The 135,980-nt window shown below is 43.7% G+C and overlaps 6 protein-coding genes and 1 long non-coding RNA gene across 17 annotated transcripts in view; 2 read left to right on the forward strand and 5 right to left on the reverse strand.

Annotated features, from left to right (window-relative positions):
- Positions 1–2,172: 2,172 nt before the first annotated feature.
- Positions 2,173–30,272, reverse strand: ass1 (argininosuccinate synthase 1). The gene is made up of 15 exons (XM_029620455.2): positions 30,184–30,272; positions 29,442–29,573; positions 25,572–25,640; positions 23,473–23,661; positions 22,912–22,968; positions 22,698–22,772; positions 20,917–20,987; positions 20,523–20,553; positions 15,492–15,582; positions 12,081–12,165; positions 11,128–11,192; positions 8,216–8,347; positions 6,955–7,111; positions 2,540–2,605; positions 2,173–2,394 (listed from the first exon to the last, which is right to left on the reverse strand). The coding sequence occupies exons 2-15, from the start codon at positions 29,541–29,543 to the stop codon at positions 2,346–2,348; spliced, it is 1,239 nt and encodes a 412-aa protein (XP_029476315.1). The 5' UTR covers positions 29,544–29,573; positions 30,184–30,272; the 3' UTR covers positions 2,173–2,345.
- Positions 30,273–32,521: 2,249 nt separating this feature from the next.
- Positions 32,522–39,386, reverse strand: surf4 (surfeit 4). The gene is made up of 6 exons (XM_029620456.2): positions 39,219–39,386; positions 36,396–36,582; positions 35,967–36,043; positions 35,766–35,809; positions 34,464–34,650; positions 32,522–33,733 (listed from the first exon to the last, which is right to left on the reverse strand). Exons 1-6 carry the CDS (start codon positions 39,264–39,266, stop codon positions 33,467–33,469), a joined length of 810 nt encoding a protein of 269 aa, XP_029476316.1. The 5' UTR covers positions 39,267–39,386; the 3' UTR covers positions 32,522–33,466.
- Positions 39,387–41,911: 2,525 nt separating this feature from the next.
- LOC115101176 (surfeit locus protein 2-like) lies at positions 41,912–45,470 on the reverse strand. The gene is made up of 7 exons (XM_029620458.2): positions 45,277–45,470; positions 44,901–45,052; positions 44,644–44,747; positions 44,280–44,459; positions 43,992–44,113; positions 43,764–43,858; positions 41,912–41,995 (listed from the first exon to the last, which is right to left on the reverse strand). The coding sequence occupies exons 1-6, from the start codon at positions 45,352–45,354 to the stop codon at positions 43,766–43,768; spliced, it is 729 nt and encodes a 242-aa protein (XP_029476318.1). The 5' UTR covers positions 45,355–45,470; the 3' UTR covers positions 41,912–41,995; positions 43,764–43,765.
- Position 45,471: 1 nt separating this feature from the next.
- Positions 45,472–47,733, forward strand: bbln (bublin coiled coil protein). 5 transcript variants are annotated; one of them, XM_029620461.2, is made up of 3 exons: positions 45,472–45,488; positions 46,369–46,483; positions 46,669–47,733. In XM_029620461.2, the coding sequence occupies exons 2-3, from the start codon at positions 46,396–46,398 to the stop codon at positions 46,893–46,895; spliced, it is 315 nt and encodes a 104-aa protein (XP_029476321.1). In that variant the 5' UTR covers positions 45,472–45,488; positions 46,369–46,395; the 3' UTR covers positions 46,896–47,733. The 5 variants fall into 5 exon arrangements, with proteins under 5 accessions (XP_029476321.1, XP_029476320.1, XP_029476319.1 ...); XM_029620460.2 differs by lacking the exon at positions 45,472–45,488 and adding an exon at positions 45,945–46,163; XM_029620459.2 differs by lacking the exon at positions 45,472–45,488 and adding an exon at positions 45,945–46,136.
- Positions 47,575–65,165, reverse strand: ciz1a (cdkn1a interacting zinc finger protein 1a). The gene is made up of 15 exons (XM_029620457.2): positions 65,058–65,165; positions 64,316–64,587; positions 60,207–60,331; positions 56,646–56,818; positions 54,892–55,000; positions 54,598–54,688; positions 54,328–54,419; positions 54,146–54,213; positions 53,808–54,011; positions 52,406–52,551; positions 52,021–52,228; positions 51,689–51,826; positions 51,447–51,528; positions 50,623–50,744; positions 47,575–50,485 (listed from the first exon to the last, which is right to left on the reverse strand). Exons 2-15 carry the CDS (start codon positions 64,495–64,497, stop codon positions 50,012–50,014), a joined length of 2,214 nt encoding a protein of 737 aa, XP_029476317.2. The 5' UTR covers positions 64,498–64,587; positions 65,058–65,165; the 3' UTR covers positions 47,575–50,011.
- Positions 65,166–73,118: 7,953 nt separating this feature from the next.
- LOC115146910 (dynamin-1-like) overlaps positions 73,119–135,980 on the forward strand; it is a 107,758-nt gene continuing 44,896 nt past the window's right edge. For 6 of the 7 annotated variants that reach the window (XR_010459909.1, XR_010459910.1, XM_065004777.1 and 3 more), the window contains exons 1-15: positions 73,119–73,537; positions 102,422–102,495; positions 109,534–109,683; positions 110,183–110,386; positions 110,612–110,710; positions 111,611–111,771; positions 112,240–112,382; positions 112,906–113,041; positions 114,100–114,167; positions 115,769–115,907; positions 123,328–123,414; positions 123,841–123,911; positions 124,077–124,128; positions 124,652–124,666; positions 128,784–128,897. Coding sequence is in view for 5 of the 7 variants with exons in the window: in XM_065004777.1 (XP_064860849.1) it covers positions 73,377–73,537; positions 102,422–102,495; positions 109,534–109,683; positions 110,183–110,386; positions 110,612–110,710; positions 111,611–111,771; positions 112,240–112,382; positions 112,906–113,041; positions 114,100–114,167; positions 115,769–115,907; positions 123,328–123,414; positions 123,841–123,911; positions 124,077–124,128; positions 124,652–124,666; positions 128,784–128,897 (1,674 nt within the window). In the remaining 2 variants the exon portion in view is untranslated. The remainder of the gene's footprint in view (positions 73,538–102,421; positions 102,496–109,533; positions 109,684–110,182; positions 110,387–110,611; positions 110,711–111,610; positions 111,772–112,239; positions 112,383–112,905; positions 113,042–114,099; positions 114,168–115,768; positions 115,908–123,327; positions 123,415–123,840; positions 123,912–124,076; positions 124,129–124,651; positions 124,667–128,783; positions 128,898–135,980) is intronic. The other variant, XM_065004780.1, reaches the window with a different exon arrangement.
- Positions 135,303–135,980, reverse strand: part of LOC135562395 (uncharacterized) — a 2,908-nt gene continuing 2,230 nt past the window's right edge. Inside the window, exon 2 of the long non-coding RNA XR_010459908.1 lies at positions 135,303–135,980. This exon is cut by the window's right edge and continues 919 nt beyond it. This is a non-coding gene — a long non-coding RNA (uncharacterized LOC135562395).

Below are 135,980 nucleotides of genomic sequence, written 5' to 3' on the forward strand. Positions count from 1 at the left end.
ACACTCCCAGTCCCAGGGTGAAGTGCACTACAGACATAATAGAGAAAGCTTATGGGGCTGTCGTCTTAGGTTACAGGTTCACCATAATGATGGGACCTGCCTTGCATTCTAATTGCAGGTAATTGACCTCCTGTGGACTGTTATTGTTCCAGCTTCTTTTGTGCTGGCTGCCGTTTAGAGCAGAGGTCAGTGAACCTGGGACCCCTGACTCCTCCAGACAGGTAGGCAGGGATTAAATGAACCAAGACGTTCTGTTAGAGAATAGACTCATCTTCTGTGCTTAATAGACCCCCAGCTCTCCCTCCTTTACTGTTACATTGTTTGCCATTAACTTCAGTTTACAGAAAACTTTTGAGGTTGACTTGATTGAAGAGATCGTTTCTCGTTCAGTTATACACTTTAGAGCAGGTACAGATGAATTCCCGAGAGAAAGAAAAAATATGTATAATTTGAACTGAATTCACAATTTGAGATATCGCAGTTACAAATTGGACTACAGTCCATGTCGTTCATATTTTTCACTGCAGCAGAGACAAATCACCTGCACCCGTGCACCCTCTCTGTCACAAAATACTAGAGGATCCGTCTCAAGAGGCCACAGTAACCTGGGAACAATGGTGTCCTTTGTGTGCAGTGAGAGAGTGACAGAGAGTGAAGGTCTGCTCCTACGGAGACAGACAGAAGAGCATCCATTAGGGCTCCATTCAGGGACGCCGTTGACTTTCATGTCATCCCATTGTGGCGCGTCTCCTTGGAGAGGCTGACACAGAGTGGGTAATGAGGGGTAATTGACTCAGGGTCAAGGATGATTAATTCCCTTGGTCAGGTGTCCTCGCTTTCATACCTGACAGAGACGCAGGTTGCCGTGAAGCCACAGGTGGGCGGGCAGAGCAGGAGGCTGGCTGGCGCTGAAACACGAGACACAGGCAACACACACGGTACACACTGCCCAGGCCGTTCTCATGATGTCATCCAATCCTTGGACAAGCTAGTGGTTAATGCTCTGAACTGCGGCACCTTGACTGCTGCCACAGACCACAGCTCTCCATCACTCTCTCTCACACACCTAGCAGTGTTCACATGTCAGTCTGCTTCATTTATATGGCTAATGACCTGGGGTAAGACACAAAGGTGAAAGGTCATAACTATCTTCCCCCTACACAGAGCTATACTGAGCTCCCACCACAGACCACAGATTGAGAGTGACAGTCGTACTACCCTACCCTCCTTTCTCCTTCAGCTTCACTGGCTAATCTGAATCCCTCATTTTCTGCACAAGCAATTCCCCCCCCCAAAAAGGCCAGTGATTACAGGCGACCTGCTGAATGTATGCACGCGTTACTAAATGCCAGGGCTAGCTGGTAATTGACCAGGCAGACTGAGACGCCTGCGGTGTAATTGAGCAGGGTTGAGGGGTTCTGGTGGGACTGAAAGGACCTGGGGATCCCCCACCGGCCATTAAGCCCAGCAGGAGGGCTCCTGCCTGGGTCCACCTCAGGCTCAGGGCGGCTCCTCATCCAGCCTATCGCCCCTTCAACAGTGTGGGACACCCCAAGATCTGGAGAGGGTTTGGATCATATAGTGTGAGAGGAAGAATGAAAAATAATAAGACTATAGGGCACTAACTTTAAAAACGGTTCATTTAAAAAAAACATTTAAAAAAAAAAACATTGATTCTGCATTGAGACACACACATCCATGTCAATGGAGACTCAAAGCGAAGGTATCATTTAACTGCAATACATATACGTGTCATAAGTTCATCTCTTGCTGGCTGTCTGTCCATATGCAGTTGGGATGAACAGAGCAGAGCACACATGCTGAGCCTGATATACGTCGACCCCCAATTGGCCTGTCCTTTCACTCCAGTCGCTCCGTCACATACCAGAAATAGCCTCATCACTTCCACTACAGTAGATGACAGCTAGCCTAGCAACAAGGCCCAAGCACACCAGTGCAACCAACCAACCTCCCACTAGGCAACAGCGTCATCTACTGATCTACATATACTGTTTACATGATACAGCTTCCCTGATACCCTTAACCTCTTGACGGAACAGTGCCCAGATACGACTGTTCAGTACCAAAAGGACACCTATCAGATATACTAAATCAATGTAAGAATTGTCATTTACCCTCTTAAGCACAAAATGTAGTGTGACAGCAATACACTTCAATGATTCAAATACGTTTTATTGCAACATACAGTAACAAACCCCTCATTTGAAATATGCAACTAGAAAACTACTCCGGTAAGGCAAGAGGGGTGAGAGTAAACATTAGGAAGTGTAAAGCTGCTTAAGACACAGGGGAGAGAAAGATGATCCGAGGCTGACCGTCTAGCCCTAGTGCTTGGAGCGATGTTCCCCCTGCAAACGGTGGTGCTCCTTTAGTCTGCAGTGAGAGAACAGAGTTAGTTAGCGCATTTATCTAAAATCAAAAAAGTGTATGTAAAAAATAAATATGGTTGACGCTCAAGAACCCTTCATGAAAATATAACTTTTTGGGACAATTGAGTTTGCTTATGAAGGACACAAACCTGACAGCGTTGATCTTGATGAATCCAGAGGCATCACATGGGTCATAGTCTCCCTGCACATCCATACTGGGACAAAAGAACAGGGGTGTAAGTCACGTTATTGTGTAGGGCTACGTGGTTGGGGAAGGGCTTTTGCAGTCACATTCTAAACTGAAGTTATTCCAACACCCGTCTAGCCCACAGGAGAGGTAGGATAGTGAATAACATTAACCACGGATTATTGCATCAATCAAAAACAATGTCAATAGATTTCTCTCTGAACGCATTTGCTCTTTATGTTTGCGATTTCAGAGGGGAAAAAAACAACCACACGTTGAGAAAAAGCACAAACACCCAAATCATTTGTAGATAATCCAGTTTTGTACAAACTCCTAAACAGAGGAAATTAGTTTCTCATAACCGGATGTTTTTTTGTCTGTGACATCCTTTTTGTAAGCAACGCCCGTGATGTAAAAATTGTGCTAGTGAACATCTATTATATAGGCCTCTTGTGGCTCGTTCCCTTCTCCTCCTCGGTGTGTGTATTTGTAAAGGTGTGGTTTTGTAAGGTGTGTGTATTTGTAAAGGTGTGTGGTTTTGTAAGGTGTGTGTATTTGTAAAGGTGTGTGGTTTTGTAAGGTGTGCGTATATGTAAAGGTGTGTGGTTTTGTAAGGTGTGTGTATTTGTAAAGGTGTGTGGTTTTGTAAGGTGTGTGTATTTGTAAAGGTGTGGTTTTGTAAGGTGTGTTTATTTGTAAAGGTGTGTGGTTTTGTAAGGTGTGTGTATTTGTAAAGGTGTGTGGTTTTGTAAGGTGTGTGTATTTGTAAAGGTGTGTGGTTTTGTAAGGTGTGTGTATTTGTAAAGGTGTGTGGTTTTGTAAGGTGTGCGTATTTGTAAAGGTGTGTGTGTATTTGTAAAGGTGTGTGGTTTTGTAAGGTGTGCGTATTTGTAAAGGTGTGTGTGTGTGTGTGTGTCGGAGAGAGAGAGGGGAGAGTATGCTCCTCTATGTTAGAGCCTCGCTACCCTCCGAAGGTAGTACGCGACACAGTTGAAGCAGGGCAGTGGAAACAATTGTCTCCCTGAGCCAACATTCCTACAGTATAAAAGGGAATAGCAGAGGAATATTTTTTAAACAGCTGAAATGTATAGACATTTTCCTTATATTGGAGACTTGTTATATTGCGTTTTTACCTGAAATTGCAGTAACAACCCGTACATTTGGAAATTGTAGCTGCCGGCTGCACTGAGACATGTATAACATGAAAGACCATCCCACTACCAAAAACATGTCAAAGGTAGATCCTACACATAGGATGTGTTGTTTCATTTGTAACATTGTGTGGTGGTTTCAGAGGTGACACCACAGGTCTCAGAGTGGTGCTGGTGGGGAGGGGGGTTGTTCTCCTGGCGCCCAGAGTTTCCCCTGACCTGGTAGTAGGCTAACCTAACCAACTTCGGACCCAAGTTGTGGCGTATGACATAGCAATAAATCAGCTGTAAAAAACAGTTTTATATGGGCTATGATGGGACCAGATAGTTTTTCTAATCTGGTCATGTGGTTTAAAATAAAACTCCTGGAAAGACTCCTGGCCCTAGGGAGGATTAAAACGTTGAAACCATTTACAGAAACATACTAGTCTGAGCTCGCTGTATGCAGGGTTGCATCATGTAGACCTAAAAAGACACTCAAACAGCATGTCATCACTATTGTGTTGATTCATTCCACTAAAAAGACTTAGTTAGCGCAGCCACCCGAAGTGTGACTAGAAACCAAATTTGATCACATTTTCTCAAACACAAATAAACGGGCCTACTTTAGGCTATAAAAAAACACCGTTACATTTCCCCTGGCCCACATGGGATCAGAGAGCATACGATTCTCTAGGCTACCTGCAGCTGTGGTTGTCATCAGTAGCCCACAGTTGATCAGACTGAAGCACAGACTAATTGCACACGTTGATCAATCCAGCCATTTTATTTCATTACATTTTGTTGGTGGCAGGTATGGGCTTCCATACAAAACAGCTCATCTAGGTCAATTCACCTATGCCCATGTTTTCAGTAGCAATTAGCTTTTACCACATTTAATCGATTCACATGATATTGAAAAAAAATAAGCCTGGTTTGTTTTAAGGTAGGCCTACTGTACTTTTATATTCACATGAGAAGGTTAATCGTTCCTTTTTGATAGGCTAACGTTACTTGATGAAGGCATGATATAAATCAAAATGTAATGAGTGTAGCAAACAGACAAGAAAATAAACCTTTCATTGTCTGCACAATGCACATAAATGCTTATGAATTATTGTATTACCCAGGAGTGTAATATGCTTGTTGTATTACCCAGGAGTGTAATATGGTTGTTGTATTATTCAATAAAAGCTAGGTTTCCATCCAATTGGCAACAGATTTCCATGAGAATATTCTAAAATCAGCATAAACACAATATGTGCATTTCCGCACCAGAAACGTGTCTCCGTCAAATGGACTTGTTGTGGATAAAAGGCTGTTGCGTGATGACGTAGTGCACATAAAAAATAACTTGGTTAAATTCCCATGTAACCAATTAAAAAGTACAAGTTAAATGGGTTTCCATCGCATTTTCAACTCTGCTGACGGTCTTGTCACAAACAAAATGTACGTTTTATAGTGACTGTGTCCATTCTGGTATGGGCACTTGTGCTCTAGCCACCAGCTCCAGATACAGTGCAGGTATAGCCTACATGATGAGAATATTATGGACAGCGAAATTGTTTATTTGTCAAATGGCAAACCAAGCATCGATCATCACGTCACCAGAATAAGACCCTCGATATTTATTGGAAAGTTGCATCAAGCTCATCACTGTGAACTTTCACCTCCCTGTGAAGTTCACCATAACTTATTTCATCTGTAGCCTCAAACTGTATACGTGGAAGACACAACGAGTCATCGCATGACTCCAAGTTTACTTCCATATGATGGTTATAATAGAAATATTTGCGTATAAAAGTGTTTCCACCTCCATTTCTCACAATTAACTTTACCGACAAAAATAGCCCACCTTGCTAAGCGTGTTTTGTTTCGTCGACATTTGGAAAGTTTACCGACAGATTGTCTGTTTCCATCAGGCCTGTTGTGATTTATCTGACATGTACTTTATTCGCATAAAAAGGCTGGATAGAAACCTGGTTATTGCTGAATATTTTGTGTTTACTTGCTACTGTGATATTTACGGTCAATTTGAGCTGCGGACCAAGAATGTCGCATTGCCAGCCACAACAAAAGGTTAGACAAGGATGTAATGCGAATTGAAAAGTAGAATGATCTTTTCGCCACCCCATCCCCTCATTCTCGCCTTCATATCTCGTAGTGGGAATAGGGCCTAATTACAGTCGTTTTTACCTGCAGCGCTAACACCCTCAGCTCCTCCTCCACGGAGCCCCAGCTGCTAATCTAAGACCTGCACTCATTCTTCAGACACACCGTGCTGGAGGAAATCAAAAGAATGTCAGAAAAAGAAAAAAAAAGACTCCGTGGAGAGAAAGAAAGGCAAGACCACCATCAACTCTCAAAACGAGGCTCCCTACCTACCATCTTATGAGTGCGGTCTATGAGGTGTTGAATGGCTGTGGAAGCACGTTTCCAGAAGGTGAATACATAGGAAAAACCATGTGGTCTAATTGACTGCCAAACACCTAGCAGGAAACCTTTTGACATTTGTCCCAGATCAATGCAGCGTGTGTGTGATGCTATACCACTGTGTTAATTACACTGTTTACTGAGGAGACGCAGCTAGCTGTCCACCAGGGTCTTACAGTTAAGCATGGGTTTGGAGGGTGAAATGGTGTGTGTGTGTGTGGGGCTGTACTTCAGGTGGTATAAGTGGACTTCGCACCACAATGGGATCCTTCACAGGACACTCAGCACATCTGTTACCTCAGAATAGTGCCCCTAAGATCTTCTCCTCCAGTGCAACCCAACACTCAGTCACCAACAGGAGTGTGTGTGAAAGAGAGCGAGGTTGAGCTCTCAGCTGCACAGCTCCCCCTGCTTAACTAGCATGAAACCTGTGCTTTGGCCCTAAAAGCAGCACTCTCCTCTCCTTTGGCTGGAAATGCCATTAGCGGTGGAGGGTAGATGGAAGGGGGCATATGGAGGCTTTGCTTTGGTCAGCACTGAGCCAGCCCAGGGGGCATTGGGGGCTTAGGTGTCTGAATGGACTCACTGTTCCACAGCGAAGAGACCAATGGGGAGAAAGCCCTCCAAGAATTGAGCTTGACACCCCTGCTCCGCACTCTGATGCCTTTGGAGCCAGTGTCCATTTATTGTTGGTGTGGGGTCAGTGGAGAATGAAGTGACCTGAGCAAACAATGGGGATACTGCATATATGCAGTGAACTGATTATACTGTACCCAGAGATTAGTCACATGCACACAATGCTAGAGGTCCTTACCTGACCAGTTCCTCGTTGTAGAGGGATTTGGGCGACTCGCGGCCCAGGATGTAGACTTGGCCTTTGAAGACAGACAGCTGCACCTTGCCCTCCACGCTCTCCTGGGACTTGTCTATGCAGTGGCGCACAAACTCACACTCCGGACTATACCAGAAACCTGGGGACAAGGAACTGGATGTATACATGCTACTATAATGGAAATCATCCTTCAGCCTCCATTAGAAGTGTGGTTCAATTGTGCACATATGACCCCCCCCCCCCCCACCACCACATTCTCCTCCCATCCCACTCCTCATGCGAGCGCTCGTCCCATCGCTCCAGGTAAGGCTCAGATCCCCCCTCTCCTGCCTCACCCAGGTGACCTGCTCTGTCGGTCTGAGGGACAGCTGGACTGGGGGGACTCTCTCCCTCTTCCATGCCCTTCCACCTCTCAATCCCAAGAACAATCCTCTCACCCAGTCCCTTTCCACTGAATCTGCACTGGTGTGAGTATCACAGTCAGGCCAGGGCTGAGTGGATGGATCAAGCCACAGCTGTCCTCTTTTTCTCTCTCTCCCTCTCTCTCTCTATACTGTGTTCTGTTCAGGGAATCCCCTGTGGCTTTAGCCCATGCAATGGGCCAGGCAGAGACAGTGGTATTTCACGCTTTAAGACCATAATGAGTTTAATCTCTGCCCCCCTCCTAGAAGGAGCTAGCTAGCGCCTGTACCTTGGTGTCTCGCTCGCTCTCCCTGGTCTCTCTGCCTGCCTGGCCATCTCCCTCCTCTCATGAGGATTTAAATTGCAGTGGCTCAGTAATCAGTTTTCTAACGGCTGTGATCCTATTATAGGGGATGAAGGAAGGCCGGCCGGGGGGGATTAGGACACCTGAGCCAGGCGGACAGGAGGTTTAGGCCCCAGTCATTCAGTCACACATTACCTCTATGAGAGGCAGAAGTAACATAGTCACTCCTCACCTGTCAATCACCGTGATTGCCACTGTGTGAGGTGTTCTGGCACAAAATGGCTGCCGTGTGCCATGCACAATTTATCACCCAGGTCAGTGTAAAGTATTTTGCATAATTTTATCATCAATGTAAAGTGCTTTGAAAGCAAGTGAACATGATATAAATCAAATATATTATCAGGAGGCTGAATAGTTTTTGGCTAACCATTTAGTGTGTGTTCTAGGAGAGAACATAACCATGAATGCACCGTTTCTGAATGCTGTATGAGCACTGTTTTAAATGTGTGTTTTTTTTGCGTAATACACCAAACGTACCGTTGTAGAGCATCTCGGCGAACTTGACCCCCAGGCCCTGTTTGATCCTCCTGACCTCTCGGTCCATGGTGAAGGTCTCTATGTCCAGGTGAGCGTGGTACAGGATGGTGCCTCCTGGGGTCTCATAGATACCTGGGGGAGCACAGAAACACACAACTAGGTGCAGAACGAAAGGTGGAGAGACAAATTAAGCACATAGGTTGCATTGCATTTCAAAATAGTCTGAAGTTGCCCCCCCCCAAACAAAATATTCCATTCTTACTTTTAGATGTGTGTATGGTTGTGAATTGTTAGATTATACTGCACTGTTGGAGCTAGGAACACAAGCATTTAGCTACAGCCACAATAACATCTGCTAAATATGTGTATGCAACCAATATAATTTAAATTGATCAGAAGAGGTCTCTGGTGGTCCTGTGTCCATGACAACCTCATTGTACTTCCTTCCAGGACCAACTCAACTCAGACAGCTCTATTAGGCACCAGCCATCTTCACCCTCCTCCTCCAATACCTTGGCTGACGGACAGGCCAGCACCACAGTATATCAACCCAGTCAGAATGAGCCTGTCGCGGGCAAATGACAGGGTAGGAGGCCCCCGCCAGCCCTGAGCTAGGCCCCAGGCTCTCCCGACCCTGCAATTTACCCCCACTGCACTGTTGAGGGGAACGGAGGGAGAAGACAGAGGGGGGGATGACAGGAGAAATGAAGCTGTCACTCAGCTGTCTGCCTTATGAGGTTGAAAAGAAAAGGCCGAAAGAGACCAGAGGAGAGATCGCGTTTCTCTATTCAAATAATGCCATTCTAATACGCTAAACCACTGGGACATCTCTGTTTAATTGACTATGGTTGCGTGTGGGCAGCATTAACAGGATATTCCTATCCTTTCCATTCAGTCTTTGGGATTAAACTCTGCGGATGGGCGCCTTGTGTTGGGACCTCAATTCACTGTTAGAAGGGGCACCGATACAATTATTGTCTTAGATGGAGCCTACTTGAAGGTGAGGGGGGGACCAAAACATCATCTGAAAATTGAGAAGCACTTACAAAGCACTGGCTGCCCAAAACAGGACTTAGCAAAACTGCTAATCATCTAAACCTCAAAAGGTGGCCATTTGAGCCACTAAAACAAGGCAACAGAGGGCAAAACAGGGGCAATTCAACTGTCACTATCTGATAAAACAGTTCAAACTGCCCTTTAACCCAATTTACCTTAAGCACCCCAAAGAGAGATTAGAAGGACAAATGAACAATAAAAAGTCTCTCTTACCTTAGCTAAACCAACTGTGGCTTAGTTAAGCTTAGGAGGACAAAAACACCAGTGATTTCCAGGTATTAATCTTTTAAACAGTTTCTCTGTATGTAGGCCAATTCTGCTAGAGGGGGTAGAGGGGTTAAGACTAAGCATTAACCCAACCTGGGCTGAGCCTGTGCTCCCCTTTGGGCGTACAGCCCACGAATGCAGGCACAAATACACACATTAAGCCTGCTTCCTGCTTTCCTGATGTTCCTCTGATCAAGAATCAAAACACACACACACTTCAGAATTGTAGTTCTTGAATTCAACTAGGCCAAAATTCCTGAAACACGAAAAAGTACAAATTTGTCTGATATTCTAAAATGTCTGAAAAAAAAAAAAAAAAAAAAATGCCTCCAAAAACAAATCAAATTTCTTTCAATAATATATCAATCAAACCAGTTAATCATCACCATAAGGTTCTCTACAGATCCTCAGCACAACATGGTTCGTCACAGTGGAGAGTTCAGAGCTCAGACAAGGGTTGACAGGTGTACACCACTTACATACACCAGTGAATGTTTTGTCGAGAACTGACAACATTCTTGACAACCATTTCCATGCCCCGCCTTCTTGACCCCCCCCCCCCCCTCCCCCAAGACATACAAATAAATGACACATTCAGTCTGTCAACTAGTCAATCCTCCTTGGCATCTTTTGTGCAAACCCCCCTTCTCCCCCTGCCGTCAACACACAATCTTTACTAGTTATTCACTGCCGTCAAACCTCACACTCCTCCTTTCCCATTTCTGTAGAAAAGATGAGCTTTGATCTTTTGTGCAGCCAAGAGGGAGAAAAGTGGGCTTCCCATTTTTCAATTTCTACCTGCCACTACGCCAGAGGCGGAGTGTGTTGGCGAGTCAATTTGCTGGTCAGGTTATTGTGAGGAGTAGAAATGCAGTGTGGCAGGAGGCAGGGGCCACGGAGGGAGTCAGTGACGTGCTGTCTGACATGGGACACGGTGCCACAAACATCTTGGCCCCTCACGGCCCTTAAGCATGCAGAAATAAGGAGGTTTCTGAGAAGCTCTGTTGACGGAGAGGGCAATTCGAAGTCATGCGGAGGAGTGGCCGACTGCCGAGATGGAGTGTGTGTGTGTGAACAACAGCGTGTGTCTGTGTGTGGGAGGCTGCAAAAAGAGAAATGCGAAGGCTTTCTGCATGTGAAAGTGAATGTGGGTCACATCAGACCCTCAGTTTACAGGTGAACCAGAGAAAAACATTTCCTCTGAAAGGAAAGAGAGGCACATAATGCTGTGTTTGTTCATGGTCTTGCTTTTCCTCCACAACACTTTTATGCAAGTGGAATAGCAAGTGTTCCCTTTTAGCACTGACATAAAATGACTGCAATTGCCTGAAAGCACTAGAGATGTGACAGGAAGCTTTACAAATGGATAGGACATGGAAGTGTTGGCACTTACGGCGGAGTAGGTACTGTATGTCTTTGTGCTAGCTTATCTATAAATCTAACATTTCTATAAAAGGGAAGTGCATTTTAACCAAAGCTATTGATACAGTATACATGTTTTTCCTCTCAATTCAATTAATCTGTATTCTCTCAGGATCTCTTCTCTTTATACATATAGGCTCTCTCATTACACTTCGTCACTGCCTTACCTCTGGACTTCATGCCGATGAAGCGATTCTCCACGATGTCGATCCTCCCAACTCCATGCCTCCCTCTGAGACCACAATGGAAACCACAATAGAATTCTTACTCACCAAGAACAGTAGTCAATATTTCTGTATTCTCACCTGCAAACACCCACACTTTGCTGAAAACACTGCAGTAAGAGTTTACACACTGCCCTCTAATGGTGATTCCATGCAGTCAATAAAGGATTCTCATGCGCAGTTTGGCTCTCCCTACTGATTGTCCGACTCACCCCATCTCATCGAGGTAAAAGAAAGTCCGACTCACCCCATCTCATCGAGGTAAGAGAAAGTCCGACTCACCCCATCTCATCGAGGTAAGAGAAAGTCCGACTCACCCCATCTCATCGAGGTAAGAGAAAGTCCGACTCACCCCCATCTCATCGAGGTAAGAGAAAGTCCGACTCACCCCATCTCATCGAGGTAAGAGAAAGTCCGACTCACCCCATCTCATCGAGGTAAGAGAAAGTCCGACTCACCCCATCTCATCGAGGTAAGAGAAAAACCCCATCTCATCGACTAAGAGAAAGTCCCCATCTCATCGAGGTAAGAGAAAGTCCGACTCACCCCATCTCATCGAGGTAAGAGAAAGTCCGACTCACCCCATCTCATCGAGGTAAGAGAAAGTCCGACTCACCCCATCTCATCGAGGTAAGAGAAAGTCCGACTCACCCCATCTCATCGAGGTAAGAGAAAGTCCGACTCACCCCATCTCATCGAGGTAAGAGAAAGTCCGACTCCCCCCATCTCATCGAGGTAAGAGAAAGTCCGACTCCCCCCATCTCATCGAGGTAAGAGAAAGTCCGACTCACCCCATCTCATAGAGGTAAGAGAAAGTCAGACTCACCCAATCTCATAGAGGTAAGAGAAAGTCCGACTCACCCCATCTCATCGAGGTAAGAGAAAGTCCGACTCACCCAATCTCATTGAGGTAAGAGAAGATGTCCAGCGGTGTGTCCTTCGACTTCCCCTCCTTGACGTGGGTCACCTTGATGGGCACACCTGTGTGGGTTGGAATGGAACAGTCAGACAGTCAGTTACGCAACAGCCTGGAGAGATACTGCATCATCATAATACTGTGCTACAGTAGGTCATTCAGGATAACAATATTGTTCTCTTACAGTATCAAATCTGATCTCGTCACATTCAGCAAATGTTGGATTTGGGCAGAAGCTGTGTTTATGAATCTGACAGAATCAATATGTATGGCCAAAATTGTTACTACATTTCCACCTATTCGTTTAATGTTCACTAAAAACAAAAAGTGAAGAGACTGATTCCCAGGCACTGAACACAGTTTACAAGGGAGATGGGAGAGACCATGAAGAGTGAGGGAGTGGAGAGGGAGATTTGGATGTGGGGCAATGTGGAGGGAGGGTAACGGGTGTTAATGGTAGAATACTTCAATGGGATGTGGTGAGAAGTACTAATATATTCAAAAGCCCTGCTCAATTGAAGGCTGTGAAATCCCAGACAGGCCTTTCCTAATTTAATTACACACCCGGGCTTTGAGTCACCCATACCTTTTCTACCAATAGCCTCGCACTGCGGTATGAGTGAATGTGTGTGCGCGCATTATTAGGAACGCATTGACCATTCCTAATAAGCACACACACACACACGCCTAGGTGCTCCCCAATCAATCTCCATCCCCAACTTTCCCTACAAAGACACACTCAATTTCAGTTTATTAGGTACACCCATCTAGTACTGGGTCGGACCCCCCCCCCCCTTTGCCTCCAGAACTGCCCGAATTCGTTGGGATTCTCTGTGGAAATGTTGCTCAATTGGTATCAAGGGAGCTAACGTGTTCCAGGAAAACATTCTTCTCACCATTACACCACCAGCCTGTACCGTTGACATCAGGCAGGATGGGGCCATGGACTCATACGGCTTACGCCAAACCATGACTCTGCCATCAGCATGACGCAACAGGAACCGGGATTTGTCGGAACAGGCAATGTTTTTCCACTCCTCAGTTGTCCAGTGTTGATGATCCGGTGCCCACTGGAGCCGCTTCCTCTTGTTTTTAGCTGATAGGAGTGGAACCCGGTGTGGTCGTCTGCTGTAATAATCCATCCGTGACAAGGACCGACGAGATGCGTTCCGAGATGTTCTGCACATCACTGTTGTACTGCGCCGTTATTCGCCTCTTAGCTTGCACGATTCTTGACCTTCTCATTCATCCTCTCATCAACGAGCTGTTTTCGCCCACAGGACTGCTGACTGAATGTTTTTTGTTTGTCGCACCATTCTCGGTAAACCCTAGACACTGTCGGGTGTGAAAAGCCAAAGATGCCCGACGGTTTCTGAGATACTGGAACCGCTGCACCGACAATCATAACGTGCTCAAAGTCGCTTAGGTCACCTGTTTTGCCCATAATAACGTTTAAATCGAACAGTAACCGAATGCCTCGGTGCCCGTCTGCCTGCTTTATATAGCAAGCCATGGCCATGTGACTTACTGTCTGTAGGAGCGAACCATCTTCATGAAAGGGGTGGTGTACCTAATAAACTGGCCAATGCATTTTGGCCACTGTCATTTACTTGCTTATTCATAGTATTCATAGGTTAAAATGAGCAACGCAGAGGTCAAAGGTGGAGGAGGTGCAATAGACTGGGACATGGGCAGGGGGAGGCGGGGGGCTAAAAGAGCTTTTGAAGACACACGAAGGATAGAAGAAAGAAAAATAAATCTGCAGATAGTCACTCCCCTATCCATCCAGCGCTCATTAGCATTTAGCATGCTTGCAGTTGCCAATCAAGTCCTGGTAAAAAAGCAGCACTCCTGGTTGCATTTCAATGGGCCCAAATGTAAGCCCTGTTCGAATGACACGTAAAGGACTTGACAAAATATTTTTAGACAAGGGCTTTGTCACTTCGGCCCCTGAGGAAAACTCCCAGAGCCGGAGAGGGCACACGGATAGCGCTCCGACAAAGCCCCCTGATCCCCCAAATAGTTAATAATTAGATTAAAAGTTCAAATAAATTAAGTGAGGGTGTGAATGCGGGAGCCGGGCCCGGCCTCTCGTCGTCCTCTCCTCCATCTCGCCGTGTCTATCATTCACTGGGCCTTTCTTTTCCCTGCCTGCCCTTTTCTTCAGCGCTGAAGTGAACAGTGCAAACAATGGGACAGCAGACACAGTTGTAGGAAAAATTACTGCTTTAAATTTTTCCTCTCTCTTTTTCCTTTCCCCCCTCTTTCAATGAAAGGAAGAGGGATAAAAAAAAGGACAGAAAGAAGGGGAAAACTGCTGCTGATGAAAGAAAGTTTAGTTTATCTTTTTAATCAGTGAGAAAGCCCGGTGAAAAAAGGGCTGGTGGGAGATGAAAAGATGGAAACATTCTTGCGCTGATCTTGTGCTTGAGGAGGAGGAGTAAGCTGAAGCCTTTGTGTGAGCCACTAAAACAGCTTTTGTCATCGTCACTCAATAAGGGGAGAGAAAAAGAAACGATGAAAACTGATTGCAAATGAGCAAAGGGCCGAGGTGAAACCAGGTTATACGATGACGTCACCGTTTCAAATTCCTATTACCAGTTTAAAAAAAATGTTTATTGTTTAAACCTTCCTTCAAATGAAGATTTAACAGTTCTCTATGAACTTTATCATTGCTCCTCTGCCTCCAATTTCACCTACTTCAGATATAAATCTCAAATAAACCCCACAAACCTTCAAAGTTGCATAAATCAGCAGACAGATACCAACGTAAATCACAGATGAAACCTCCTTTCTCTTCTATTCCTCTCTGAACTGCTTCAGTGTAGTAGCAATGTCATAAAACTGTCACTGGTCATCACCATGATCAGAGGCTAATGTCCTGCCATGTCTTTTGAAGCCCCAGCAGGCCTCAGTGGCCTGTAGCCCCCCCATCTATACATTTATACACACGGACACTTGTGACCAGGATCTAGATTAGAGGGATTTCTGCTTCTGGCCCCAGGCTGGGATGTGTGTCTCTTTTCGGCAACTGGGCTAATGTGTCACTTTCCTGGGCCTCCCTCAGTCAATTGTATTAGCTGGCTTAACGCTTCCGGCCCCTCCATGCCCCCAGGCAGGCTGCTTTAGTTTAAGACTGCTCCGGGTTGTGGGGCTGGGCTGTCCTAGGTCTGGGTGGTCAGAGTGATAAACACAGCCAGGGAAAGGCAGGGTAGCACGGGGTCTACAGCAGCCCTGGGGCTGTGGGTATGGCCAAGCCATTGGTGGACAAGACGAACAAACTAACACAGGTCAGGACTGGACTTGGAATCATAAACCCCGGCTGAACTAGAGGACTAAAAAGTCCCACTACATGGGATGAGGAGATGTAGACAGACGGACGGACACACACCTTTTTTGAACTCGATCTCCAGCACATCTGGGCTGTTGGGGGCGTCCTCTGGGCTCTTGGTCATCAGGTACATGCCAGCTGGAGCATGGCTCTGTAATATACACACAATGACATTCACATTTCAGCACTTAGTATGGTACTAGGAGATTCAGTTGAGAACATGGCAGACATAGCCAGTCTACTGTGGGTGGAGGGATGGGATGATGCGTGAATATAAATAACCTTCAAAAGCTGTCAGGATCTGAGAGAAAAAGACAAAAATCTACATCCTATTTTTCTCCTCTATTTGGTTTCATTTTTCCCTGCTTGGCCTTTCACCGCAGAGGGAGGTGGAGAGAAGAGGAAGAGATGCAGCAGGAAAAAGAGAGAGAGAAAGACAGACCCCAATCCACTGAAAGAAGACACTTCATAAGTCAAAGCACATCTGATACTATGACAGGATGTACTCAAGCGAATGCCACACAATATTCACCGGCTGTTTGGAAAGGCGCAAGCAAATCTTCCAAATCTGCCATCCAGCCTCCCCCCCCATAAGCTTTTCCACATCTTCTGGAATTGACTTTCTGACTGACATTTTCTCCTTTATTTCTCTTCAGATGAAGAATGAATCTTTATGGGAACCACACAACAACAACCTACCCCTCCTACCCTGAGAGCCATAGGAAGTTGTAGGAGCCGACACAGACGTTTGTTGTTTTCCAGTTGGGGGGAGTTGGTAGTTGAGCACTTAAATAAAAATCGGGCTGACACCCCTGCCAATTACCTCACATTACAACCAGACGATGGCCAATGTCCCCTGAGCTGAGGCAAATTGCAGGGGAACTATGCAAAATAACCACTGGGTGCATTTAAATGAAAACCTTTACCAGACGGAAAAAAATCATACGATAACTAATCTCGCTCTCAGCCGCAGAGAGATTGCCCATGTCGGGGAACGAGTGCAATCGCTTCTTTCCTTTTAACTAAACATCAACGTCGACTTTAAAAAAGGCTCCCATCTCTCCTTTTTATTTTCTGCCTCAGCGCCCAAGAAGACGACAAACGAGAGGGAGAAGGAGTGGGGCAAAACGACTCCCCGAAAACCCCATTTGATGCATACTATGGAAGGGGACAGAACCGAGGAACACAGCATGATTTCATTTGAACAACAGACTGAGCAGGCCTTGCTCTGTGAATCTGGGTATGATAACTATTGTTGTGTGGTTACTATAGTGTTCTACAGAGTTGCCTTACCTACTAGTGGTTTAAAGCCTACGCAATCCTAACCAATGAAGATGCATCGTTTCTGCCGGCTAGAGTTCACTCTATGATAAAGACGTTATCCTTCTTACCTCTCTACACAGACACATTATCACAAGGAAATACATGGCATATCAATTCAAACATGTCCGCTCACGAGACGCGAGTGACAAAGTGGGAGAGAGAGAGAGAGAAATGGAAAGAGCGAGGGAATAGTTTCCAGTGCTTAAAGATCAATGCATTTCAATTCCAGCCCCCCGCAGGTGGACCGGTCCCAAAGCCCCTGGCCCCGAAAGACAGGAACATTTAGAAATGGAGCGAGAGTGAGAGAAAGGGAGAGCAATGCTGTCAAATGGGGCGTGAAGCTCAGCCATCATGTCGCTGTGCTTAGCTCCCTTTTGCAGCCATTCTCCAGTTCTGCCATATTGTGGTGCTGCTGTGGTCCCACTCAATGCGGCCCCCAGAAAGAGGGCTGTGGCAGCGTGAACTTAAAGTGAGTAAATTTCTATCTTTCCACACGTTAGCTGCCTCATTGCCTTTCAATTGAGTCCGGTGGCCTCCAAAGAAAAGGCAGAGGTGGGGAGAGAGCTGGGGGGGGCTGGAAGAAAATCTGGCCCACTGGTTTGGAACTGACACTTAAATCACCACGTCTAAAGTCAGGCCTTGTCTTTAAAATGCCATTTGCAAACATGGCACATTGAGAATGTATTAAATCTGATTTGTGTGGACTATTCTTTATGTTTAACACCCCGCTACATTTGGTTAACATTATCATTGGCCGTATCATGGGGCGGCAGGTAGCCTAGCGGTTAGAGAGGCGAACCAGCAACCGGAGGCTGGCCTGTTCGAATCCCGGGTCAGTTGGGAAAAATCTGGCGGGAAGTGAGCTGGCAACTAGAGGGTTGCTGTATCAAATCCTAGATGCCATTGAGCAAGGCACTTAACCCCTCACAACAACAGCTCCCCAGGTATCCAGTGTGGTAGCACCCGCACCTCTCCAAAACCTGTGTATGTGTGTATTTCAGGGGGGTTGGAAGCGGAAGTAACATTTTGGTTGAATCTTGTGTGCAATTGACCAATAAAGAAAATCTTAACCTTTGTCTACAGTATCTACCAACAGCTTTGCCCAAAAGGTAACACTAGTAACAAGCACAAACTATAAGACAACAACTAAATCAGAGACAAATAGATTGACAGAGAGCTCTATAATAGGTCAGACCCAACCATCTGACCAAGGGGCGAGAAGGTTGCATGACAAATCTAACCCTCCGTGCTTGAAAAGACACCTACACACCATCCAACGCATCCTTCCCCCTAGGCAGCTGAGTCACGGGCCGGGTCATTTCCAAACTAACAGAAAACAAGTTTCATTTCCTCTGTGTAGCAACACCGTCTGTTCCGCTACCACCTCTTTAGTCAATACCATCAAAGGGGCTCGGGGTTTACCACACAACATCGTGGTCCTTCACTCCTACGGGGCTACTGGGCCAGGGGAAGTCCAGCCAAAGCCATGGACTATCATTTAGACAAGAGGGGATGTTTTAATGACTGCTGACGAGTGTCACACTGCCCCAGGGACCCGGCCCCTGACCGGTAAACTGACAGCACAGAGGATATTGGGTTGTGTTTCAGGACAAATAGCTTGCCTTTTCAAGTTAAATAGCTTCACGTTATTTATACAAGTTCAATCAGATCAGGAAAGCAGCTACAACGTGTTATCGATACGGCAAATGATAGATCTGTTACATAGGGTTTAAACTTCCAAGAGTTGAAATGCTTGTCCTTAAATTTGCAAGGGTGTTCAAAAATAAAAATGCATCATCAAAATTCCATCATTCATAGAAACTTTAATCCCCTGGTTGCTCCTAATCCAGTAAAACTGTCTAGAAGAACAACGTCAAATGTGAGCAGATAAAGACAATGTAGCCTAGTGGTGTAGCTAAAGCCTAACCTCTGGTGTAAATGGGAGAGAATCCAGCTAGTGGGAATAGCCACAGTGCAACCTGACCCTGGCTACCTTATCTCAGAAGGAACATATGAGCGACCATTTGGACATTTCCTAATCTGTGTGTGGGGAGAGTGGAGCCATTGTGTTTCCAGGTGGGCGGAGAGGCATTGTGAATGGAGGGAGTCTGCTCCGGCCTTGGGGGGGTAACTGGACTCCTAGGAGGCAGATGCCCAGTTGAGAACTAGAAGGTTGAGATGACCTTTTCAATATCTCCTCACGGACAGTCATGTTTGGGTGCATATGTTGATAAGAGGTGAATAATGATAAAGTACATTGATGTAGTATTACCATCTGGGTTGTACATTCAATTTACAGTAAGGTTTCTTCGAAGCCTGAAATGGTTTTAAATTGACACATTAAAAGTAAAATGTTTAAAGTACTTGGAAAATGTGTATTATCTCATATAATCTCATACGGGAGCAGAAACTGAGCAAATGAGTGAATTATTACAGTCTGTTCAATTTGAAATGGATCATAACAGGCCCTGAGTAATGTATTCAAATCCCTTTATCACTTGTATCTCCTCCACCATAAATATTTCATAGCATTTAATTCCATTGATAAATTCATTGTGAAAGTAAATGGGACTAAAACCATGAATTAAATCAATTACACAATACTGTCATACTACACATCGCTATGCTATTGAGTCGTTTCTTTTCAGGATGAATTTCTCCACAGGGCGAGCGTCGGAGAGAGAAAAGCCTGCGTTACAGTTCTGCCCCTGTCCCGCCAATCCAAAAGCGGGGGACCCCTCGCCTCCCTGACACCCCGTCCATTGGGACGCTCATCTGTCTGCCCGCCTTTGTACTTTACTGTTACTGGTGACATTCTGGTGTCACGGTGAAATGGGTCCCTCCCACGTTGCAGCCTGCGGCGGCGCAACCAGAAACAATGGTCCCCCAAGAGCCGGGGGGACCCAGGAGGCCCAGCTGGGCGCGCTGCCCTAACCCTTCCCCCGGCTCCCATGAAATCGGGAATTATGCGAGCCGTTTCTGATGACAAGTCAGTGTCTGTGTGTCCCAGGCTCTTCCCAGGCTCGGCAAGGTTTAGGGTGAGAAGAGACAACAAGGAGGGATGAGGTTTGAGTCGTCAAGGGTGACCTTTGTGTACAGCCTTGACCTCTGACCCCTGAAGAGATCAAACTATCTCTGTCTCACTGTGGGCTCAGGGTTTGGTTCATCTGTGCTGGTGCCAATATAAGAGATTGGGGGGGGGCTGTTCTTAACTTTATCTCAATAGACTCTCTAATCTAGGGTTGCAAAATTCCAGTAACTTTCCCCAAATCCCCGGGTTTTCCAGAAATCCTGGTTGGAGGATTCATGGAATTTAGGAGGGAATAAGCAGGAAATCTGTGAATCCCCTAACCGGGATTTCAGGAAAAACTTTTTGGGAAAGTTATTTCACAACTCTACTCCTATCAGCTATTGCTTTGTACATATTACAACACAATAATATATACTGTAAAAAAGAAAATGTGAAACAGGGAGAATCTATAAACTACCAGGCAGGTTGACTATGGAGAGAAATGTTGAATATGAGTAGGAGGACAAAGGATGTGATAGATACTGTATGGTCAATGACATGGATTAGCTGACACTATGTGAACCTAGGTCCAGTGTATCCATCCTGATACTCTTGAGAAGTTTGCTGTTGTGATTCAGACAGCAGGAGGTGAGATGAACAACCTGCTGAATCTGGCACTGGGATGAATGGTGACATGTTAGGGGCCATAATTGTCCTGATTGATTCCTCAGCCTGCTCATGCATGCAGAAGATCTTACCTTGGGATTTTCCAGTATTCCAGACTCATAGCTGTTGAAACAGACAATGAGAAGGTATGTTGGTGAACACATTCATTCCCTTTGTCATTCTACAGCAGTGTTTCCCAACTAAGCAAACCTAATTCTACTTTTCAACTAATCATCAAGCCCGTGATAAGTTGAATCAGGCGTCATTGTCCGGGTAGACAACAAAAATGTGTGGCGTTGGGGGTAGTTAAGGACCGGAGTTGGGATGCACTGCTCTACAGGATATAGCTAATGTGGGAGACAAGTGATCAAAAAGGGACAATACCGCCTGAAAGTTACAAACTATTCTTGTCAAAATAAAACATGTATTTTCTTCAACCTTAATTTAACCAGGAAGTATTGTGAGCATCAGTGGTGTTCTTCTCACCTGATGTGCATGAGGTTGGCATCCATGCTCCAGGGTGCTTTAGGGGTGACGGGCACAGGGATGCCATGTTTCTGGGGGTGAGAGAAGAGTCAATGATAACAGTATATTAACACTTCAACTGAGACCGCTCTGAGCAATACATTTTTATCTGCTAAATTCTGAATAGTTAAACCAATCATATCACCTCCAGCTGTTCTTTATCAACTGCAATTGTTGATTTGACTTCAAATCTGGTCATTCCGTTATTTATTTAAGTTCAACGTTGTATAACACAATATAACACAAGATAAAAAATGGTGACTGATGCACACATGGGACTAAAAGGCCATGATCCCCCTCTAGTGGGCAGAGTGGAGAACACCACCTCAATAGACAAACACTGCCAGGCAACATGTTATGAAAAGAACCTATCATTGACTCACTGTCAGTCAACGTTTATGTTTAAATAACATTGGGTGTGCGTGTGAATGCCATTGGTGTGGGTGTGATTCAGTCAATTGGAGTGAAACCCCACCTCTTTGGGTGTGATTCACCCCCTCCCCATTGGGTGTGGGTGTGATTCACATTGGGTGTAAAAAATGTGACTGTGCACACATGGGTGTGAATGACATTGGGTATGCCAGGTGTGAAAAGAACCTATCATTGTGTGAATGACATTGGGTATGGGTGTGGGTGTGAATGACATTGGGTGTGAATGTTTAAATGAACATTGGGAACTTGCAGTTAAAAAAATATATCCCTAACCGTTTTTATTTATTTTAAGCTGCAATATGTAACTTTTTGGGCAAGCCAACAAAATTCACATAGAAATGTGAGTTATATATCTGTCATTCTCAATGAAAGCAAGTCTAAGAAGCAGTAGATATAGCACACATAGAACATATCTATGCTTCCCGTTTTTATGTTTCTTTCTTGCATCTTTTACTATCGGTTTTGTACACCAACTTCAAACTGCTGAAACACAATATTTTGGGTTATGCAACAAAATATTTCACAGCGGTTTAGATGGTACAATGATTCTCTACACTATATTCGCTTGTCACAAACTGAAATTAGGCAAACTATTTGAATTTTAGCAACCAGGAAATGGCAGAGCAAACAAAATTCAAATCACAGTGCAGGTTCTGATCATCATAATGAAAGGGAAAATAACAATTGAACAAAATGCCTAACGTGCGCTGACCACGTTAAGCTCGAGTTTCGTGCTTTGTAAAATAAATGTACACATACACGTTATTCAAATCATTGCACCTGCACGTCTGCATAGCCAGTCGCTAAAATAGAACTTGGTTCTATTTGTGACTGTCACGTCCTGACCATAGAGAGCCCTTATTTTCTTTTACCTTAATATAATGCATCAATAAAATCAATTTAGCCTCAAATAAATAATGAAACATGTTCAATTTGGTTTAAATAATGCAAAAACAAAGTGTTGGAGAAGAAAGTAAAAGTGCAATATGTGCCATGCAAAAAAGCTCATATTTAAGTTCCTTGCTCAGAACATGAGAACATATGAAAGCTGGTGGTTCCTTCCCAGGTAAGAAGTTTTAGGTTGTAGGTTGTAGTAGTTTTAGGTTGTAGTTATTATAGGACTCTACAGTTGAATTGTGAATTCACATAATTTAATCATTTAAAAAAATCATTTAAACCATTTAAAAATGGCAGTTTAAACTTTCAAATGTTTACATAAATCACATCCCTAATGTATATGAAGAGATCCTATCACACACTCACTGCCAGGCAACATGTTATGAAGTGATCCTATCATGTGGAAGTGTTACCTCGGCATACTCCATCAGATCCTTCCTCCCAACGAAGCGATTGTAGAACTCAGGGATCCTCCATGGAGCAATAATCTGAGCGGGAGAGAGAGGAGCGAGGGTTACGCATGTCATTTGTATGGTGCATTATCTGAAGTAAATGTTGGATGATGGGACAGTCGTGTTGTGTAGTTACAGGTGTTCATGCAGAGGAGCTGGGGAAGACCGAACTGACCTGAACCTCAGGGTAGAGGGCATAGCAGGTGAGCTCGAATCGGATCTGATCGTTGCCCTGAAAGTCACAGTTAACCATTCAGACACAAAACACTAGTAACATGTCCAGAAAGAAATCTAAAAACTACTAGCAAAGATAGAGAGATAATCAAGCAGGTGATTTCTCACTCACCTAAGACAAGTTAAGGTTCAAATCACTTCCAATGGTAGTTGAAAAAGCATGTAAACTGACAAACTTCCAGTGAGTGACTTCTTGCAGTTACTGTTGGTTGAAGGCTCAATTCAGTGGCATTTGTCTCCATCTACAGTTGGAGCAGGGACACTACATCTCCCCACAGTATCGTTACACTTGTGGCTGACTAATGAATGCCATTGTGGTAGCTGAGGGCTATTTGAATGTGACCTTCCCACTCACTCCAAAAGCTAATTGGGAAAACATTCAGATTTCAACAAAACAGACAAACATCTCAAATGAACCTTGACAGATGTTAACAATTTGCTAATGGCTCCACCTAGCCCTCCGGGTTCTTCTCGGCTCTCCCCTTGCAGATTTACCCCTCACCTTTCCCGTGGCACCGTGGGAGACGTACTGGGCGCCCTCCTGCCGTGCGATCTGGATCTGGCGGCGGGCAATGCAGGGCCGGGCCACTGAAGTGCCCAGCAGGTAGCGGTCCTCGTAGATGGCGCTGGCCTGGACCGACGGCCAGATGAACTCTTCCACAAACTCTGCCCTCAGGTCCTCGATGAACACCTATACATGGAGGGAGGTTACACTTGAACTATTCGGCGTAAAGCTTACGTCAACAATATTTCACTAAATGCTCCTTTGACAATCTTAATACACGAGCGCAGTCAGTTGAGTTCACCTGCAATGGCTTTGCGTTGACAAAATTTTGCTTACAAATCTTAACTCGCAAGGCAGAAAGAGCGCAGACCTCTGCCAGTGTTAGCTGCTAAGAAGACGACAACCCAGACCTCATATCCTCACGTATCTTTGATAACAATCAAGATACGATTTGCCTGCTCAATCATTTCCCGTAACTCTGTGACCCAGATGTCAGGACACATAATTCTAGACCTCAAGAACTGACAAGCCAACCTTGAACTGGCTCATCACCATGTACTCAAAGTAGCAAATGTACCACTGTTCTCATTGTTCAATTGAAAGTTGTATCAGTTTCATATCAACCAAGGTCTAATTGTATTTTTATTTTTGCATACATACAGTACCGTGAAATTATTTGCCCCATTTTTAATTTTCTATACTTTTGCATATTTTTTTATACTGAATGTTAACAGATCTTCAACCAAAACCTAATATTAGATCAACGAGTGAACAAATAACACAATGACACACTTATTTCATAAACAAGTTCAGCAACACCCAATGTCCCTGTGTGAACAAGTAATTTTGGCTCACTTCCATGCAGAACTGATGTAAATCAACGACATTTGTGGTTTTTCAAGTCCTGCCACAACATATCAATTGGGATTAAGACTTGCCTTTGACTAGGCCATTCCAAAACTTAAAATGTGTTGCTTTTTTGCCATTTTCATTTAGACTTGAGCGTTTTGGATCATTGTCTTGCTGCATGACCCAGCTGCGCTTCAGCTTCATCTTACAGATGGATGGCCTGACATTCTCCTGTGGAATTCTCTGATACAGAGCAGAATTCATGGCTCCTTCTATTAAGGCAAGTCGTCCAGTTCCTGAGGCAGCCCCATCACACTACCATCATTATAATTGACTGTTGGTATGAGGTTCTTACTATGGACTGCAGTGTTTGGTTAGCGCCAGACATAATGGGACCCGTCGTCAAAACAGTTATACTTTTGAATCATCTGTCCGTAGAACAGAGTCTTGATGTTCCTCCAGGTGCTATTTGGCAAACTTGAGGCAACTTTTTGGACGACACGGTTCCCATTATTCCTGGCGAAAACCAAACACTGCATTCCACAGTACGAACCTCGTACCAACGGTCCAGACCTAATCCCAATTGAGATGTGGCAGGACTTGAAAAGAGCAGTTCATGGTTTAAAACTCAAATGTCGCAGAGTTAAAGCAGTTCTGCATCCAAGACTGGGCCAAAATTCCTCCACAGCAATGTGAGAAGACTGATCAACAACTACAGGAAGCATTTGGTTGCAGTAAATGCAGCTAAAAGGTGGCATAACCAGTTATTGAGTGTAAGGGGGAAATTACTTTTTCACACAGGGGAATTGAGTATGGCATAACTTTATTAATGAAATAATATATTTGTTATTTGTAATTTCAGGTTCCTTTTATCTGACAACATTCAGTATCAAAAATATGCACAAAAAAGAAGAGAATCAGAAAAGGGCAAATACTTTGACGGCACTGTATGTAATTCAGAATGACTCATCTTGAGACTCAAGAAGAAGGATTTGCTCCTATTAGCCATGTTTTGTTGTTGTTGCCACCATGCTTTTGGCCTTGGCTTTGTAGCCTCTGGTACTATTAGCCTATGCATTTCTTGTTTATAATGTTTGTGTATTTGTATTGTATCCGCGAGAGATTCTACTGCACTGTTACTTCAACCAGATCCTGGAACTCCTCTTTAACCTTCTCTACAGTGTCCTCCACACCACTATGCTACCTTGTCTTGCCAATGTCATGACGCTTAAGACTCCGCTTTTTACCTTCTTTGCTCCAAGACTCTCTGCTTTCTTCTTTGCAGCATCAAAGTCCTCTACTTGTCCAATATTGGCCTGCAAAGAAGAGAGTTTGTTACATCTAATCAACTGGTGCCCAAAATAGTACACTACAGGAGTGTTACAGTGAAAATGTTTCATGTTCCCCAAACTTCATTCGCATGTTTTTTTACGAGAGCACTTGGTCAGAAAATCAGAGTTTTGAATTCTGCCGTACACTCTTTGAATCAGCTATTTTCTCAAAGGAGAAGAGCATGCAAACATTTAAAAACAATATGCTACTTATCCTTCGATCTATAAAATGTCTTGCACAACAAGCAAAATTGGTTTTTGATCACTTTAGACGTTTTGGGATTCCACCCTGTAAAAGTACTTTGCCTGTTGACACGATTGGAGAAGTAGTCCCAATTTCACAAAAGCATACTTTTCCCCCACTTTCCCTCTTCTTGCTGCTTCTCCTCAATTACCTTGGACCTTTTTCAAAAAGGAGGCCAGAGAGGACGGAGGAGAGAGGATTCAGGAGTTGAGCAAATTTAATTGAAAAAAAGGCCTGTGTCTTCTTTCCAGGTCCTTCTCGCCAGGGACCAAAGCCATTGATTGTCACAGATTGGCTGCTGAAGTCCCGTCGCCCACCATTTTAACATTCAGGTCACATCTATGACATGATAACACTGACATACTTCCACACAGTCTAGCAGTGCACTGCTGCTCCAGGAATATCATGGAGAGATTTCTGCTGAGATGGTTAATCAACAATGTCTTTTTCCTTTTGACCGGTAACACAAACTAAGACTTAAACTAAGACTTAACAAAACCCAGCTCAGACAGGAAAATCAGGTGCGGAGTGAGCCGGAAACCTCAGGATTTCTGGCATTAACTTACAGTGCCTTCAGAAAGTATTCAGACCTCTTGACTTTTTCCACATTTTGTTACGTAACAGCCTTAATCTAAAATGGATTATATACATTTTTAAATCCTCTGCAATCTATACACAACACCCCATAATGACAAAGCAAAAACAGAAATACCTTATTTACTAGGGATGCATGATGTATATCGGTGACCATATCAGAATCGGACCATATTAGCTAAAAATGCCAACAACGGCCCGATGTCTAGTTTAATGTGCAAAACCGATGTCAAAGCTGACGTGTATACCTATATAAAATGTAGGTACATGACGTAATGACGCCACGTAAAATGTTGCACAACACAGCATTCCTAACCTAGCCCATAATGTCTGCTGTGTGGATCGCGCAGTCATTTCAAAGAGTAAGAACATTTCAGCGAGACAACGCCAAGATAATGGAATTCATTGCCCTTGACAATCAACCATTCACTGTCGTGGGCGATGTTGGCTTTCACCGACTGGTCGAGCACCGGTACACGTTACCCTACCGGAGTTACACAGTAATAGCGTCACTGCTATTAGCTTCACGACATACTATGGAACGCCGTTTGGGTCTTTGGGTGTCAAAAAAGATACATGTCAAATAACACTATTTGACGAGACAAATAAAACCTTTTTGACATGTTAAATAAGCTTTTAAATTTGACACGTCAAATAACACAGTTCTATTATAGAATGTTGTGTGTTCTGAATTTGCACATGCAAGCCAAGCGACACCACTACTATCAGTACCACTGTCAAAGCAGACAAATAATGTCTGCAAACAAGTAAACACCGGCCAAGAACGATGTGTTTATAACACCGCGTTGGTAATAAAGCATAATTTGTTTGACTGCAACTTCTAATGTTAAACAAGGTTGGAATGTGAAGCAATGAAATGGGGTATAAGTCTACTCATTGACACCCACAGAACACGACTGTATATCGGATATTGCTATTCGCCAAAAAATGTCATATCGGTGCATCACTATTATTTACATAAGTATTCGGACCCTTTGCTATGAGACTCGCAATTGAGCTCAGGTGCATTCTGTTTCCATTGATCATCCTTGAGATGTTTCTACAACTTGGGAGTCCACCTGTGGTAAATTCAATTAATTGGACATGATTTGGAAAGGCACACACCCGTGTATATAAGGTCCCAGAGTTGACAGTGCATGTCAGAGCAAAAATCAAGCCACGAGGTTGAAGGAATTGTCTTTAGAGCTCCAAGACAATATTGTGTCGAGGCACAGATCTGGGGAAGGGTACCAAAACATTTCTGCAGCGTTGAAGGTCCCCAAGAACACAGTGGCCGCCATCATTCTTAAATGGAAGAAGTTTGGAACCACCAAGACTGTTCCTAGAGCTGGCAGATGGAAGCCACTCCTCAGTAAAAGACATATGACAGTCCGCTTGGAGTTGGCCAAAAGGCACCTAAAGGACTCTGACCATGAGAAACGAGATTATCTGGTCTGATGAAACAAAGATTGAACTCGTTGGCCTGAATGCCAAGCGTCACGTCTGGAGTAAACCAAAAACCATTCCTACGGTGAAGCATTGGTGGGAGCATCATGCTGTGGGGATGTTTTTCAGAGGCAGGGACTGGGAGACACGTCAGGATTGAGGCAAAGATGAACAGAGCAGAGAGATCCTTGATAAAAAACCTGGTCCAGAGAGCTCAGGACCTCAAGACAGGGGTGAATGTTCACCTTCCAACAGAACAACGACCCTAAGCACACAGCCAAGACAACGCAGGAGTGGCTTTGGGACAAGGCTCCTTGAGTGGCCCAGCCAGAGACCAGACTTGAACCCGATCAAACATCTCTGGAGAGACCTGAAAATAGCTGTGCAGCAACGCTTCCCATCCAACCTGACAGAGCTTGAGAGGATCTGCAGAGAAGAATGGGAGAAACTCCCCAAATACAGGTGTTCCAATCTTGTAGGGTCATACCCAAGAAGACTCGAGGCTGTAATCGCTGCCAAAGGTGCTTTAACAAAGTACTGAGTAAAGGGTCTGAATACTTACGTAAATGTGATAGGTATTATAAATGTACAACATTTTCTGTTTTTGCTTTGTCATTATGGGGTAATGTGTATAGATTGATGAGTGAAAAATAACTTTCATCCATGTTAGAATAAGGTTGAAACAAAACATGTAAAAAGGTCAAGGGGTCTGAATACTGCCGTTGTGCCTCTGAGCAAGGCACTTCACCCCCCCTGCAATAAATGGACAATAAAGTACATCTCTCAGCTTAGTCTGAAATGGTGCTGCACTGCAGCTGACCCATAGCTTTCAGGCCCTTAGTGTGTGCCGGGTTGTGAGCATAAAGCCATCTGTTCTCTGCAAGTTCATGGACAATAAAGTACATCTCTCAAAAAAAAAAATACAAGCCATTGTTCCACATAACTGAGGTAGCTGTGCCTGTCTTTGTCTGCCTCTGTGGAATTCTGAATGGTGGCTTGGCAGAGGTTTTTCTATAACAACCTAACATGAGCAGACAGGGATTTCAACAAGAAAAACAGGTTGCCGATTGGGACAGTGCCTTCCTGCCCACCCAAAACCAACAGGCGGTGCCATAGCCCTTCGGCATACCCACCCTTTTCTCTAGCCAGACAATGAATAAACAGTTACACAATAAAGAAATTTGCATTGTGGTCAATTCTGAACTGGCCTAGGGGCAAAAAGTTAATCTAGACTGCTATTCACCAGCATTATGCAGCCAGAGAGCACTTTTGTGGGTGGGTGGGGGGGGGTTAACTCACTGCTATGGTGAATGAATCCCTTCTTTACAAATATCTAATACTGCATGAAATGAACATTCACTGGGGTTTCTGCTGCACAAGTGAAATATTTAGGCTCTAATAGGTTGACCTACAATAAAGGAGAGCACCAACTGGATGGCTGTGTGCTGTCCGACCCAAAGTTATATTGGCCCCACATACAGCTACTTGTGTGTGTTCCTTACCAAGTATGTGATGACATCATAGCCTTCTTCCTTCAACCACACCAAGATACAGGAGGTGTCCAGTCCTCCGCTGTAGGCCAGAACCACTGTGCCTTTCGACATGATGATGCAGGTCAAAGGGGGCTGTTGTGTCTGGGGGCAAAAAAATACAAGGAAAATACAGACTTTTTCCATATAGAAAATTAATTAGAGTAATACAATTACGGAAATCTCCAAACATCTTCTATCCTGAACACACTGACGTATTCATAAGGCTGTGACTGGATGCAGGGTGGAAAAGGGATGGATGATGACATCCATCCATTTTCCTGAAAGAATATCGTTATAGAAACTAGTAGCAATCTCCAATCGCATTACAAAGACTATGGTTACAAACACCTTATAAACATTTAATGGAGTACAGGTTCCAAAGGTTCGCGCTCAATAAATGGACACATGTAAACCACGCATGTTATACTATTAAGTATTCTACTGTTATTCAACACCTGTTGTTAAGAAGCATGTGGCAAATAACATCTGCTTATTGGCTACCTAGTTGGCTGGCTAGCTAACACGCTTCACTGAAACACCAACTGTTGCATTCGAATCAGTAGTTAGTTAGCTACCATGGACTCATTAATCAGCAGCAATCACGCACGATGTGGATGTTATCCCGTCTGATGTTTTGATAGCAAGCCAAGTGTATAATATTTAAATATTTAAAATATAGGTGACGCCATTTTACAATGATATATGTATTTACCGTTCTTAAAGCTTGACTGGGCGAAATGAAGTCCTCTCTCCAGTCCAGTCACCACGATGTGCAAATGTATTGGGCAGTGGGCAAGGTTTTGTATACAGCTGCAGCCTTTCACTAATAGTATCGCCATCTACTGGCCGTGGTTTATCTCTACCACATACTGTAAATGTAAACTCCTTTCTTTCCTCAATCCCTTTCCTTTCCTCCTTTTCGCTCTACTGGCGGTTGTTAACCCCTACCACATACAAGTGAACAACTTCATTTTATTTCCTAGATTCCTTTCTGCATTTCTTTGCTCCCTTTCCTAGCTCCTTTTATTTTCTTCCTTTCCTGTCTACTGGTTGTGGTTAATTCCTACCACATACATGCAAACTCCTTTTCTTTCCTAGATTCCTTTCCTCACTCCCTTTCATTTAATATCCAAGCTCCCTTTCTTATCCTCCTTTACTAGCTTCATTTCATAATTTCCTTTCATTCCCTTACCTCCCTTCCTCATGTCCTTCCTAGTTTATTATTTTAGAGGAAAAAAAATAAGGAAGCAAGGAAAGGAAACTAGGATAGGTGGAAATGATGTAGGAAAGGAGATAAGGAAAGTGAGATAGGGATGGAGGAGAGGAAAGGGTGGTAGGAAAGGAAGCTAGGAAAGGAAAAGTTCACATGTATGTGGTAGGGATTAACCACAGCCAGTAGAGGAAAGGAAGTTAGGAAAAGAGGAAAGGAAGCAAGGAAAGGATGAAAGGAATATAGGAAAGTAGGAGTTCACATGTATGTGGTAAGGATTAACCACAGCCAGATGATGGCAATAGTATTGGTTTTAGGTTTTAGTGACAGGTTAGTTTTACTCACAGGCTGCAGCAGGGCCACAGTAATTGCAAAATTTGGGAACACCAACAGCCAATCAAAACTTGACTACCTTTGGAGGGGGTGTATGGAATGGGTGTGATGAGTCAGAAAATCTGCTGTCTCAGCCACTGCCTGTCACAAAGGGAGTACCCCAAGGCTCAATCCTAGGCCCCACGCTCTTCTCAATTTACATCAACAACATATCTCAGGCAGTAGGAAGCTCTCATCCATTTATATGCAGGTGATACAGTTTTATACTCAGCTGGCCCCTCCCCGGGTTTTGAGTTAAATGCTCACAACAAGGCTTTCTTTGTGTCCAACAAGCTTTCTCTACCCTTAACCTTGTTCTGAACAACTCCAAAACAAAGGTCATGTGGTTTGGTAAGAAGAACGCCCCTCTCCCCACAGGTGTGATTACTACCTCTGAGGGTTTAGAGCTTGAGGTAGTCACCTCATACAAGTACTTGGGAGTATGGCTAGACGGTACACTGTCTTTCCCTCAGCACAAATCAAAGCTGCAGGCTAAAGTAAAATCTAGACTTGGTTTCCTCTATCGTAATCGCTCCTCTTTCACCCCAGCTGCCAAACTAACCCTGATTCAGATGACCATACTATCCATGCTAGATTACGGAGATGTAATTTATAGATTGCCGGGTAAGGGTGCTCTAGAGCCATCAGATTTGCCACCAATGCTCCTTATAGGACACATCACTGCCCTCTATACTCCTCTGTAAACTGGTCATCTTTGTATACCTGTTGCAAGACCCACCAGTTGATGCTTATTTATAAAACCCTCTTAGGCCCCACTCCCCCCTATCTGAGATATCTACTGCAGCCCTCATCCTCCACATACAACACCGTTCTGACAGTCACATTATATTAAAGGTCCCCAAAGCACACACATCCCTGGGTGGCTCGTCTTTTCAGTTCGCTGCAGCTAGCGACTGCAACAATCACTCAAACTGGACATCTCTTCATTCAAAGACTCATTCATTGACTCTTACTGACAGCTGTGGCTGCTTTGTTGTCTCTACCTTCTAGCCCTTTGTGCTGTTGTCTGTGCCCAATGACTTGATCCATGTTTTGTGTCGCTACCATGTTGTTATCATACAGTGTTGTCATGTGTTGCTGCCTTGGTATGTTATTTTCTTAGGTCTCTCTTGTCGTGATATGTGTTTTGTCCTATATTTATATATTTTTTTAATCCCAGCCTCTGTCCCCGCAGGAGGCCTTCGCCTTTTTGGTAGGCCATCCCTGTAAATAAGAATTTGTTCTTAACTGACTTACCTAGTTAAATAAAGGTTAAATAAAAATAAGAGTCAGAAGGGGAAGATCGGCCCCTGGTTGTGAGTTTAGCCAAAGATTAAAACAGTAAGAATGATTTTTTTTTAAACTCAATATAAAAATACCCATTTTGAGATCAAGCAGATGCTTTTTTGTAATTTTCCATGAACTCAGAAAAACAATAAAAAATACTATATAAACTTCTGAAAATCAATAAACTCAAGATGTTTATTTCCTTATACAGTATAAAGTAAAAACACTGAACAAAGGAAAAAGTCAGGGTGATTGTTGACTCTTCAGTTCTGCTTGCTTCTTTAGATTGAGGAATATGGCGTTTCACAAATGTCAAACTCCCACTACTGCCCTGTTAAAATACAGTTACTAGTTAGGCATTTGCCCTAGATGTAAAGAACAAAGAGCCCAAAAAAAGAGTTCTGGTGCTAACAATTGTTTCAATATTCAATCAAGCACAACTTCAATCCATCATTTTGAATAGTAGTATACAATGCACACATCCCCCACAACTCATCTCCATATGCAATCCATGAGTCACAGCCATGGGACTGGATGTGTGTAAGGATGAGGCCTGGGACTTCTGAAAAGCAGGGAAGATGGCAACCTACAGAGTGAGGGAGAATCGTATTGTATTCAGTGCCAGAGGTCTCAGTATTGATATGAGCAAGTCACAGATGGTCCAACAAGCAGGAAAAGATTGGCGCCTTCCTTGGCCAGCAAACTGATACACGTACTCACCACTGTTTTTCAGCTATTCACAAAAAACTGTTTCTTTCTGAAAGGTTATGATAACATCCATAAATACATTGTGATATTCATACCTCTCCAACACAGAACCAAATTTTTTTTTCATCCACCCATCACTCATGAATTAGTTACTTTGCACTTTGACAGTTTATTCAAAATCTGACTTTTTCCTTGCCACCAAAATAAAGGGGACATAAATAGGTGTATAAAATAATCCAGTACCGACCATATTGACCTCATAAAAACAAACAGCAGCTGGAAAACAAAATGTGAAAAAAGAAAAGGAGGAGACAGAACGGTGGAGGGAGAGGTTGCTGTGGATGGTCAGAAAAATGACGAGTAACCTGGGGGTCCTTGTGTGTCCTGGGGTCAGTGGTGTTTGTGCATCTCCCTCTCCCTACCACTCCTTCTTCTTCTCGTCCATGGACACCCCGCCGGGCCCCAGTGCCACGACTAACAGCAGCCCTCCGATGACGGACGTGGTCTGGAAGAAATCGTACTTGAGGAAGTCATGCATAGGCTTGTAGGCGGGCACCGTCCAAAAGGCGTTGAAGTAGACGTTGATGGCCAGCAGCCATATTACCAGGGTCAGGGCGGCCAGCTTGGTCTTGAAGCCAATGGCCACCAGGATGATGAGAGCCGTGCCCACCATGTTCTGGAGGATCTGGGGGAGTGGAGAGGGACACATGGGTCAGGAGTCAGACTGAACCACCAATAATACAGTACAACCAGTGCAACAGATCCTGTCTAATGGAATGCAGCACTTAGGCCGTCAAATTTCTAAATACCATACAATACAAAAATGATTGCTTATAATCTTAACAAAAACTATCAACACCCCACATGCATCAAAGCTAGGACCGAGAGACTGAAAAACAGCTTCTCAGACTGTTAAATAGCCATCACTAGCCAGCTACCACCCGGCTACTCAACCCTGCACCTTTGAGGCTGCTGCCATATATACATAGACATGGAATCACTGGTAACTTTAATAATATTTACATACTGTACTGCTTTACTCATCTCATATACTGTATTCTATTCTACTGTGTTTTAGTCAATGCCACTCCCACATTGCTCGTCCTAATATATATTTCTTAATTTATATATTTCTTAATTTATATATTTCTTAATTTATATATTTTTCTTTAGATGTGTATATTGTTGTGAACTGTTAGATACTACTGCACTGTCGGAGCTAGGAACCCAAGCATTTCTCTACACCGGCAATAACATCTGCTAAATATGTGTATGTGACCAATAGAATTTGATTTGACACAAACTCAGCTTGATCTCCACATATGTCCATGAGAAAATGCATTACACAGGTTATTCTCCTCCGGCTTTAGTCCCTGCTGAGTGGTACCATAGAGGCAGGGTGGTGGCCTACTCACCGAGAAGAAGCTGGGGTCAAAGTGCAGCAGGGTCATGAACATGAGCACCAACAGGACTCTCCCTCCCAGCTGCATGTACTGCTTCGGTGAGCTCTCCCCCATGGAGGGGACGCCAGCGAACATGCTCTTCCCTTCTGAACGCGACTCTGCTAGTAACAGCAGGAGTCCACCGCCAAGAGCAAGGTTCCTGATAGAGGAATGGGGGGGAGAGACATTGTGTAGGAGAGGGGAAATAAGACCAATACTTAGTTCAACGCAGTGCTGCAGTACTCGAGTCTGACTCGAGTCCAGATTTTCATGACTTGTGACTCGCCTTCTTGTGACTTGTATTTGCACTTGGACTGGATAGGCTACTATGATAAGCAGAATATTAGCAGCACTGGATGTGCTCAGCAACGAGGGTGCTGTTCTCTCGCAGTGGGAAGGACTCGCCACACCGGCACGCAGCCTACATCAGCTGGTGAGCTGCGGGAGCGCAAGCGATGATTGTGGGAAGGCAGACTCCGCTCCGATCATTGGCTACACATCATGCAAGTGACTCTCTTGCTTCCTCGTAACCACCAGTCACCAGTCTACTATTTAGCTTTGCCTGGTTAAGAAACACAAACTGCTTTACAAAATTGAAAACACTAGTATTGAGTTGAATAGTAAAACTGTTTGTCTCTCTCTGGCCTTGATAGTAAAACTGTTTGTCTCTCTCTGGCCTTGAGTATAGAAAAGTAGCCCATCTTTGAACGTGTTGCCTCGTCATACCCTTCCACTGTCCCCCTTCATCCCATAGCCACATTCTGATAAGCATCCCTTCAGTTTTCATTTTGCAAGAAAAAAATTCTACACTATCAGTGGGCAATTAAAAGAAAAGTAGCTGAAAGCCTGACTTACCATAAATGTATGTAGTAAATAAGTAGTGAAACAAGTCCAGAGTAGAACTTGTGAGCTAGTGATGAATAGTTAAAAAAAAATTATGAGAGAGTGGTCAAATGGTGGCTACTAGACACAATTGAATAAGTCCTATTATAAATTGATGGCCTCGTGACTCGACCATTGGTGACTCGACTCTGACTCGTGCATAGGGGACTTGTGACTCAACCTCAAGGTTTAGTGACTCAACTACAACACTGGTTCAATGTATGGGGGTATAAAATGAGTGGGACGGACGGACAGACAGTGGAAAACGTACCTATGGTTTAAAGACACTTAAACAACTAATATAATTGGTCATGTACAAGAGACTAAAGTCAATTGCATATTTCAATTTAATATGTAAAAATATTATTCATCAACTTATTGGAAGAGACCTACCTCATCAGAAATTTTATATCCCATAAAATACTGTATGCAACCGTCTGGAAAAAACAAGTAAAAGAAATTCATCATGAAATATTACATAGCCCGAAATTCATGAACATAGCCAGTGACCGTGTTGTCAGCCATTTGAAATGTCAGCCCAAAATCACAGAAAGGTGCATGAAATACAATGCCAATAATGTGATATTTCCTCACCTGTAGAGCTATGACTCCAAATAATCCAAAGCAGGCATACTGTACAAAATTTCTACTGAGGATAAGGACACAGCCACCTGTTGCAGTGAAAAAAAAAAAAGAGACAGAAGGTTAGGATTGTAGAAACTCGTTCAATTGAACCACACAACTGTACCCCATCTTCCACAAAAAGGGTGGCATTCCCACTTAATACAACTCCTGTATCTTTCCCCAGCTTTCAAAGACAGCATGGGGTCATCATTCTACAGTCTTAGGCCCTCACCACTCAAATGAGTCGATAGTTAATGAATGATCACATCATGGGGGCTTGGGAACGAACCCAGATTGACTTCTGAACAGCTTTTTTTCAATCCATACGTTGGACCCATGCAGATTGCTGTTTGTTTACATTGATGACACTAACAGGCTAATGATCACAGCCTTGCTCACCAAGCTGTCCTGTGAGGTTGAGCAGCACAAAGCAGGTGGCCAGGAAGTAGCCACAGCCCCACGTCGCCTCGATGTAGTCCTTTTGCTCGTTCCACTGGAACCACATACGGATGCCGTCCTCCAGGAAGGTGCTGATTAGACACAGCCGAGCCAGGTGAGGCAGGTACTGCTTCGTCATCCGCAAGAACTGGGAGAGAGAGGGGAAAGGGACATTTAGGCCAACATCTGACATATGGTTACAGCAGACACTAGCATTGACAGTGAAAGAGTGAATGAGGACCTTTAAATAAATCTACTGAAAATCTACAGGAGATTACATGAAAGGTCCTTCCAGAAGAAATTTGGGAGAAGAGACACAGAGTAGGCCAACTGGTAGCATTTCAGCAGGGAAAAAGGTAATATATTTTTTTAACTCCCCTTTTCTCCCCAATTTCGTTCTTGTCTCATCCCTGCAACTCCCCAACGGACTCAGGAGGCGAAGGTCGAGCCATGCGTCCTATGAAACATGACCCGTCAAACCGCGCTTCTTAACACCAGCCCGCTTAACCCAGAAGCCAGACGCACAATGTGTCGGAGGAAACACTGTTCACCTGACGACCGAGGTCAGCCTGCAGGTGCCTGGCCCGCCACAAGGAGTCGCTAGAGCGCAATGAGCCAAGTAAAGACCCCCCCAGCCAAACCCTCCCCTAACGCGGAGCCAATTGTGTGCTGGCCTATGGGACTCCCAATCACACCCGGTTGTGATAAAGCCTGGGATTGAACCCAGGTCTGTAGTGACACCTCTAGTACTGCGATGCAGTGCCTTAGACCGCTGCGCCACTCGGGAGGCCCTAGAAGATGGTATATTTACTGACAAGTTGGACCAATACAGGCATTCAGAAAAGCACCCTGCTTTGTGTCAGTCTCAAAGTACTACATACTAGGTTAGAAACATCTGCAAATACCACAAGGCTCTCCAGAGGGTGGTGCAGTCTGCACAACGCATCACCGGGGGCAAACTACCTGCCCTCCAGGACACCTACAGCACCCGAGGCCAAAAAGATCAAGGACAACCACCCGAGCCACTGCCTGTTCACCCCGCTACAATCCAGAAGGCGAGGTCAGTACAGGTACATCAAAGCTGTGACCGAGAGACTGAAAAACAGGTTCTATCTCAAGGCTATCAGACATCAGAAGCAAAGAGAGGCAGCTGCCTACATAGACTTGAAATCATGGGCCACTTTAATAAATGATTCAATAGTCACTTTAATAATGCTACTTTAATAATGTTTACATATCTTGCATTACTCATCTCATATTTTATTTCATACCGTGTGTGTGAAATCAATCCCTGCTCACTTAGTTAAACTTGAACAAAAACCAACTGCCCTACATTCAATAAACCTCCATATGTTGGCTTCCCTCCAATACTTTGGAACTGATCATTGTCTACCTACCAAAGTACACCATAAGAACAGTAACCATCTCACAACACCTCCCACCATACAGTACACATCAGCACTGCCTGTTTTGAGGTGGCCTATCACAGTTCAACAACTCCCACATGTCATTCATAGAGCACACGAATGGGAGGGCCTAGCAGCCAATCAGAGGACCGAAAAGGTGCTGCTAAAGCCTCAGTCGAGTAGCCTACATTAGATCAGAACGGTTTGCTTACAGCTTATTCGTGAGGAATTTTCAGCACTGTCTTGTTAAAATGTGCCGTTAAAATGTAGGACAGGCCTGTCTTAAGACATGTTTCATGGCACAGCAATTTAAGAGGTGAAATTTCCAGACTATGCTATTTTACAGCAATGCTAAAATGTCAACGGGTGAACTAAATATTTGGTATCAGCTGGGGATTATTGAAAACAGTGTTCAATAAATTAGCAGGCCTATGTTACACCTTTACTTGATGTCTGTCCGGAGAGTATGTAAACTGGGCAAACAGAAAAGTTCACATGGATAGTGGAAGGCTATAGGAGAGGAAATAGCGCAGGTCTTTCCTATCGACTGAAATACAGCACGATTTGACTTCCAGTCCAATCTTCAACCTGGGTAACAGCTCTGTAACCTGAACTATGACTCTTGACACAGTCCCCTTATAGATCCGAATTCCAAGGGGATTGCAATTTCATCCACGGGGCAAAAAGCTAGACTTACCAAAGGGGCATACAATAATTTACAATTTCCTGCCTCTGTCTTGTACATTTCACAACACTCTTCTATTGTGTTCTTACACACACTTCATAAGAGTTGAGTGTGGTGTCTCTGTGAGGAGTGAATTTGTACAGACAGTCAACTTTAGTGTGTGGCTAGCTGAGAGTTCTTAACTCCACCACAACTCCATTGAGAATGAGATGTGAAATAGTACGGTAGCAGACGGTACCGTTAGCTAGCTACATATCGTGGAGTTGAGAATTCTAAGCGACTGTGTGGCCAGAGTTGCATCATTAACTTGTTAACCGGGAATTATGAATCATTGCTTCCAAGTTCACTGGCTAGGTAGCTTGCATGTGAGTTACCTAAATATAAGCAGCTAGGGAAAGCACGGTAATAATATGTGCAGTTGTATTCTGCTGCAGTAATTAGCTACCTACATCATGCTACCTAACGCGTAGGATAATTGGCAAGCTATGTCTTCAAGTTATCTAGCAAATAATACGTGTCGCTAGCTAATTGCGCAAGTCATATTAGCTAGTTAGCAAGATATAAATGAATAACCCACTCGGGCAGCTGTGACTACCTAGCTAGAACCCGCTGTTCCTCTGAATCGGTCTGAAAAGTTAGCAACCTAGCTAGCTAACAACTAACTTTAGCCTGTGAAACAACGAAGTTAGCTACCTGGTCCGCCACATCTTCGGCTCGACTCATAAGCTCCTCCTGCCCCATGTCTAAAGAAACTGAGGCTTAGTGCTTTTAGTCAATAAACTATTAATTAGCTAATACAGAAATCTTCTGCCTCCGATATTTACTTCAGCAAGTCTTGCCGGTCTCAATGAAGAGAAGGCCGCCTCTGCCCCACAATGCTTCACGTTGCTACGATAGCCCCCTGAGCTGCTCTACCGACTGCTGTGTGCCACGTACACTGATCCAGGGGGTTGTCGTCATGCCATGTTTGCGTCATGTAAACACAAGTTGACATAATTAGCTGAGACCATTCCTAATTGACATTAGACAAGATGGCCTACTGTAGTGTATCATGCAGCATCTTCAATGTTACTCAATACTGGCATGTTACGGACTGATTTTTATTTTCATACTCTATGAGGATAAGATCACATTTCACTATTCGTTGCTACTAAATATGGACTATTTTGAATACTGGGGTACTTTTATTATACTGTTTAATGAAATAATTTCTGGAGAAGAGTGAGCTAGTAAGTGGACAGAAAATAATGCATGATATCTTAAATCCCATATTGAAAAATTAACATAATTTTCAACATAATCTCAGAAAAATATTTTTTTAAATGTACCAAACAGGCAGTCAATGCAGTAGAGACAGACACTACACCACCTTTGTTCAACAGTTGCAAAATTCCTTGATAAAGTAAACACTATCAAAGTTCATTGAACTGTTCATGACTCCCGAGTGGCACAGCGGTTTAAGCCACTGCAGTCCCTGGTTTGAATCCAGGCTGCATCACATGTGGTTTAGATTGGGAGTCCCATAGGGCGGCGCAGAATTGGCCCAGTGTAATTTGGGGTAGGCCGTCATTGTTAATAAGTATTTGTTCTTAACTGACTTGCCTGGTTATATAAAAAAACTGGAGTCCAATAAGACTATAGAGAATATCTACAAGTGAATAATTTAGTAAAAGTAAATACTTTTTTACACCTGCAACAAGTAGCCATTACGACGGTTCCTGTTTGCACACCATTCCAGTCGATCTAGGGCCTGAAGCTGAGCTGACCCCATAGGTGTGACTGACCACAAATGGAAGGTGGCTTTCAGAGTCTGTGAAATTGGTCTTGGCAATCCAGACCTGTCTTCGGATGGCTACAGAAGAAGCCATGACCCTTCCAGACAGTTCAGCCTAGGTGGGAGGACAGCTGAAGCGTGAACTGGCCAATGATCTTCAGCTCACTGAGGATAGCCACAAAACTCTGTGCTGAACGATCCTCAGTGTTCTCCAGCAGCAGCCTCCTCTGGTAGTCGGATAGGTAGTGCAGGTAGTTGGCCGTCTTGGCAAGTATGCTAGCAGTCTGGTACATCTTCTCAACTAGAGTCTCAGTGAAACGCAATCGCACAGCTGGGACCAGTGCATCCTTGTTCTCCGTTGGCTTCATTGCCTGGAAGATGGCCGACATAATGCAGTTGACCTGAGGCATCTGGTTGTAGGCTGGAGACTGGCAGTCGTGAAGCCTGTACATCTTGGAGAACAGCTCCGTGTACAGCTTCAAGCTGGCAAGGTTTGGCCAAGAGCTCTGGACCAGGTCATCAAACTCTGGAACCATGGTAGGGTCTGGTGGACTGGAGTTGGTTGGTGAAGTCTATGCCAAGGTACTTGGCGGCTCATGCTATGAGGCTCTGAAGCTCCTTAGCTGCCAGTAAGTCCTGTTTGGAGATAGGACCATCAGTTGACGGAGAGGCATCCTCCCCTTCCACATCACTGAGAGGACTCAAGGCAGATGAGATGGAGGGCTCCTCTTCTTGCTTCACAATGGTATGGGAGATAAGTCTCTCTGCTCGCTTTCCTGAGACAAGGGATGGAGGCATGAAGATGTGTAGTTTGGGCTGAAGTGGGGTATGACACAACAGCTTCTGCACCTTTCCTCTCCAGAGCCTCAATGCACTTCTCCAGAATTGCACACTGTAGCTGGGTGGCCTGTTGCTGGGCCTCTAGTCTCTGTTGAACCATCTCCACCAGCTCCCTGTCTCCTCTCTAACCGGACAGCCTGCCGCGACTCTCTCTGAGACCTCCTCCACTTTCCAGAGGGGCAAAAGTCTGTAGGAGGAAGACGAGGAGGATGGAGAGCGTCTCCGCTGGAGGCTACCGTGGCTCCGTTTGGAGTGATTGGTGCAGCGCGAGCGGCATTTTGAGAAATGGTGTCGTTTGCCGAACCCTGGAAGTCAGCATGTGGGAACCTGACTGGCTCATGGATGGGGTGGAGTCAGCTGACTGCTGAATAGGAAGTTGTGAGAGGAAAGTGTTTTTTGGGATGCTGGAATTGGACCCTGTCTGCAGGGAGAGGATGGTGAACAACACTGGCATGGTGGACGAATATACAGGTGTGGTAGTAGAGAGCCGAGGTGGGGGTAGAATGGGGACTGGGTCTTCCCCCAGTTTTGGTTCCTTGATGGGAGCCGAGGTGGTCTCAGACTTGAGCTTAACTTCAGAGTGTGCTGCCTCCTGCCTCCTCTCATGATCCATTATCTCCTGAACTTTGGTGAAGCGGTTGATGCAGGTGCTCCAGTCCATCTTGGCACACTGGGGGCATTTCCCATACTCCAGCACAGCCTCCTTGGCATGTTGGATGCCCAGACAGTGCAGGCACAGCTCATTGGTGTCTTTGATAGGAATCTTGTGTTTGCGAGTCACACCACGTGAACCTTGGGGATGAAGTTATCATGGCTATGTTCAATGTTCTCAGTTTAGGAGATATTGTTGGCTCCCCTGTAACAATAAAATTGCCATATGAGCCCAACACAGGTCATCAACGTTCATCATAATTGTACATATATTTTTTAATGTTTAGCTGACTAGCTTGGTCAGTAGCTAGCTAGCTATCATAAACTACTGCTGGCTACGAGCTAGTCCATTGCCGAAAAGCAAAATAATGAAGATTTTATTAGAAAATGGCAGAATACTTAAAAAGGTTCTATATATATATATATCTCATAAACATCATTTAAAAATTAGACTAGGCAGTATATGCGAATACAATTTGCATTAAACTGTCTTTGTGTTGTCCTTCATCCATGTTTGTTGATGTTGCGGAGACCAACCAGGCAAGTTACCTAGAAGGTAAACAAACATGCATCGAAAACGTAGCTATGCATATTGGAGACCATACGGAAGAATGCACGCACTCCTACCCCCATCCGAATCTGATAAGGTTTGCTTTGTTGTTTATTCGAAATTATGATCTGCAAGGATACAGGAAATGTGTAAATATGTCCTGCAGAGTCGCACAGAGTACGAACTCTGTGCGACAGAAGCTAAAGAGCAAAGATATTGTAGTAACAACCAGATCCCACGGTCTCCTGTAGAATTAGTGAAAACACTAGAATGCACATGAACCTGATGGTATAAAGATCAGCCATTTGGTCAGGGAGTTGGTCAACCTGCCAGTGCTGTGATAAGATAGTGTAAAATAATGCATTTGAATGTATCTGCACTGAATGTTTGTTAGCTAGCTAGCCAGACAGTTTTAGATGAATTATTCCATACATTAACATTAACTGCCAATATTCTATTCAAACTATGCAGTCAATCCACAGCGTTGAATTTGTCCAAAATAAACTATTTTCAGATTAAAAAATTGTTTATTTTCGACAAATTCAGGGGTGTACTCATTCAGTTGATTCTGTTGTGCAACCGAATGCTTTGCAACTGTTGATTACAGCCCTAATTACAACGAATGATTACAGCCCTAATTGATTGAGGAGAAGGCATAGCAGCCATATTGGTCAGGGAGATATCCAAACCAGTGTAATTGGAATGAATGGCAGTAGAGGCCTAATCAACATTTGAGTAGGTAGGAGGAAGGTCATTTTGGGTGGCTTAAAGTAGACATTTCTTCAGTTTTTGGAACCGCTTGCCTTTGACATGCCGTAAGAGGTGTGTTCAGCCTCCTTGTATTTGGGTGTACCACAGCATCTGTCCAGAGACAGATTTGCAACTGTTTGTACTTTCTACTAGACAAATGTAAGTAATGCCCTCCCTGTTTTGTTGTTTGCTTAGATTTTGCAACAGAATCAGTGGAATGAATAGACCTCTTAAGTCCCTCACCGTTTCATTTGCTTTTGTTTAAGAAACATTTTGCAAATGAATACAACCCAGTCTTTAAATACCTTAGCTGGCAGTTACTGTATCAAACTTTTCCATAATCTCTTCTATTGATACTGAATGAATACTCTAGTATGTTAGGGACCTTTTCATAATTGGAGTTATATGATGAAGATGAAATGCTGTAGTTGAAATTATAAACAGGACTACATTTACTTCTGGGCATTAGCAGAATCCATGTTATGGCTGGAAAATGCTTGTGTGAGGAACATTACAGATGTAGTGTTTATCTGTCAACTCTTGCTCGAAATAGGACCTACAAATCATTAAGTAGCTGTTACAAGTAGCGTTTAACCATGTTTGCATCTACTTATCAACACTCGACAGGATTCGACATATTCAGAGTACGATTAGAGAAACATTTTATATTCACCTTTATTTGACATTTTTTACTTTCACATTGGTCTTTAAACCTTTTCTTTTCAAGTTATGATTCTTGAATTTCTTCTGGAAACCACCAAACTGAACCTGTTGAGAATACAAAGAGAGCTGTGTTACTAATTTCAGTCATTCAAAAACCACATAGTCAGACCTGTTTGTGTGGAAGACCACGCAACACTATTGGTGTAAAGACAGTGTTGAGAGAGTTAAGCCGTCTGACCTTCTTGCGTTTCTGTGGCGCCTGTTTATCAACTTCCATCTGCTCATCGTCATCCGTTTTAAAGTCATCTTTTTCCGCCTCCATACCCTCCTCAGTCTCTTTTTGCAGAGAAAATAAAGAGGCTGTAGGGAAACAAAAAGCCAGACATCAGTTTTCACCTTCCAGAAAGGAAGGAAATTGATTAAATAAATCTAAATGTACTTGAATCCACATATCAGGTTATTGCTCATCCACAGCAGACATTGTCCCCATTGACTGTTTTACACATTAAATGACTGAGGTACTAACATGGGTACAGGTCACTCATGCTGTCCTCGGAGTCGCTGCCACCCTCATTGCTGGAGTCAGGAGCCCACGCTCCATTCCCCCGCTGGGTGTTGCGCCCCCTCTCCCCATCGCTATCTCTGGGCTTCTTCTGTCGGAGGCTGGCTGGAATGTACTCCATCCCCTGTTGTACACACGCTTCATCTAGGGGAGAGATTAGATCATTCATAAACTGTACTGACAACAATGAAAACAACCTATGTGGTGTTTCAGGTAGTTCTACTCTACCTATCCAACAAAAAAATGGAAAACCCTCTAAAACTTTGAGTGGAAAGGAAGCATCAACATTTGAGTGTAGGAAGGACATTTTGGGTGGTGACAAACTGACATTTCTTCTTTGCTTTTTGGAACCGCTTGCCATTGATGTGCCGTAAGACCTGGTGTGGCAGGCGATTGATATGTCTGAGTGTTAACTTGCAGAAGAGATGATTGCTGTAGGTCAGACATACAGAATTTGTCAGTAACAATTCAAATAACTGGTTGACAGGCAGACAGGCAGCTGATAAATCACACAGGTCCTGTAATCAGGTACTGAAAGTCCTGTAAACCAAGTACTGAAAGTATGACTCTTGGAGAATGACTTACGGTTGCTTCGAGCTGGGCACAACATGAGGTTCATATTGACCATAGTTGAACTCTGCAGTAGAACTTAGTTTCTGATATTTCTTCCCGTTTGTGAAGTTCTGGAGCTCTGTGAGGTTGCAAGGACAATCATGTCCATTGAGTGTGCATTTAATCTGAAAAGGTGGTAAAACAAAAACACTGTCATTTTGTACGTCTTGTTCCTCACATCATTCGCAGATACAGCCAGCCATTTGACAGAGCAGAAGCTAGTGGCTGACAAACTAGCTGCGCAGCCTATTGTCACATCTGTGCTATCATTATGAGCTAACTAACGTTAGCTGGCTAGTTTATACAGTATTTTGTAAAAATACGTTTTTTGGAAATTCTTCTAGCTAACCTTTTTACCGTCACCCGTAAATTCAAGAAACGGATGGTTCAGAAGGAACGCTTTGATATCTGCAGGTAGGTCCTCCATGGTCGAGTAATCAAGTGGCTAGCTCGATAAGGTTATTTTATTTGAGCTCACTAGCTACTAGCTGACTGTCTCTATCATGTATGCAGGGTCCGAGACACGTGTGTACGCCGGCGTATTTCTTCCTCGCAAGATGCGTAAGTACTTTGGCACCACCTATTGTTCATTACGGTATGAAGCAGTCTGAGATAGGGTCTAGTACTCAAGACAAAATAAACAAAACTGTCTGTAAATGCATAAATATCAATAGAAATGGAACGTTAAAATTCATCAAATTAAACACTGAAAAGTTTAACATTAACGTTGGAATGAATGATAGAGGGCATTTGCCAAATATAATATTACTAATATAAATCACAAGATAGACATCACGAAACTGGCCACAAAACTGCCTGATGTGAATCTATCGATCCTGATATTGTGTTCCAGTCTGATACACATGCAAAATTAGATTTTTTTATACTCATCATTACAAGGACAGATATATTGTAGATGTAGATTTATTGAAGTATTTGTAAAGCAATTTTTGGACAATGCGTCAAGGCATCATTTCCGGCAGCTTGTTTCGGTTTCCACTAATTACCACAACCACAAAGGACAAATTGACTATATCGTAAAAATATATGAAATTATAAATGTGCTTTTTGGTCTTAATTTAAGGTTAAGGTTAGATTTAAAATCCTTAAAAAAATATATACATATAATTGGGCGAGGTTTAGGACTTTATGGTTGTGGTAACTAGCGACGACTAATATTGTTATCAGTCAGCTGACAGTGCGTGACAGGTTAGACCAAAGACACTTGCGGTTGCAGTTAAGCAAAATCCAATTTGTGCATTACGATTGTCATTTTAACTTTTTCAGCGGAATTTTCTGTTAGAAGCCCCTCTTATATGTGAAATACACTGGTGATGAACATAGTAATATAAGTCAACTAGCATCTGTTGTTAAGTTAGCTACTATCAATGCTATGGGCTATGTCTAGCTAGCTAACGCATCCTTCCCTATTTCATTTTAGTGTAGTTAATTATACGTAAGCAACAATATGTCTGGACCAAATGGAGATCCTAACATCCCAAGTGACGATGGCATCATTGAGGATGAAGATGAATTCAACGAAGAAGGTAATACTGGTATGTTTCAGATGTCAATGTCATCATACACCATCTAGCGTCATCTCTTCACCTGTGACTAAGGGATACTGTGTGTGTGTGTATTCTCATTCTCCGCTGTCTACATAGGTAAGTCAAAAGAGTGCCTGTATTTGTCTGTTAGGACTTGCATCGTCTCTGTTCTCACATCCACTCTCGTTTGGCAGAGTATGCAGCCATCAACACTATGCTGGATCAGATCAACTCCTGCCTGGATGACCTGGAGGAACGCAACGACTCCCTGAATGGCAAACTACATGAACTGTTGGAGTCTAACCGGCAGGCCAGGCAGGAGTTCAGAGGTCAGCTGACCACTGCTACACCCCCAGGAGAGGAGAAATTGTTCCCAGACCAGGATTCTCCAGCCACTGAAGGGGAGAAGGGCGGAGAGTGAGAGGACAAAGCTTGACTAGAGATCTTCTCATACAAATCAACAACATTCCTTCCATCTATATGAGCATATTTCCTCAAGTGTTTCTGTGTCGACACTTAGATAAGTGTGAATAGGGTTTGTCCTTTTCTGTCCCTTACATGTAGTGCTTATGAATCCACACTCGGCTGTTGAAATGTTAAAATGGTTCCTCACAGGGGAAGGTAAATTAGCCAAAAGCTGACAGTTCATTCTGTGTGTTGAAGTGATTACTTTATACCAACACGTATCCACCATCACATACGATGTATACTAATGTTTAGCTACCTGTATACAGTCCTCAATTGATACAATAGTACGCATTTATCCCTGTGCTTGGTATGGGGTGTAAGCATGTGGAATGAGCTCATTGATTGACATATAACTGGTTGTTTGTAGTCAATATTTACCTCTTTGTGGGGAAACTACCTTTACAGCAATAATACAATATTCCAAATTACGTGACTTTCATTGGTCAATGTTTTTCAGTGATGTGCAAGAAGAGATTAATGTTCTGTGCTGTGTTCCACTTTTTCCTATTCTGTTTTTGTTAGCCAGGTATAAATACAGTATATTTCATGTTACTGAGTGTGACATCTTGAGAATTGCCAACTTAAAGCACTAGCTCTCTAAAACATTTCAAACAATGAACAGGTGTGATATATTCAAGTGAGGCAATAGTCATATTTTATTCATAAATTAAAAGGAACCCAATACAGAAAACATCCCCCAAAAAATACAAGAAACTTCTAGCTGCTAGAAAACAACTATTTTGTTCATCTGAGTTTGTCATTTGTTGAATAAAAATACATTAAGAAACATACAGCTTGGAAATGTCTCTTAAATGACCATTTTTATCACGCTCTGGTCCTGTAATATTTCAGTGGGACCGGAACCAGATAATCTTGCAGACAACTGCGCTTATACCTTCATCAAAACCAATATGTATCTGCTCTTCCTCTGTGCAGGTTAACTAATAAAACAACTGGCCCTTCACTTAAAGTACAATCTGGAAGGGAAAGATTGATTCCTTGAAAGAAGAAAATAAAGTGGCTATTTCCACCTGCTGTGAATGGTGACATTAGTTTTGTGTAGTTCTGTCTACAACTTAAACATCCTATATTCAGTTAGAGAAGTCTCCTCACCAGTAGATCAGTGACAAATGCCTATCCATGTCTTGTGATGGACCATGAATAGATCTCCATTCTTGTGTATTGTATTCTTCTGGTGGACTATTTCTAACTGCATTATTTGGAAGGGCTGATGAGCATTTCACTGTGAAGTCGACACCCGTGGTATTCGGTGCATGTGACAAATCATATTTAATTTGAGATCACAGGCGGATGAATCATTCCATTCCTTCTGTTGGTGCTCTTCAAAATCAGAGCTGCTGGTTATCAGTTTCTTTAACTGCTAGTCTGCTTCACTAATTGACTATCACTGGGGAAAAGACACTTAATTCTCCATGCCAGGGGCCAAGAGTTTTTCCTGACCAGTTAGGGCCCCGAGTTTCACCCAGGCATGTCTCATGGTTAGGAAAAAGTCAGAAGTCCTATCATTCCACTTCATTGGTGTTGATAACCTTGATGTTAGGTTACCTAGCTGAAAGGTGACAACACTGCCATGCAATTCCTGTACGGACAATTCTACTCCAATGAAAACGACTCTACTAGTCAAGTGTACTGGAGCGTACAATATGTGGGTGGGGAAAAAAAGAACGAAGTAACAACGCAATTTAAAAGGTTGGAAAAGAAGCACAAAACTACTCAACTCTTTTAGTGTCACGTTTGTGATGTGTAGACTATGTTAATGCAACATTGCAGGACATTTGAAATTGTAAATATTAAATGGGGTGACAGGCTTTGGAAATCCACCCATCATATCAACTGGCAATAGGTAGACCTAATGCTCACAACTGAGGAAAAATATAAGTGATCACTTACCTTTGCATAAAACTGGTTCTCAGTGGAGAACAAACTATGGCAAAGATAATCTTTTCTCAGCCAACTCTAAAGGAACTGTTTAATGGTCTTAGGATTTGTCTACTCCAGCACTTTCACAACATTATGAGACTTTCAGTAAGAGAAGCTACATTCTAAGGCTCACTAAAAGCATGTACTGCTTCCTAACATTGCAGAAACACTACTGACCTAAAAAAAATTCTCCCAGTCTTGACAAAGCCATATGAGCGAATAGCTCAGCCTTTTGCAGGTTCATGTGCAACTTAGGCGCAACACCAGTGGGATTTAGGCAGAGTTTCAGCAACCACGGGGTTAAAGAGCTAAACAAGTCAGAATGACTTTAGTAGTACAGTGATGATGGGAAAACAGTAGCTCACGCTGTATCTGAGCAGAATAGACAAAGCAGTTCGGACTTATCCCCTTTGAACCTCTAACCTATCCCTTTCGCTTGCTAACACATCCCAAGAAATCTCCATTACAGTTCAGTTTGTGTAAAAAAAAAATGCCAAGGACAGTAACACTTCAACAAAGCTAGGATCAAATCAAGGGTCATCGTTACTCGACATTCAAACAAAAGTACAATTTACTTTTTAAACGTTTAGTCCCCCCCCCACACACACACATTTTTTTTGTTCTTCAGATAAAAGTCAACTGCTAAAATGCTACATTCTAAGTCTCACTAAAAGCTTGACAAAGCATTGTTAGCTTTATGGGAAATGCCTGGACTAAAAACAACACCACTTCCTTCCTAAACGTGGCTACAATGTGTTACGGAGTTAGATTGAACGCGACGTGTTGTTGAACTAAGCTTGACCTGTGTTTTCACTTGACTCTTAACACTTTATGATAGAAACACAAAACGTCCACACGTTGTTTCCCCGACGGTTCTCCTCTTCGGTCAGGTTTAGCTGAACGCCTGTTAGAAATACATCTGTATCTAGTTGTGGTTGTGTTGTAAAAAAAAATAAAAAATGAAACACCTAGGTATGCCAGGAGGACCCCTGGTTTTGAGTTGCCAGGGTGTTCTTTTCTTGGCCCATTGAGCTATACAGAAAAGGAGGTGGGGGATCCTGTCCCAAACTAACCGACCCTGTCCTAGGGTAGCGATTGTACTGGATAACATCTTTTTCTTCCACTCTCTCAACGTCTCTGTGTTGTCCTCCCAGACCTTCTTTTGGATCCCCCCTTCGCGTTCCCGTCGCCCAGCTTCTCCTCTTGGGCAGCTGCCTCCTCTTCCGTCTCTCCCGTGACTGGCTCCTCCTCTGTGTCTTCTGTGACTGGTCCTAGGTCTAGGGTTGGCTCTTCCTCCTTGTCCTCAGGCCCAGCTAGGCTCTGCTGCTCTGGGGTGGCTTGGCCCAGGGTCCCCTTCGTGCTGGTGGTGGTAGGGGTGCTGGTAGTGGCGAGGTGCTGCTGGGATAAAGATGAGGCTGAGGGAGTGTTGTCCTGGGGTTGAGGGCAGGGCTGAGAGGGCCTCAGCGCGGTGGTGGGCGGCAGTAAGGCAGGGCTGCCGAGGACCTCTGAAGGCAGGCTGTGGTTACTGTCACACTCTGCATCTCCGTCCACGGGAGTAGGTTCCAATGTCCCATCCTTCTGGCTACGCAAGGCCCTGTACTTCTGTAAGGGAGAGAAGGCACAAGCGTAAAGGATTTAACGGCGATGACTGCAATAGACAGACAACCGTAGGCAAACCCGTAAATGTTGTGTGGGTAGGGTCTTAATTCATACACAGTACGTGCGATTAATCAACCAACCTTGAGGTTCTCAAAGTGTTTGAGTGACTTGCAGTGCGAGTGGCGGGCTGAAGACTCAAAATGGTAGAAGTGCTGGCAGATTCTACAGAGGAACCCAGCCACGGGAACCACAAAGCTTGAACCTGGGAGATGAGCAGAGAGAGGTACTGTTAGTCAATGAAAATGGAATGGCACATGACAAAATCATAATGTGCAATATACAAATAACATGAACAGAAAAATGATTGATGCGAAATGGCTTTTCAAGTCAGTGACTGGTGTGTGGTGAGACAATCCCCAAAGCCAACACTTGCTTTGGCCGCCTTTCCTTCCAGTTCTCTGCTGCCAATGACTGGAACAAATTGCAAAAATCACTGAAGCTGGAGTCTTATATCTCCCTCTCTAACTTTAAGCATCAGCTGTCAGAGCAGTTTACCGATCACTGTACCTGTACACAGCCAATCTGTAAATAGCACTCCCAACTACCTCATCCCCATATTGTTACTTACCCTCTTGCACCCCAGTATCTCTACTTGCACATCATCATCTGCACATCTATCACTCCAGTGTTAATGCTAAATTGTAATTATTTCACCTCCATGGCCTATTTATTGCTTTACCTCCCTACTCTTCTACATTTGCACACATTGTACATAGATTTTTCTATTGTGTTATTGACTGTACATTTGTTTATGTGTAACTCTGTGTTGTTGTTTTTGTCACACTGATTTTCTTTATCTTGACCAGGTCGCAGTTGCAAATGAGAACTTGTTCTCAACTGTCTTACCTGGTTAAATAAAGGTGAAATAAAAAAACAATGACCCCTGATAGTGTGTGTCACTCACCGTACACCGTGTCAGGGTCATATTCCTCATCTTCATCTATGTCCTCCAGTAAAGCCACCTCCATCTGGGTAGGCCAGCCCTCCTGCCACAACAAACACATACATGACCAAACAGATGGAAACCAACACACACAGTCGTTCCATAGAGAACACTTCAAAATGTCTCTAGTATGGATCCTGTGACAAAGTGAATGTGGGAGAAAGAGCGAGGAACGACAAAGCATGTACGAGCAGACGCCTAACCTTTCCATGGGAGCTGCTTTGGTCACCATCTTCCTCGTCCTCTTCCCCCCCCTCCTCATCTCCGTCATCTACAAAACAGCCCTGTTCGTCCATGGCAACCAGTTCAGCTAAGGCCGCTGGCCCTCCCTCCTCCCGAAGCTGTCGTGGGAGGAGCACAGAACAGTGAATAAGAGGGGGGGAATAGCTGACACTGGTTGCGTCCCAAATGGCACCCTATTCCCTAGTTAGTGCACTATATAAGGAATAGGGCGCCATCTGGGACGCAAGAAAGGTAATCAATTGAATGGATTTACAAGCTGCCGAGGCAGAGATGAGTAGACCGGCGGACACACCTCGCCGACTCTCTGCTTGTGCTCCTGGGACTGCATGTGCTCCAGGAACAGGAGTGGGCTCCTGAAGTGCCTCTTGCAGACAGTACAGGAGGGGTTGGAGGTGCGGCTGGTCAGCTTGTGCTCAATGGTCCTGCGGTGGTCCATGACTGTACTGGTGTAGTGGACTTGGCAGGTGGCACACCAACGCTGCAGGCCGGGTCTCTTCTCTCTGTGTTAAACACACACAGCTCTGAGGACCATCAGGGTCGTATTCATAGACCGTAGCAAAACATTTTGCAATGGAAAAGGAAAACAAGCGTTTCTTATTGGAAAAGTTTAGACAGACCCTTCCTATTTGGGTCAGTTTTCATCCGTATGGTGCCTAATGACGTGCATTAGTACTGACCCGTCCCTGAAGGAGCTGTCCCTGCAGCCTCCCTGCAGTGACTCCTGGACGCGGGGCATCAAGGTGACCAGACAGGCACTGGACATGTGTTGGATCTCCATCATCCTCTGCTGGTGGACCAGGCTGTTCATGTGACTCTGGAAGTCCTAAAGACGAAAAATAAATGGAGCGAGAGGGAGAGAGAGCGATACAGCGAGAGAGAGCGATACAGCGAGAGGGAGAGAGAGCGATACAGCGAGAGGGAGAGAGAGCGATACAGCGAGAGGGAGAGAGAGCGATACAGCGAGAGGGAGAGAGAGCGATACAGCGAGAGATGGAGAGAGAGCGATACAGCGAGAGATGGAGAGAGAGCGATACAGCGAGAGGGAGAGAGAGCGATACAGCGAGAGGGAAACAGCGAGAGAGAGCGATACAGCGAGAGGGAGAGAGAGCGATACAGCGAGAGGGAGAGAGAGCGATACAGCGAGAGGGAAACAGCGAGAGAGGGAGAGAGAGCGATACAGCGAGAGGGAGAGAGAGCGATACAGCGAGAGGGAGAGAGAGCGATACAGCGAGAGGGAGAGAGAGCGATACAGCGAGAGGGAGAGAGAGGGAAACAGCGAGAGAGGGAAACAGCGAGAGAGGAGAGAGAGCGAAACAGCGAAACAGCGAGAGGAGAGAGAGCGATACAGCGAGAGGGAGAGAGAGCGATACAGCGAGAGGGAGAGAGAGCGATACAGCGAGAGGGAGAGAGAGGGATACAGCGAGAGAGGGAGAGAGAGGGATACAGCGAGAGAGGGAGAGAGAGGGATACAGCGAGAGAGGGAGAGAGAGCGATACAGCGAGAGAGGGAGAGAGAGCGATACAGCGAGAGAGGGAGAGAGAGCGATACAGCGAGAGAGGGAGAGAGAGCGATACAGCGAGAGGGAGAGAGAGCGATACAGCGAGAGGGAGAGAGAGCGATACAGCGAGAGGGAGAGAGAGCGATACAGCGAGAGGGAGAGAGAGCGATACAGCGAGAGATGGAGAGAGCGATACAGAGAGAGGGAGAGAGCGATACAGCGAGAGATGGAGAGAGCGATACAGAGAGGGAGAGCGCGATACAGAGAGGGAGAGAGCGCGATACAGAGAGAGCGATACAGAGAGCGAGCGATACAGAGAGATGGAGAGCGAGCAATACAGAGAGATGGAGAGCGAGCAATACAGAGAGAGAGCGATACAGAGAGAGATGGAGAGAGAGCGATACAGAGAGCGATACAGAGAGAGAGATACAGAGAGATGAGGTAGAGTGATTCCTCTGTCGGATACGTCGAGCTGAGTGCTTGCCTTGGACCATCCAAAAGCAAACACATTTCACTCTACCCCCCCAGGGTGTGTGTGTGTGTGTGTGTGTGTGTGTGTGTGTGTGTGTGTGTTGCGCTACCTGCTGGTTGTGACAGGTGATAGTGCAGATGTAGCAATAGAACTTGTTTGCAGCATCAACCCCCTCCTTGCCCTCTTCCTGCCCTCCTTCCAATACCCCTGAGGCAGCCTTGCCCTCTGCCATGTCCTTTAGGCCTGGTGTAAATGCCTGGCGCTCACCACTCAGCTGCTCAGAGGCTGGCATGGCCGACACACCACTCTGGACCTGCTCATACACAGGGGGGGCCCTTAAAGCAGGTCATGATATCACTTTGGGAGCAGAAATCAGGTGCCATCTGTCTGATCTAGCATCACACTGACAGTTTGGTCTTCAGTAAAGCCTGATTATAAAAAACTCACCTTGGCTGCTCTGCTTTCCTCAAGTGCCTCTGGACCAGCCGTGCTCCCATCCTCCAGAATGAAACAGTCTGTTCATGGAAGCGAGAGACCAGGTGAGATAAGGGGGAACCACACGTGAAAGGCCAATGCTGTAGCTGGGTGGGAGGAGGAGGCGTGGAAGGATGGTATACGAGACCACTCACCTTCAAGCTGGCTGTCATCTGGTGGGCTTTGATGCACTGCTGCACCTAGGACCCCATCTGTCTCCGGAGGCTGCTCCGCAGTCTCCTCTGACCTGAGACAGAAAGGATCAGGGAGGGGATACATGTCACTAAAAGCTGCTACCCTCCAAGGACTCATCTCAACACATGGATACTCAGTTAAGTGTAATCTGAATAGGTACGTAAACAAAACAACTGCCCAACTGCTCTAGACCTTGAGATATTCTCTAAAGTCAAAACAGTGTTACTTACCCCTCTGTCCTCTGCTTCTTCAGTGCCGGCTCCTTGGGCTCAGGTTGCACTGAGGGCCGTGCCTGTCCACCTGGCCCTCCCACTCCTCCATCTGCAGGGAGAGGGAGACACAAGGCTATCTACTGTTCCAACCACATATTGACTGTTTCACACCCACTCAAAAAACATACAGAGAAGGAGACATGGGGAAAAAACAAACCCTTTTCATGCTTCTGAGATTTCACAAGCTCTAAAGGAAAGACACCAAATTAACACTAGTGCTAGCAGGCGTTGAGTGCTCAGGTACGGTCCTACCTTTGAGAGTCTTGTCATTGGGCAGGGTCCTGCTGGCTGCAGGTTGGTTATCTGTGCTCCCCCCGGCTCTCTGCTCCCTCTTTCTATCCGGGTACCGTGAAGCATAGTCCTACATGGACAGGGTGAGCCATTTGATCAACCAATCAACTACTCCCTCAGCGATCAGAAAACAGTTAACGTGTGAAACAGGTATAGAGGACTAAGAAGTGTTATTTGAGCATTTCAGTAGAACAGTGCATTGGGAAATGATTCAGATCCCTTCACTACTCCCTCAGCGATCAGAAAACAGTTAACGTGTGAAACAGGTATAGAGGACTAAGAAGTGTTATTTGAGCATTTCAGTAGAACAGTGCATTGGGAAATGATTCAGATCCCTTCACTACTCCCTCAGCGATCAGAAAACAGTTAACGTGTGAAACAGGTATAGAGGACTAAGAAGTGTTATTTGAGCATTTCAGTAGAACAGTGCATTGGGAAATGATTCAGATCCCTTCACAGCCTTATTCTAAAACGGATTAAATAAAAAAAGGCCTTTATCAACACACACTATAATGACAAAGCGAAAAACAATGCAAATGTTTTAAAAATAAAAAACAGAAATACCATATTTAAGTATTCAGACCCTTTGCTATACATTCAAGCCTTTATGGTAGAGTGGCCAGAAGGAAGCAACTCCTCAGTAAAAGGCACATGACAGCCTGCTTGGAGTTTGCCAAAAGGCACCTAAAGACTCTCAGACCATGAGAAACAAGATTCTCTGGTCTGATGGAACCAAGATTGTACTCTTTGGGCTGAATGCCAAGCGTCACGTCTGGAGGAAACCTGGCACTATCCCTACGGTGAAGCATGGTGGTGGCAGCATCATGCTGTGGGGATGTTTTTCAGCGGCAGGGACTGGGAGACTAATCAAGATCAAGTGAAAGATGAACGGAGCAAAGTACAGAGAGATCCTGGATGAAAACCTGATCCAGAGAGCCCAGAGAGCTCAGACTGGAGCGAAGGTTCTCCTTCCAACTGGACAACGACCCTAAGCACACAGCCAAGACAAAGTAGGAGTGGCTTCAGGACAAGTCTTTGAATGTACAGCCAGAGCCAGGACTAGAACCCATTCCAACATCTCTGGAGAGACCTGAACATAGATGTGCAGTGACACTCCACATCCAACCTGACAGAGCTTGAGAAGATCTGCAGAGAAGAATGGGAGAAACTCTTCAAATACAGGTATGCTAAGCTTGTAGCGTCATACCCAAGAAGACTCGATGCTGTAATCACTGCCAAAGATGCTGCAGAAAAGTACTGAGTAAATGGTCTGAATACTTACGGAAATGTTTTTGTTTTGTCATTATGTGGTATTGTGTTTAGATGAAATAGTTTTTTTCCTCATCGATTTTAGAATAAGGCTGTGACATAAGAAAACGTGGAAACGGTCTGAATACTTTGCGAATACACTGAATACGCATTTTGCCTAATCATGATGTGGCAGGTGACACTTTGCTTCTTGAAAGTCCAATATCTTGAAAACTTGACTGCTGACACGCAAAACATTTTGGCAACGTATCAAACAGTTGACTAATGAAAAAAATACAGAAAGATAGTTTGAGTGGATTTCCCCTTTAAGCCTCATAGCATTGTCCCACAGTTTCAAGACAATCACAGCAATCTTAACAACTCAGACTAAAACTCAACCAGAAACTGCTCAGAGTGGGTGCTCAGTGCCTTGTAGTTCTCCATAATGAAATAGAGGTTGTGATTACATTGTTGTTGTTGTAGTAGCGGGTGTGGGGATGGTAGTGTCGGGCAGGGAAGCCCATGTGGGGATTCTTCATGGACATGCCCATGGGTACAGGCCCCAGGAGAGAGGACCGGGCCCCCGCAGCAAAGAACTGGGTGAACTGCTGCCCGCTCGCTGTAAAGCCACGCATGCTACCTGGAAAGCCAGAGAAATAAGGAGAGAGGTGTGGGAGAGGCAGAGATGGGGGATGAGTATGAGGGAAGGAGAGAGGTGGGTGAGGCGGAGATGGGGGATGAGTATGAGGGAAGGAGAGAGGTGGGAGAGGCGGAGATGGGGGATGAGTATGAGGGAAGGAGAGAGGTGGGTGAGGCGGAGATGGGGGATGAGTATGAGGGAAGGAGAGAGGTGGAGAGGCGGAGATGGGGGATGAGTATGAGGGAAGGAGAGAGGTGGGTGAGGCGGAGATGGGGGATGAGTATGAGGGAAGGAGAGAGGTGGGAGAGGCAGAGATGGGGGATGAGTATGAGGGAAGGAGAGAGGTGGAGAGGCGGAGTTGGGGGATGAGTATGAGGGAAGGAGAGAGGTGGGTGAGGCGGAGATGGGGGATGAGTATGAGGGAAGGAGAGAGGGGTGGGAGAGGCAGAGATGGGGGATGAGTATGAGGGAAGGAGAGAGAGGGGGTGGGAGAGGCAGAGATGGGGGATGAGTATGAGGGAAGGAGAGAGGGGTGGGAGAGGCAGAGATGGGGGATGAGTATGAGGGAAGGAGAGAGGTGGGAGAGGCAGAGATGGGGGATGAGTATGAGGGGAAGGAGAGAGGGGTGGGAGAGGCAGAGATGGGGGATGAGTATGAGGGAAGGAGAGAGGGGTGGGAGAGGCAGAGATGGGGGATGAGTATGAGGGAAGAGAGAGGTGGGAGAGGCAGAGATGGGGGATGAGTATGAGGGAAGGAGAGAGAGGTGGGAGAGGCGGAGTTGGGGATGAGTATGAGGGAAGGAGAGAGAGGTGGGAGAGGCAGAGATGGGGATGAGTATGAGGGAAGGAGAGAGGTGGGTGAGGTGGAGATGGGGGATGAGTATGAGGGAAGGAGAGAGGGGTGGGAGAGGCAGAGATGGGGGATGAGTATGAGGGAAGGAGAGAGGTGGGAGAGGCAGAGATGGGGGATGAGTATGAGGGGAAGGAGAGAGGTGGGAGAGGCAGAGATGGGGGATGAGTATGAGGGAAGGAGAGAGGGGTGGGAGAGGCAGAGATGGGGGATGAGTATGAGGGAAGGAGAGAGGGGTGGGAGAGGCAGAGATGGGGGATGAGTATGAGGGGAAGGAGAGAGAGGTGGGAGAGGCAGAGATGGGGGATGAGTATGAGGGGAAGGAGAGAGAGGTGGGAGAGGCAGAGATGGGGGATGAGTATGAGGGAAGGAGAGAGGTGGGAGAGGCAGAGATGGGGGATGAGTATGAGGGAAGGAGAGAGGTGGGAGAGGCAGAGATGGGGGATGAGTATGAGGGAAGGGAGAGAGGTGGAAGAGGCGGAGTTGGGGGATGAGTATGAGGGAAGGAGAGAGGTGGAAGAGGCAGAGATGGGGGATGAGTATGAGGGAAGGAGAGAGGTGGGAGAGGCGGAGTTGGGGATGAGTATGAGGGAAGGAGAGAGAGGTGGGAGAGGCGGAGATGGGGGATGAGTATGATGGAAGGAGAGAGAGGTGGGAGAGGCGGAGATGGGGGATGAGTATGAGGGAAGGAGAGAGAGGTGGGAGAGGCAGAGATGGGGGATGAGTATGAGGGAAGGAGAGAGGTGGGAGAGGCAGAGATGGGGGATGAGTATGAGGGAAGGAGAGAGAGGTGGGAGAGGCAGAGATGGGGGATGAGTATGAGGGAAGGAGAGAGGTGGGAGAGGCGGAGATGGGGATGAGTATGAGGGGAAGGAGAGAGGTGGGAGAGGCGGAGTGGGGGGATGAGGAAGGAGAGATGGGGGGATGAGTATGAGGAGGAAGGAGAGAGGTGGGAGGCGGAGTTGGGGGATGAGTATGAGGGAAGGAGAGAGGTGGGAGAGGCGGAGATGGGGGATGAGTATGAGGGAAGGAGAGAGAGGTGGGAGAGGCGGAGATGGGGGATGAGTATGATGGAAGAGAGAGAGGTGGGAGAGGCAGAGATGGGGGGGATGAGTATGAGGAAGGAGAGAGAGGTGGGAGAGGCAGAGATGGGGGATGAGTATGAGGGAAGGAGAGAGGTGGGAGAGGCGGAGTTGGGGGATGAGTATGAGGGAAGAGAGAGGTGGGAGGCGGAGATGGGGGATGAGTATGAGGGAAGGGAGAGAGGTGGGAGAGGCGGAGATGGGGGATGAGTATGAGGGAAGGAGAGAGGTGGGAGAGGCAGAGATGGGGGATGAGTATGAGGGAAGGAGAGAGGGGTGGGAGAGGCGGAGATGGGGGATGAGTATGAGGGAAGAGAGAGAGGTGGGAGAGGCGGAGTTGGGGGATGAGTATGAGGGAAGGAGAGAGAGGTGGGAGAGCAGAGATGGGGGATGAGTATGAGGGAAGGAGAGAGAGGTGGGAGAGGCGGAGATGGGGGATGAGTATGAGGGAAGGAGAGAGGGGTGGGAGAGGCAGAGATGGGGGATGAGTATGAGGGAAGGAGAGAGTGGTGGGAGAGGCGGAGATGGGGGATGAGTATGAGGGAAGGAGAGAGGTGGGAGAGGTAGAGATGGGGGATGAGTATGAGGGAAGGAGAGAGGTGGGAGAGGCAGAGATGGGGGATGAGTATGAGGGAAGGAGAGAGGTGGGAGAGGCAGAGATGGGGGATGAGCTTTTAATATTTATTGAGGGAAGGAGAGAGGTGGGAGAGGCAGAGAATGCTGGGCCAATTGTGGGGATGAGTATGATGGGGAAGGAGAGAGGGGTGGGAGAGGCAGAGATGGGGGATGAGTATGAGGGAAGGAGAGAGCCACCCGGGAGGCGGAGATGGGGGATGAGTATGAGGAGGAGAGAGGTGGGAGAGGTGGAGATGGGGGATGAGTATGAGGGAAGGAGAGAGGTGGGAGAGGCGGAGATGGGGGATGAGTATGAGGGAAGGAGAGAGGTGGGAGAGGCGGAGATGGGGGATGAGTATGAGGGGAGGAGAGAGGTGGGAGAGGTGGATGAGTATGAGGAAAAAGATCTAAATGGGGTCATAGTTTCTATCAGGTGGCCTTTGGAGCCACCTGATAGATGTCAATGTTAACAGTGCAGAGACCCATACAGCTTTTAATATTTATTTATTTTATTTAACCTTTATTTCACTAGGCAACTCAGTTAAGAACAAATTCTTATTTACAATGACGGCCAAGTCCTAACCCGAAAGGATGCTGGGCCAATTGTGCGCTGCCCTATGGGACTCCCAATCATGGCCGGTTGTGATACAGCCAAGAATCAAACCAGGGTGTCTGCAGTGACGCCTCTTACACTGAGATGCAGTGCCTCAGACCGCTGCGCCACCCGGGAGCCCTTTTGCACGTACACACCAGCGACGTAGACATAAAGATGTGATACCATATTGGAAACATATGTCAATCTACTCGTCTGTACATTTGCTGACATTCTGAAATGCTCTCACCTTGCATCTGCTGCATCATTAGAGCCCCTTGTAACATTGGGTTGGGGGCAATGATGGTGGCCTGGGCAGCCAGGTTGACCATATGGGGAGGTGGAGGAGGAGCAGGGCCTGGTCCAGCCATGGCCCTGGTGATCACAGAGCCACAGAGCCAATGGGCATTAATTACAAAGCAGTATTTATATCTAAACATAATACAGCCACAGAGTTTGGAACAGTTGGCCAGTGTAATTTTCAATAACAAATACTATTCATACAAAGACAATGTGAGGTGCGTTCAGCAGGACAGAAAGGTGAGCAACGTTTAATTCAATAGAATTAGGGGGGGTGCTACACAAGTTTTGCAAATGGTCACACACATGGTCAGGCCACACCCCACCACACCCACCTGACGGAAGCAAACATACGGGCACAGAGTCTCTAAACCCAGAGGCCCAATATCGTGATACTTCCGGGAACGCATCACGAAGCATACCAAACCGGGGTTTGGCAAGTCAATAGGAGAAGTGAAAAATGTGCCCTTAGTTCATTTTCTCAACATCTAAATGGCAAAACCTAATGCTGAGTGATTAACCAAAATGTTAGTTATTTTTTCATTTGTTAAACAACTAATTGACAGACATCAGTCAATTATTTGAATTCCATTTTGTTCTGTTTTTTCCCCCCTTCTGTCAGCGCAAAGCAGTTTCCCTAGCGATCAAACAGCACAAGCCCGAACTGTGCAATGTAATAGCAAGTTGTAGTTTCCAACAATATTAGACATAGTTCAGCGCAGAAAACATGGTTTAACTGACCAACTACTGGAACTCACAGCTCATCTAACTGACCAACTACTGAAACTCACAGCTCATCTAACTGACCAACTACTGAAACTCACAGCTCATCTAACTGACCAACTACTGAAACTCACAGCTCATCTAACTGACCAACTACTGAAACTCACAGCTCATCTAACTGACCAACTACTGAAACTCACAGCTCATCTAACTGACCATGTAACTGACCACCTAACTGACCATCCAACTGACCATGTAACTGACCATGTAACTGACCACCTAACTGACCATCTAACTGACCAACTACTGAAACTCACAGCTCATCTAACTGACCAACTACTGAAACTCACAGCTCATCTAACTGACCATGTAACTGACCATCTAACTGACCATCCAACTGACCATCTAACTGGCCATCCAACTGGCCATCCAACTGACCATCTAACTGGCCATCTAACTGGCCATCTAACTGGCCATCCAACTGGCCATCTAACTGGCCATCTAACTGGCCATCCAACTGACCATCTAACTGGCCATCCAACTGACCAACTACTGGAACTCACAGCTCATCTAACTGACCATCCAACTGGCCATCTAACTGACCATCTAACTGACCATCTAACTGACCACATCTAACTGGCCACCTAACTGACCATCTAACTGACCATCTAACTGACCACCTACTGGAACTCACAGCTCATCTAACTGACCATCTAACTGACCACCTACTGGAACTCACAGCTCATCCAACTGACCATCTAACTGGCCATCCAACTGGCCATCCAACTGGCCATCCAACTGACCATCCAACTGGCCATCCAACTGACCATCTAACTGACCATCTAACTGACCATCCAACTGACCATCTAACTGACCATCTAACTGGCCAACTAACTGACCATCCAACTGACCATCCAACTGGCCAACTAACTGACCATCCAACTGACCATCTAACTGACCATCTAACTGGCCATCCAACTGACCACCTACTGGAACTCACAGCTCATCTAACTGACCATCTAACTGACCATCTAACTGACCATCTAACTGACCATCAACTGGCCATCCAACTGGCCATCTAACTGGCCATCCAACTGGCCATCCAACTGGCCATCCAACTGGCCATCCAACTGACCATCCAACTGACCATCTAACTGACCATCCAACTGACCATCCAACTGGCCATCTAACTGGCCATCTAACTGGCCATCTAACTGACCAACTACTGGAACTCACAGCTCATCCAACTGGCCATCCAACTGACCATCTAACTGACCATCTAAATCTTTTAAGGGGGGGGTGAGAGGGATTACCTAGGATAGGATAGGGTAATCCCTCTCACCCCCCTTAAAAGATTTAGATGCACTACTGTTCCACTGGATGTCATAAGGTGAATGCACCAATTTGTAAGTCGCTCTGGATAAGAGCGTCTGCAAAATGACTTAAATGTAAATGGTAATTAACTACAATGACCATAATCCATTGTACGTCTACTGGTCCACTGTGTGGAGCAGACACGTAGATGGAGAGAAGAATGCACGACCGAGAGGGATAGAGAGCAGTTGCTTCACGAGCTATCTCTACCTGAAAATACATGATTAAGTGATTGATAGTTGGCATTCAGCAGTCATAAAAGTATGCCTTATTTATTTTGATGAACTACTAAAAATAGCGATTTTGTCAGACAGCAGCTCTAGAGATGAGATGAGTTGGAATGAAATAAACTCATCAAATAAAACAAATGTGATATACACAACTGTAATGTGAATAAATGATGGTTAATAATTGATAAGCACTAATGGGCAGTCACTACCATCATGCGACATATTACGAATTGTTTCATTTTGTGTTGTTCAGCATTCAACCCACAAAATGCATAGTGCATTTAAAGTAAAACATTTGTATTGAAATCGAAAACCGGGATAATTTTTTAATTATCGAACTGAAACTACCTCAAAAAGCACTAAAATTACTCAGCACTAGCTAAACCTAGATTCGGGCCAATGTCTTAAGTAGCTGAAAGTGTACTACAACCTTGTGAAAGTGACAAACTGACACGTTTGAGTGACTTTGATTAAACGGCCTGCACATGTGCAGTTCAGCACAAGATGACCGTGTTTCTGCGCATGAGCTTAGCCGATTTACGTCGCCATGACATCGTCTACAAGCGTGATCGGAGATTTCTATTGGATTAGGAGTTTCTAGGCCTCTTTATTTAAAAATGGTCTTTGATACCGGGGTGCGTTCAGTTTGCTTAAACTTTTGCTAAGTAGTGTGACAGTTTGTTGCATTTCCCTAAAACGATGCCCACCGTTCTTCAGCCTATGGGGTATGTTTGCTCTTGTTTGGTGGGTGTGTGTGGCAATATGTGGCCTACGACATAACTGTGTGAATTCACTGTTTCACACAGTTCTGTCACACTGAACATAATCCTGGGGTACATTCAGTTGGATTCAACGTTTGCTACGTCGCCTGCCGGTTGGTACTCTACACAGGTGGTACCTTAATTGGGGAGGATGGGCTCGTGGTAACGGCTGGAGCGAAATCTGTGGGATGGTATCAAATACATCAAACTCATGGTTTCCATGTGTTTGCCATTCCATTGGCCCCGTTCCAGCCATTATTATCAAATGTATTTATAAAGCCCTTTTTACATCAACCGTTGCCACAAAGTGAAAAACAGAAACCCAGCCTAAAACCACAAACAGCAAGCAATGCAGGTGTATAAGCCTTCCTCCCCACAGCAGCATCCATTGGTACTGAACAACAAGTTTCCCCAAAATGGTGTGCACTGTTCTTCAACAGGGGTGTACTCACTAGGAATCAAATGAGGGGCCTATCTGAATTTGTCCAATATCAACTTGCTTATGTTGCAACTGTTTGCTTTGGTTTAATGATTACAACCCAGCCTTTAAGGTACTTCTACTCCCGTTTGGTGGGTGTGGCCTGATCAACATGCGTGTGACCATTTTAAATCCCAAAACTAAATGCAGCACACACCAAACACATCTCCCTCTGGGCCACCATAATCACACCGTTCTTTAACAGGTTGTTCAGTAGAGTCTTTTCCGTATTATTAAACGCCCTTCTCTTGTACTGAATGCAACCCCCTGTAGAATGGTTTTCAGCGTTTTGGGAAAGCTTGTCTAAAACAGTTAGGCAACGTTGAATGAACTGAACCAGAGGAAGATATATCTAGATCATATTTGACTGAACGCACCCCTGGCAAATGTAATCCCAAGCTAAACATATTACTGCTTGTCTGATTTTAGAAGCTGTTGCTAACAAGTCAGATTTAGGGCCTTATATCCACGACCTCGAGTTCACATTTCTTACCGTCCTCTTTGATGGTGATGTGGAACATGGTGCGATGGAGGGGGTTGGGGTTGTGGTGGAGGAGGAGGCGGCGGGGGCTGGTGCTGGAACAGTTGCTGAAGCTGCCGCATATGATGGTGAAACTGTTGCTGTTGTTGGTGCTGTTGTTGGTGGTGCTGTTGGTGGTGGTGTGGGTTAAACATCCCGGCGTTGTGTTCAGTAACGTGTTAGCTAACGTTAACTGTCCGTGGTTGCTTGCAGAAAAGCTTATCGACGATACCTCGGCTCAGGATCTTGATAAGAAAAAAGAAAAAAAGCTTTTGATTATCTGATCCACAATAAACCTTGAATCCAGCTACATATCATGCGGTGTATAACGTTGGCTACATAACAGTTAGCTAAATACGCCTCCTGGCTATATAGAACATAATAAATACAGCTCGTTGAAGTGTAAGTTATTTGTGATTTTCTAGCGAGGATGTTCTAACGTTCCTGCCCGTGGTTTCTAGCTAGCTAGTCAGCATTAGCAACGCTACAGTCCGTGTCTACAACCTCTGGCAAACATAACTAGCTAGCTATCTACCCTATAACGTTAGCTAGCTAGCAATTTAGCCTAGCATTACCAACATAGCTAGCTATTTGGCTTGCATTAGCTGCAAGCTTTAGTTAATGCCTTTGTTTTATGTAATCGGAATAATCAATGGTAGCGATCTAAATTGTATTTACATGTAATGTTTTTTTTAACCATATAACGATAACCTACGTTTTAACAGAAAAAAAGAGTTAAAATGATTTTAGAAGCGCAGGTTTGTATCGGTCTACAGCCTTTTAAAATTGATCAGTGATTGTTCCGTTGAGACTGCAATCGCTGTGAAGCAGGCAAGACTAACTAAGCTTTTCCGGGTAATTTTGGAATCATTCAAAATAAAAGTCCCGTCTCGTGTACTTTGTAAATAAAACAGTTGGGTGAAAATGATGGAACATTGACACAATTATCAATACATTTTACACTAGTTATATTACAAATAATTATTCAAAGTATGTCTATGAGATATTATGTGATGAAAACATATTGTTGTGTGTAATCCTATCATTTATTGAACTGTACACAATCTTCTGTATATTGTGTCGCAGTAAAAGGGGGATCCGTTCTACTCAGGAGCAATTCTGCTTTTCAAATCCAAAATCCAAATCCCCAGCATGTTACTGCTCATTTAGAGGACTTTTCTTCTCGTTAATTTCTTAGAAAATTAGCTACTTTATATTCACAGTCTTGATTTTCTCATTTGTAATAACAAGGCAGTGGTTGATGGCAAGAATAGGAAAGATCTCATCCTTGAAATAAGATACGTTTCAGATGGTCAAAGGTTACCTTGAACAGGGTAGGATTTGTAGCATGTATGTTTACACACTGCTGGGGGTGTAAAGTCTGCGGATTTGGAAAGCAGAAGTGCACCTGAATAAAATGGACCACCTTTTATTGCGACAAAGTACAGGAAATGATGTACGGTCCAATATGTATGTCCAATATGAAAAACATACTGCATGTAACATTTTACTGCAGTGGGCTCAGTCAGGGTCAGACAGTGTTTCTTGGTAGTCTTAAACAAATCTACTTTGAAACCAAAGTATACACCTCACACACCTGGTTATGGGCTTAAAAAAAACAAGACACCTGTACCATTTGTATTTGTATTGATTAAGGATCCCCATTGGTTCCTGGCAAGACAGCGTCTACTCTTCCTGGGGTCCTGCAACATTAAGGCATTTATATACCATTTAAAATATTACATGACATTACATTTCAAAACAATTTCCCCAATACATTTAGTGTGTTCCCTCAGGTCACTGCTCCACCATCGTATACTTACAATACAACATCCATATGTACGTGTGTGTAGAGTGCGTGTCTCATCATGTCTATGTGTGTCTGCCTGTGTGTGTGTGTCTTAACAGTACCCGCTGTTCCATTAAGGTGTATTGTTATCTGTTTTTTAAATCTGATTCTACTGCTTGCGTCAGTTACCTGATGTGGAATAGAGTTCCATGTAGCCATGGGTCTATGGAGTACTGTGCACCTCCCATAGTCGGTTCTTGACTTGGGGATTGTGAATAGACCTTTGGTGGCATGTCTTGTGGGGTATGCATGGGTGTCCGAGCTGTGTGCTTGTAGTTTAAACAGACAGCTCGGTGCATTCAGCTTGTCAACACTTCTTACGAAAACAAGTAGTGATGAAGTCAATCTCTCTTCTACTTTGAGCCATGAGAGATTTACATGCATATGGTTACTTTTAGCTCTCCATGTACATTTTTTTCCACCTTTATTTAACCAGGTAGGCTAGTTGAGAACAAGTTCTCATTTGCAACTGCGACCTGGCCAAGACGAAGCATAGCAGTGTGAACAGACAACACAGAGTTACACATGGAGTAAACAATTAACAAGTCAATAACACAGTAGAAAAAAAAGAGAGTCTATATACATTGTGTGCAAAAGGCATGAGGAGGTAGGCGAATAATTACAATTTTGCAGATTAACACTGGAGTGATTAATGATCAGATGGTCATGTGCAGGTAGAGATACTGGTGTGCAAAAGAGCAGAAAAGTACATAAATAAAAACAGTATGGGGATGAGGTAGGTAAAATTGGGTGGGCTATTTACCGATAGACTATGTACAGCTGCAGCGATCGGTTAGCTGCTCAGATAGCAGATGTTTGAAATTGGTGAGGGAGATAAAAGTCTCCAACTTCAGCAATTTTTGCAATTCGTTCCAGTCACAGGCAGCAGAGAACTGGAACGAAAGGCGGCCAAATGAGGTGTTGGCTTTAGGGATGATCAGTGAGTGAGATACACCTGCTGGAGCGCGTGCTACGGGTGGGTGTAGCCATCGTGACCAGTGAACTGAGATAAGGCGGAGCTATACCTAGCATGGATTTGTAGATGACCTGGAGCCAGTGGGTCTGGCGACGAATATGTAGCGAGGGCCAGCCGACTAGAGCATACAGGTCGCAGTGGTGGGTGGTATAAGGTGCTTTAGTAACAAAAATACTGAACAGTAGTCCAGGTGTGACAAAACTAGAGCCTGTAGTACCTGCCTTATTGACAGTGTTGTTAAGAAGGCAGAATAGCGCTTTATTATGGACAGATGTCTCCCCATTTTAGCTACTTTAGCTATCAATGTGTTTTGATCATGGCAGTTTACAATCCAAGCAGTTTACATTCCAAGCAGGTTATTCCAAAATGTTTATTCACCTCAACTTACTATATTTTCATATTATGTATTACAAGATTTAGTTGAGGTTTATGGTTTATTGAATGATTTTAAATTTAGGACTAACTTATTCTCTGCCACCCATTCTGAAACTAACTGCAGCTCTTTGTTAAGTGTTGCAGTGATTTCACTTGCTGTAGTAACTGACATGTATAGTGCTGTCATCCACATACATAGAGACAGACACTGGCTTTTCTCAAGGCCAGTGGCATGTCATTAGTAAAGATTGACAAAAGTAAGGGGCCTAGACAGCTGCCCTGGGGAATTCCTGATTCTACCTGGATTATGTTAGAGAGGTTTCCATTAAAGAACACCCTCTGTGTTCTGTTAGACAGGTAAATCTTTATCCACAAAATAACAGGGGGTACAACGCCATAGCAGATACGTTTCTCCATCAGCAGACTATGTTCGATAATGTCAAAAGCAACACTAAAGTCTAACAAAACAGCTCCCACAATCTTTTTATCATCAATTTCTCTCAGCCAATCATCAGTCATTTGTGTACTGTAGGTGCTGTAGTTGTTGAATGTTATTCCCTATAAGTGTGCTGAAAGTCTGTTGTCAATTTGTTTACAGTAAAATAGCATTGCATCTGGACAAACAAAATTTAAAAAAAAGAAGTTTACTAAGGATTGGTAACAGGCTGATTGGTTCGCTAGTTGAGCCAGTAAAGGGAGCTTTACTATTCTTGGGTAGCGGAATTACTTTTGCCTACCTCCAGGCCTGAGGGTACACACTTTCTAGTAGGCTTAGATTGAATAGGAGTGGCAATATCATCCGCTATTATCCTCAGTAATTTTCTCAGTAAAGTTGTCAGACCAAGTGGCTTGTCATCATTGATAGACAACAATACTTTTCCCACCTCTTCCACACTCACTTTAGGGAATTCAAAATGACAATGCTTGTCTTTCATCATTTCATCAGTTATACTTGGATGTGTGTAGTGTCAGCATTTGTTGCTGGCATGTCATACTTAAGTGTGCTAATCATTAAAGTAATTGGCAATGTCAGTGGGTTTTGTGATGAATTGCCATCTGATTCAATGAATGATGGAGCTGAGTTTGCATTTTTGCCCAAAATGTCATTTAAGGCGCTCCAAAGCTTTTTACTATTATTATTTGTCATTTATCTTTGTTTCATAGTATAGTTTCTTCTTTTTTTATTCAGTTTAGTCACATGATTTTTCCATTTGTAGTACGTTTTCCGATCTGTTGTGCAACTCAACTTATTTGCCATTCTTTATGTCTCATCCCGCTCAACAATACATTTTTCAATTCCTCATCTTTCCACAGGGATTTAACAGTTTTTACAGTCATTTTGTTAATGGGTGCATGCTTATTTGTAACTGGAATATGCAATTTCATAAATGTTTCAAGTGCAGTTTCTGATTGCTCCTCATTACACACCACAGACCAACAAATATTATTTTCATCAACAACATACACTATATTAGGCCCAGCCTTTGGAGCTTTGGTATTCCTAGATATGGCCACTATATTGTGATTGCTACATCTGATGGATCTGGATACCGCTTTAAAGCACATTTCTGCAGAATTAGTAAAGATGTGATCAATACATGTTGATGATTTCATTCCTGTACTGTTTGTAACTACACCGGTAGGTTGACTGATAAATTAACCTGTACCAGGTTGCAGGTATTAGTTACAGTGTTGAGCTTTTTCTGGGGGCAGCCTGATGAAAGCCAGTCAATATTTAAATCACCCCGAAAATATACCTCTCTGTTGATATCACATACATTAGGAGGCTGAAGAAATTCGTCTTGTCACCAAAAGCACTCACAAACTTCTACAGATGCACAATCGAGAGCATCCTGTCGGGCTGTATCACCGCCTGGTACGGCAACTGCTCCACCCACAACCGTAAGGCTCTCCAGAGGGTAGTGAGGTCTGCACAACGCATCACCGGGGGCAAACTACCTGCCCTCCAGGACACCTACACCACCCGATGTCACAGGAAGGCCATAAAGATCATCAAGGACAACAACCACCCGAGCCACTGCCTGTTCACCCCGCTATCATCCAGAAGGCAAGGTCAGTACAGGTGCATCAAAGCTGGGACCGAGAGACTGAAAAACAGCTTCTATCTCAAGGCCATCAGACTGTTAAACAGCCACCACTAACATTGAGTGGCTGCTGCCAACACACTGACTCAACTCCAGCCACTTTAATAATGGGAATGGATGGGAAATTATGTAAAATATATCACTAGCCACTTTAAACAATGCTACCTAATATAATGTTTACATACCCTACATTATTCATCTCATATGTATATGTATATACTGTACTCTATATCATCTACTGCATCTTTATGTAATACATGTATCACTAGCCACTTTAACTATGCCACTTTGTTTACATACTCATCTCATATGTATATACTGCACTCAATACCATCTACTGTATCTTGCCTATGCCGCTCTGTACCATCACTCACTCATATATCTTTATGTACATATTCTTATCCCCTTACACTTGTGTCTATAAGGTAGTAGTTTTGGAATTGTTAGCTAGATTACTTGTTGGTTATTACTGAATTGTCGGAACTAGAAGCACAAGCATTTCGCTACACTCGCATTAACATCTGCTAACCATGTGTATGTGTGACAAATAAAATTGGATTTGATTTCAAATTTGATTTGATTATCAAGCATTTCACACATGTTATCCAGATAATGACTGTTAGCACTTGGTCATATATAGCAGCTTCTAACCTGAATGGGCTTTTGGTGAGGCAGATGAACCTGTAGCCATATTACTTCAATAGTATTTCACATGAGATCCTCTCTAAGCTTTACAGAAATGTGGTTCTGAATGTAAACAGTAATACCTCCACCTTTGGCATTTCTGTCGATGTTATAACCATGTATTGCTTCCACTGTATCATCAAAGCTATTATCTAAGTGAGTTTCAGAGATTGTCAGAATATGAATGTCATCTGTTACTAGCAAATGATTGATTTCATGAACCTTTTTTCTTAAGCTACATATGTTAACGTGGGCTATTTCAGATTCAAGTTGAAATGTATTCCATTTTGAGTTTGCATCCCAATATTACACTTTATATACAACACAGAAGACTGAAATACAACAAATCATGTTTGACAGAAACACCCGATTTTTGGCAGGTTTAAAAAAATAATGTTTATAAATTATTAAGAACATTCCACCGATGAGGCCACTAGGTAATTTGACTGCAGGAAAGGAGTCTAATTTGCCATTCTTCAAGGGCTGCAGAATGAGCCGCTACACTGCTTGGGGTGTAAATCTGTGGATTTGGAAAGTAGAAGTGCTACTAAGTAGTATCGAACCCCCTTTAACTGTGACACGACGCACAGCAATGGTAAATGGTTGGCCATGGTAAATGGACGAGGTGAGAAAGTCTGCCTACCTTGTGTAGAGACCAGCATTCCCGATTGGGTTCCTACTATCTGGGATCCTTGGGACATCCATACCCCATTGAAGTTGAAATGTAAAATGTTTAAGGTTAGGGTAAGGCTAGGCGTTTAAGGTTAGGGTTTGTTGTAGTGACGTCCCAAGGAACCCGGATAGCACCGTCCGTCCCGGTTGTGGTCAGCCCTTCTCCCATTGAAGCCTATCACGGTAGCGAGCACCACGAACCGTGCCACTTGCAAAACTGCTTGCGTTTTGCCATCCGCCGCCCTACTCCCATTGAAGTCAATGGTACCTTTGACGCTCACAGCGGACCGTCTGTAAATGCCTTTAAAGGGGAAGTGGAAGTGCTCCTGAGTAGAATGGACCCCCGTTTACTGGACCATAATGTACAGAAAATTGTGTAACGGTGCAATATGTATGTTCAATTTAACACTGAAGCCTTCAGTCATTAGTTAGGGTTTATAACAGACAGTAGATAGGGTAGTTGTTCAAAATGAAATGTTCTTGTTAATGTGTTTCTCTTTTTAATCCATGAGCTAGACGCGTCGGTCGGGCTCACTTGGGCCAACCATGTCACATGACAATTTTTTTGAAGTATTATGTCCCTAGAGTTGGAAAATGTATGATAGCAGTGTAGCAATGGAAGCTTGTTGTGACATTTTTAGATATGACTACACTTTTAGAGCTAGAAACAGAAGCATTTCGCTACAACCACAATAACATCTGCTAAACACGTGTATGTGAGAAATAACATTTGATTTGATTTGCTTTTGCTTTTGATTAGAAAAGCACAAACATAGAACATAGAAATTGGTTATTTGAAAAGCACAAACGTAATATGTCCATCACATACCCCAGAGGTCAAAGGTTAAAGTTCTGTTTACCTGAACATTCCTGAAAATGTGTCTGATGGATTGCTGTGACTCTAAGCTTTCCAATGGTATATGATTAAAGGGTACAAGTGAGCAATATCTTGTTGTATGCTGACATTGTTTGTCAATGAATGGGATGGAGGGATGAAAGATGATAACACACAGAAAGCTACTATTGATGCACTGCTATCACACATTTTCCAACTCTAGGGACATAGACCTTCAAAAAAAATCACTTTGAGACATTGAGCCTGACAGCCTAAATCTGGGGGTCTGGCTCATGGACAATTTAATTGAATTATGTTCATTTTATTATATCTTATGTAAGCTGCACTGCAATTCAGTTTGATTGTAACCTGCAAAAGTGCTCCTTTGTGGCACCCATTGTGGCACATGTATTTTGGTAAATAAAACGAATCTATTTAATATGCAAATATTGAATACATCTGAATGACAGAACAATGGGATATAAACGTGTTTTCTAAAGTGGATTATTATAAGATATTATTATTCATAATAGTAGCATTATACATAATGTTTTGTGATTTAAATTAGGCCTACTGTTGTTACCATAATTACTATCTAGTAGGGCCTAATCATTACTCTCATTGCTGTTAACAATATTGCCAGTGCTATAATATTATTTGTGCATTTACGGCTATTAACTATTTCCTTTCCCAAAATTCAAAGTCTGCTAATATTTCCAATTTTTTTTAAACGAATTTTGACCAAAAAAAAGTTTACTGTCTTTATTGTGGGACTTTTATTTTGAAGGAATATCGCCGAGGTCACTTACTCCTGGTAGGTATTGCTTATTCTTGCTGGTAAAACGGAGGTGAAACTGTGCACCTGCTCCTGGTATTTTACAGGGATGCGCACCTCTTATTATTCCTCGGTGTGCGTACTGTGACTGTCTGTAGCGTATGTCGCCCTCTCTCCCCTAGGAGGCTGAGGAACAGATGACGTTGTTTAACAATTTCAGCACCATGGACAGATCAACACTGCCATCCACGCAAAGCCCACCAAACACAATCAGCATGGGCATAGCATAATTAATCTATGATGTAGCAAAGTATCAACATGTATCAATATAGCCTATTTATAAATACAATGTTTACATAGCTTGTATTTTCTATTTCGTACAGCATAGCGGTAAGAGAGAGCACACAAAGCCTAGGGCGCAATTCTGTTGAGGTAGATCGCCGCTGAGTGGTGCATGCGCGTCAGTGCAAGGATCCCCTAGCGTATTCTAAGAAGAGATCATCCCTCGGTGCTGCGTGGTAGAGAGTTGCGTATAGCTGTAGAGCAGAGTGAGGAGAGGAGAAGCGTTCTGTGTAGAGGGGACACCGGGAAAGGGGGAATCAATGAGGGTGCAAGCAATATTTATATAGAAGGCGGATTCCAAACGTTGAAACACCCTCATAACGGAAGGGTGATAAAGGGGGCGACAAGCGCTCGGTTCCGAGGGAGAACGCTTTCCCTAATTTGTTTCTACTAAGAAGGAGCGACCGAATCCCTTGCAATCATGGGGAACCGGGGGATGGAAGACCTTATTCCCCTTGTGAATAAAATGCAAGATGCCTTCTCGGCTATCGGTCAGAATTCCCAGTTGGATCTACCTCAAATCGCTGTGGTCGGCGGGCAGAGTGCAGGGAAAAGCTCGGTGTTGGAGAACTTCGTTGGGAAGTAAGTGGTTTTGTGTTTCTGTACGCAAATGCATCCCTCCATGATCAAAGCCTCCTAGGCTGCACTCGTTCTTACACACCTATCTAGACCCAGCACTACCATACCCCCCACCCAACCCCATCCCTTGATTTACAGCCATTGAGATCCATTAGATAACCTCACAATTATATCGAATGTATTACATTTAGACGACTTGCTGAAATTGCTGTCTTGAATCACCAGTCTCTCCTCTTCACGCATAATAAACGTAAACAGCTTATTTGGTTACATAAAACCTTTCATGTGCTAATTGCTGCATTATATGCATTGGCAGAATAGAATACCAAACCAAAATGGACGTTGGATTTTGTTGTTTGTGCTCCCTATGATAAAACTATTGTATTTAAGCTTAATCTATAATAATTGTAATCCTTATTGGCCAATTATGTATTTCTCTATGGTGCTATTCTAATATTTGTCATAGTACAACTTTACAGTAGATATAAAATAATCCCCCAACATGTTGTATTTCCTTTGATACTACAAATTGCATATTGGAGGTTTCCAGTTCTTATGATTAAAGACATCATAATGTACCAGTTTAATTGGGTTGAATACGGTGTGCATTTCCCCCCATCCTCTCGTGGGCTCTTCCACGCTCAGGTCGCATAGCGCATTGAAGGCCACTGCCCAATATTTCATAGGCACCTTGTAAGCACACAATTCCAACAAGAAAGTCTAATGTGTGGTTGTTTCTCAGACAGGGTTGCCATTTTGTCGTTCATAAACTAAACACAGACCACAGAGGATAGATATTATGTGTATCTGACCTTCAGTCATTTACGGATTAGGGTACACCTAATGTGAGATGTGAATGAATACATAACATGAATTATGTCATAGTCCCTGTCACGACTGTCACGGTGTTGATGATGGATAAACCACAGTTCTCCGGGGACACAACCCCGCTATGCTGCAGGATGACCTTGCGAAAATACATGGAGAGGAGAAGGAAGGGAGAGTCGCTTTGAGCCCTTCGATGTCGGCTCCCCATCCATCTGTTAGTGCTTAGCTTGGCTGGTGCACCCGCTCAGCACCGGGCGATATGATAGGTGACTGACTGATTGTCAGGCCTCCCTTGGCTGTTGCAAATTTCACAATACAATGCTTTGCTTTATTTGACAAAATCACACAGCCTACACATTTCTTTTGTAATGTCAATGGGAACAGTTGGATGCCCTGGTCAATATGAATGATACGTGTTCTCAGCAGCATTGTCATCCTGACAAGTTTATACTGTAAGTGCCTATGAAGATGCATACTGCAGTCTCGACGCAATGAATTGCCTGCTGACTAGCAGAATGTACCATCATGCGGTCTACTCTCCCTGACCAGATGCAATGACGTCACCTGGGTCTTCCTAATCACACACTACTGCCGCACCCCCTCCCTGCTGTTTTCAGTTTTCTGTTTTCTAACACTTTTATACACACACACACGCGCACACACACACGTGCACACGCACACGCACACACACATACACACCAAACTTGTTGTGTTTGCTCACACGTACACACATACACCCATACATACACCCATACATACACAACCGTTCAAAGATTTGGGATCACTTAGAAATGTCCTTGTTTTTGAAAGAAAAGCTAATTTTTTGTCCATTAAAATAAGTTCAAATTGATCAGAAATACAGTGTAGACATTGTTAATGTTGTAAATGACTATTGTAGCTGGAAACGGCAGATTTGATGGAATATCTACGTAACCGTACAGAGGCCTATTATCAGCAACCATCACTCCTGTGTTCCAACGGCATGTTGTGTTAGCTAATCCAAGTTTATGGTTTTAAAAGGCTAAATTATCATTAGAAAACCCTTTTGCAATTATGTTAGCACAGCTGAAAACTGTTGTCCTGATTAAAGAAGCAATAAAACTGGCCTTCTTTAGACTAGTTGAGTATCTGGAGCGTCAGAATTTGTGGGTTTGATTACAGGCTCAAAATGGCCTTCATTGCTTCTTTAAAATCAGAACAACAGTTTTCAACTGTGCTAACTTAATTGCAAAAGGGTTTTCTAATGATCAATTAGCCTTTTAAAATGATAAACTTGGATTAGCTAACACAATGTGCCATCAGAACACAGGAGTGATGGTTGCTGATAATGGGCCTCTGTACGCCTATGTAGATATTCCATTACAAATCAGCCGTTTCCAGCTACAATAGTCATTTACAACATTAATGTCTACACTGTATTTCTGATCAATTTTATTTTATTCTAATGGACAAAAAATGTGCTTTTCGTTCAAAAACAAGGATATTTCTAAGTGACCCCAAACTTTTGAAGGGTAGTGTACATACATACATACATACATACATACATACATACATACATACATACATACATACATACATACATACATACATACATACATACATACATACATACATACACAATGCACATGTGTTTACACACTCTCTCACTGTCAATCCTACTCTCCCTCTCACAATAATTTAATTCTCTCTTTCTACTGGGGCCCTACTCTAATCTGTTGGCCTTCATTAAGCTGCTTGCTGTTTATCCTTTTGACTTTGAATAGAATCTGTCAGCGTGTAGAATGGTGGTGGCTCATAGTGTGGATGCAGACAGAGACACCGCCTGTCTGGACGTGTGGACAGGTGACCATTCTGTTGGCACTGGCGTTTCCTAAAGAACTAGGAGACCACCTGACCATGTTTTGTCAGTCCATTCACTCCCTTGACCCCATGGTGACATCATTGGCTTTACAGGAAACTGTAGAAACACTGAGAGATTAAAGCAAAGAGAGAAAGCGAAGTAGTTATTATGAAAGTGTGTAAATGCAGAGAGATGGATAGAGAGAGAAAGAGAGAGAGAGTGAGAGGGAGACGCAGAGTCTCAGGCCACAGTCTTATGAAAGTGTGTAAACACTTTACTTAACAACTGTCATAAGAGGTACAAAATAACAATAATTACATGATATAGGATGTGAACAGTGATGAGAGTTGGTAACTGACTTTACACAGCCATGACAACAATCTTAACATTTTGCTGATCCCAATTCTGAGTTTCATATTGCATTGAGATATGCTGTAGAGGCACATTTCCTATTTAGAATTCGTCATTCCTCAAAATATTTCCTCGATGTGATGACTTGCAGGAAGATGTAAAATGACACGATTCATCAAACAGTTGTTATAACACCTGTGGCAAAGCAATTCCCGTTATGTCCTGAATACAAAGTGTTTCCCTTATGTTTGGGGCAAATCAAATACAACGCATTACTGAGTGCTACTCCTCATATTTTCAACGATAGTGGTGGCTGCATCATGTAATGGGTATGCTTGTAATCATTAAGGACCGGGGAGTTTCAGGATAAAAAGAAACGGAATTGAGCTAAGCACAGGGAAAATCCTAGAGGAAAACCTGGTTCAGTCTGCTTTCGACCAGCGGGACAATAACCTAAAACTATCATGACACAAGGCGAGACCCAGATGCTGTCACAGGAGGCAGATGGTTTGAGTCTAACAATGTTTATTAATCCATAAAGAGTAGGCAAGAGAATGGTTGTGGACAGGCAAAAATGTCAAAACCAGATCAGAGTCCAGGAGGTACAGAGTGGCAGAGTGGCAGACAGTCAAGGCAGGCAGAATGGTCAGGCAAAGTACAAAGTTCAGAAACAGGCAAGGGTCAAAACCGGGAGGACTAAGGAAAATACAAAAAGCAGGAGAACAGGAAAAAGGCTGGTTGACTTGGAAAACATACAAGACGAATTGGCACAGAGAGACAGGAAACACAGGGTTAAATACATTGGGGAAAATAAGCGACACCTGGAGGGGGTGGAGACAATCACAGGGACAGGTGAAATAGACCAGGGCGTGACAAAAACACAAGGCCAAATCTACGTGGGAGTTACTTACCAAGAAGTCTGTGAAGTGGCCGAGTTACAGTTTTGACTTAAATCTGCTTGAAAATCTATGGCAAGACCTGAAAATGGTTTTCTACTAATGATCAACAACCAATTTGACAGAGAATAATTTTTAAAAGGATGGGCAAATTCTTCCCAATCCAGATGTGCAAAGCTCTTATAGACTCACCCAGAAAGACTCACAGTTGTAATCGCTTCCAAAGGTGATTCTAACATGTATTGACTCAGGGGGTTGAATTCTCAAGATACTGTATATTAGTGGTTTATTTTTCACATCTTTTCTTTTACAAATGTTTGAATTTCTTTTCCACGTTGACATTACGAATGATTTTGAGTAGATCAAATCCAATCAAAGTTTATTTGTCACGTGCGCCGAATACATCAGGTGTAGACTTACAGTGAAATGCTTACTTACAGGCTCTAACCAACAATGAAAAAAAGGTATTAGGTGAACAATAGATAAGTAAATAAATAAAAACAACAGTAAAAAAGACAGTGAAAAAAAACAGTAGCTACATACAGTAGTAAGACTATAACAGTAGAGAGGCTACATACAGTAGTGAGACTATATACAGTAGTGAGACTATAACAGTAGAGAGGCTATATACAGTAGTGAGACTAACAGTAGAGAGGCTATATACAGTAGTAAGACTATAACAGTAGAGAGGCTATATACAGTAGAGAGACTATAACAGTAGAGAGGCTATATACAGTAGTAAGACTATATACAGTAGTGAGACTATAACAGTAGAGAGGCTATATACAGTAGTGAGACTAACAGTAGAGAGGCTATATACAGTAGTGAGACTAACAGTAGAGAGGCTATATACAGTAGTGAGACTATAACAGTAGAGAGGCTACATACAGTAGTAAGACTATAACAGTAGAGAGGCTACATACAGTAGTAAGACTATAACAGTAGAGAGGCTACATACAGCAGTAAGACTATAACAGTAGAGAGGCTACATACAGTAGTGAGACCATAACAGTAGAGAGACTATATACAGTAGTAAGACTATAACAGTAGTGAGACTATAACAGTAGAGATACTATATACAGTAGTGAGACTATAACAGTAGAGAGGCTATATACAGTAGTAAGACTATAACAGTAGAGAGACTATATACAGTAGTAAGACTATAACAGTAGAGAGGCTACATACAGCAGTAAGACTATAACAGTAGAGAGGCTACATACAGTAGTGAGACCATAACAGTAGAGAGACTATATACAGTAGTAAGACTATAACAGTAGAGAGGCTATAACAGTAGTAAGACCATAACAGTAGAGAGACTATATACATTAGTAAGACTATAACAGTAGAGAGGCTACATACAGTAGTAAGACCATAACAGTAGAGAGACTATATACAGTAGTAAGACTATAACAGTAGAGAGGCTATATACAGCAGTGACACTATAACAGTAGAGAGGCTACATACAGTAGTAAGACTATAACAGTAGAGAGGCTATAAACAGTAGTAAGACTATAACAGTAGTAAGGCTATAACAGTAGAGAGGCTATATACAGTAGTGAGACTATAACAGTAGCGAGGCTATAACAGTAGAGAGGCTATATACAGTAGTGAGACTATAACAGTAGTGAGACTATAACAGTAGCGAGGCTATAACAGTAGAGAGGCTATAAAAGTAGTAAGACTATAACAGTAGCGAAGCTACATACAGTAGCGAGTCTATATACAGTAGTAAGACTATAATAGTAGCGAGGCTATATACAGTAGCGAGTCTATATACAGTAGTGAGACTATAACAGTAGAGAGGCTATATACAGTAGTGAGACTAACAGTAGAGAGGCTATATACAGTAGTGAGACTAACAGTAGAGAGGCTATATACAGTAGTGAGACTATAACAGTAGAGAGGCTACATACAGTAGTAAGACTATAACAGTAGAGAGGCTACATACAGTAGTGAGACTATATACAGTAGTGAGACTATAACAGTAGAGAGGCTATATACAGTAGTGAGACTAACAGTAGAGAGGCTATATACAGTAGTGAGACTAACAGTAGAGAGGCTATATACAGTAGTGAGACTATAACAGTAGAGAGGCTACATACAGTAGTAAGACTATAACAGTAGAGAGGCTACATACAGTAGTAAGACTATAACAGTAGAGAGGCTACATACAGCAGTAAGACTATAACAGTAGAGAGGCTACATACAGTAGTGAGACCATAACAGTAGAGAGACTATATACAGTAGTAAGACTATAACAGTAGAGAGACTATATACAGTAGTAAGACTATAACAGTAGAGAGGCTACATACAGCAGTAAGACTATAACAGTAGAGAGGCTACATACAGTAGTGAGACCATAACAGTAGAGAGACTATATACAGTAGTAAGACTATAACAGTAGAGAGGCTATAACAGTAGTAAGACCATAACAGTAGAGAGACTATATACATTAGTAAGACTATAACAGTAGAGAGGCTACATACAGTAGTAAGACCATAACAGTAGAGAGACTATATACAGTAGTAAGACTATAACAGTAGAGAGGCTATATACAGCAGTGACACTATAACAGTAGAGAGGCTACATACAGTAGTAAGACTATAACAGTAGAGAGGCTATAAACAGTAGTAAGACTATAACAGTAGTAAGGCTATAACAGTAGAGAGGCTATATACAGTAGTGAGACTATAACAGTAGCGAGGCTATAACAGTAGAGAGGCTATATACAGTAGTGAGACTATAACAGTAGTGAGACTATAACAGTAGCGAGGCTATAACAGTAGAGAGGCTATAAAAGTAGTAAGACTATAACAGTAGCGAAGCTACATACAGTAGCGAGTCTATATACAGTAGTAAGACTATAACAGTAGCGAGGCTATATACAGTAGCGAGTCTATATACAGTAGTGAGACTATAACAGTAGCGAGGCTATATACAGTAGCGAGTCTATATACAGTAGTGAGACTATAACAGTAGCGAGGCTATAACAGTAGCGAGGCTATATACAGTAGTGAGACTATAACAGTAGCGAGGCTATAACAGTAGCGAAGCTACATACAGTAGTGAGGCTACAACAGCAGCGAGGCTATATACAGTAGTGAGACTATAACAGTAGCGAGGCTATAACAGTAGCGAGGCTATATACAGTAGTGAGACTATAACAGTAGCGAGGCTATAACAGTAGCGAGGCTATATACAGTAGTGAGACTATAACAGTAGCGAGGCTATAGACAGTAGTAAGACTATAACAGTAGCGAGGCTATATACAGTAGTGAGACTATAACAGTAGCGAGGCTATAGACAGTAGTAAGACTATAACAGTAGCGAGGCTATAACAGTAGCGAGGCTACATACAGTAGTGAGACTATAACAGTAGTGAGACTATAACAGTAGCGAGGCTATATACAGTAGTGAGACTATAGCAGTAGCGAGGCTATAACAGTAGTGAGACTATAACAGTAGCGAGACTATATACAGTAGTAAGACTATAACAGTAGCGAGGCTATATACAGTAGCGAGGCTATAACAGTAGCGAGGCTATAACAGTAGCGAGGCTATATACAGTAGTAAGACTATAACAGTAGAGAGACTATATACAGTAGTGAGACTATAACAGTAGCGAGGCTACATACAGTAGTGAGACTATAACAGTATCGATGCCACATACAGTAGTAAGACTATAACAGTAGAGAGGCTATATACAGTAGTGAGACGATAACAGTAGCGAGGCTATAACAGTAGTGAGACTATAGCAGTAGCGAGGCTATAACAGTAGTGAGACTATAACAGTAGAGAGGCTATATACAGTAGTGAGACTATAACAGTAGTGAGACTATAACAGTAGAGAGGCTATATACAGTAGTGAGACTATAACAGTAGCGAGGCTATAACAGTAGTGAGACTATAACAGTAGAGAGGCTATATACAGTAGTGAGACTATAACAGTAGTGAGACTATAACAGTAGAGAGGCTATATACAGTAGTGAGACTATAACAGTAGTGAGACTATAACAGTAGAGAGGCTATATACAGTAGTGAGACTATAACAGTAGCGAGGCTACATACAGTAGTAAGACTATAACAGTATCGAGGCTACATACAGTAGTGAGACTATAACAGTAGTGAGACTATAACAGTAGTGAGACTATAACAGTAGCGAGGCTATATACAGTAGCGAGGCTATATACATTAGTGAGACTATAACAGTATCGAGGCTACATACAGTAGTAAGACTATAACAGTATCGAGGCTACATACAGTAGTAAGACTATACAGTAGCGAGGCTACATACAGTAGTAAGACTATACAGTAGCGAGGCTACATACAGTAGTAAGACTATAACAGTATCGAGGCTACATACAGTAGTAAGACTATACAGTAGCGAGGCTACATACAGTAGTAAGACTATAACAGTATCGAGGCTACATACAGTAGTAAGACTATACAGTAGCGAGGCTACATACAGTAGTAAGACTATACAGTAGCGAGGCTACATACAGTAGTAAGACTATACAGTAGCGAGGCTACATACAGTAGTAAGACTATAACAGTATCGAGGCTACATACAGTAGTAAGACTATACAGTAGCGAGGCTACATACAGTAGTAAGACTATAACAGTATCGAGGCTACATACAGTAGTAAGACTATAACAGTATCGAGGCTACATACAATAGTAAGACTATACAGTAGCGAGGCTACATACAATAGTAAGACTATAACAGTAGAGAGGCTACATACAGTAGTGAGACTATAACAGTAGCGAGGCTATATACAGTAGAGAGGCTATATACAGTAGTGAGACTATAACAGTAGTGAGACTATAACAGTAGTGAGACTATAACAGTAGCGAGGCTATATACAGTAGCGAGGCTATATACATTAGTGAGACTATAACAGTATCGAGGCTACATACAGTAGTAAGACTATAACAGTATCGAGGCTACATACAGTAGTAAGACTATACAGTAGCGAGGCTATATACAGTAGAGAGGCTACATACAGTAGTAAGACTATAACAGTAGAGAGGCTATAACATTAGTAAGACTATAACAGTAGAGAGGCTACATACAGTAGTAAGACTATAACAGTAGAGAGGCTATATACAGTAGAGAGGCTATATACAGTAGTGAGACTATAACAGTAGTGAGACTATAACAGTAGTGAGACTATAACAGTAGCGAGGCTATATACAGTAGCGAGGCTATATACATTAGTGAGACTATAACAGTATCGAGGCTACATACAGTAGTAAGACTATACAGTAGCGAGGCTATATACAGTAGAGAGGCTACATACAGTAGTAAGACTATAACAGTAGAGAGGCTATATACAGTAGTAAGACTATAACAGTAGAGAGGCTATATACAGTAGTGAGACTATAACAGTAGAGAGGCTATATACAGTAGTAAGACCATAACAGTAGAGAGGCTATATACAGTAGTGAGACTATAACAGTAGAGGCTATATACAGTAGTGAGACTATAACAGTAGAGAGGCTATATACAGTAGTGAGACCATAACAGTAGAGAGGCTATATACAGTAGTGAGACCATAACAGTAGAGAGGCTATATACAGTAGTGAGACCATAACAGTAGAGAGGCTATATACAGTAGTGAGACCATAACAGTAGAGAGGCTATATACAGTAGTGAGACTATAACAGTAGAGAGGCTATATACAGTAGTGAGACCATAACAGTAGAGAGGCTATATACAGTAGTAAGACCATAACAGTAGAGAGGCTATATACAGTAGTGAGACCATAACAGTAGAGAGGCTATATACAGTAGTGAGACTATAACAGTAGAGAGGCTATATACAGTAGTAAGACCATAACAGTAGAGAGGCTATATACAGTAGTAAGACCATAACAGTAGAGAGGCTATATACAGTAGTGAGACTATAACAGTAGAGCGGCTATATACAGTAGTAAGACTATAACAGTAGAGAGGCTATATACAGTAGTAAGACCATAACAGTAGCGAGGCTATAACAGTAGCGAGGCTATATACAGTAGTAAGACTATAACAGTAGAGAGACTATATACAGTAGTGAGACTATAACAGTAGCGAGGCTACATACAGTAGTGAGACTATAACAGTATCGATGCTACATACAGTAGTAAGACTATAACAGTAGAGCTATATACAGTAGTGAGACGATAACAGTAGTGAGGCTATAACAGTAGTGAGACTATAGCAGTAGTGAGGCTATAACAGTAGTGAGACTATAACAGTAGAGAGGCTATATACAGTAGTGAGACTATAACAGTAGTGAGACTATAACAGTAGAGAGGCTATATACAGTAGTGAGACTATAACAGTAGCGAGGCTATAACAGTAGTGAGACTATAACAGTAGAGAGGCTATATACAGTAGTGAGACTATAACAGTAGTGAGACTATAACAGTAGAGAGGCTATATACAGTAGTGAGACTATAACAGTAGTGAGACTATAACAGTAGAGAGGCTATATACAGTAGTGAGACTATAACAGTAGCGAGGCTACATACAGTAGTAAGACTATAACAGTATCGAGGCTACATACAGTAGTGAGACTATAACAGTAGTGAGACTATAACAGTAGTGAGACTATAACAGTAGCGAGGCTATATACAGTAGCGAGGCTATATACATTAGTGAGACTATAACAGTATCGAGGCTACATACAGTAGTAAGACTATAACAGTATCGAGGCTACATACAGTAGTAAGACTATACAGTAGCGAGGCTACATACAGTAGTAAGACTATACAGTAGCGAGGCTACATACAGTAGTAAGACTATAACAGTATCGAGGCTACATACAGTAGTAAGACTATACAGTAGCGAGGCTACATACAGTAGTAAGACTATAACAGTATCGAGGCTACATACAGTAGTAAGACTATACAGTAGCGAGGCTACATACAGTAGTAAGACTATACAGTAGCGAGGCTACATACAGTAGTAAGACTATACAGTAGCGAGGCTACATACAGTAGTAAGACTATAACAGTATCGAGGCTACATACAGTAGTAAGACTATACAGTAGCGAGGCTACATACAGTAGTAAGACTATAACAGTATCGAGGCTACATACAGTAGTAAGACTATAACAGTATCGAGGCTACATACAATAGTAAGACTATACAGTAGCGAGGCTACATACAATAGTAAGACTATAACAGTAGAGAGGCTACATACAGTAGTGAGACTATAACAGTAGCGAGGCTATATACAGTAGAGAGGCTATATACAGTAGTGAGACTATAACAGTAGTGAGACTATAACAGTAGTGAGACTATAACAGTAGCGAGGCTATATACAGTAGCGAGGCTATATACATTAGTGAGACTATAACAGTATCGAGGCTACATACAGTAGTAAGACTATAACAGTATCGAGGCTACATACAGTAGTAAGACTATACAGTAGCGAGGCTATATACAGTAGAGAGGCTACATACAGTAGTAAGACTATAACAGTAGAGAGGCTATAACAGTAGTAAGACTATAACAGTAGAGAGGCTACATACAGTAGTAAGACTATAACAGTAGAGAGGCTATATACAGTAGAGAGGCTATATACAGTAGTGAGACTATAACAGTAGTGAGACTATAACAGTAGTGAGACTATAACAGTAGCGAGGCTATATACAGTAGCGAGGCTATATACATTAGTGAGACTATAACAGTATCGAGGCTACATACAGTAGTAAGACTATACAGTAGCGAGGCTATATACAGTAGAGAGGCTACATACAGTAGTAAGACTATAACAGTAGAGAGGCTATATACAGTAGTAAGACTATAACAGTAGAGAGGCTATATACAGTAGTGAGACTATAACAGTAGAGAGGCTATATACAGTAGTAAGACCATAACAGTAGAGAGGCTATATACAGTAGTGAGACTATAACAGTAGAGAGGCTATATACAGTAGTGAGACTATAACAGTAGAGAGGCTATATACAGTAGTGAGACCATAACAGTAGAGAGGCTATATACAGTAGTGAGACCATAACAGTAGAGAGGCTATATACAGTAGTGAGACCATAACAGTAGAGAGGCTATATACAGTAGTGAGACCATAACAGTAGAGAGGCTATATACAGTAGTGAGACTATAACAGTAGAGAGGCTATATACAGTAGTGAGACCATAACAGTAGAGAGGCTATATACAGTAGTAAGACCATAACAGTAGAGAGGCTATATACAGTAGTGAGACCATAACAGTAGAGAGGCTATATACAGTAGTGAGACTATAACAGTAGAGAGGCTATATACAGTAGTAAGACCATAACAGTAGAGAGGCTATATACAGTAGTAAGACCATAACAGTAGAGAGGCTATATACAGTAGTGAGACTATAACAGTAGAGCGGCTATATACAGTAGTAAGACTATAACAGTAGAGAGGCTATATACAGTAGTAAGACCATAACAGTAGAGAGGCTATATACAGTAGTAAGACCATAACAGTAGAGAGGCTATATACAGTAGTAAGACTATAACAGTAGAGAGGCTACATACAGTAGTAAGACTATAACAGTAGAGGCTATACACAGTAGTGAGGCTATAACAGTAGAGAGGCTATATACAGTAGTAAGACTATAACAGTAGAGAGGCTATATACAGTAGTGAGACTATAACAGTAGCGAGGCTACATACAGTAGTGAGACTATAACAGTATCGATGCTACATACAGTAGTAAGACTATAACAGTAGAGAGGCTATATACAGTAGTGAGACTATAACAGTAGAGAGGCTATATACAGTAGTAAGACTATAACAGTAGAGAGGCTATATACAGTAGTGAGACTATAACAGTAGCGAGGCTATAACAGTAGCGAGGCTATATACAGTAGTAAGACTATAACAGTAGTGAGGCTATATACAGTAGTGAGACTATAACAGTAGCGAGGCTATAACAGTAGCGAGGCTATATACAGTAGTGAGACTATAACAGTAGCGAGGCTATAGACAGTAGTAAGACTATAACAGTAGCGAGGCTATAACAGTAGCGAGGCTACATACAGTAGTGAGACTATAACAGTAGTGAGACTATAACAGTAGCGAGGCTATATACAGTAGTGAGACTATAGCAGTAGCGAGGCTATAACAGTAGTGAGACTATAACAGTAGCGAGACTATATACAGTAGTAAGACTATAACACTAGCGAGGCTATATACAGTATCGAGGCTATAACAGTAGCGAGGCTATAACAGTAGCGAGGCTATATACAGTAGTAAGACTATAACAGTAGCGAGGCTATATACAGTAGTGAGACTATAACAGTAGCGAGGCTATATACAGTAGTGAGACTATAACAGTAGTGAGACTATAACATTAGAGAGGCTATATACAGTAGAGAGGCTATATACAGTAGAGAGGCTATATACAGTAGTGAGACTATAACAGTAGTGAGACTATATACAGTAGTGAGACTATAACAGTAGAGAGGCTATATACAGTAGTGAGACTATAACAGTATCGAGGCTACATACAGTAGTAAGACTATACAGTAGCGAGGCTAAATACAGTAGTAAGACTATACAGTAGCGAGGCTATATACAGTAGAGAGGCTATATACAGTAGAGAGGCTATATACAGTAGTGAGACTATACAGTAGCGAGGCTATATACAGTAGAGAGGCTATATACAGTAGAGAGGCTATATACAGTAGTAAGACTATAACAGTAGTGAGAATATAACAGTAGTGAGACTATAACAGTAGCGAGGCTATATACAGTAGCGAGGCTATATACATTAGTGAGAATATAACAGTATCGAGGCTACATACAGTAGTAAGACTATAACAGTATCGAGGCTGCATACAGTAGTAAGACTATAACAGTAGAGAGGCTATATACAGTAGTAAGACTATAACAGTAGAGAGACTATATACAGTAGTGAGACTATAACAGTAGCGAGGCTACATACAGTAGTGAGACTATAACAGTATCGATGCTACATACAGTAGTAAGACTATAACAGTAGAGTGGCTATATACAGTAGTGAGACTATAACAGTAGCGAGGCTATAACAGTAGTGAGACTATAGCAGTAGCGAGGCTATAACAGTAGTGAGACTATAACAGTAGAGAGGCTATATACAGTAGTGAGACTATAACAGTAGTGAGACTATAACAGTAGAGAGGCTATATACAGTAGTGAGACTATAACAGTAGCTAGGCTATAACAGTAGTGAGACTATAACAGTAGTGAGACTATAACAGTAGAGAGGCTATATACAGTAGTGAGACTATAACAGTAGTGAGACTATAACAGTAGAGAGGCTATATACAGTAGTGAGACTATAACAGTAGCGAGGCTACATACAGTAGTAAGACTATAACATTATCGAGGCTATAACAGTAGAGAGGCTATATACAGTAGAGAGGCTATATACAGTAGTGAGACTATACAGTAGCGAGGCTATATACAGTAGAGAGGCTATATACAGTAGTGAGACTATAACAGTAGAGAGGCTATATACAGTAGAGAGGCTATATACAGTAGTAAGACTATACAGTAGCGAGGCTATATACAGTAGAGAGGCTATAACAGTAGAGAGGCTATATACAGTAGAGAGGCTATATACAGTAGTGAGACTATAACAGTAGTGAGACTATAACAGTAGCGAGGCTATATACAGTAGCGAGGCTATATACATTAGTGAGACTATAACAGTATCGAGGCTACATACAGTAGTAAGACTATAACAGTATCGAGGCTACATACAGTAGTAAGACTATACAGTAGCGAGGCTATAACAGTAGTAAGACTATAACAGTAGAGAGGCTACATACAGTAGTAAGACTATAACAGTATCGAGGCTACATACAGTAGTAAGACTATAACAGTAGAGAGGCTATATACAGTAGTAAGACTATAACAGTAGAGAGACTATAACAGTAGCGAGGCTACATACAGTAGTAAGACTATAACAGTAGCGAGGCTACATACAGTAGTAAGACTATAACAGTATCGATGCTACATACAGTAGTGAGACTATAACAGTAGTGAGACTATAACAGTAGCGAGGCTATATACAGTAGTGAGACTACAACAGTAGCGAGGCTATATACAGTAGTGAGACTATAACAGTAGCGAGGCTATATACAGTAGTAAGACTATAACAGTAGCGAGGCTATTTACAGTAGTGAGACTATAACAGTAGCGAGGCTATATACAGTAGTGAGACTATAACAGTAGCGAGGCTATATACAGTAGTGAGACTATAACAGTAGCGAGGCTATATACAGTAGTGAGACTATAACAGTAGCGAGGCTATATACAGTAGTGAGACTATAACAGTAGCGAGGCTATATACAGTAGTGAGACTATAACAGTAGCGAGGCTATATACAGGCACTGGTTAGTCAGGCTGATTGAGGCAGTATGTACATATAGATATGGTTAAAGTGACTATGCATATATGATAAACAGAGAGTAGCAGTAGCATAAAAGAGGGGTTGGCGGGTGGTGGGTGGTGGGACACAATGCAGATAGCCCGGTTAGCCAATGTGCAGGAGTACTGGTTGGTTGGGCCAATTGAGGTAGTATGTACATGAATGTATAGTTAAAGTGACTATGCATATAAGATGAACAGAGAATAGCAGCAGCGTAAAAGAGGGGTTGGGGGGGAGGGGGGGGGCACACAATGCAAAAAGTCCGGGTAACTATCTGATTACCTGTTCAGGAGTCTTATGACCTGACAAAAAAAGACAACTCTTTTTTTTAATCCCACTTTGTAACAACAAAATGTGGAAAAAGTCAAGGGGTGTGAATACTTTCTCAAGGCACTGTAAATACTCCCCCAGATTTATGTCCATTGGTTGAAAGAAAGGAAACGTATTATTGCACGAGTGAGCCCATAGGTTCATCAGCAAGCGTAGTGGAATTGCCTTAGTGTGCTGAAGTGAATAGGTGAATGACATTCCACACGCTTGCTAATAGTAAAGGAGGAGAGACATGACGCTATGCTGATGAGGTAACATTATGACACTACCCTATAAATACATGCCATGCTGATGAGGTAACATTATGACACTACCATATCAATACTGTACCTACCATGCTGATGAGGTAACATTATGACACTACCATATCAATACTGTACCTGCCATGCTGATGAGGTAACATTATGACACTACCATATCAATACTGTACCTGCCATGCTGATGAGGTAACATTATGACACTACCATATCAATACTGTACCTACCATACTGATGAGGTAACATTATGACACTACCATATCAATACTGTACCACTACCATATCAATACTGTACCTGCCATGCTGATGAGGTAACATTATGACACTACCATATCATATCAATACTGTACCTGCCATGCTGATGGGGTAACATTATGACACTACCATATCAATACTGTACCTGCTATGCTGATGAGGTAACATTATGACACTACCATATCAATACTGTACCTGCTATGCTGATGAGGTAACATTATGACACTACCATATCAATACTGTACCTGCCATGCTGATGAGGTAACATTATGACACTACCATATCAATACTGTACCTGCTAACATTATGACACTACCATATCAATACTGCTGATGAGGTAACATTATGACACTACCATATCAATACTGTACCTGCTATGCTGATGAGGTAACATTATGACACTACCATATCAATACTGTACATTGATGACATTATGACACTACCATATCAATACTGTACCTACCATGCTGATGAGGTAACATTATGACACTACCATATCAATACTGTACCTGCTATGCTGATGAGGTAACATTATGACACTACCATATCAATACTGTATCATGACACTACCCTATAAATACCTGCCATGATGGATAACTGACACTACCATATCAATACTGTACCTGCCATGCTGATGAGGTAACATTATGACACTACCATATCAATACTGTACCTGCCATGCTGATGAGGTAACATTATGACACTACCATATCAATACTGTACCTACCATGCTGATGAGGTAACATTATGACACTACCATATCAATACTGTACCTGCTATGCTGATGAGGTAACATTATGACACTACCATATCAATACTGTACCTGCTATGCTGATGAGGTAACATTATGACACTACCATATCAATACTGTACCTGCCATGCTGATGAGGTAACATTATGACACTACCATATCAATACTGTACCTGCTATGCTGATGAGGTAACATTATGACACTACCATATCAATACTGTACCTGCTATGCTGATGAGGTAACATTATGACACTACCATATCAATACTGTATACTGATGAGGTAACATTATGACACTACCATATCAATACTGTACCTGCTATGCTGATGAGGTAACATTATGACACTACCATATCAATACTGTACCTGCCATGCTGATGAGGTAACATTATGACACTACCCTATAAATACCTGCCATGCTGATGAGGTAACATTATGACACTACCATATCAATACTGTACCTGCCATGCTGATGAGGTAATATTATGACACTACCATATCAATACTGATACTGTACCTGAGGTAACATTATGACACTACCATATCAATACTGTACCTGCCATGCTGATGAGGTAATATTATGACACTACCATATCAATACTGTACCTGCCATTCTGATGAGGTTACATTATGACACTACCCTATCAAATACCTGCCATGCTGATGAGGTAACATTATGACACTACCATATCAATACTGTACCTGCCATGCTGATGAGGTTACATTATGACACTGACACTACCATATCAATACTGTACCTGCCATGCTGATGAGGTAACATTATGACACTACCATATCAATACTGTACCTGCCATTCTGATGAGGTTACATTATGACACTACCATATCAATACTACTATGCTGATGAGGTAACATTATGACACTACCATATCCATTCTGATGAGGTTACATTATGACACTACCTATCAATACTGTACCTGCATGCTGATGGTAATCAATATTATGACACTACCATATCAATACTGTAGGCTGATGAGGTAACATTATGACACTACCATATCAATACTGTATGCTGATGAGGTAACTGACACTACCATCAATACTGACCTGAGCTGATTAACATTATGACACTACCATATCAATACTGTACCTGCCATGCTGATGAGGTAACATTATGACACTACCATATCAATACTGTACCTGCCATGCTGATGAGGTAACATTATGACACTACCATATCAATACTGTACCTGCCATGCTGATGAGGTAACATTATGACACTACCATATCAATACTGTACCTGCCATGCTGATGAGGTAACATTATGACACCATATCAATACCTGCCATGCTGATGAGGTAACATTATGACACTACCATATCAATACTGTACCTGCCATTCTGATGAGGTTACATTATGACACTACCATATCAATACTGTACCTGCCATGCTGATGAGGTAACATTATGACACTACCATATCAATACTGTACCTGCCATTCTGATGAGGTTACATTATGACACTACCATATCAATACTGTACCTGCTATGCTGATGAGGTAATATTATGACACTACCATATCAATACTGTACCTGCCATGCTGATGAGGTTACATTATGACACTACCCTATAAATACCTGCTATGCTGATGAGGTAACATTATGACACTACCATATCAATACTGTACCTGCCATGCTGATGAGGTAACATTATGACACTACCATATCAATACTGTACCTGCCATGCTGATGAGGTAACATTATGACACTACCATATCAATACTGTACCTGCCATGCTGATGAGGTAACATTATGACACTACCATATCAATACTGTACCTGCCATGCTGATGAGGTAACATTATGACACTACCATATCAATACTGTACCTGCCATGCTGATGAGGTTACATTATGACACTACCCTATCAATACTGTACCTGCCATGCTGATGAGGTAATATTATGACACTAGAATATCAATACTGTACCTGCCATGCTGATGAGGTAATATTATGACACTACCATATCAATACTGTACCTGCCATTCTGATGAGGTTACATTATGACACTACCATATCAATACTGTACCTGCTACATTATGACACTACCATATCTACTGTACCTGCCATGCTGATGAGGTTACATTATGACACTACCATATTATGCTATGCTGATGAGGTAACATTATGACACTACCATATCAATACTGTACCTGCCATGCTGATGAGGTAACATTATGACACTACCATATCAATACCGTACCTGCCATTCTGATGAGGTAACATTATGACACTACCCTATAAATACCTGCTATGCTGATGAGGTAACATTATGACACTACCCTATAAATACCTGCTATGCTGATGAGGTAATATTATGACACTACCATATCAATACTGTACCTGCTATGCTGATGATGAGGTAAGGTATTATGACACTACCATATCAATACTGTACCTGCTATGCTGATGAGGTAACATTATGACACTACCCTATAAATACCTGCTATGCTGATGAGGTAATATTATGACACTACCATATCAATACTGTACCTGCCATGCTGATGAGGTAACATTATGACACTACCCTATAAATACCTGCTATGCTGATGAGGTAACATTATGACACTACCATATCAATACTGTACCTGTCATGCTGATGAGGTAACATTATGACACTACCATATCAATACTGTACCTGCTATGCTGATGAGGTAACATTATGACACTACCATATCAATACTGTACCTGCTATGCTGATGAGGTAACATTATGACACTACCCTATAAATACCTGCTATGCAAGGAGTGGGCCGGTCCGGACGATGAATGTGGAAATCTCGGATGATGTTGGGATCTAGAATGTCATCCACCGGAACCCGACACCGCTCCTCTGGACCGTATCCCTCCCAAACCACCAGGTACTGGATCCGACCACCACGACTTCTGGAGTCCAGAATGATCCTTGTGACTGATCACCACATCAGGCACACTGACCCTCAACATGGGGGCCCCTCAGGGGTGCATGCTTAGTCCCCTCATGTACTTCCTGTTTACCCACAACTGCGTGGCCGCCCACGACTCCAAAACCATCATTTAGTTTGCTGACGGCAGAACGTGGTAGGCCTGATCACCAACGACGATGAGACAGCCTATAGGGAGGAGGTCCACAACCTCTCCCTCAATGTCAACAAGACAAAAGAGCTGATAGTGGACTACAGGAAACGGAGGGCCAAGCACGTCCCCATCCACGTCTTCACGTTCCTCGGTGTCCACATCACTAAGGACCTATCATGGTCCAGACACACCAACACACTCATCAAGAGGGCATGACAATGCCTCTACCCCTTCAGGAAAAAAAAAGCATGGGCCCTTAGATCCTCAAAAAGTTCTACAGCTGCACTAATTGAGAGCGTCTTGATTAGCTGCATCACTGCTTGGTATGGCAACTGCTTGGCATCCGATCATAAGGCGCTACAAAGGGTATTGCCTATGGCCCAGTACATCACTGGGGCTGAGCTCTCTGCAATCCAGAACCTCTATACCAGGCGGTGTCAGAAGAAGGCCCGAAAATTTGTCAAAGACTCCAGCCACCCAAGTCATAGACTGCAAGCATTACCGGAGCACCAAGTTCTAGCCCCCAACCAAAATAAATAAATAAATAAAATGTATATATATATATTGGCATGCCGGAACCTTTGTTGTTTACAGCCATTGGCTGATTTCAGGGTAGAAGATGAGAGGTGTCGGAAATCTCTCTGTCCTTCCTCCTCCCCTCTTCTTCTCTACCCCCCAGCCCCTCTCTCACTCGCTCTCCATCTCCTCCCATGTTTAATTAGCACAGCAACACTAGACCTTGACTAAGGCAGGGACCTACACTAGCCCGCAGACCCTGGCACAGAGACAGCCAGCTGGGGGACATGTGGCCCATACACAGGGTGGAGGTGGAAGTCGCAATTAGGGCACTGATCCAGGCCCATGTTTCCTTTTCTAGCCTTTAATAATTAGAAACAGGACAGGTAGAGAAATCTGATCACAGACCAGTGTATAGGGGAGTACCACCACCACTATTACTGGATGATTCATTCATTGGTGGTAATAGTCTACCTATATAAAGAATCCTATTGAAACCAGAGGACTTTAAAATATCAAACGGTGCAAAAGGGCCTCAAGGCAGGTTTCAAATCAATTGAAAAATTTCTAATATGAAGGAAACTGCTGTCAGAACCAAACTGCAAAAACATGCATTTGGGCAGTGTCAATAAAGTATTATTTAGAGGTGCAAGGTGAAGAACAGTGATTGTCCCACGCAGTGAACCGACAACAGCATCCACAGAACTTCATGATTGAGAGTGCAGGAGGCAGGCGGCGTTCTGCCTACCAGACAAACAAACCAATGAATCATCATTCACCAGAAAGCTCGTAGTGGAGACCTCACACACACTGTTATCCTGTCACGGTCACCGCTAAGGGTGACCTAATGTACCCAAGGTACAGGTGGGAACAGACATCAGTTACAAACATCTTGGTGCCATGCCTCCGACAGTTGCTATTGCAATGATTAGTTGAATTTGTCCCTGTTATTTTATATGTCCTTATCAGATGAACACGGGTTGGTTGCTGGTTGTTTGGTGTACAGAGCCTGTACTTTCCTCTAAGGTGAAGTATTGCTCTCGAAATATGAGCCTCGTCATCAGATTTCCAAATAAATGATTCATTGAAAGATATAGGGATATCTATTTCTCAGATCACCACCAATTTCTACTGATGCAGTTGTTCTAGGTCAAAGAAGTGCTTACTGCAGAGTGGATTGCGCTGTCCTCTTCTGGAGAACCCAATTTGAGAGCACACGTTTATTAGAGTGCTGGTGCTTGCAGCATTTAGAATAGAATAGGTCAAATGGTGTCTTCGGCTGCGTAGGCTTCCTCTCATTTGCTGACAAGTCAACAAAAAAATAATCATCTCTACTGGTCCAATTGGAGAGATTATTAAAGCAGGGTGGAGTTACAGTATATTACACAACGTGAAGAATGCTAAATGCAAGGGAGGATCTGTATCCCCAACATAAGAAGGACAGTATGGTGCTGTAGTATGGCCCGACTCTCTTTCTATAACCCTATTTCTAGTCTGTGCGAACGAAGATATACTGTAGATAGATAGCCTTTTACTGGCTGACTGACACGAATAGATAATGGGCTACTCACTGGCTAGCACTGCTGGGAAGTGTAGTCTACTTTGGCTATTTATTGGCGATCGTTGTTTTTCCCTTTTAAGATATTTATTACTGCATGTCACTTTATTTGTCGCCTCGTTTCATTTACGTTGGCCTATTATTATTGGTGGAAGGTGGGTCTAGTCCTACAGTTGTCTATACTTTGTACACGCTATTGTTTTTAGGATAACTGATAGAGGCAGTTGTGTCGTTGCTTGTGAAACGATTCTGGCGAGAGAGGGTAAAATAAGCAAGATATAGTGGAAGATAGGGGGTAGAGACGAGGGAAAGAGTGAGAGGAAAGAAAGAGAGAGCGAGAGTGGGGCTGGGTTTGCTGCCTTTACACTGCTCAAAGGGATTACATTTAATCTGTGAGGCTACACACAGCTCACCAACAACCAGCACTCTCATTGGCTCCCGCCCTTACTTTAATCTGGGCGCACGCCATCGGCCAAGAACGAGCCGTTTGATTGGCCCTTTCACTACAATGACTGTAATCTGGAGGTGTACATGGCGACACAACAAGCAATCTCAGCCACTAAGGCTGTGGCCTGGGGGATAGTGAAATAGCCTTTTCTGGTTCTCGTATTCATAGCGTGACTGTAATTGCTGCACCCCATTGATCATGATTAGATTACAGGCTGTAGTCTGTACATTTACAGCTGAAGACTGATATTATGCATTGTAGGGAAGGGCCCGTAAGTAAGCATTTCACTGTTAGTCAACACCTGTTGTTTACCAAGTATATGACAAACTAAAATCCTTTTTATTTGACTTATCAGACCAGACCAAATACATTATCATTACTGGCAGGAGATCCACTGGTGTTGTAGTTTAAAGCACCGTATGGCACTATCATCATTTCCACCCAGCTGGCTAAGTGTGTTGGAGCATGGTGTTAGCAACACTTAAGGTCGTGGGTTCAAGTCCCACCAGGACCGTGTGTTTTGAATATGTGTTGACCCTAGGTCGGTTTAGATAAATGTATGTAATGTTATTGTGAATCAATCAGAGTGACTGTGTAGGAGAAAACAATGGAGAGGAAATGATCGGACTGTTATTGGACTAAAGCTCATTGTGGTTCTGTTGTTTTTCCTCACAAAGCCTCCAGTCTACGAAGCTGAATGTCAGACAACGACAACTCCCTCTCAGGGTTTCCACTAAGCAAGGCACAGGATATTCACGTGCATATAGGCATGCTTTGCAGTGTGTGTGTGTGTGTGTGTGTGTGTGTGTGTGTGTGTGTGTGTGTGTGTGTGTGTGTGTGTGTGTGTGTGTGTGTGTGTGTGTGTGTGTGTGTGTGTGTGTGTGTGTGTGTGTGTGTGTGTGTGTGTGTGTGTGTGTGTGTGTGCAGTAAATGTGTGTGAGTCAATGGTGCTCTGCTGCAGATGCCTGGCAGGTTGTCAGTGCTGGACAGGTCTATTGGCCGTGTGTGTGTACAGGTGTACAGGTGTGTGTATGTGTGTATTTATACACAGCAGAGACACAATATAATATTGAATATCTTTTGTTTATACAGTTTCCTCATGGGTGGATATGTTTGTCTGCTCAGTGCCTTCATAGTCGACCTTGCTTTGACAGTGGATAGCCGCTGGCTGGGGTGTTTGTATGCTATCACCAGACAGGGGGAGGGGTTGAGTAGAGGTGGAGGAGAGGGGCAGGCTGGGGTGTTTGTATGCTATCACCAGACAGGGGGAGGGGTTGAGTCTCCCAATGGGATTAGACGGATGGTAGATGGGTGGACTGTCCATAATTACAGCTGCCCATACGTGACCGAGAAGGTGGGGGTGGAGGAGAGAGACAGGCTGGGGTGGAGGAGAGGTACAGGCTTGGGTGGAGGAGAGATACAGGCTTGGGTGGAGGAGAGATGCAGGCTTGGGTGGAGGGGAGGGGCAGGCTTGGGTGGAGGAGAGGTACAGGCTTGGGTGGAGGAGAGGTACAGGCTTGGGTGGAGGAGAGATACAGGCTTGGGTGGAGGAGAGGTACAGGCTTGGGTGGAGGAGAGATACAGGCTTGGGTGGAGGAGAGATACAGGCTTGGGTGGAGGAGAGATGCAGGCTTGGGTGGAGGAGAGATACAGGCTTGGGTGGAGGGGAGGGGCAGGCTTGGGTGGAGGAGAGATACAGGCTTGGGTGGAGGAGAGATACAGGCTTGGGTGGAGGAGAGGTACAGGCTTGGGTGGAGGAGAGGTACAGGCTTGGGTGGAGGAGAGATACAGGCTTGGGTGGAGGAGAGATACAGGCTTGGGTGGAGGAGAGATACAGGCTTGGGTGGAGGAGAGGTACAGGCTTGGGTGGAGGCAAGATACAGGCTTGGGTGGAGGAGAGGTACAGGCTTGGGTGGAGGAGAGGTACAGGCTTGGGTGGAGGAGAGATACAGGCTTGGGTGGAGGAGAGATACAGGCTTGGTGGAGGAGAGGTACAGGCTTGGGTGGAGGAGAGGTACAGGCTTGGGTGGAGGAGAGATACAGGCTTGGGTGGAGGAGAGATACAGGCTTGGGTGGAGGAGAGGTACAGGCTTGGGTGGAGGAGAGGTACAGGCTTGGGTGGAGGAGAGATACAGGCTTGGGTGGAGGAGAGATACAGGCTTGGGTGGAGGAGAGGTACAGGCTTGGGTGGAGGAGAGGTACAGGCTTGGGTGGAGGAGAGATACAGGCTTGGGTGGAGGAGAGATACAGGCATGGGTGGAGGAGAGGTACATGTTGGGTGGAGGAGAGGTACAGGCTTGGGTGGGGGAGAGGTACAGGCTTGGGTGTAGGAGAGGTACAGGCTTGGGTGGAGGAGAGGGGCAGGCAGGGGTGGAGGGGAGGGGCAGGCTGGGGTGGGGGAGAGGGGCAGGCTGGGGTGGGGGAGAGGTGCAGGCTGGGGTGGGGGAAAGGTGCATGCTGGGGTGGAGGAGAGGTACAGGCTTGGGTGGAGGAGAGTGGCAGGCTGGGGTGGAGGGGAGGGGCAGGCTAGGGTGGGGGGAGAGGTGCAGGCTGGGGTGGGGAGAGGTGCAGGCTGGGGTGGGGGAGAGGTGCAGGCTGGGGTGGGGGAGAGGTGCAGGCTGGGGTGGGGGAGAGGGGCAGGCTGGGGTGCGGGAGAGGTGCTGGCTGGGGTGGGGGAGAGGGGCAGGCTGGGGTGGGGGAGAGGGGCAGGCTGGGGTGGGGGAGAGGGGCAGGCTGGGGTGGGGGAGAGGGGCAGGTTGGGGTGGAGGAGAGGTACAGGCTGGGGTGGAGGAGAGGTGCAGGCTGGGGTGGGGGAGAGGGGCAGGCTGGGGTGGGGGAGAGGGGCAGGCTGGGGTGGGGGAGAGGTGCAGGCTGGGGTGGGGGAGAGGGGCAGGCTGGGGTGGACACACACACCCACTCCTTCACTCTGTTTTCCCCTGCAATCACATATAACAGGCTATTGATGTGGTGAATGCTTGTCAGCATTGCTACATGATGGTTTGTGCATGTGTGTGTCCATCCGTGTTTGCTCATTTGTGCGACTGAGCCCCTTCAGCAAGTATGTAGCAGATGTATGAATGTGTGCACGTGTGTGGGGTGGATACCCCAGGAACCATGCCTTGCCTTGAGCCATCCCCCCAGCCAAAGCAGCGTTTGGGATGGAGATGGATTGGTGTGGTGTGTGTGACAGGGTCTGGTTGGTTGGTGCCGGCTCCGCCCATCTGGATAGTCCATATGGCGGTGTTTTTGGGGAAGGAGGGGACCTGCAGTGGAGTGGAGAAGGGGGAGGAGGAGATCTGCAGTTTGGGCCATCTGTCCCCTACAAGATGTTACTAGAGGAGAGGAAGGTGCAGAGAGAGCCAGGTTTATACCCCAACCAGAGAAAGGCCGTAGACAGGAAATTGATTTGACACAGTAGGAAACGGAGCTGTTTATGCTTTCTATGTTTATCTATGTTCAGGTAGTGATATGAAATGGATAATATCATTCAATTAATGTAATGACGTAGGTTAGATGTGTGTGTGTTAGGCATGTGTGTGTTTATGTGTACACGTGTGTGTTTATAAGTGTGCCTGCTTGTGTGTGTCTGTGTGTACATGCGTGTGTTTATAAGTGTGTCTGCTTGTGTGTGTGTGTGTGTACATGCGTGTGTTTATGTGTACACGTGTGTGTTTATAAGTGTGCCTGCTTGTGTGTGTCTGTGTGTACATGCGTGTGTTTATAAGTGTGTATGCTTGTGTGTGTCTGTGTGTACATGCGTGTGTTTCTGTGTGCGCACAAGTTTGTGTGTGTTTGCCTTGGAGAACGGCTGGAACATATTTGTTCATAAACACTTACAACACTCATAAACACTCATTTGTTGCGAGACTAGCAGTTCAATTAGCATAATTTCTTCCTCCCCGGTCAAATGGGTCTTCTGTAACTGGTAGCACTGTGCCTCTGGTTATAGTAATATCCACAATTGAAGTCACATTATCTGGCTAGCCGGGCTACTATTCTTAGTTGGCCAATCATAATTCATAACTGAAAATATTCTCATGAACTGCAGCTCCGTAAGCTGTCCATTTAGTAACCCACTGAGCATACTTTTTATTTTATTTTAATTTTACCCCGTTTTCTCCCCAATTTCGTGGTATCCAATTGTTTAGTAGCTACTATCTTGTCTCATCGCTACAACTCCCGTATGGGCTCGGGAGAGACGAAGGTTGAAAGTCATGCGTCCTCTGATACACAACCCACACAGCGCACATCCAACCCGGAAGCCAGCCTCACCAATGTGTCGGAGGAAACACTGTGCACCTGGCAACCTTGGTAAGCACGCACTGCGCCTGGCCCACCACAGGAGTCGCTGGTGCGCGATGAGACAAGGATTTCCCTACCGGCCAAACCCTCCCCAACCCGGATGAGGCGGACCTCCCGGTCGCGGCCTGTTACGACCGGCAGCCTGGGCTGCAGTACAGCGCCCTTAACCACTGCGCCACCCGGGAGGCCCCACTGAGCATACTTAACTAATATCATCGTCAGTCAATATTCAGCCATGGTTGCTATTGACCCGCAAGCACCGTAAAGTTAAAATCTATGGTGGTGATGCAATGAAGAGATCAGGCACTACTACTATTCAAATCAAATCAAATGTTATTGGTCACATACACATACTTAGCAGATGGTATTGCTGGTGCAGCGAAAAGCACAGTAGTAGTCTACACGCTCTTGGTTTACAGGACCCTATGAGATTCTATCTGGGTGCATGTCCCTTCTAGACCCCTGTTGTTGAACCCAGGTGGAAGAGAATTAGCTACAACTAGTGTCAGGTCAGCAGGCTATGTAACAGCATATATACAAACAATGTCACCATGGCTGCTACTGCCGTTACGGAAGTGTCGGCAGAATACTACAGAAGAAAACACACACACACACACACACACACACACACACACACACACACACACACACACACACACACACACACACACACACACACACACACACACACACACACACACACACACACACACACACACACACACACACACACACACACACACACACACACACACACACACACACACACACACACAGCCACTTTAGGACCATGTTGTGTACCATACCATCTGCATGTTACCAGTCTCACAGATGGCTGGAGGCAGGTGAAGACACTCATATCTCTCTCTTGCTCTCTCACTCTCTCGCTCTTTCTCTCTCTCGCTCTCCCTCTCTCTCTCTCTTTTTCTGAGGTAGTTGAAGAGACACTCTCTTGCTCTCTCTCTCTTTTTCTGACCCAGAGCTGCAAATTAAAAGAAAAAATGAAACAGTTGAAAACATTGATAAAAGCTTCAGAGGGAGTCTATAGAGTCTACAATGCTAGTGTGTGGAGAATGTCTTCTGAGAGCCTTTCAGTCTTTTTTTAAAGAGCTTACATTGAGTGTGTTCTGGAGCACAGAAATAGACTGCAGAAGAAAAACGAGGAAATGTTTCATTTCTCTTCCCACTCCATAGAGAATTAATGGAGAATTAATGGAGAATTAATGGAGAATTAATGGAGAATTAATCGTTTTATGTGGGATATTTGTCCCAATAAGATTTTGTATATGAGATTAGTGTTGCTCTTCAGCAAACACCCCGCAGAATGTAGAGTCCTGTTCTCAGCTTGCAGAAGCACCACTGTCACATGATAAGGGTAGGCTCTCAGGCTACTAACTTTAGCTGCCCCTTGTTTGAACAAAGCCTGCAATTATGGTGCTGATTATCCAGTGATTTATCCATTAAAGACCCAGGCCTGCCTGGCAAGGCACTGATTCCATTCATTGCCACCTGACAATGGAGCTGAGGAAAGAGAGTGCTCATCAGCTGTGCTAGAGCTACAGTACAGCTCTCTCTCTCTCCCTGTGCCTTCTTTCTCTCTCTCCCTTTCTCTTGCTCTCTCTCATCCTCTCTGCACCCTCTCTCTCTCACTGTTTTTGCTATTATGTACTCTGCTCTCTCCCTTCCTCACCCTCTCAATAATTTTCTCCCTCCACAATCTTCTTTTTCTCTCTTCCTCCATCTCTCTCTCTCTCTCTCTCTCTCTCTCTCTCTCTCTCTCTCTCTCTCTCTCTCTCTCCTGTCCCAGTGCTTATCAGTCCCTGCATGCTCAGACCTCACACAGGCTCTCAAGTGGGCTACTCTCAGAAAGAGCTAATTGTATCGCATCCCAGACAAAGACTGCCAGGTGGAATAGAAAGTGTTTCCTGAAACTGCAGTGACAGTCTGTCCATTTTCAGCTTCAATATGTCTCGCAGTCCCACTTTCTATGGGGTAAAAATGTATGAAACACTCCTACTCTGAGATGCTTAATGAATATGGGCCCAGGTGTTTCCATAACCATGGTTCTCTCCCGTGTGTTACAGAGATTTCCTTCCCCGTGGCTCTGGCATCGTCACCCGCCGTCCCTTGGTCCTCCAGCTGATCAACTGTCCCACAGGTAAACTCTTCCCCATCCCTCCCTTCCATCTGCCTCCTCACCAGAGCAGTGGTGTAGTGTAATGTCTTTAGGTGAGGGATAGCGATTGTTTCTGTATAGGACGTCATCATTTTCTCAGTCAAAGTTTGTACCGTAAGATATAGCCAAATTAATAGCCTATCAATATTGAATATGCATAAAATGCATCCTCCAATTGCATCATCTGCCATCATCACTCTCAATTGTGAATGATAATTATTCCCGTTTTACCGGTGAAACATCCAAACTGCGTCTCCATGCAAATCATTTGATTGATCTCAATCAGTTTCATGGTAATAAGCATTTATATATTCCTGAATGGCTGTTCTGTGAGTGAATTAGAGCAGATGGTGTTAAAACATTATTAGCCTTTCTTGTGTTTTGTTTCATTCAAAGCGTATATCCTGCATAGTGGCTCTGTTGGTATTTGGCGCATTTATTTTACTATTCAGCTTCAGCGAACCATCCTAAAATCTCATTCCAAATGAGGTGTTGTTGGTGTAACAGTAGTGTCGCAGGCCTACTATGTTATGGAAACAGCAACTTCCAGAGGATCAGGCTCCTTGGGCTTTGCAGTGGCCACTTGGGAGAATGGTGTCACTGTAACCAAGTGGTCACATATATTCTGGGTTCCACTGTGTTAGAGTTTTTTGAACATCAATGCAGACACAGGGTCAATTTAGATTTTTTTTTTACAATTTTCTGACTGGCCAAAGTGGTGAAGCCTCCGCCGGACCTCCACTGTGCACACGTAGCCTGTATAGTTCTTCATCATTCTCGCCACCGCCAGAGAGAAGACAGGGAAGAAACCACCATTTACCTACAGTGCCTTCAGAAAGTATTCACACCCCTTCAATCCTTCAAAATGTTGTTGTGCTACAGCCTGAATTTAAAATGGATTCAATTGAGATTTGGTGTCACTGGTCTACACACAATAACCCATATTGTCAAGGTGGAAGAATGTTTTTAGAAATGTTTACAAATGTATAAAAAATTAGAAGCTGAAATGTCTTGAGTCAATAAGTATTCAACCCCTTTGTTATGGCAAGCCTAAATAAGTTCAGGAGTAAACATTTGCATAACAAGTCCCATAATAAGTTGTATGGACTCACTCTGTCTGCAATAATAGTGTTTAACATGCTTTTTGAATGACTACCTCACCTCTGTACCCTACACATACAATTATCTGTATGGTCCCTTAGTCGAGCATTGAATTTCAAACACAGATTTAACGGCAACGACCAGGGAGGTTTTCCAATGCCAAAGAAGGGCACCTGTTGGTAGATGGGTCAAAATAAAAAAACTGAGATTGAATATCCCTTTAAGCACGGTGAAGTTATTAATTACACTTTGTAAGGTGTATCAATACACTCAGTCACTACAAAGATACAGGTGTCCCTTCTAAATCAGTTGTCATAGGCGAAGGAAACCGCTCAGGGATTTCACAATGAGGCCAATGGTAAGTTTAAAACAGTTACAGAGTTTAATGGCTGTGATAGGAGAAAACTGAGGATGGATTGTAGTTGTAGTTACTCCACAATACTAACCTAAATGACAGAGTGAAAAGAAGGAAGACTGTACAGAATACAAATATTCCTAAACACATCCTGTTTGCAATAAGGCACTAAAGTAATACTGACAAAAATGTAGCAAAAATATGAACTTTTTGATGTGAATACAAAGTGTAATGTTTGGTGAAAATCCAACAAAACAAAACACATCACTTATTACCATTCTTTATATTTTGGTGGTGGCTGCATCATGTTATGGGTATGCTTTTCATTGACAAGGAATGGGGAGTTTTCTGGGATAAAAAGAAACAGAATAGAGCTAAGCACAGATAAAATCCTAGAAAACCTGGTTCGGTCTGCTTTCCAAACACTGGGAGACAAATTCACCTTTCAGGACAATAACCTAAAACCCAAGGCCAAATATACAATGGAGTTGCTTACCAAGACGACATTGAATGTTCCTGAGTGGCCTAGTTACAGTTTTGACTTCAATCAGCTTGAAAATCTATAGCAAGACACGAAGATGGCTGTCTAGCAATGATCAACAACCAACTTGACAGAGCTTATAGAATTTTAAAAGAATCATGTGCAAATATTGTACAATCAAAGTGTGCAAAGCTCTTAGAGACTTACCTAGAAAGAATCACAGCTGTAACTGCTGCCAAAGGTGATTCTAACATGTATTGACTCAGGGGTGTGAATACTTATGTAAATAAGATATTTTCTATAAATTTGCAAAAATGTCAAAAAACATATTTTCACTTTGTCATTATGTCGTATATATATATTTTTAAATGTCACGTCCTGACCATAGAGAGTCTTTATTTTCTATGGTGGAGTAGGTCAGGGTGTGACTAGGGGGTTAGTCTAGTTTATATTTTCTATGTGGGGTTCTAGTTTTGTTTTCTATGTTGGTGATTGGTATGATTCCCAATTATAGAGGCAGCTGGTAATCGTTGTCTCTAATTGGGGATCATATTTAGGTAGCCTTTTCCCACCTGTGTTTTATGGGATATTGTTTATGTGTAGTTGCATGTCAGCACTACACTGTCATCACGTTTCGTTTAGTCTTTATTGTTTTGTTGTGTGGTTCACTTATTTCAAATAAAAGATGTGGAACCCAGATCACGTTGCAGCTTGGTCCGATAATTATTCCAGCGGACGTGACATTAAAATCCATTTTGAATTCAGGCTGTAACACATAAGTTAAGGGGTATGTATACCTCTAGGCCACCATACATAGTTACTTGGTTTGTCATTCAATTGTTTTTCATGGAATATTTGTGGTAATTAAAAATCATTTATTTGGAATTTATCCAAATTAATTTTCAAGGAATAGTTTTACCAGCCCCGTCTATTGTTGAATGTAAAAATGTGAAGGAGTGCTGTGGCAGCACCACACCAGTGCTCCTGAGGTCCAGGCTGCCTGCCATCCAGGACCTCAACACCAGGCGGTATCAGAGGAAGGCCCTAAAAATTGTCAAAGACCCCAGCCACCCCAGTCATAGACTGTTCTCTCTACTACCGCAATGCAAGTGGTACCGGAGTGCCAAGTCTAGTACAAAACACGTAAAAGAGGGTGTGTGTGTGTGTGTGTGTGTGTGTGTGTGTGTGTGTGTGCGGAAATAGTCCTGTTAGCCATAAGACTCCTGAACAGGTAATCAAATGGCTATTTGCATTGTGTGCCCCCCCCCACACCATCTTTTACGCTGCTGCTACTTTCTGTTTATCATATATGCATAGTTACTTTAACTATACATTCATGTACATACTACCTCAATTGGCCCGACCAACCAGTGCTCCTGCACATTGGCTAACCGGGCTATCTGCATTGTGTCCCACCACCCGCCAACCCCTCTTTCACGCTACTGCTACTCTCTGTTCATCATATATGCATTGTCACTTTAACCATATCTACATGTACATACTACCTCAATCAGCCTGAATAACCAGTGTCTGTATGTAGCCTCGCTACTTTTATAGCCTCACTATATAGCCTGTCTTTTTACTGTTGTTTTATTTCTTTACTTACCAATTGTTTACCAAATACCTTTTTTGCACTATTGGTTAGAGCCTGTAAGTAAGCATTTCAATGTAAGGTCTACACCTGTTGTATTCGGGGCACGTGACAAATAAACTTTGATTTGATTTGATGACAGTGGCTTGGTAGTGTTGTTATGGTAACTTCATAAGGCAGAGTAGGCTTTCAATAACAGGCTTCATCACAATGCAACATATGATATATATATATATATACACTACCGTTCACTTAGAAATGTCCTTGTTTTTGAAAGAAAAGCAATTAAAATAAAATAAAATAGATCAGAAATACAGTGTAGACATTAATGTTGTAAATGACTATTGTAGGCTGATTTGTAATGGAATATCTACATAGGCGTACAGAGGCCCATTATCAGCAACCATCACTCCTGTGTTCCAATGGCACGTTGTGTTAGCTAATCCAAGTTGATCATTTTAAAAGGCTAATTGATCATTAGAAAATCCCCTTGCAATTATGTTAGCACAGCTGAAATATCTTGTCCTGATTAAAGAAGCAATAAAACTGGCCTTCTTTAGACTAGTTGAGGATCTGGAGCATCAGCATTTGCGGGTTCGATTACAGGCTCAAAATGGCTAGAAACAAAGACTTTCTTCTGGAACTCATGTCTATTCTTGTTCTGATAAATAATGGCTATTCCATGTTAGAAATTGCCAAGAAACTGAAGATCCCGTACAACGCTGTGTACTACTCCCTTCACAGAACAGTGCAAACTGGCTCTAACCAGAATAGAAAGAGGAGTTGAAGGCCCCGGTGCACAACTGAGCAAGAGGACAAGTACATTACAGTGTCTAGTTTGAGAAACTAGCAGCTTCGTTAAATAGTAAAACACCAGTCTCAACGTCAACAGTGAAGAGGCGACTCCGGGATACTGGCCTTCTAGGTAGAATTCCTCTGTCCAGTGTCTGTGTTCTTTTGCCCATATTAATATTTTATTTTTGTTGGCCAATCTGAGATATGTCTTTTTCTTTGCAACTCTGCCTAGAAGGCCAGCAATGGTGACAGCGAGTCTTGCTGGGGTCTGACACATAAGGAAATAAACTTTACAAGCAAAAATACTTTACAATAAAATTTTTAAAAATAACATAAAAATTAAATGGAAGACACAAATGTACAAAATAAAAAAATCAAAATAAATAATAATGATGTGTGGGTGTGTGTAGTGTGTGCATCTATGAATTATACATACAGTGCATTCAGAAAGTATTCAGACGTATTGACTTTTTCCACATTTTGTTACGTTACAGCCTTATTCTAAAATGGATTAAATTGTCATTTTTTCTCATCAATCTACACACAATAAAGCAAAAACAGGTTTATCAAAATCTTAGCAAATTTTGTCAAAATAAAAAATGGAAATATCACGTTTACATAAGTATTCAGATCCTTTACTCAGTACTTTGTTGAAGCACCTTTGGCAGCGATTACAGCCTTAACTATTCTTGGGTATGACGCTACAAGCTCGGCACACCTGGATTTTGGGGAGTTTCTCCTATTCTTCTCTGCAGATCCTCTCAAGCTCTGTCAGATTGGATGGGGAGCGTTGCGGCAAAGCTATTTTCAGGTCTCTCCTGAGATGTTAGATCGGGTTTAAATCCGGCTCTGGCTGGGCCACTCAAGGACATTCAGAGACATGTCCCAAAGCCACTCCTGCGTTGTCTTGGCTATGTGCTTAGGGTTGTTGTCCTGTTGGAAGGTGAACCTTCGTCCCAGTCTGAGGTCCTGAGCGCTCTGGAGCAGGTTTTCATCAAAGATTTCGTCTTGGTTTCAGCAGACCAGAGAATCTTGTTTCTCATGGTCTGAGAGTCTTTAGGTGCCTTTTGGCAAACTCCAAGCGGGCTGTCATGTGCCTTTTGTTGAGGAGTGGCTTCCGTCGTGCCACTCTATCATAAAGGCCTGATTGGTGGAGTGCTGCAGAGATTGTTGTCCATCTGGAAGTATCTTCCATCTCCTCAGAGGAACTCTACAGCTCTGTCAGATTGACCATCGGGTTCTTGGTTACCTCCCTGACCAAGGCCCTTCTAGGAAGAGTCTTGGTGGTTCCAATCTTCTAAGAATGATGGAGGCCACTGTGTTCTTGGGGACCTTCAATGCTGCAGACATTTTTTGGTATCTTTCCCCAGATTTGTGCCTCGACACAATCCTGTCTTAGATCTCTACAGACAATTCCTTCGACCATGGCTTGATTTTTGCTCAGACATGCACTGTCAACTGTGGGACCTTATATAGACAGGTGTGTGCCTTTCCAAACCATGTCCAATCAATTGAATGTACCACAGGTGGACACCAATCAAGTTGTAGAAACATCTCAAGGATGATCAATGGAAACAGGATGCACCTGATCTCAATGTCGAGTCTCAAAGCAAAGGGTCTGAATACTTATGTAAATAAGTCAATCAATCAAATTCAATCAAATGCATTTATAAAGCCCTTCTTACATCAGCTGATGTCACAAAGTGCTGTTCAGAAACCAAGCCTAAAACCCCAAACAGCAAGCAATGCAGGTGTAGAAGCACCTGTATAAGTACAAGAATAAGTATTTGCAAACATAAAAAAAAAACTGTTTTCGCTTTGTCATTATGGGGTATTGTGTGTAGATTGATGAGGAAAAAAACAATATTTAATACATTTTTTAATAAGGCTGTAACGTAACAAAATGTGGAAAAAGTCAAGTGGTCTGAATACTTTCCGAATGCACTGTACATGTCCGTACATACACATGTGTAGTGTGTGTGTGTGTGTGTGTGTGTGTGTGTGTGTGTGTGTGTGTGTGTGTGTGTGTGTGCATCTATCAATTACACATACATGTCCGTACATACACACAAACATTTGGTCACATGGGCGAGAGGCGTTGTGCTGTGAGGTGTTGCTTTATTTGTTTTTTGAAACCCAGTTTGTAGATGTATTGCGTTTACTGTATATTACAACATTTCAATATATATTTTAAGGTTCATGAAGACCAAACTGTCCTATAGGAAAACCTGGTTCAGTCCTTAATGCTCAAGTAATGTATAGCCTACCCAAAGTCATTGGAGAGGTAGATTCTAAATAATCCCTTTGCAAAATAAATAAACAAAACACTAATCTCTGTCAAGACCAACCGTGGTCACCTGAGATCCTGTTAGCAGTGGTGTTTACATGTTAGGCCTTATTCATATCCTGTATTACCAAGTGGACAAAATGGGCTTCTAATTCTTTTAGGATCATTACAATGTCTGTGTCCGTCTCATAGTGCCATCTAGTGTTGCTACATTATCTTTGAAACAGTGAGTGATGAAAAGCAAAGATATGACAGAACAACTGTCCTCATTTCCATTCAAACTGTCCTCATTTCCATTCATTTCCATTCAAAATGGTGTCCTGTTTTTGTCATGGTTCTTGAATGATTTTGTTATCCTCACTCCTCCTTTCCTTTCCTCTCCTCTTATCTGTCCCCCTCTCCTTCTGCAGAATATGCAGAGTTCCTTCACTGTAAGGGGAAGAAGTTCACAGACTTCGATGAGGTTCGTGGGGAGATCGAGGCGGAGACGGACCGCATCACTGGGCAGAATAAGGGAATCTCACCTGTTCCAATAAATCTCAGGGTCTACTCCCCGCATGGTGAGGACACAGATCCTGCATCTTGGCACATGGGCAACTTGGCAGAACTACCATGGCGACACTCATAATACTTTGATTGTAGGAAAGAGTTTAACTTTATAAAATGGAATACAAGTATCTTAATACTATACACAGAATTTGGTGAATCAAGTTTCCCTATTCCCTATTGGTCAAAACTGGCAACCAGTTTGATTGTATAGCAGGGCCCAAAGTTGGTTGTTGTATAGTGAGTCTCAATCAGGTACTATTAATTATATTATATAGTATTTTATTTTCAAGGTTAGTATCATTCATCAGATCTGATATCATACTTACAAATCTCTCTGTCTCCACCTCTCTACCCTCTCCTTTCTCCCCCCTCTCCCCTCTCCACACTCTCTTCCCCTTTCCCCTCTACCCTTCCCTTCTATCCCCTCGGCCTTTCACATCACTCTCCTCTCTGTCCTCCCCTCTCTCCCTTTACCCCTCTCTGCCCTTCTCTCTCCCCTCTCTCCCCTAGTCCTGAATCTGACTCTGGTGGACTTGCCGGGGATGACCAAGGTCCCAGTAGGGGACCAGCCTGCGGACATTGAGCAGCAGATCAGAGACATGTTATATCAGTTTGTGACCAAGGACAACTGTCTGCTGCTGGCTGTTTCCCCGGCCAACTCTGATCTGGCCAACTCGGATGCCCTGAAGATTGCCAAAGAAGTGGACCCACAGGGTGGGTGAGGTTAACAAGAGGTTAAAGGCAGGAACTGTAGGCCTTCTGCTTTCATCTGTGCTCTCAGTATCATTCAACATCAAGTTGTGACAGAACAGTTAGACAAGGATGCAATTGAACCTACCTACAGTGCAGATCTGGACTTTGTTAATGTTTTGTGTGTGTGTGTGTGTGTGTGTGTGTGTGTGTGTGTGTGTGTGTGTGTGTGTGTGTGTGTGTGACCAGGTCAGCGAACCATTGGTGTGATCACCAAGCTGGATCTGATGGATGAGGGGACTGACGCCAGAGAAATTCTGGAAAATAAGCTGCTCCCACTGCGAAGAGGTGAGACTACACACACACACACACACACACACACATACACACACACACACTGTCTCAGTGCTTCCCTCTAGTGGTTATCTAGTTGTGTTGCTCACTGCAGCAGTTGGAGGAAGAGAGAGAGAGAGGGGGGGGGGGTTGGAGGAAGAGAGAGAAAAAGAAGATTGCAGAGAGAGTGAAGAAAAGAAAGGGAGAGAGAAAGGTGGACAAAAACAATGTCTTGATTTCAGTGACACATCTGGAAAAAACATCTGTTATTTTCTTTGCAATAAAATATATTTGTGGGAAACCCTAATGCAATCCGCTTGTGTCGTTTTTCCACTGGCGCTTGGTTAGAACCCAGGCATGTGCTCCTGAACGTTTTCCATGTCCTTTGTCTCTACCTTCTCTGCTTCTGTCACTCTCCCGTGTCGGAAGGCCTCATGTTAAACCACTAGCATATTTACAAGGCTATTGGCGTTCAGTCCAAAAGGTTATAGAGCAAGACATACTGCTTAACAGAGAAATGCATGAGAAAACTTAACTAGATGGGGATATGTGATCCCTCTTGCCCATGTGGCTGACATTCTTTATTTGTTTTCAGTCATAGCAGGATATGTAGGCATGTAGTACAATCGACAGCTGTTACAAATAACCATCCCACAATAGGGATGTGGGTAACTTCATGGAACCCCAGATTACCCTCCACACCTCCCCCAGAACTCCCCTCCTCCTTCGGCCCACTACCCAGTGTGGTAAACCCAGACAGGCAAACAAACAAGAAAATAAATCTCACCCACACAAACAAGAATAATAATTACCCTAACAAACTTTTCTTTCTTTTTTTCTCTCCACAAAACAACATTGTGCCTATCTTTGCATCCTGATATGTCCAGTATCAGCTGACCTCGCTCTCTGTCCCAGGTTACATCGGTGTGGTGAACAGGAGTCAGAAGGACATAGATGGGAAGAAGGACATCACAGCGGCCATGGCTGCAGAGAGGAAGTTCTTCCTGACCCACCCTGGATACAGACACCTGGCTGAACGCATGGGCACCCCCTACCTACAGAAAACACTCAACCAGGTCAGTCCCCTACCTACAGAAAACACTCAACCAGGTCAGTCCCCTACCTACAGAAAACACTCAACCAGGTCAGTCCCCTACCTACAGAAAACACTCAACCAGGTCAGTCCCCTACCTACAGAAAACACTCAACCAGGTCAGTCCTCCTTTGTGTGTGTGTGTGTGTGTGTGTGTGTGGAGGGGAACACTAATACTTTCCTGATCTGTGGTTCAAATCCCTCAATCATTACCAAAGTGCATAGTAGGAATATTATTTTAGCGTTCACAATATGTATCTTTTCAGTTCATTTTTATAGCCTTCAGAGAAGTCTTCTGAGCCATACACATGATGCATTTTGATGCTTTTGACGAGTTTATAATATCCACTAGAGATGAGGGAGTAGAACGGTAGTAGGCTGGTAATGCTAGATCACTGTAATCTCTTCCTTCGCATGTCATAACCCACACTGAGGACCGTGCCCTCCGCAGCAACTGACCAATCACATCCGGGACACTCTGCCGGGGCTGCGGGCCAAGCTGCAGAGCCAGCTGCTCTCTATAGAGAAGGAGGTGGAGGAGTACAAGAACTTCAGACCTGACGACCCCTCCCGCAAGACCAAGGCCTTGTTGCAGTGAGTAGGACACACAAGTACGCACGATGGCATGCACACACACACACACACACACACACACACACACACACACACACACACACACACATACACACACACACACACACACACACACACACACACACACACACACACACACACACACACACACACACACACACACACACACACACACACACACACACACACACACACACACAAATACTCCAGTCACCCAAGTCATAGACTGATCTCTCTGCTACCACACGGCTAAGTCTAGGTCCAAGAGCCTTCTAAACAGCTTCTACCCCCAAGCCATAAGACTGCTGAACAATTCATCAAATGGCTACCCAGACTATTTACATTGACCCCCCCTCCACCCCCTTTGTTTTTACACTGCTGCTACTCGCTGTTTATTATCTATCATAGTCACTTTACAAATGACCTCGACTGACCTGTATATAGCCTCGTTGTTGTTTTGACACACACACACACACACACACACACGTCTAACTCCCTTATCCCTGTATCCTTTACTCTCCAGGATGGTGCAGCAGTTCTCAGTGGACTTTGAGAAGCGTATCGAGGGCTCTGGGGACCAGATCGACACAGCAGAGCTGTCAGGCGGAGCCAAGATCAACCGCATCTTCCACGAGCGCTTCCCCTTCGAGCTGGTCAAGGTGTGTGTACTGTACTGTATGTGTGTGTCTCTTACCAGGGCCCCCGCTCTCCTAACTCTTGAGACAGACAGGGCTGTGGATCGACCCCAAACCAGAGACATTATTATAATTACAATAATTATTATTTGTTAAAAAAATATATTTTTTTACTTTCACCCTTTTTCTCCCCAATTTCGTGATATCCAATTGGTAGTCTTGTCTCATCGCTGCAACTCCCCTACGGATTCGGTAGAGACGAAGGTCGAGAGCCGTGCGTCCCCCGAAACACGACCCTGCCAAGCTGCACTGCTTCTTGTTACAATGCACGCTTAACCCGGGAAAGCCAGCCGCACCAATGTGTCGGTGGAAACAACGTTCTGCTGGCGACCGAAGTCAGATTGGAGGCACCCGGCCCGCCAAAAGGAGTCGCTAGAGCGCGATGGGACAAGGAAATCTCAGCCGGCCAAACCCTCCCCTAACCCGGACAACGCTGGGCCAATTGTGCGCCACCTCATTGGTCTCCCGGTCACGGCCGGCTGTGACACAGCCTGGGATTGAATCTGGGTCTGTAGGTACGCCTCAAGCACTGCGATGCAGTGCCTTAGACCACTGCACCACTCGGGAGGCCCAACCCAGAGACTTTATGAGGAAAACATTCTTCCCTCCATCCCTCCCTCCCTCCCTCCCTCCTTCCACAGTAAAACATTCTGTTTGGCCTTGGCCACAGGATCTGGGCCTGCTGTGGCCAGACTATAGTCTCAGTCGTTAAACATCGCACAGTCAGACAGTCTGTCATCATAAACTCATGGTATAGCTGTGTCATATCAAATGATTAACAGAGGTGTCAGACTGAATGGAATAACTAAGCAGTGTTAGTACTTAGTCTGAAGGTTTTTGTTGTTGTTGTACATTTGCTCCTGTGAAGAATATTCTGTTCGCTGTTCAGAGCCACTCAATGGATACAAGGGACCTTCCATCTCTATCTATGTGGTATCTGCTGTGCGTCAGAGGCGTGTGCTCACTATTTAACGTGTGTGTGTGTGTGTGTGTGTGTGTGTGTCCTTTCTGTGTCCGTACAGATGGAGTTTAACGAAAAGGAGCTTCGCAAGGAGATCAGCTACGCCATTAAGAACATCCACGGCATTAGGCAACGTCCTTCCTCCTCATCCCCCTCTCCCTCCCCTGTCCTCGCCCGCCTGGGTCGCGGCTGTGGGCCAGGCCAACTCTAATCGCCGTCACCCATCTGATCACAAAGACCTCAAGACACATTGACCACAGACATGCACCCAGCATGCTGTCGCATACTGATGTTATCAGAAACAGAAGTGGAGGGATTTGTGATTAGATCTGTGACCGCTGGTTGGATGGTATCTTTCTCTCGCTCCTTCCACTGCCCCGTGTCCACCTGTCTGTATCTTGTATGTATGACTGTCTGTCTGTTGAAGCCCTAGCCTGATATGCCAGTCACGTGTGACCTAGCTCACTTTTTACCCGTCCCATGACAACGCCCTGTCTTTTACGTAGGTCCCAGAGCGATATAAATCAGAATCCGCCAGTGACGTCATCGCTATTCAGGAAGTGAACCTGTTGAAGTGAACCTGTTGAAAGTCCCCCTTCTTCCTCCCACTCCACCTCCCACAGTGAAGCTAGAAGGAAGTCTTCAAGAACAGGGGGTGGTTTGAGCTATGTAGCAGAATACATGATCCTGGTGACCTACTGCCAAGAACACAAACTAACTTAAACTATGAACAATTATTTTTGCTGTAGTGCATACAGTTTCCCTCAGAAAAGCTACAAAATCTAAATTTGCTTGAGCTTAGAACAGTGTTGCTATTTGTCTGAATTTCCTTGTCACATTTCCTTTGTGAAAGCAAAATGGCTGCAAACCTGTTCTGACAGTGAGGGTGAGCTCTACCCAGTCAGTGGTTCTGAAGGAGGGGGATGGTGAAAGGAAACCGTTCAAGAGAATTGAGACATTATGGTGTAGTGGTATAGGGATTCCAAAAGTAATGGCGTCATCTGGATGAGTCCTATGCTGTAATATGTGGGCAACACTATTCACATACTGTATAGCAGGGTCCCCACCTGGCGACACAGGGGTTTTATTTCCCCCCTCAAAGATGACTGAAAAGTTATCATTATTTTTTGCTGGGTTGGGGAGAACGTAAAAACCCCATCAAATTAGATTTTTATTCAGGATATATGTTCAAAAGTACTCCCACACAAAAGAGAGATATACTGTATGTGATCGTGTACAAATGTTTGCGAGGTTTGAAATGGTCATGTTTTTAAAAATGTTATATCTGCTTGGGCTTCTTGCGGTCAATTTGCAGTGTACAAATTATTAGTCATTCTGTTCTGGCCCCCTGACCATCCGCTCAAGTAAAAATCATCCCACGGCAGAATATAGTTGATGATCCCTGCTGTATAGTCGTAATGATAAAAGTTCTGTTCTTTAAGTTCAGTTGTGCTTTTATCGAACGAGCTCAATATTTCCCCCATACCACGATGTGATGATTTAGCTTAGTTTTTAATACTGTTTTTTGTTGAAATTTATAATCTGTCTTCATCTCGCTGTGCATGATTCTTATTTATGTTTTATGTGGAAGCGGTTTGTTTAGGAGGAGTTTATTTCCAAGTAACACTATTCTCTCTGCCTGACCTCCTCCTCCTCCTCCTCCTCTTCCTCCTTCTTTCTCTTTTTCTCTCTTTTTTGAATCTGTCGCTCGTTTTCTCTCTACCGGGCAGAACTGGCCTCTTCACCCCGGACATGGCCTTTGAGACCATTGTGAAAAGGCAGATCGGCAAGATCAAAGAGCCCTGCCAGAAATGTGTGGACATGGTCATTTCTGAGCTAGTCAATACTGTTAGGCAGTGTACTCAGAAGGTAAACGCACATGGTGGAGAGCGACACTATGGTTTCATCTCTCCCTCCCACCAAAACCTTCTGCTATGTCATCCCTGTTATCATATCACCGCACTGCCTCGTTGTCCAGACCCTGTTTTCCTGGGTTGGGACAGTAGGGGGCGTACTGGGGTAGTTGGGGTATTGTGAGGGACTGCCTGCCTACCGCTTTGGATGGGGTGGCTGGGCAGAGTGGCAATCGCATGGCCATGTTATAGAACTGTGCTGGGTATAGAAGGGGTCTGGATGCTGCTGAGTTGCTGCTCTGTGGCTACATGTCAAGGGTAGCAACTTTTGACACAGGAGTAAGGATGAAAATGATCAAATTGACATTCAGAATCAAATTAACGGTCAAATTAACACATCTCATGATGTTTAATTTATGTTAAGTCACAGGTGACTGAGTTCCTTTTAGCAGTGGATAAATCATTTTCAATGCCTTGAGTGTCACATCAAAGTGTCACTCCGCTGTTGTCCCTGGCAGCCATGTTGGGTGACCTCAGCATCCAGACTTCCTGCTTGTGAGACCGGAGGCTGTGCACCTGCAGCAGACAGGAGCCATGACAATGTGAAGATCTGGATGATTACCAAGGGCCAAGGTCAGCTTTAGAGGGCCCTTTAGGACCAGACTCAGCCAAAGCGGCCCCAGTGGTTTTAATACCAGTGGTCTTAATTCCACTGTGACCAGGCCATGTTATGGAATGTGGCCTGACCACAGTGACTCTGGGACAGCGGAATAACAAACGCTGTGACCCTGCTCTGTGTGGTCAGCTGGGGGATAGATGGAGACAGGGGGAAAGGGAGAAGAGGACGAAGATTTAGGGTCAGGTATAGAGGAAGAGCAAGGTGCTTCGTCTGGGGTGTTGGGTGCACAGCTACGGTCTGGCATGGCTCATAACTCAGAGCTGTTGGCCGGTGGAGTGGTGCAGGCTGTATTTTCTCTCTCTGTCTCTCTCTCTCTCTCCCTTTCTGGATAGAGGGATAGACCTCAGCGCTGGCCTCTTTAGAATGGCTTCAAGGGAAACCAAATGTCTCACTTGCCTTTTATTCCGTCTTTACTGTTTACCCACCTCCCCCTGACCTGTCACTATCCCCTCTTTTTCATCTGTCTCTCAATCTGTCATCCCTCTTTTTTTCCTCCTTCTACGTTCTCTCCTTCTCTGTGTGGCCCTCTTGTGTTATGCTTTCGCCTCTCTATCTCTCTCTCTGTTTTGACCTGCTCTCTATCCCTGTGGATTTTTTTGGTTCTCTCTCTCTATCTCTCTCTCTGTTTTGACCTGCTCTCTATCCCCGTGGATTTTTTTGGTTCTCTCTCTCTCTCTCTCTCTCTCTCTCCCCCGTCACCACCTCCTCTCTACAGGACGGGCCTGTTCACTCCTGACCTGGCCTTTGAGGCCATAGTGAAAAAGCAGATCCAAAAGCTGAAGGAACCCTCACTGAAGTGTATAGATATGGTAGTGAGCGAACTCACTTCCACCATACGAAAGTGTAGTGACAAGGTAACCAAGGAACCAAGCCGCGTTCGGAGTCTGACTTGCGTCATTTTTAGAGGTAGGGATAGACCGATGGCTGGACTACAAATCGGAAGCAAATGAACAATTCAAATAATTTATCTATAGTGGTTAGTGTAGTAGCTATATGCTTTCTGTTTGGTCAAATAAGAGGCAAAAATAACCATTTGATTGTAACGATTCTCGTCCTCGTCTGATGAGGAATGTGAGAGATCGGACCAAAATGCAGAGTGGTATGTGTCCATGTTAAATTTATTACAACTAAACACAAAATAACAAACGTGAAACAACGAAAATCGAAACAGTCCTGCAAGATGGCACAACACAAAACAACTACCCACAAACACAGGTGGGAACAGGCTACCTAAGTATGGTTCTCAATCAGAGACAACGATAGACAGATGCCTCTGATTGGGAACCATACCAGGCCAAACACAGAAATACAAAACATAGAACAAAAACATAGAATGCCCACCCCAACTCACGCCCTGACCAAACCAAAAATAGAGACATAAAAAAAGGAACTAAGGTCAGAATGTGACATTGATATATTCTTATGATAACCAGTTGATAGTTCTTTGAAGTTATGAGAATATTTCAGTTTTTTACTGATTATAAGGGCAGATGCTGAGTGATGCAAAAATTAGTGTAGCCATTTTTGTGTCTGATTGTCTGATTGTGTCTGATTGTATTTATTTAGTTTGACATACACTACCGGTCAAAAGTTTTAGAACACCTACTCATTCAAGGGTTTTTCTTTATTTTTACTATTTTCTTAATTGTAGACATCAAAACTATGTAATAACACAATTGGAATTATGTAGTAACCAAAAAAGTGTTAAACATTTTACCCCCTAACTTGTCACAACACAACTGATTGGCTCAAAAGAGAGGCTCATTAAGAAAGAAAGAAATTCCACAAATACATTTTTAAGAAGGCACACCTGTTAATTGAAATGCATTCCAGGTGACCACCTCATGAAGCTGGTTGAGAGAATGCCAAGAGTGTGCAAAGCTGTCATCAAGGCAAAGGGTCTCAAATCTAAAATACATTTTGATTTGTTTAACACTTTTTTGGTTACTACATGATTCCATATGTGCTATTTCGTAGTTTTGATGTCTTCACTATTATTCTACAATGTAGAAAATATTAAAAATAAAGAAAAACCCTTGAATGAGTAGGTGTTCTAAAACTTTTGACTGGTAGTGTATACGTTCCCGTTATAGAATGCACAGTAAGCCACACAGCTAAGATATCATTTCATAGTTTGTCTTTGTCAGTCAGTCTCTTCGTTCATACTCCTTATTCCACAGTTTTCTCTTCTCCTCCTCTCCATGGTTTTTGTATTGTGGTGTGATATTAGTGTTTATCTGCAAGTTTATCTGCAAATGTGCCTGGCCCTCTTACATATTTGTTTCCAAATAACAAAGAACAAGACTCGGTGTTGACTCTGAGCCAGTTACATAGCAGATTTAAATATTTGTTTTTCTTCAAACATGCCATTCCATTTATAAAATGATGGTATCCTAAAAATGATGAATACTGTGTCTGACTCAGAAGACCGACTACCGTTTTTTTCAAAGCAGAGTCAACTCACCCATCAGTGACAATATACAGTGACATTTATTTACTGTGTACTGACTTTGTAAGCTTGGCAAATGCAAAAGACAGATGGTGGTCACTTGCGGTCAAAAGAGGAGTCCTTTCAACACATGAAAGGATTCAAACATGTGGTGTCATGGTAAGCCAGATACACTGCCCTCAGAAAGTATTCACACCCCTTGACCTTTTCCACGTTCTGTTGTGTTACAGTCTGAGTTTAAAATGGATGAAACTCATATGTTGTGTCACTGACCTACATAATGTCAAAGTGGAATTATGTTTTTACAAATGTTTACAAATGAATTCAAAATGAGAAGCTGAAATGTAAATGTCTTGAGTAAAGTAAGTATTCAACTCTTTTGTTATGACAAAAGCGTAAATAAGTTCAGGAGTAAAAATGTGCATGGACTCACTTTGTGTGCAATAATAGCATTTAAAATTATTTTTAAATGACTACTCCATCTCTGTACCCCACACATACTGTAAGGTCCCTCAATCGAGCAATGAATTTCACGCACAGATTCAACCACAAAGACCAGGGAGGTTTCCCAATGCATCGCAAAGAAGGGCACCAATTGGTAGATGGGTAAAAATAAAAACATTGAATATCCCTTTGAGCCTGTACATAAGTCTGTACAGAATACAAATATTCCAAAACATACGTCCTGTTTGAAATAAGGCACTTAAGTAATACTGCAAAAAATCTGGCAAAGAAATTCACTTTTTGTCCTGAATATATAGTGCTATGTTTTGGGGCAAATCCAACACAACACATCACTGAGTACCACTCTTCATATTCTCAAGCACGGTAGTGGTTGCATCATGTTATGGGTATGCTTGTCATCGGCAAGGACTAGGGAGTTTTTTGGGGAGCGGGATGAAAATGAACAGAGTAGAACTAAACACAGGCAAAATCCTGGAGGAAAACTTGGTTCAGTCTGCTTTCCAACAGACACTTGGAGACAAATTCACCTTTTAGCTGGACAATTATCTAAAAACAAGACAATACATTGGAGTTTTTTACCAAGACGGCATTGAATGTTCCTGAGTGGCCTAGTTACAGTTTAGACTTAAATCAACTTGAAAATCTATGGCAAGACTTGAAAATGGCATCTAGCAATGATCAACCACCAACTTGACAGAAGTTGAATAATTTTTTTAAGAGTAATGGGCAAATGTTGTACAATCCAGGTGTGGAAAGCTCTTCGAGATTTACCCAGAAAGACAGCTGCAATCGCTGCCAAGCTTATTCTAACATGTATTGACTCATAGGGTTGAATACTTATCTCATCAAGATATATTAGTATTTGATTTTCCATTAATTACTGCACACTAAAATAATAATAATAATCTTCCACTTTGACATTACAGAGTATGTTGTCCAGACCGTTGACAAAAGATGACAATTCAATCCAATGTGATGACAATTCAATCCAATGTGATGACAATTCAATCCAATGTGATGACAATTCAATCCAATGTGATGACAATTCAATCCAATGCGGAAAACCGTTGTGGATACTTTCTGAATGCACAGTATGTTGTTTATTTTCAATAGGAGACACCTGACTATGCACACTGCTATTGATTAAACATCATCTTCTCGAGATGTGTGATTACGGTTAGCTTTCTGTCACACTTCACTGTCTATGTCCTGTGTGCACTCGGGAACATAGTATGTAGTCAGTACAAGGCTGGTGAACAATATGAATCGCGTTCACATTGATAGTCTGAATATGGTAGGACTGAGACGATGGATCTATCCTTACTCTGGTCTTACCATGATATTTAACTCCCTTGTTGTTTTTGTCATTCTATTTCTATTCAAACATTAGTTTTTATTCTGTTTCGTTTTTGATTGGCCAAAGTAGACAATTGAACTTTATTGTCCCAAGTTCCCATCGTAACCAGCATTTGTGTGTTTTCTCCTCAGTGAGTAATACTGTATCTTTGCGACTTCCTCTCAGTCTCCGATTCTGTCATCTGATCTGAGTTCCTCTAGTCGATTTTACTCACTTCCATTCCCGTGTCTGTCGATATGATTTGACCTGTTGTAGTAACTAGTGCTGTTGCAGGTGGAGCAGTTGTGTCTTAGCATCTCAACTAACAGATCTACCCACAACATCTATCTCTCTCGGTTTCTCTCTCTTTCTCTTTCTCCCACTCTCTCTCTCTCTCTCTCTCTCTTTATTGTCTTCTACATCTTGTTGTGTCTCACCTCTCACTGACTTGTTTATTCTTCAAGCCCATTTTTGAAAAAATTTAAAAGAGACCTCTTGTGGATTTTTTTTCAAGACCATAAAACAGAAAATCCACAAGAGGTCTTTCTGCCCTCTTCCACTCTCTCTCCTCGTCCTCCCCCTGCTCCCCATGCATTGTGTGTGTGTGCTTGTGTGTAACAATCTTCCTGCATGCTGCCCATACGCTGTTTGTATGAGTTATTGTATATCAAAGTACTTTTTACGATGCATCTCTGTCAAACAGAACATTCCTAACTGGCTGCGCTGGAACTATGTTGTGGATGTGAAAGTTGCAATGCTTCTTTACAACGACACATTGGTTAATTGGTCTTAAATTTTATGAAGCCACTAATATCAGTCTTATTTTGATTGGTCAATTTAATGTCTGCTCTAGTAAGTCACCTGGCCATAAGGTAGTAGTACAGATGTAGGATCTTAATTTGAGCCAAATAATCCTACAGCAACAGGAAATGTGAGTTTTATACTAAATTTACATTTTTTTAGGGGTTGATACATTTGTGGGAAAAATCAGCTCTGAATTTTTTAAACCTGAACTACAGTACAAGTTGAACATTACCTGCATTGCAAGAAAGTTCGACTGCAACAAGGTGACCAAATTAAGACCCTACATCTGTATTAGTAATAGCCCGACATGGCATTATAGCACAGTATGTGAAATAGCCCTGCAATGTGTCATCAAAGCCAAAGAACCAGTGTACTATAAGTCACCAGGACTTGTGTTTAGATGACAGTATAGAAGGAAGACACTAATACTGTTATATAATAGGTGTCAATGACATGGCTATCTGTCTACACATATGAATAAGCCTTAAAGAGCTCAATGTTGCCTACTGTGTATTTGGGCCCAGGCCAGGAAGTGATAAATCCAACGATAGAAGAGAAGGATCTCATTGATTCCAATGTGATCCTGTGACCTTGAACAGCCAACGCAAAGGATGCATTGTAACTTGCCAGACGTCAGCTTATTTTATTTCACTGTGATTTCAGTTGATTCAGTTGGCTTTCCTCCCTCCCACCAGACTCTGTGATTCAGTTGGCTTTCCTCCCTCCCACCAGACTCTGTGATTCAGTTGGCTTTCCTCCCTCCCACCAGACTCTGTGATTCAGTTGGCTTTCCTCCTAACAGACTCTGTGATTCAGTTGGCTTTCCTCCTAACAGACTCTGTGATTCAGTTGGCTTTCCTCCCACCAGACTCTGTGATTCAGTTGGCTTTCCTCCTAACAGACTCTGTGATTCAGTTGGCTTTCCTCCTAACAGACTCTGTGATTCAGTTGGTTTTCCTCCCACCAGACTCTGTGATTCAGTTGGCTTTCCTCCTAACAGACTCTGTGATTCTGTTGTGTGCCTGCTATATTGGAAGCACACCAATGTCTGTATTGGTGTGTTTACAAAGAACACATGGAAAAAGGCCGTAGTGTGCCAGGAAAATAATGTGTTATCGGGGAGAAGACTATTTGTTGGGGAGAAGACTGTTTGTTGGGGAGAAGACTGTTTGTTGGGGAGAAGACTATTTGTTGGGGAGAAGACTGTTTGTTGGGGAGAAGACTATTTGTTGGGGAGAAGACTGTTTGTTGGGGAGAAGACTGTTTGTTGGGGAGAAGACTGTTTGTTGGGGAGAAGACTGTTTGTTGGGAGAAGACTGTTTGTTGGGGAGAAGACTGTTTGTTGGGGAGAAGACTATTTGTTGGGCAGAAGAGTATTTGTTGAGCAGAAGACTGTTTAGTGTTTTATGGCAGTAATACAGACTCTGCACTATTCATTGACTTGTTATTTGATTAACCCCTTGTGGAAAGATAGACACACTAAGAAAAGCCAATATTAACACTGATGAACTTACATTGTTGTGACTAGGGCAGAGTCTGTGCTGTGCTCTTGTTGTGCGTGCACTGTATGTTTTTGTGCTGTTAGTGCTTGAGTGTGTGTGTTTGGCTGTATTGGCTGTGTTGGCTGTGCTTTGTGTCTGGTCCGTGTCTAAACTGTGCCTCCCTACCCACACGGTGTGCCCTGTGCTGTCCTGTACCCACAGCTGGCTCAGTACCCCATGCTGAGGGAGGAGATGGACAAGATTGTCACCCAGCATATCCGAGACCGTGAGAGTCGCACCAAGGACCAGGTGACACTCACACGCGCGCGCGCACGCACGCACGCACGCACGCACGCACGCACGCACACACACACACACACACACACACACACACACACACACACACACACACTATTTACACTGGCGTAGCGCAGTTTCTCTGGACCACTGCAAAGTTTGTAGTTTGGGCCCCGCCCTAAAAAAGCAACTACTACCAGGTAGAATGGACAACACAAACACTTCACTTACAACACGTGGAGATTTGAAAAGCAGGGTTGCTGTCAAAATGATTTGTTTAAAAAAGTAATCCAATTTAGAGATGGGTGTGAGATGACAGGCGGGTGGGCCCCAGGAGCCTGCGGGGGGTTTCCACTACACCAGTGACTATCTTCCCAATTCAAACTTTTATGTCTAATCCTAACTCTAATAACTCCTGATGTGTGTCCCTCCATCTAGGTGATGCTGCTGATTGACATTGAGCTGGCCTACATGAACACCAACCATGAGGACTTCATTGGCTTTGCCAAGTGAGTGTCGCCCTCTTGACCGCTTTCCTGATACAGTCGATTAGAACAGATAACCCAGTACAGACACAGTACAGTCTGTGAACTCTGACCTACCCTGATGTACTAATGATTCCTGTGTTTAGGTGTGTGTACCAATCTAACCTATGATTATGTTTACCCCTGTAGTGCTCAGCAGAGGAGCAGCCAGGTGGCCCAGAAGAAGCAACCTGGCAACAAGGTACTATAGGCACAGGACAGCACCTACAGATAGTCCTACAGTACATTCACTATGATGTTTGTCCTGATGGGCTTTTCAGAAAGCATTGTAATGGCCCAAGATGCAAGGTTCTCGGTGGAGTTGCAACATTCTGGATAACTTTCAATAACGTTTAAACTTCCAAAAATCCTGGTTGAAGGATTCCTGGAATCATGAAGAAATAAGCAGGAAATCAGGGATTCTCCAACTTGGATTTTGGGAAACCCAGAGACTCTATTGAAAGTTCCAAGAATTTTGCAACCCTAGTCCTAAAGTCTATGTCGAGCTATTCCCAAACCAGATTATGGCTCCAAGTGAGTGCAGTTTTGAGTGAGTTTGTATTACTTCTCCATTTGTTCTCGAATAAATTCTATTGTTCCTTTGTTATTCTTTAGTAGTGCAGTGTGTTAGTTGTGTTCCCACTCTATCTCTGTTTCTTCTGAGGGACCTCTCTTTCTGTTGTCTTTTTCTCTTCACCTCTATCACTACAACTGTTCTGCTTTAGCAGGATGAAATCATGGTGAGTAGAGAGTGTATGTGTTAGTGTGTGTGTGTGTGTGTTAGTGTTGTGTTAGTGTGTGTGTGTGTGTGTGTGTGTGTGTGTGTGTGTGTGTGTGTGTGTGTGTGTGTGTGTGTGTGTGTGTGTGTGTGTGTGTGTGTGTGTGTGTGTGTGTGTGTGTGCGTGATAGTGTGTGTTAGTGCGCGTGCGTGCTTGCATATGTGTGTTTCTTTGGGAGTGTGTTATTGTATGTGTGTGTGCGTTAGAATGTGTGTGTTAGTGCGCGTGCGTCCTTGCGTATGCGTGTTTCTTTGGGAGTGTGTTAGTATGTGTGTGTGTTAGAATGTGTGTGTGGTTCTGTGTTTGTTAGAATGTGTGTGTGTGTGTGTGTGTGTCTCTGGGGCTTCTTTAGGGAGCTCCCTCCCAACTCCAGGCAGTGCTCCCATCCAAAACAATAGAAAAGTACCCAGCTAGTGCTGCTCATCTCCCATTAGAAACCAGCATGAGAGGAAAGATAGCACACCTCACAGTACACCCCCTCCACCCCCTCCAGACATAGACAGAACACAGATGGGTTGAGACCAGATAGGCCTTCCCGTTGCATAATGCACACCTTCTGTTTATGTGTAGACGTCTCTCTCTCCCATAGAAACAACACCACATATCAAAGCTTGTAGCCGAAACAGTTGAGCCTCCTTTTCCTTGGCCGTGTGATCGCTCGACGCTCCCTCGACGCCTTACGACTCAAACTGAGTTCTACTGCTTCTCTATGTTCCCTAACGTTACGTACTTCAGTCTGAGACTGCCATCGTTGACATCCATTTGTGGTGACGTAAAATGAGGGATGTGGTACAAAACAAAGCCATCAGCGATTGCATCATCTCTAACCAATCAGAGTACTAAAATTGGTTAGAGATGTGTTCTGGCTCTGGCCCAACCCATTGGTTTCTGGGACCAATCAGAATGGTGTTTGCGTTCTAGAAATCTTTGGGACCGTACTCAGATCCAGACTCATTGTGGAGAAGAACCTAAGGTCCGTGGGCGTGGCGTAGTGTTTGGCCGGAGAAAGGAGTTTGGGTAGCCAGTCAACCCCTAGCCGTAGCTTGAACCAGATAAAGAAGGCAGCCAGGTGTCCTCCAATACAAAACAGATCCCAGAGAGATGTTGACTGTAGCTTTAATGTGGGAGCAGGCCATTGGTTTCTCATCTTTATCAGTGGAACTGTCCGTTTGCAATATTACAACAACGAATAATGTTTTTTTTCCCTCAGACATCATAACACATCATTGCACGGGTGATAGAACAGAACAGCATGTACTATGATTTTCTCTGACCATGATGCTCGATGCTCATTTCCTCTAAACTAAAACAATAACAGATGCGGAAGGGGAGGCCAGTGGTGCTGTTTCACCTATCACAGATCTCAACTTTAAGACCAGTTATACAAAGCCATTTAGAAAGAGGAAACATCACTATACACTTTCTAGTTCCTTCTCATTCTCTCTTTAACCCCCCTGTCTCTCTCTCACTCTTTATTTACACTCTTCTACAGTATTCTACTCTACTCCACACTACTCTACTCTACACTATTCTACTCTACTCTACACTACTCTATTCGACACCATTCTACTCTACACTATTCTACTCTACACTATTCTACTCTACAGTATCCTACTCTATTCTATTCTACTCTACTCTACACTATTCTACACTACACTATTTTACTCTACTCTACACTATTCTATTCTATTCTACTCTACTCTACTCTACTCTACTCTACTCTACACTATTCTACTCTGCACTATTCTACTCTACTCTACACTATTCTACTCTATTCTACTCTACCATACTCTACACTATTCTACTCTACTCTATTCTACACTATTCTACTCTATTCTACTCTGTTCTTCTACAATATTCTACTCTACTCTATTCTACTCTACTATTCTCTACACTATTCTACTCTACACTATTCTACTCTACTCTACACTATTCTACTCTACACTATTCTACTCGACTCTACTCTACACTACTCTACTCTACTCTACTCTACTCTACTCTACACTATTCTACTCTACTCTATTCTACTCTACTCTACTCTATTCTACTCTACACAATTCTACTAAACTCTACACTACTCTACACTACACTATTCTACGCTACACTACACTACACTACTCTACTCTACTCTACTCTACTCTACACCATTCTACTCTACTCTACACCATTCTACTCTACTCTACACTATTCTACTCTACACTATTCCACTCTACTCTCTACTCTATTATACTCTACTCTACTCTACTCTACACTATTCTACTCTACTCTACACTATTTTACTTTACTCTACACTATTCCACTCTACTCTACTCTCTACTCTGCTATACTTTACTCTATTCTATTCTACTCTACACTATTCTACTCTGCTCTACTCTTCTCTCTACTCTACTATGCTATATTCTATTCTATTCTATTCTACTCTACTCTACTCTACATTATTCTACTCTACACTATTATACTCTACTCTACACTATTCCACTCTACTCTATTCTAAATCTCTCTTTCTCTCTCTCTCTCTCTCTCTCTCTCTCTCTCTCTCTCTGTCTCTGTCTCTGTCTCTCTGTCTCTCTCTCTCTCTGTCTCTGTCTCTCTCTCTGTCTCTCTCTCTGTCTCTCTCTCTCTCTCTCTCTCTCTCTCTCTCTCTCTCTCTCTCTCTCTCTCTCTCTCTCTCTCTCTCTCTCTCTCTCTCTCTCTCTCTCTCTGTGTGTTGATAGAGCCTAAGTATCTAGTGGAGGAGGGGGAACGTCTCTCAGTGCAGCACAGATAAATACATCACCTCCAGAGGCACACCCTGTCAGTTGCCATAGTGACCGCCCAAGCGGGAGGGTCAAAGGGCTTAGGGGCAGTGTAAACACATTGGCCCTCGCTGTTTCCTGTTTAGCTGGCTGCGCTTACCGCCTAGATCTGCTCTCCCCCCTTTCAGCAGCCGTTTTGACTAACCGCCTCCCCTAGTATCTCCCTCTTACCTCCCCCTCTACCCATCTAGTGGATTTTCAAACCACCCAATATGAGGCAATATAATGACTAACAATGCCTTGGTGGAAGGGGCAAGTAAGCAGTTGGTTGCACTAACACAATCGCTGTCCAACAGAAAGGTTTGAGAAAACAGAAGTTTTGACATGACACATGATGACTAGGCATCCGTCAGCTAATAACCAAATGATCATTCTCTCCACCCCACCACACCCCACAACCACGAAACAACCCTGCATCCACATATGCGCTGCATGTATTTCGGTTCGAAAGCAGCCTTACTTAAATAATAAGGCCTGAGGAGGTGGTATATGGGCAATATACTATGGCTAAGGGCTGTGCACTACGCAGCGCGGAGTTCCTGGACACAGCCCAAGCCGTGGTATATTGGCCGTATATCACAAACCCCACAAGGTTCTTTATTTCTATTATAAACTAGTTACCAACATAATTAGTGCAGTAAAACTAAATGTTTTGTCATACCCGTGGTATACTGTCTGATATACCATGGCTTTCAGCCAATCAGAATTCAGGGCTCAAACCACTCAGTTTATAAAGCTCCACAGAGCTTTGTCCCCCTTTGTCCTCCTTTGTCCCTGCCTGCCTTCCCTCGCTGTACCACCGTCTAGTGTGCCAGTGTGCTGCCTGCCTTCCCTCGCTGTACCACCTTCTAGTGTGCCAGTGTGCCAGTGTGCTGCCTGCCCCTGTGCATTACGAATGGCCTATATGCCCCGTGCACTGTGCTCTGTCCGTGGCACAGCTGTGTAATGTTCTCTCCACATCCTCATTCAGCCGGAGAGAGGAGCGGTTAATGATCGGTTTAAGGTAAATACAGAGGCATATGCATTCTATGTTTATGGTGTGGGAGAGACACTGATAGAATCACAAGGATAGTTGTGCTTAGATGGTAGTAGATAAGCCCACAGATCCGGTCCCATTCGTCCCATGTTGTGTCCCCTGCAGTGACTCTCTATGGCCACTAGGGACAGTAGTGAGATAGGATACCACACACATGCTATACATGCACAGACCGAGAGGGGATAGAGAAGGCTAGCTTTGTGTATGCCTGCCTCTCTGACTCTGTCCCTCTGTTTCTCTCTCTCAGGTGATCAGGAAGGGCTGGCTGACCATCAACAACATTGGCATCATGAAGGGAGGAGCCAAGGAGTACTGGTTCGTCCTGACTGCCGAGTCCCTGTCCTGGTACAAGGATGATGAGGTGAGGCTTTGGTTATGCAAACACTTGTGCGCACAAAGACACAAGGGCTTACACACACACACTGGCCTCTGCTGGTTCGTGATATTTTTATGTGTCACCTCTCAGTTTAGATTTTATAGCAAAGATTTCATACCAGAGTGATTTAATGAAGGTACCTCATTTGCTTATGTCCCGGTTCTGTCACAGTTGTTTTGGGGGGGAAGGAGCTCACATACGGAGGTTTCTCATAGAAGGTCTTATTCAATTCCTTTTCATCGGCTGTGTTGTGTTGGATGGAATGACAATAGAAGAGCACTGAAATGCTGCTCCTGTCTTTACCGCCAGTACACGTCACCCCACAGTGAGGCGTCTCCATTTAACCACAACTCACGTGTGATTATCGGTAGCTTTTTACAAAACCACTAATATCATTATTTCAGTGAGATACTTTAAGTTTTACTTTACAGTTGAATTTTTTTAATATATATATTTTTTTACAATCGCTAGGACTCATTTCTCAAAACTTAGGTCACTTTTTCAAAACTCTTCACACAGTGAGCACAACAGCAGTCTATGAGGGCCAAACCGTGGATCATTTGTCATTGCTTTGGCACAAAATGCGTTCAATGACTACATCTTTCAAATTTCATGAATTATTTTCTCAATCAGACACAACCACCAGCAAAACTCTATGTACCTCTACAGGTCAATTTGCACATGTTTACATACTCTTTTCAAAACTGTTAAACTTAAGTTCAAAACCTAACATAACACAACATTGAATAAGACAGCAATTTGCTACTTTTCTACAGTAATACCATACTGAAATATATTCCAAATCTAAAGAATTAAATACTATCAAAACAATTCGAACAACCACAGTGAATTCCCATTGTAGCTGAACACCTACCCAGGTGTTAGTCTTTCAATTTCATTACCATCCATACAAAAGGGGACATCTTAGGAATAATGCTGTACTGTAATGTAAACATGGACCCAGTCAGAGATAGAGAAGTGGCTGACAGAGGAAGAAGAGAGGGAGAGGGAGAGGGAGAGGGAGAGGGAGAGGGAGAGGGAGAGTACATATGCGAAGAAGACTGAGAGGAAGATCAAGAGCTGTAGTCTCAGATGAGATTAGGGCTACTATAACTGATCATGTACTAAATCATGGTCTATCAATGAGAGAGGCTGGTCTGAGAGTGCAACCAAATCCGCAACTCTCAACAGTGGCATCTATTCTGAGATATTTCTGGCAAAACAACAGGTAAGATGTGCATTCTGCATCTGACTGAACTGCACATTACAGAAGTCAATTGAGCAAAGCCTCCAAACCCACTTGTGTGTAGTTGTTTTTGTATTTCTGCGTAGGACCCGACGGTGACCTCCCACAGGCGGGAGAGGAGAGGTAGGATTTTCACTGCTGTGCAGGAAACTGCAATCGCTTCTATGGTCATCAGAAACAATGGCATGAAACATATTGAAGCATATTGCATCTTGTCTGATTCATTCCTGTAACGTAAACTGCAGCGTATTCTAAACAGTAGAGGTGTCATTCTTGTTTTGTGAAGACATTTTACAAAAGAAAACATTGTGTAATGCTACCTGTTGTTAATGTTTTTTAGGTCATTGTTTTATGAGTGACAAAGTGTGCTTGTTGGGTGACAACCTTTGCTAGTGTTATAGAAGAATGAGTTCATTTGAGACATGTATGTGTTTTGGTAGTTTTAGTGCATTTTGGATGTGATATTAACTGCTGTGGCAAGCTGAAAGTTGGTTAGGAGAACTGTGTGAAGAGTTTTGAAAAAGTGGCCTTATTATTGAGAAATGGGTCCTCGCAATTGTAAAAAAAAACTGTAAGACGTTTTACTTTAAGATTCAATGTTTCTTTTCCATAGTTTATTCCAAGTCAGATGCTGAATTTTCCCAGTAAAATGTGCTGGTGTAGTTTGGTGGTTGTGTTTCAAAAGGCTTGTTCTGATAATAGAACCTGACACGATTTGAACCAGATCAGATTGGTCAAAGACAATCCCAGAACCCTTTGCAAAGTTAGAGACAGCCACAGTCTGCTGTCTCCATGCCCTAGCCACAGCCGCTCCACTGACTGACTCACATCACTGGGCTGAGCTGGGCGATTTTTTTGTCTTAAAGCAGATTTGAACAGGATTCTTCAGACCTTTTCTGAGATGCTTTGTGGATACGGGCCCTAGTCTTGAAGGGGAACATGCAGGCCGGACCTGAAAGTGTGTGTGTGTGTGGGTGTGTGTTAGTGTGTGTGTGTGTCTCTCTAACAGAAAGTTTATATTATATTTTTTTCTACATAACGAAGAGTCTGTTCTTTTACACACTAAAGGTGATGAGACGGGTGAATGGATGTTTTTTTGTCCGGGGGGGGGTGTAAGTGTAAGTAGAGAGGGTGGGGGTGATCAGGGCTGTAGCGGGAGAGAGGGAGAGAGGTAGTTTAGAGGGTCTGTTCAAAGTGAGACAGGGCCCCCCAGCATGTCAGACACCAAAGCTGGCACCCACATGTGCATACCAGAGCCCTGCGCTGAGTGTGTGTTTCCAATTACACACACACACACACACACACACACACACACACACACACACACACACACACACACACACACACACACACACACACACACACACACACACACACACACACTAACACACACTAACACACACATACTAACACACACACACACACACACACACACACTTTCAGGTCTGGCCTGCATGTTCCCCTTCAAGACTAGGGCCCGTATCCACAAAGCATCTCAGAAAAGGTCTTAAGAATCCTGTTAAAATCTGCTTTAAGACAACAAAAAATCTCCCAGCTCAGACTAGGTTTTTAGGATGACCCACTCTGATGCAGGAGTAAAATCCAACCATCAAATGTGATCTCAGCTGATAATCACGACAGTTTGAGGTACCGCAAAGGACAGATAGCGATGATGCTCATTGACATTGTTAAAAACGGTAGGGAATAATCAATTGCGATGAGGCATGGCCAGCTGTGAACTCTATAGAATGCTTCAGACAACCCTTGTGAATGTGACTGTACATCAAATGTTGCCATGGGAAAACATTTTATATCATTTTTGCCTGACACAATCACTTTGCCTAATCTTAATTATTGCCTAATATGTTGGCATGCGTAACCCTTTTTAATTTTTAAAAATCGATTCGGATTATTGTTCAAATCTGAATTTGCCAATATTACCATTATATCAACACACTTGTCACTCCTGTTGAACAACTCTAAATCGCTTTGGCACGGCAGGTATCAAGTCACCTGCTGATAATGTTGCATACAACTTTTGAAAGGTCTATCATTTTCATGGAACACAACGAAAGTTAACACACGGCCTAGATGCCTGCAATAGCCCACGTTAGAGGCATGCTCAGTTTAAGCATATGTTTTTTGAACAATGTGGCGTTGCGCTCCAAAGGGATAACGTGAAATAACACGTTGTAGGTAATTCAACCATCATTAGAAAAACGCGGTCATTTATTAGCCTAGTGGTGAGAACTATTTAGGCATGTTATGAGAAATAGGCCTTGTGAAGTCACTGTCGTTAAAAGTGCAACAGATACTGTTGCATGTAGGTCCAGAAAATGTATGGATTGATCACATAGAAATATCAAAACATTCTCTCAACCCTAAAGCAATCACCTGTCTATGGTGCAGGAACCAGTGACTCACTGTCTTTTTCTCTTACCAAGACACCTGCTGGTAGCTCATAACTGGTTAGGGCAACTCATGAGGTCCCCTAAATATCTGTCGACTAGGTAGGACTCTTATGACTAAAGCGGCTTCATGCATAGCATATATTTTTACCCGTAAGAGTAGGAGTAAAATATCTCTATTCTCAGCACTTACCACCAATTTCCTACTCTGAGACACTGTGGATACGGGCCCAGGGCTACTTTTCATCAACTTATTTCATTTCAAAGGGGGCTAGAGAGGAGGAGGGAAAGAGGAAGAGAAAGGGGAGGGATTTGGGTGTAAAGGAGTAGAGGGGGGAGGAGAGGAGTGTCTCTGGTTAGCTGCTTAGGGCCGCAGTAACAAGGACCATGTGGGACGGACAGAGAGACAGGGACAGAGAGACAGGGACAGAGAGACAGGGACAGAGAGACAGGGACAGAGAGACAGGGACAGAGAGACGGGGCAGAGAGACAGGGACAGAGAGACAGGGACAGAGAGACAGGGGCAGAGAGACAGGGGCAGAGAGACAGGGGCAGAGAGACAGGGACAGAGAGACAGGGACAGAGAGACAGGGACAGAGAGACAGGGACAGAGAGACAGGGACAGAGAGAAGGATGCTGTGGTCTTCCTTTCATCTCCCGCTGAAAAAAGTCCCGGTCTCCTCCCTCCCTCCCCCATCCCCAGAGCCCTATCCCAAATAACGAACACACATACAGGACAGGAACCCCCCTCCCCAACTTCATCCTTCCCTCCCTCCCCCATCCCCAGAGCCCTATCCCAAATAACGAACACACATACAGGACAGGAGCCCCCCTCCCCAACTTCATCCTCCCCTCCCTCCCTCTTTCGGCGTTGCTCCACATGTATTTATTTGAACTCTGCGGTTTCTCTGAGCACAGGGACCCAAAACTAACATGGCACCGTTTCTCCAGCTCAGAGGAGACGGACTAGTGTGGCTTAATGAGCAGGGACCAGAAACATGCCTTTGTCTAGGCAAGGTGGACGTGCTTTCATTTCCACACACTCAGTCACATACATCAGAACACTGAGGGGCATGCAGAGCACACACTGGCTAACGTACACCCACGCAGATGGACGCAGACACATTCATCCACACCAGAACACCATACACACTCTCTATAATGAACCTGGCATATGTTAAGTACACTATTTAGCTGAGTTGCTTTTTTGCTTCTGTCCGTGTTTTCATACAGAGGATCATCCACACTAACACACATATAGAGCTTTAAAAAATGGACTTGCTTCATATTTTACTGTCTAGCTTCTCATTATTGGGAACCCATGCCTTGTTCTGGCAGCTTTAATCAAAAGAGGAGGAGGAGGTCAGGACTATTGTGCTGCTTCAGTAGTCGGTATTGTAACGCACGCACGCACGCACGCACGCACACACACACACACACGCACACGCACACGCGCACACGCGCACGCACGCGCACACGCACACGCACGCACGCAAACACGCACACACACACACACACACACACACACACACACACACACACACACACACACACACACACACACACACACACACACACAGAGAGAGGGTAGGGTCTAGGGGGGTTAGGGGTCTGGTTTGTATTACCAGACATGCCAGGGCTTTGAATCAAGCATCCCTGGAGCACAGAGCTCCCCAAAGCTTCAAGAACCAGAGAACCAGAGAACCAGAGAAGAAGTGAATTAAGAGAAACCCTCAAAAGCACGAGCCAACGCCAAGCCCATGACTCTCATTATTTACACACACACACACACGCACACACACGCATGCACACACACACACACGCACAGCACATTAGCTTGCAACGATGCTATAGTTGTCATCGAGCTGCTGTGGGACCCTTCACGCTGTTGTGTGTTTGTGTGTTTGTGTGTGTGGGTGGGGGGGTCTCCCTGCAGCCCAGTCCTGATGTAAAGTCCTGAGTCTCAACTGGAGATCTGAGCTGTAAATAACCTGGGGGGCAATAGGAGGCACTCGCTCTCAACAGCACTCACCAAAACGTGTGTGTGTGTGTGTGTGTGTGTGTGTGTGGGTAGGGGGTCTCCCTGCAGCCCAGTCCTGATGTAAAGTCCTGAGTCTCAACTGGAGATCTGAGCTGTAAATAACCTGGGGGGCAATAGGAGGCACTCACTCTCAACAGCACTCACCAAAACGTGTGTGTGTGTGTGTGTGTGTGTGTGTGTGGGGGGGGGGTCTCCCTGCAGCCCAGTCCTGATGTAAAGTCCTGAGTCTCAACTGGAGATCTGAGCTGTAAATAACCTGGGGGGCAATAGGAGGCACTCGCTCTCAACAGCACTCACCAAAACGTGTGTGTGTGTGTGTGTGTCTCAAGGACTGCATCTTATAAAAAGCAGTTGCACTCAACAGCGGACTGTTAATTGGAAACATTTTGCTGTGTGGTTTTCATTCCTCTGGTAGAATCTGAGAGCCGGGATATCGTGTGAATCAGTCTCGATTGCGTGTGTGTGTGTGTGTGTGTGTGTGTGTGTGTGTGTGTGTGTGTGTGTGTGTGTGTGTGTGTGTGTGTGTGTGTGTGTGTGTGCGTGTGTGAGAGAGAGAGAGAGAGAGATGTACATCGATGTAAACCCCCTTCTCTTTTGGGTCAGTCTAGTCAAAAACCTCAGGGGCACATGACATCATACAGTATGAGACATAAGCCTATCTTAGAAAATAATCAGAAGCATAGACATCATCTAGATATGTTCAAGTGTTTTATTTCATGTCAGGGACTTTAGATGGAGCTTTCTTGGAGGTAGTCTGCCAATTGGTCAGCGTGAGACAACCACCATTTCTTTATGTTGCTCAGGCTGTGACTTAATTGTAAGCTTCTGTTTAGCATAGAGCAGCAGTTACACTTTGGGTTAACAATCTATGGTCATTCATCCTCCTGTATGCTGTATTTTAGTCACCCTCCTGTATGCTGTATCTTAGTCACCCTCCTGTATGTTGTATCTTAGTCACCCTCCTGTATGTTGTATCTTAGTCACCCTCCTGTATGCTGTATCTTAGTCACCCTCCTGTATCCTCTATCTTAGTCACCCTCCTGTATGCTGTATCTTAGTCACCCTCCTGTATGCTGTATCTTAGTCATCCTCCTATATGCTGTATCTTAGTCACCCTCCTGTATGCTGTATCTTAGTCACCCTCCTGTATGCTGTATCTTAGTCACACTCCTGTATGCTGTATCTTAGTCACCCTCCTGTATGCTGTATCTTAGTCACCCTCCTGTATGCTGTATCTTAGTCACCCTCCTGTATGCTGTATCTTAGTCACCCTCCTGTGGTTGGAATATTTTGGGTTCTTCATACAAATATAACCACTCCAGTAGAAGCCATCTTTAGTATATCGATGTTCATTACCAATACCAGTGTTTCCC

Source organism: Oncorhynchus nerka, linkage group LG19 (assembly GCF_034236695.1).
Source record: "Oncorhynchus nerka isolate Pitt River linkage group LG19, Oner_Uvic_2.0, whole genome shotgun sequence".
NCBI classification, from domain to species: domain Eukaryota; kingdom Metazoa; phylum Chordata; class Actinopteri; order Salmoniformes; family Salmonidae; genus Oncorhynchus; species Oncorhynchus nerka.

Bases quoted from the DNA above. Each gene is read 5' to 3' on its own strand.
- ass1 (XM_029620455.2), bottom strand. From the start codon at position 29,543: ATGTCGAAAGGCACAGTGGTTCTGGCCTACAGCGGAGGACTGGACACC. The intron at 11,193-12,080 runs GTGAGTCGGACT...TTGTGGTCTCAG, and splicing joins TCTTACCTCAATGAGATTGG to AGGGAGGCATGGAGTTGGGA. The intron at 7,112-8,215 runs GTACGTTTGGTG...CCTTGTCCCCAG, and splicing joins CGCCGAGATGCTCTACAACG to GTTTCTGGTATAGTCCGGAG.
- surf4 (XM_029620456.2), bottom strand. From the start codon at position 39,266: ATGGGGCAGGAGGAGCTTATGAGTCGAGCCGAAGATGTGGCGGACCAG. The intron at 36,583-39,218 runs GTAGCTAACTTC...TCTCTCTCCCAG, and splicing joins CCGAAGATGTGGCGGACCAG to TTCTTGCGGATGACGAAGCA. The intron at 34,651-35,765 runs GTAGGTCTCTTC...TTCCTCTATCAG, and splicing joins GATATAAAATTTCTGATGAG to GAACCTTGCTCTTGGCGGTG.
- LOC115101176 (XM_029620458.2), bottom strand. From the start codon at position 45,354: ATGGAGGACCTACCTGCAGATATCAAAGCGTTCCTTCTGAACCATCCG. The intron at 45,053-45,276 runs GTTAGCTAGAAG...CCACCTTTTCAG, and splicing joins TTACGGGTGACGGTAAAAAG to ATTAAATGCACACTCAATGG. The intron at 44,748-44,900 runs GTAAGTCATTCT...TCTGACCTACAG, and splicing joins GTGCCCAGCTCGAAGCAACC to CAATCATCTCTTCTGCAAGT.
- bbln (XM_029620461.2), top strand. From the start codon at position 46,396: ATGTCTGGACCAAATGGAGATCCTAACATCCCAAGTGACGATGGCATC. The intron at 46,484-46,668 runs GTATGTTTCAGA...CTCGTTTGGCAG, and splicing joins CAACGAAGAAGGTAATACTG to AGTATGCAGCCATCAACACT.
- ciz1a (XM_029620457.2), bottom strand. From the start codon at position 64,497: ATGTTTAACCCACACCACCACCAACAGCACCACCAACAACAGCACCAA. The intron at 60,332-64,315 runs GTAAGAAATGTG...TGTGATCACCAG, and splicing joins CATCACCATCAAAGAGGACG to GGCCATGGCTGGACCAGGCC. The intron at 54,214-54,327 runs GTGAGTGGTCTC...TTCCATGAACAG, and splicing joins AGATGACAGCCAGCTTGAAG to ACTGTTTCATTCTGGAGGAT.